Source organism: Gigantopelta aegis, chromosome 12 (assembly GCF_016097555.1).
Source record: "Gigantopelta aegis isolate Gae_Host chromosome 12, Gae_host_genome, whole genome shotgun sequence".
NCBI lineage: Eukaryota > Metazoa > Mollusca > Gastropoda > Neomphalida > Peltospiridae > Gigantopelta > Gigantopelta aegis.
This window is the reverse complement of record NC_054710.1, coordinates 38,343,776-38,487,954: the sequence shown is the minus strand read 5'-3', so window position 1 is coordinate 38,487,954 and position 144,179 is coordinate 38,343,776. Positions and strand designations below refer to the sequence as shown.

Genomic DNA, 144,179 nt, shown 5'->3' with positions numbered 1-144,179 from the left:
TTTTAAACTGTATAAAAGGAGCCACAGAAGTTGGACACCATCATTTCAATTTGAATCTGCGGCGCTGTCACAATGTATCAGAGCTCGTGTCCTGAGTGTGAAAAAATATTTTCCAGGAGAGATGCCATGATGTGACATCTAAACACCATCCACCACCATTACCACCACCACAACCGTCACCTCCACCACCACCACCACCACCACCACAGCCGTCACCACGAGGAGAAAGGAGAGACCTCTAATGATCTCGAAAACGAGGGCATACGTCAGATGATCAATCATGAATATGATATAAATCATGACTATTTTGAAGACAAGAAACAACGTTTCCGAGATAGGAATATGTCTCAAGATGACATCGAAAAACGACTGAAGGCTTTAAAATGGAAATTGTTTAAAGAAACGTACTCTCGAGTTTTGACATACATGTTTTACTTTGACAAAGGCATGAACTCAAGGAAGATTCTACAGTCGGTGGATTCCAAGACAGATGCTAGACCACAAATTCGTTCCAGAGACGATGATTATAATGATACCAGTGGTGATGCCAATTATACTAAATAAACAGTAATTGTATTTTGCCGTAAGACCTCTGAATGTGACCTTCTGTATATGCATATCTTATGTTCACAGGACAGTGATTGTCAAATAAATCAAGATATGACTCTTAGCTTTCTTTTTATTTTTACTCATCCTCAGAATGTGTTGGCATAAAGTTGCATTTTAAGGGTTGTCTACCATAAGCAGTTATTAATATGTGTTATGAACGGTACACTATACAGTACTGTCACGGGGATTCAATAATACCCGTAACTGAATAAAACACGATTGTCCAAATATCTCTCCTAACTGTATATCTATTAGATCTCTCTGTAACAGGCAATATACCCGCTTTGGCTCGTCTAGGTATGATCAGAGATACGATCTTATATAAAGTATATATAATATAGCACGTTTAGTTCACCAGAAAACACAACAAAAACACAATACACTTTGGAATCTGTATTAACCTACGCTGACAAATGTACTGCCGCAGTAGTTAATTAATAACAACAATAATAACAACCCAGAACTAATCACTTAATTAGTTAATCTCTAGGTGTCTAGTTTACACAATATGCTAATCACTTCACCGTGACACAACACCCACACGTGTGATAATTGAGAAACGCTAACACACACACGTGCGATAATTGAGAAACTCTTCTAGGGGAACTTACTTAATAACGGAATTACAACACTATTCCTAACTGGTTAATTTTTAATTAACCCTTAACTACTCATTCAGTAACCTTGTAACACAGAATTAATACTGGTACCTATCACAATAAAGACAATAACCTACAGTTTACCTAGGTCCTCTAGGATGACTGGCTAAGCTTTATATTACCAAATACTCGTATAAATAGAGAACAGTAAGTCTACGATTTACTTCGTCAGATAAAGAATATTGGTATAATACAGTATTAAAATATTTATAGTCACATCAGTCACATCAAGGTTATACAACAGAGCAGAAATAATATATAATTACCAGTCCGGATGGACAACGTTCCCCCGGGATACTTTCCTATGGTTCTCCTAGATATCTCTAAACCCTAGCTATTTATTCAAAACTCTCAGAGACAGCGATTATCGCCTGGGGGTACAAGGCGGTACCTCACGTATCATGTGGATTTTCCACAACCACAACGCTGGCATATTTTTCTCTGATCGTCAGACTGGCTGTCGCCATTCCGCGAGCAATCCCCTGGCCATAAACAGCACTACCGGGGATATTACGTAACTACTAGCCACATGGCCTCCACACATGCGCTGGGTGTGAATTAGAAGTACAGCTCGGTGACCGTCGCGCAAAGGTATTACGTAACAAGTTGCCCATCTGGCTAAGTGCATTTGGAACTGCACACGGTCCTCTAAAACAATTAATATCGCCACAGGCGAAAAGAAATTAAGAGCATGTACCGTCACAAGTACATAGCCATAAAACACCATCGCCAAATAATGTCATTTTGTACACACATGATGCTTCACTGGGTGGGATTTAACTCATTCGTTAGAACACTCACCTGAGATCGAAGTCCCCCTCGGTGGCTCATTCTCTGATCTTTCCTGTCTGTATGAAAGTGCCTATAAACGATAGCGGGTTTCCTCCAAGACTATCGGTCAAAATTACCAACTGTTTGACATTCAATAGCCGATGATTAATATCTTGAAGGTCGTGGACCCAGTGCTTGACAACCATTGACGTTTTTTATGAACGCCCAGACGATCACGGATGATCTACGCCTCCGCCACGATCCGCCCCCCGCCGTCCCAACCGCGCCATTGCGTCCCTTCCGTGCAGTCGCCTCGTCCGTCCCGCCGCGACATCCCATCTGTCTTGCCGCACGCCGCTTACCGCAGCCATCCCGCCGTGCCGCCCCTGTCACAAACTTACCAGATTCAGATTGCATGTTAAATGTTGGTGCCAAACATTGTACTAAGAAGTGAATCATGGACGGAATATATTACAATTTTCATATAACAAGTAATTCCAACTTGTGAAAATCATGGAGGAGGGGTGGAGGTGTGTGTGTGTGTGTGTGTGTGTGTGTGTGTGTGTGTGTGTGTCACAGTGTGTGTGAGCGTGTATATGCTTGATCAATATATTACTTCTGTTTTTTATATCGAAATAACGTGTTAAAACCCATACACTTATATTGTATCATAACAGAAACATTCACGGATCAGAGTTAAAGACGTACAATGTAGCACACATGGTCTTTGTTTTCTTTTCTTTTCTCCCCTTCAGAATTGCTTCTGGTTTTTATCACGTCTAGAGTTCAAACGTAAGTGTGCGTATCCGGTTTTAGTCTCACTCTGTAAATCATTTCTCAAATTCTTTAAGTGGTCAGGTATTAGGGCCAGAGCATCAAGCAGTAATGAATATCATAAAACACGATCCATTCAGCTTATACAAACGTTGTATATAATCACCCCTCCGTTACAGACCCTTTTGGAACTTTAGCACCATAATATGACCCCATTCAGAATCAGATGTTTCAATTGCATTTTTCTCTATGTTAGCATAAGTGTATGACATGTACTGTGATAAACAGTGTATTAAAGAGTGGATTAAAAATGCATTATATGGATATACTTAAAGATGTATTGTATCTTCAAAAGTAAGTATATATTATATTAAGAAAAAAAATCATATTTCAAATAAATAAATATGTACGTTAGGGGCACTCCACTCTTACATCCTTCCCCTTCCATATACGCCCCTTCCCCACACACCCGAATCCAACACTGTGTGTATATATTGTAGTGTTTATAGTGTATAAGGTACTTGTTATGTATTAAATATGGTAATACTACATTCATGACGTCAGTGTAAAACATGTCATCAGGGACGCACAGACATGAGGCAAGGAAGCCATGTTGTCAGAAAATCATGGGTAATAAATATCTACAACTGAAAGCATCTTTGTTTCCAATATGTTCATAAGATAAATACAGATGAACATTATATTTGGCGACGAGGATCTAGAAGCTCGTGAAAGGAAGTGGCAAGTTTTACACAGTACTTTACAATCGTAAATGCTGATTCAAAACTGTGAAAATTCGTACACCGATTTCCATATTTCTGTGCTGCTAATTCAAATGATCCTGCCACACAAATTTTAAAATTCAAGTATCAGTCTACGATGGCGACCGTGTTGCCGAACTTCCTTTGATATTCATCAAGACAATAATTGTGGTCCTAGATGGTGGAAATGGCTCACTCGAGTCGAACGTTTGATGGTTGCTATATTACCGATCCTACACGGAAACGCATTTTACTGCTTCACTATGCAGGTAACGATGTTGATGATATTTTTGAAACGTTCAGCGATGTCGGACAAGATGAAGACTATGATATTGCAAAAAATAAACGGTCAGTATACTTTACGCCCATAGTTAGCACATCTTTCGAGATTTATAATTTTCGAAATGCTAAGCAACAGGAAAATGAGAGTTATTGATTCATTCTGCACCCGGTTACGAAAACTTGCTAAATCTTGTGGTTTTGCAGAAACAGAAAAAGAGTTAGTTGCACAAATTGTACTCAGCTGTACATCACAAAAGTTAAGACGCAGAGGTTTACGCGAGAATCTTAATTTAACAGACTTGTTAAATTTCGGAAGGTCACTGGAAATCAGTGAGAGTCAAGCATGTAGTGTTGAGGGATCAAATTTCACTGTCTCTACTGTGAGTGACGACAGATCACGTCCGCGTCAAAGACGTTTTACATCAAGAAAGGTTAGTCAGTCTATACAGTCTCGGGAATCGTACCGTAAATCACATGGCAATCGTCATCAAAGGATAGGAATATCAAACCTGTCTACTCGTAGGTGTTATTTCTGTGGTGGCCAATACCCTCACACAAATCAGTGTCCTGTCGAGCATGTGGAATCTTGAATAATTTTTCTCGTGTGTGTCATTTGAAACAAAAGTTGGGAAACAGAGTTCATGATAAATACTACCAAATCTGAAATGAAGGCAGTAACTACTGGTAATGGTGTTAACGCAATAAAAAGAAAATACTATGCCTACAAAAAATATTGTCATTTTGAAAACTGATAATCAGGTTCATCAGATTCAGCATGCTTACAATCTACGTCACCTGTGACACCTGTGACAGATGCAAAACGAAAGTTGTTCGCATATGGATCGCAAATTACACTACATGTCGTTGGTGTTACAACCTTACCTGTAAAAGATAAAGCTGCAATAAATTCTTGTGAGTGGTACATCATCAAAGGTAATTTTGGCAATCCGATGAGTTTTCAAACAGCTGAAGATCTCAACATTTTACATATTTCACGAATCATTCAGTGTGACAACATTTGTGATGAATTTCCAAAGCTGTTCGAAGGAATTGGTAAAATTAAAGATCAGCAAGTCAGACTTCATGTTGATGAAAGTGTTCTCCCAAAACAACAACCTCATCGGAGCATACCTTTTCATATTGGTAAAGATGTTGAAAAAGAACTTGAGCGATTAGAATCTGTTGATATTATTGAGAAAGTTGAAGGACCTACACCCTGGGTGAGTCCCATAGTTGCTGTTCCTAAGAAATCTGGAGGAATTCGCATTTGTGTAGATATGCGAGAGGTGAATCATGCCATTAAACGTGAAAAACACATCATGCCTACCATTGATGTTCTAATTAATGATCTAAATGGTGCGACCGTTTTCAGTAAACTTGACCTCAAAGCAGCTTACCACCAATTAGAACTTGATCCAGAGAGCAGATACCTAACAACGTTCAGTACGCATGCAGGACTCCGACGTTACAAACGTTTATCATTTGGTATAAACACAGCTTCTGAGATATTTCAAAATAAAATCTCTGAAATAATTCAAAATGTTCCTGGTACAAAGAATCTGTCAGGTGACATTATTGTGTTTGGTAAAACTCAGTATGAGCATGATAACAACCTGTGAAGGGTCTTCTCAGTTCTGCAGGAAACTGGTATTACTTTGAACAAAGCAAAGTGTGAACTTTCGAAATCTGAAATCAAATTCTACGGTCATGTGTTCAGCAAAGAAGTGAAGTGGAATCACTGTTGGGAATGGCACAGTATGTTGCTCGTTTCATTCCCGGTTATGCTAACATTATTGAACCTCTTCGGAAACTAACGAGAAAAGATGTTCCATGGATTTGGGGGGAATCTGAGAAAAATGCTTTTGTGAAACTCAAGCATGCACTTAGTGGAGCCAAGGTGATGAGTTATTTTGATCCATCTAAGAAAACAAAAATCCTTGTGGATGCCAGCCCAGTCGGATTGGGTGCCATTCTAACACAAGAAGGCAAAATAGTTAACTACCAAGTCGAGCTCTATCAGATGTTGAGAAGCGATATTCCCAAACTGAGTGTGAGATGCTAGCAGTAGTTTGGGGAGCAGAATATTTCCATTTGTTCACATATGGAGGACAATTCACCACTTTCAGTGATCATAAGCCATTACTTGGAATTTTCAAAAGCCAAAAGCTAACTTCAGCAAGAATTGAGCATTGGAGAAGTAGACTTTTTCCGTATCAGTACACTTTAGTGTACAAGCCTGGTAAAGACGATGCAAATCCAGCTGACTACCTCAGCCTGATACGATTTCAGACAAGAATATTGCAGGAGAGTACATAAATTATGTTTGTACAAATGCTGTACCAAAAGCTTTAACCATAGAAGAGATTCATGAAGAAACCAAAAGAGATTCTACTCTTCAAAAAGTGATTTTAGCTATTGAACATAGAAACTGGTCAAACTCTGAGATAAACCTTTATTTGCCAATTAAAGATGAACTTTCAGTTTTCAATGGCATTATTTTGCGAGATCATACAATTGTGATTCCTGGAACGCTAAGAGAGAAAGCTGTAGATCTTGCACATGTTGGCCATCAAGGCATTGTGAAAACCAAGAGACTAATTCGCGAAAAAGTTTGGTTTCCTAAAATCGATCTGATGATTGAACAGAAAGTGAAAAACTGTATTCCATGTCAGTCCACTACAAATATGCCGCAACACCGAAAACCTTTGAAAATGACAAATCTGCCTTCTGCACCATGGCAAAATATTTCCATAGGTTTTGCCGGACCGTTTCCTTCAGGCAACTATCTTTTGGTTGCTGTTGACGATTATAGCAGATATCCAGAAGTTGAGATAATTTCCCCTACATCAGCTGCTGCTGTTATTCCAAAGATGGATCCAATATTCTCACGACAAGGTATTCCATTGATTGTGAAATCTGATAATGGACCGCCTTTTAATGGTAAACATTTTACAGACTTTTCAAAATATCTTGGATTTCAGCATAGACAAATCACACCGGCATGGCCCGAAGCTAATGGTGAAAGCTGAAAGATTTATGCGAAATTTGAACAAGTATGTAAGAGCTTCTACTGCTGAAAATTTGGATTGGAAACAAGAACTACAAAAGTTTCTTCGTCATTACAGAGCTACCCCACATTCAACAACAGGAATCAGCCCATTTGAAGCACTCTGTGGACGAAAGATGAATATGCAACTGCCTCAGTTATCGGTTCCAAGTGAGCGATTGGACAATCTTCACTGAACAATCCAACAAAATGACGATGCAGCAAAACTGAAGATGAAAGTCTATGCAGATAACAGACGACACACAAAGACATCCAGTTTTCAAGTTGGTGATACTGTGTTAGTGAAACAACAAAAGTTGAACAAACTAACTCCACCATTCAGTCCAGTTCCATATAAACTTGTTTGTCAAAAAGGTAGTATGTTGACAGCTCAGCGTGGAAATCATCAAATCACAAGGAACTCTTCACATTTCAAATCTGTTAATACGGTTGTTTCAGATTTTTTTGAAGAAGATGAGGATATTGAGTGTGAAACCTACAAAACTCCAACTGACAAAGATACTGTAACTGTTTCAAAATCGATGATTAATCCAAATTCAAACATGTCTGATAATGAATCGCAGTCACGTTTAAGAAAGCCAACCCGACAGCGAATAAAATAAACGTGTACACACCCTTCTGGAGGTGGGGCATAGTGACGTCAGCGTTTTCATCATCTTGCATATCTCCTACTGGCAGTTTGGCGGCCATCCTGGATGATGCAATAGTGTAATCGATATGCCCCATAGTGGGCCCCTTACTACTTCTATTTTTAAAGGGTATTTCACCATTTCAAAGTCACAGACTCATGTTTCACTCAATTGTAACGTTATCCAAATGTGTTACAGGTTTGTAGATTAACTAAAATTAGTGTTAATTTTCATGGGTTGAAATTAGGGTATGTCCCTTTAATCTATTAAATAACGGAGTTGCCTAACCAAGTTAAAACTTTGTTTTGTTTAGCGACACCACTAGAGTACATGATGAATTAATAATTGGGTGTTAAATGTCAAATATTGGATAATTTTGACACAGGAAATACGCTGCCATTGTTTCTATTGACAGCAATTTCCCACAGTCAGGACAACACATACCATGGCTTTTAATATACAGGTATCAGTTGTGAGGCACTGATTGGGACAGAAAAACAATCCCCGATTTCAATGAGGAGGATAAAAATAGGTGGAGGTTACGGGCTCCCATTTTTGTAAGGGGAACAGGCTGGGGTTTGCCCGAATTAAACGAAAATACCCGAATCTGGATAACATTTATTCATATTAGCATTACTGTCAAATAGCTATGTGTGTTTGCAAACGCTTCACTGCGCATTGTGATATGGATTACAACTAATTGTGAGGGTAGAATGATGGAAATACATGATAAAATGGTCTCAGATTACCTCATTTTGCTCAAACATCTCTCCATTTTTGCCCGAATTTGAGGGTTTGCTCCAGAACTAGGATGCGCTTGCATCTCCCTTCCCCCCCCCCCCTCTCGTACGCTTATATGGATCGATCCTACGACCTCGGACAGCCGCTCTATCCCCGTCCAGGTTGGGAGACCTCTTGTTACATAAAAAAAATAAATTCATGCATTCAAGCTACTCAACTGTGTCCTAGCTGGATAATGGTTTAGACGTATTTTGCGTAGGTGTGCGAGAGAGAGAGAGAGAGAGAGAGAGAGAGAGAGAGAGAGAGAGAGAGAGAGAGAGAGAGAGAGAGAGAGAGAGAGAGAGAGAGAGAGAGAGAGAGAGCGCGCAAGAGAGCGAGAGAGAGGAAACCAAGCAGTCTATGTTGTCTACTACATATACTGATCGACATAAGACACGCAAATATTAATCGAGGTTTTTTTAAATTAAAATTATTAATTTTGAATCCCTTAAGTTTTTGTGTCTATTAAAAGTATCTCAATGTCTTGTAAACATTTTAGGCCTATTTATTATTATTACGAATTATTGTATACATACAGGTGTATATGTATGAGAAATAGTTTTAAAATGAACTTTATGGAATTAAAATATGAAAAAAATCAAACAACTCCACTTGACTTTCAGCCATTTTTATTGCCAGAGGCTCGCATAATACAATTTATATTTCTAATATATGATATCGACGATACCGAAACACGGGGCGGGACGTAGCCCAGTCGTAAAGCGCTCACTAAGTCTTGAAGTGCAGTCGGTTTGGGATCGATCCCAATCGGTAGGCCCATTGGGCTATTTCCCGTTCCAGCCAGTGCACCACGACTGGTATATCAATGTGCTATCCTGTCTGTGGGAAGGTGCATATTAAAAAATCCCTTGCTACTAATGGGAAAATGTAGCGGGTTTCCTCTCTTTGTCTCTATTACCCAATGTTTGACATCCAATAACCGAGTATTACTAAATCAGTGTGCTCTAGTGGTGCCGTCAAACAAAACAAACTTTATACCGAAACACGCTCTGGTAATAGCCTTTATATGCTAGTAATACAACAAAAACATTTAGCAGTTTGGTACTAACGCGTTGTAGTTTTAAAATATAATTCTACATTCAGTGTCGTCACTGTTACGCCTTTAATACTGAAGATATCCTGTTATTTATGCTGGAAAATGATGCATCAATTAAATCGAGTGTGTGTATAAATTTTCACTTTGAAAATCACGATTTGATTTTTAATTTACACATTGACCAAACTGCTGAACTTTGTTGTCATACAACATATACATTAAAGAGACGGACCCCAGTTTTTAACTACTACAGCATATTTTTCACTACTAGAGTCGTTTATGATCACTGAAATCAAACATTACTTATATTTTATTGTTTAGATTATCCATTTTCGTACATACGAAGTGTTTCTGGTCATCCTGGTGTTTATAATTTCAGAAAATGCATTTTTCATATGTTTAAAAACGCACGTGCGTCTGAGAAGTAGAGGGTATTGATTCGAGTTTTAGTCTATTTTTTAAGGATATTTCCCGGTTTTAAAGTCATAGACTCTTCTTTCACTCTGTTATAACTTTATCCCGATGAGTTATAGGTTTGTAGAAAATTCGAACGGGTGTTGAGTGTGTCAACAAAACCGGCTGTGATTGTTTCAAGGCGTCTGCGTTGTTAGGGGGAACAGACATATCACGTGATATATCATGTGACTGAACGCCAAAGTTGTTATTTAACGTGTTGTCACTGTATAAATATTATAAATTAATATTATTGTAAATGTGGATATAATTATTTTCTTAGGAGGAACAATATACCAGACTTCGTCAAAGATATTTTAATAATTAAAGAATACAGTGGCGGATGTAAGGGAGGGTGGAGTGGGGGGGGGGGGCTGGGGCTCTCCTAAATTTTGCGAAAGTTATATTTCTATTTCATGTTTTATTATTTTTTTTTTTTTTTTACGTTGGAGAATCCGAAGAATCGCTTCAGGAATGCATTGCACCCACCATGGATTTTCTGGTTCCGCCACTGGAATACAATTTTTTTTTTTTTTATAAATTGTTTTAATGTCAAAATGGGGGCGGGGTGTAGCTTAGCATTGGAGATCGGAGGGGGGAGGGGACGATAGTTATAATTTTATTTTATATTAAAGCTGCAATGTCTGGTTTCAATCGTATATAATCAAGTTCTAAGTTCAAATACAAGCATAGCTGCACTTTTAATTCACTCGCGAGTTGTCGTCATTAACGCATATCGTCAAATGCTTACTAGCCAGTTAGAACAATTCTCGCCATTTTGTAATACCGAGCGGATTCTAGCAGCCACTTCCTAGCAGCCAATTACGCTAGCAGCCAATTTCAGCAGACACGCATGGCGACGTTCTAAACACCGGACTCATGCGCCTTTTATAATGTGTGTTGTGGTGTGGGCTATACGAAACTAGTTGGACATCCTACATTACCGTAGTACAGACGGATTTTTAAAGTGATACTTCAGATATTATAAAAGTGCTTAATAAAACGGTTAAGTGTATTTATACGGATATTAGTAACAATAAGACTGTGAAAATGAGTCTTGGTTGTTATTTTGTTTTTGTGTTGTTATTATATAAAGATACTCTTTAAAACTCTAAAATTCTTAAGTTGTAGTGAATAATAAAAATCAGCATAACAGTGTGTTTAAAAGTGTGTGAAATACAGGTGACAATCGAAAGGCGTATGAGTCCGGTGTTTAGAACGTCGCCATGAGGGTCTGCTGAAATTGGCTGCTAGCGTAATTGGCTGCTAGGAATTGGCTGCTAGAATCCGCTCGGTTTTTGTAATGCAACAGTAGCCGAACCGTATTATTTTTAGCCCAGAGGGAGCCCGGCAAAAGTGTCCCACTTTCAAAATAGTGGGTTTATTTTTAACTTAGAAAAGCCAGTGTAGTGAAACCAATTCGGAGTGCGGCGTCTTATATGCACCAAACGTAATGGGATTTTCTGTTCTAAATGCTTAAATAATAAAAATATTCCAGACAATGCACGTTTAATTTTAAAAAAAAAATTACGATCTCCCTCCAAACCTCCCCCAAAGTTCCCTTGGCATTCCATTTCATGTCACTGCCCCCTACCCCCACCCCAAATGGATTTTCTGGATCCGCCACTGGAGATGCTTGAGTTGTTGAATGTTTATGCGCACGATAATGCTAACAGTTCACAAAAAGTCCTCTTTTCTTTCTTGAAAAATAAAAATAGTTTTTGTTAATTTTCTAGATGAGCTGTTAAGTATTTGCCATTCACGCCAATACAATCTGTGTGCGCATACGTGCGTGTGTGTGCGTATCTGCGCGCGCGCGTGTGTGTGCGCGCGTGTGTAAAGTAGCACATTAAAAATTTCCTTTTCTATTTTTTTTTAATTTACAAAAACAATTTTAATGTGCAAAAAAATTAATTTACGATTACTGCGCACTATGGATTCATTTGTTACAGTAATTATTAATATTGTTGAATATATAATTAATACACATTACGCATAGAAGATAATGATATAATTAATGTCCAGAGTCATGGCAACAGAAAGATCTCAAGGCCATTAATAATAATAAATGATAATAATAATAATAATAATAATAATAACAATAACAACAACAACAACAACAACATTCAAATAACTAGAATAAAAATAAACAAATAGACATCTTTTCAACAACCTTTATTTAAAATTTAGCTATCATAGGCGTTGGGAGGTTACTTTGCATGCCAACGGGTTGGGGGTGGGTGGGGGATGCATTATTTCCAAAGTAATAATTGTGCGAAAAAAAGAGTTTACTTGGTTTAACCAAACTATCGGATATTATATTAGATGTCAAACATTTGGACATTTTGATCTATAGTCTTAGAGAAGAAACCCACAACATTTTTCTATTAGTAGCAAGGGATCTTTAAAAAAACATCATCCTACAGACAGAATAGCACATACCAGTCGCGGTACAGGTCAGGTCATATGGCTTTACGTGCACATTCAGAACAAGCTGTTGTAGCGCACGCCTGTCCTCTGTCTAGGACAGGAAAGGGGGGGGGGGGATCGCCCGTACTGGTAGGTGCAAGGGAGCAAATTTGGTTGAGGAAATTGGGCGCAATTTTGAACGGTCGGTGAAAAAGAAAGTTGCAGAGCTAGTATAGGTTTTGACATTAGTGAATCAGTCGCGGTACACTGGCTGGAACGAATAATAGTCCAATGGGCCCATTGACGTGGATCGATCCTATATCGACCACGCATCAGGCGAGCTCTTTACCAATGAACCCCTAATTGTGCAATTTTCAATGGTACTAAAATTGGTCAGTCTATCGGTTGATATACTGTATTCCAATGGTGGAACCAGAAAATCCAGGGGGGGTGGGGGTGGTGCAATGCATTCAGCGATTCTTCGGATTTTCCAACGTAAAAAAAAAAAAAAAAAAAAAAAAAAAAAAAAAAAAAAAATTAGAAATAGAACTTTCGTAAAATTTAGGAGAGCCCCAGCCCCCCCCCCCCTTTCACCCTCCCTTACATCCGCCACTGTATTCTTTAACTATTAAAACATCTTTGACGAAGTATGGTATATTGTTCCTCCTAAGAAAATAATTATATCCACACTTGCATAATATTAATTTATAATATTTATACAGTGACAACACGTTAAATAACAACTTTGAAAACACTGCTGACCATCGTACGTTGATGACAGCGTTCAGTCACATCATATATCACGTGATGTGTCTGTTCCCCCTGTCACAGTGCTAAACTTCAACTTTATAACAGTACGGATTATATCTTTATTTTTACATGTGCATTAATTAGAATTAGTTAATTGGTAATCTGACGTCTGCCATGGTATCCACTTAGAGACATGCCAATCAAACCAATTAGTGTCAAGCACTAATTAAATATGTAACGAGCAATATAATACAATGCAATTTAATTGTTGCCACGGGTATTGCAGGCGTCTGAACGAGTACACCTTTACAACTGTATATTACATATACATAAATACGTGTTTAGTATGCGTGTTATAAATAAGGATAATTTACCCATGAAAGACAGACTCGGGGAGAACAGATACTGTTCACACACCTTGAAGTTCTCTCACAACGCACAAACTCTAATGGAAGATCCGAGAGACAGTTTTGTGACATAAGAAATGTCAGCTCGATCGGGAGACCTGTGTGTCATTTACCCAAGAGCTCTGACTTGTATATTATTTGCATCACCATGTTGTTAATTTATTAATCACGTTTCATATTTGGAAAGTACAATACAAGAACCTACATCACAAACTTGAGACTTCTGTTACTTCATTTACATTCTTAAATTACGCTGTGTTACCCCTAACAACGCAGACGCCTTGAAACAATCGCAGCCGGTTTTTTTTTTTTACACACACAACACCCGTTCGGATTTTCTACAAACCTATAACTCATTTGGATGAAGTTATAACAGAGTGAAAGAAGAGTCTGTGACTTTAAAACCGGGAAATAGCCTTAAAAATAGACTAAAACTCGAATCAATACGCTCTACTTCTCAGACGCACGTGCGTTTTTAAACATATGAAACATGCATTTTCTGAAATTATAAACACCAGGATGACCAGAAACACTTCGGATGTACGGAAATGGATAATCTAAACAATAAAATATAAGTAATGTGTTGGATTTCAGTGATGTCACGGGGATTCTATAATTCCCGTAACTGAATAAAACACGATTATCCAAATATCTCTCCTAACTGTATATCTATTAGATCTCTCTGTAACAGGCAGTTCAAAACCGCTTTGGCTCGTCTAGGTATGATCAGAGATACGATCTTATATAAGGTATATATTATTATAGCACGTTTAGTTCACTAGAAAACACAACAAAAACACAATACACTTTGGAATCTGTATTAACCTACGCTGACAAACGTACAGCCGTAGTAGTTAATTAATAACAACAATAATAACAACCCAGAACTGATCACTTAATTAGTTAATCTCTAGGTGTCTAGTTTACACAATATGCGAATCACTTCACCGTGACACAACACCCACACGTGTGATAATTGAGAAACGCTTCTAGGAGAAGTTAATTAATAAAGGAATTACCACTATTCCTAACTGGTTAATTTTTAATTAACCCTAACTACTCGTTCAATAACCTTGTAACACAGAATTAATACTGGTACCTATCACAATAAAGACAATAACCTACAGTTTACCTAGGTCTTCTAGGATGACCGGCTAAGCTTTATATTACCAAATACTCGTATAATGTTAGAACAAAAAGTCTACGATTTACTTCGTCAGATGCCCGAAGACACTGTCTAAAGAATATTGGTATAATACAGTATTAAAATGTTTAAAGTCACACCAATCACATCAAGGTTATACAATAGAGCAGAAATAAAATATATATTTACCAAAGTCCAAACGGACAACGTTCCCTGGGAGCCGTCCTTTTTGCTTCTCCTCATAACTCTAAAACACTAGCTATTTATTATAAATCGAAATATCGCCTGGGGGTACAAGGCGGTACTCCCCCTATCATCTGATATTCCACCTCTCCCAGAGACGCATTTTTCTCTTTGATCGCCAGACTTACTGACGCCATCGTCGCCAAATCACTGTTGTAAAAACCGCACTCGCAGAGGTATTACGTAACTACTGGCCACATGGCTCCGCACCTGGGCTGGGTGTGTATTAGACGACCATCGCGCCGAAGTATTACGTAACAAGTTGCCCACCTAGCTAAGTGCATTTGGAACTGCACACGGCCTTCTAAAACAATTAATATCGCCACAGGCGAAAAAAGATTAAGAGCATGTACCGTCACAGTGATCATAAACGACTCTAGTAGTGAAAAATGTGCTGTAGTAGTTAAACACTGGGTTTTTTCCCTTTAATGTATATGTTGTATGACAACAAAGTTCAGCAGTTTGGTCAATGTGTAAATTAAAACTCAAATCGTGATTTTCAAATTCGCTTATTTAAACACACTCGATTTAATCGATGCATCATTTGTCAGCATAACAGAATATGTTCAGTACTAAAGGCGTAACAGTGACGTCACTGAATGTAGAATTGTATCTTAAAATTACAACGCGTTAGTACCAAACTGCTAAAAGTTTTTGTTGTATTACTAGTATATAAAGGCTATTACCAGAGCGTGTTTCGGTATAAAGTTTGTTTTGTTTGACGACACCACTAGAGCACACTGATTTAGTAATCCTCGGTTATTGGATGTCAAACATTGGGTAATAGAGACAAAGAGAGGAAACCCGCTACATTTTCCAATTAGTAGCAAAGGATTTTTTAATATGCACCTTCCCATATATATATAATTGTATGTGTGTGTGTGTGTGTGTGTCAGTGTGCGTGCGTGTGTGTGTTTAAAATGGATTAAAGCCGATTTAAACAAATATCTTAATTGAAAAACTATGTATTATTATTAGTAGTAGTATGTTATTACACTTTTTATGATTTGACCTTGCAAAAATTATATGACGACCCAATTCCGAAATACAGTGTACAGTGAAACCCCTCAAAACCAGACAGCCATGGGACCAAGGAAAAAGTCCGGTTTTGAGGGGTATCCGGTTTAGAGGTTTCAGTATTGAGGTAAACCGTTTGTTGGTGGGTGTTCTCTACTGATATAGTAACTAACAAAACTGCAAATAAAAACCCAACCCAGGTACACTTTAGAACTTTCGAATTATTTTAAGTTTATCATCAAGCGATAATTCAACATGGCGGCGTTTCGCTGGGTGATCCGACGTGTTCAAAGTAAATACTAAAATAAAACACTGTTGACAAATTTTCCACCAAATCAAGCCAAACAATTTTACTCTTCGTTACTCTTTATTTTGCTAAATAAACTTTGCAAAGATAAAAAACAAAACAACAACAACAAAGGGTTCAAACATTTGAATTTTTTTATTAAATTCCTAGTTGCTTTGCCGTTCATTGCGGTAATCGTGAGACGTACATGTAAGCTATGAAAAGGAGCTCAATCAAATTCGTAAGTTAATCTAACTTTGTAACAATCGAGCTCAGAATAAAGGGAGTACATGCCCAGCAAGCATGTATCGTCGGTTCGGTTCGGTTCAGTTCAGTTCAGTCGGTCCGATGTTGGCGAATGGTCGGACATGAGCGGCTACCATCGGCAAATTTTTCCTACAGCAGCCCGCTGTTGACCCGACGTAAGCGCGATGACGATATTTTCTTTGACTACATCAACACTAATTTACCATCGGGTATTAATTATAATCATGTAAATAAATCCATAGTTTGTTGTAATTAAGAAAAAAGAAGATGTATATATTTTTTGCCTACGTCGGCCCGACGTTGGAGCGATGACAATATTTTCTGTGGTTAGGTCAACACTAATTTACCATCGGATATAAATAATAATGTAGAGCAATATATTTGTTTCTCCACATTTATTTTTAAATTAAAAGTAAAAAAGCTTATAAAATGTGTTTGCCTACATCTACAGCGGCCCGCTGTTGGCCCAACGTCGGCGCAATGGTGATATTTTCCATGGCTAGCACAAGACTAATTTACCATCAGAAATAATAATTATGTACAGATCTGTCCATATTTTGCATGAATTACAAAAAAATAATAAATAAAAAATGATTTTAAAAAGTTGCCTACAGTGACCTGCCGTCAGCCATACATTGGTGCAATGGCGATATTTTCAGTGACTAAGATCAACATTAATTTACCTGGATATAAATAATAATTATGTAGATATATGTCTATATTTTGTTACACTTAACTTGTTTTAATAAAATTTTAAAAAGCATGCACACAACAGCTCATTATAAAGAAATTTTGCCCACTGTCGGCCCAACGTAGGGCCAGATCAACACTAATTTACCATCGCTGATAAAGAAATTTTGCCCTCAGCGGCCCAATGTCGGCCCAACGTAGGGCCAGATCAACACTAATTTACCATCGCTAATAAAGAAATTTTGCCCACAGCGGCCCACTGTCGGCCCAACGTAGGGCCAGATCAACACTAATTTACCATCGCTGATAAAGAAATTGTGCGTGTTGTTGGGACTGCTGCAGAACAAGTGTTCGTTATGAATGGTGTAGAATACTGGGATTAAGCTTGCCATTAAGCATTATGGTGTAAATTCAAAGTGTAAATTATATATAATTACGTATCTACAAGGCAATTAGTTGTTGAGGATTGCCTCGCAACTCTGTGCCAGTCACTGGAATCGGCATGTTATTAACAAATATGCATACCATATTGAGTGCAGAACCAGAGTGAACTGTGACGTTTGAATACCTCGAAGTGGGCACCAAATGTTCAAACATGTGACCGATACTACACGCGATTTCATTATGTGCACCAACAATAAGCTGAAGGAATGTTGCCATCATGTTAAGACAGCGCAGCTCGAACCTTTTAATGAGGAATCATTTCTGTTTAACTTATGTAAAATCCTGAACAAGGCACACATCAAATTTGGTATATCTTGTTCAACTCTCTGGCCTCCTCGTGGCGAGCAAGGGGCAACAGTAACGTTTTTACGTACTGGCAAACAAGAGAGAAATATGTTTCATTGCCACACCCACCCCGACGTTTTCAGAAGAAAAACTCAGAAAAAAAGACAGGTAAGTAACAGTTTAAAACTTAGTACTTATGTTTTAGTTATTTTTAGAGAAATTTATGAACTTTGTTTTTCGTTAAGAAAAAAATAATAATAATAATAATAATTTAAAAAACCCACAAAAAACATTATATATATATCTATATCTATATGTATATATGTATGTATATATGTGTGTGTGTGTGTGTGTGTGTTCTATTAATTAATAAATGTTATTTTATTTTACTTTAATCTCATTTATTTTATTTTATTTTATTAACTTTAATTAATTTTTATTTCATTTCTATTAATTAATAAATGTTCTTTTATTTTATTTTATTAACTTTAATTTATTTTTACTTTTTAAGTTATTTTATTAACTTTAATTAATTTTTAGTTTTATGGTTTTTGTTTTATTCATTATGGAACGAGAAATGACTTCACCGATCCTTTTCCACATACAAGATTGTTCCGAGTTTCATTTTCCTCCCATAATGCACCGCGCGTTTTAAACCCAAGTCATACAGTCGGTCGTTTTTCCTTTAATTCAAAGTGAAGATCGTTTCAAAGTATTTCTTAGTCTGCATATGCCCGAAAAAGATTACACTACACGATTAGGGTGGGAAAAGGTGGTGTCAGCGTGGTGTCAGTCGCTATTTCGACCACAATTCCGTTCCGAGCAAAATTGCTCGGAACGGCTCTGTATCTGCTAATGGAAAATGGCGCCGGGACTATAAACTCAATGTGCATTTACATTCGAGTTTATTTTTATGAACTAATAGTAATTTAGTCACAAAAATGTTTCGATTTTTTTTTTTTTTTTTTTTTTTTGACAGGTAAAAAAGGAATATATAGATGTCTTTCATGGTACTCGGTAACTGTTTACAATTTCAGTTACTACAACTGCTCCTATTGCCCTGGGCTTTTAATTAGCACTAATGTGTGAAGTCCATTAATTACAGGTAGTCTGTGGGAAGTCTGCCAGATAAGACAGGTACAAAGTGATCAGGCTAGCATCACCTCTTAGTCTCCTATAGAATTTTTATTGCCCCAATTAGCAGCTTAATCCCTTTGTAAGTTGTTATCCTAGGACTTGCCGTGTGTGTGAATGAGGTTTCGAAGTGAAGTCAACGCCAGGTGACGCCACACGAAAATAAGGTCCTACGTGAAAAAGGAAACCAGTCTAGCAAGTCATTTTCGTACACAATTAAAAATAAACAAATAACATCAAAATACAGCGTATTCAACTTGCATTAATTATGAAACGAAATAAAAATAAGTAGAAACTGATGTGCAGATCGAATTTTTTTTTTTTTCTTGTTTGTTGTACCGTAGGCTTAATATACGTAGGTAAGGTGTGTACGTGTTGTACGTTTTTTCGTGACTAACATTAATTCGGACCAACTGCAAAATGGGAGTAAAATTATTATTTTGTATTAATATTTTTTTCAGAAGTGATAATCATTGTGGAGTACAATGTCTGTAAATTTACATAAAACTTTATTATGACTTTTTAAAACAAATTATCATCAATGGCTTGGGTACCAGATGTTTCCTCTCCAAGCCAGTTCGCCCCCAACTATTTGTCGGTTCACCCCACCTCCAATATTAATGTTAGGCAGTAAAGATGACATTGATTAATATACATGGGTGTTAGTGATCACATGACCTATTTTACCTACAAATGTAGTCATATTTCATTAAAAAAAAATTTAATGTTTTTCCTTATCGATATTTTAAAAAAGGATACACCAAAACCCCAAGTGGGGGCGAACAGGATTTGTTTTGTTGGGGATGAACATATTTGAGGTGTGGGGGGGGGGGGGGGGGGGGGGGGGGGGGGGGGGAGTGCAATTATCAGTCTTCAAACTTACCTGGATGCTGTGAATGCCTTTTAAGTTAAAATTTATTTTTGCTTTATGACACCACTAGAGCACATTGATAAATTAATCAGCTATTGGATGTCAACCATTTGGTAATTGACAGTTTTCCATTAGCAGCATTATTACTAAGTATACACTTCTCCACACAGGACAGCAAATATCATAGGGTTTTATATACCAGTCATGGGTCACAGTTTGGGACAATATACATTCACACCACTAATAACTATACTTTAATGTTTTTATAAAACATTTTGTCACCTTTCCTTCTCTCCATTTAATAAATAAAATGTTCCACTTAAATTTTTTTTTTTTAATACAGATTGCAGTAGTGAAACAATATGGGCCAATTCATAGGCCCCCCACCCCACCCCAGTTGTGTGATAATTTATCTATTTGGGCAAAAATTGTCAGGTCATTCGGGCAAGGATTGTCTTGACGTCACATGTCATTCTGGCAAGTTCATTTCAGGCCCCCCCCTAAAAAAATGTGAGATGTCTTGTTAAGAAAACGATACCCAGGGCTTTAGATTGCAACTAAGCCAAGGTATTAAATGCTATGCCCAAAATAAACATACCAAATTAAATACAAACATGCTAACCTCAAAACAGTTTACTTCAAAACCACTGAAATATTTTGCTTGAATTAGATTAAAATAACTTTAATGCAATATAACCATTCAGCAGCAGAAAACTATATATATATATATATATATATATATATATATATATATATATATATATATATATATATATATATTGTGCCCAAATTAGTGAGATCTAAAGCCCTGAGTACCAGTGCCACTAATGCAACAGCTGTGGAAGGTGAACTATTTTTAGATGAATTCTATTTAGTCATCAACATATTTGGGGTTTGGTTTTTTAACATCTGTCACCATGTTATGTTATATATACAGTAGGTAACAGAAAAAAAAAGTCGACAAGGAATCCATAGTTTCGCAGTGTATTTATCCCCAGCAATAACTATCCAGGTCTTCCATCTGCTCACCCCTCCCTCTCTCTCTTTCCTCCTTCTCTATCTCCCTCCCCCAGATCAAAGCCAATTAATGTCATTGAATTTGTGGGGGGTTTTTTGGGGGAGGGGGGTATGAACCCAAATGTATGTAAACAAAGCATTTATAAATGTCTAAAAATATAAAGCCAACAACATGCAAAGCATCATAATTTAGAAATATAAATCACAATTATGTCAAACAAATCCCCAAAAAACTTTCAAGCACATGTGATACACTTCGCTTTCTCTGTTGCAGAACATTGGAAATGTATATTTTTTTATTATAGGAAGTTGTGTATCTACTTGATTTTCATTCGTGACACATCCTTACAATATGTATTACCATTGTAAGGCAATGATTCGAGGATCCCCAACCATGACATTGTCTGTTTGATCTGGGGCAATTAAAACAAATTTAAAAATTAACTATCCAGAACCCAATTTCATGTAAGCTTTACTCATGCAAATAACAGGTGAAATGGTACTGAATAATAATCTAGGTGGAAAAACCCTGTTTCATATCAATTTTATTACCATTATTTCATGGCTTACGTTGGATGACAACTTTCAGTGGACTAATTTTTAGTCATTCAAAGCATAGCAAAAATTCCAGTACCCAATGTTCCAAGTACAGTCTGATATTCACTTTATCTCACTTCAACATCTAACACATTGACACTTATTACTTTTTTTTTTACTAAGGAACAATCATTATGAAACATAAAAAAACTTTGTTTCGTCATCTGAATACGAATCTGGCACTTCTCTTATTGTTTCCATTTTGTAGTCTGCTTGTCCTGTCCCAACAAGACAATAAATCAGGTTCTATCCATAAAAACAAGCATGGAATGGCTTCTAGCTTCAGTCTTTAAAGATAGCGTAAACTCAAACAAGAGATTTATGTGTTGGAAAGATGCATACCCAGACCACCAACACATACTGACACTTTAACAAATGAAAAAAGCGTAATTTTAGAGTTAATAAAAAAACATGATTATTCCTGCTAACTGGGGGCAGCCATTTTGTTTCATTTTGGTGACGTCCGGTGGTATAGCTTGGGGCGAAGTGACGTCAGCTCCGTCCATCTGCTCTATGCATAGTGTAAGGGGTCATCCATTTAGTACGTACGCACAATTTTCCGATTTTTTGCACCACACACACACACACACACACCCCTCCCCGTATGCATGCGTACGCCAGTGCCCATACCCCCCCCTTGCGTACATACGCAAAAGATCGTCAGTCAGTACCAGTAAATGTAGACAATGCCACCGTCAATGTCATCATGGTATACTATAATTAATGAATACTGCTCATTGTACAAATGTATTAAACAATGCTTGACAACGAATAAAATGTTTCTAAATGTATTATAAACCGGAACGTCTGCTCTGTTTTAATTACAAAAAAATACAACGTCAGTAAATAATCAAATTAACTATATATATATTTTTTTTAATTTTAACCTAATAACCCCCCCCCCCCCACCCCCCCAAAATGCGTACGTACTAAAAGTATGCCCCCTAAACACTCTAATTTACGACAAGGCGCTTCGCTTTCATCAACCTGACTTGTAAAACAACATAAACGACTTGGTAGTATAATAAACTATTTAACTAAATATATTTCAGTTTGCATCAATAGAATGAAATGAGTTAATAGTATTTTTCTTTTTTAAAAAATCCAAAGAAAAAAATGCATATTATTAGGCATTGGTATGCTACGTTCGAGCAAAAACGACCACTCACGATACCCAAGTGAAAAGTTTCTTTTCTTTGGGACTACATAATTTGTCAGATTTGTGATTTTAGATGGGAAAGTCTACTTAATCAAGGGTTTTACAGAATTACTTACAGTAATAAAGCAGACGGCTGATCGAATATGATTAGAGGGGTGTCCGTATGGTTAACACACAATACCCTGAGATCTTAATAAAAGAGGCACATCTTTTTAGTGTGTCTAGCCACAGTGTCTGGGGACCGTCTAAATATACACCTGCCAATCAGGAACCACAGGTACAGGCCATGGAAAGAAAAGACCAATTAACTAAGAAAACACTGATTATTATTTCAGTATGTGGGTTAATTTACGTACAAACCATAATATAGTTATTTCAATACTTTGATAATGGTGGTTTATTTTGTAATAAACATAAATATATAATTGTTGCTGGCTTACTGAGATGACTAAAAATCAGATATGTTTTGTTTCTTCAGTTCGAAGACTAATTCCTGACGTGACACGTTAGGTGTTACGTAACCACCAGCTCGCCAGAGGGCGTATTCACTGGGATGATACAAAATGGCTGCGCCTGTTATATGTAATAGCCGTCACATTTAACCATTTTATTAATGAACTATACGATTATACTTGTTGATATTAAGCAATAATGTGCATTATATATCGTTCAATATGCATACCAGGTCAAATGCCTTGATTGTCCCTTCCTTTAAGGAACCGTACTAGTTCTATACCTGAAATGCAAAATTCAATTATAATACAAATGCATTCATGTTGCTAAGCTTAATATGTTTTGCACTTCTTTTTAAACCAACAAATAGGAAACAACAGGAATGTCTGTTTAAAGAGCCTCCGCAGATCCTATAGTATAGATACTTTAGTACTTAGTATTTGACATACATGTATGGTATTTTTGGCACTTGGACTAGTGAGAAAAGAAACTTGCAGCTTTTACACAGCCAAACATCTATCAAATATACACAAAATAATATTAAAATAATATTTGGGTGGAGGGGGTGTTATTGGGTTATTGTTCCTTTTCTTTCCTTATTTATAAATCTTGAAAAAATGTGAAATGACTCGGGCAAACTGGTAACAAGGGCAAAACAACATCATAAAAGATGTTATAAAAATATAACATTATAATTTATATAGTATAATACTATTACTGGAATCAGTATAAAGATGCCGGGAGGAGGTGGGGGGATGATTCTGTGCAAACAAATATAATACATGTATATCCTACCAGTAATTAAAAAAAAAAAAACCCACAATAACACCCCCACTATCCAAATATTATTTTATATTTTTTATTATTATATGCATGGTACACATGTATGTAAAGTTATATGGTTACGGACAACACAGATAATGAGAGAGGAAACCTGCTTCCACCACACAATGGGCTATTCTTTCTGATGGGCAGCAAGCAATCTTTTATATATGCAGTATCCCACAGACAGGATGGTACATACCACAGCCTTTGTTACACCAGTTGTGGAGCATTGGATAGAATGAAAAATAGCCCAATGGACCCATTGCGGAAATCAATATTAAACCTACCGCACATTAGGTGATTGCCTTACCACTGGTCTATGTCCTGGCTCTATATAAAATATTGAGAGGCTTTGTATTACAATTTGATTAGCTGCACATTACAATTTGATATCCTTGCATTAATTATGCAAAGATTAATTGTAGGATTGATTAATTAAATGTGTACTTATAAGTAGGCTAGACCTAAATCATGTAAAAGTGGAGAAAAAATAGCACATGCAAAATGATAATATCAATGATAGAGATAGTATACCTTTAAGCAAAAAGAAAAAATTCATATCGTGTTATTAATATTTTATATTTTAGCATTACCTAAACTATATTCTAACAGAATCTACAGGAGAAAATAGTAAAATAAAAATTCAGTAGCACTTACATGTTTTACAATCTTCTGTCACAGAATATATGCAGTCTGTAAAAACAAACAACACTGATGGTCGACTTTCAAGTGTCATTTGTCTTATCTCATAGCAACAATCCGTCTTTTGTTTTACAATATCTTGTCACTTGGAAAGTTTCCTTCTTCCGTGGTATTGAGGAACACAAAAACACGAAGAAGGCATTATTTATAGAACTTTTTACAAAATGTTATAGACGCAAAGTCATTTACTTCCTTGTTTTTCATAGTGTCACGTGGGACCCTGTTGTTGCGTAATGCCACCTATTGAGGAGTTAGCACACCTCAAACGCCCATTGTAGAATGTTGATGTTACATAAATGATTGCGGTTCTTTTAATTAAAATAGATGTGATGTTGTACAAGTTGGTTTTATCACACAGACTGTTTGAATGTACAGTGGCACAAATGTCCCTCCATTACTGGTCACCATGACTAAATTTATATAATAAAAAAAAAAAAAAAAAAATAGTATAACTTATTAATATATATCTACTTCCAAGCTATTAGTTGATTATATGGATTAAAAAAATTAAAACATGTCATTTGCTTTTAGTTTTACATAATTTTATTTAGAAAATTCATGGGGGTTTTTGGTAATGGAGGGACATCACAAGTATATTTTAATGAGTTGCTACTAATTACGTATCTATAATATTTAAAAGTGAACAATTTAGCTAAATAATTTTGGACTATCTACGGTAGTTATTTATTTTTGACAAAAAGTAACTTGTTGAAGTGTAAAATACAATTTGCTAAAATAGGCATAACTTTTGAATGGCTTGGTATATCTTAGAACTGTCAACAGTTTTTGGAACTAGACATAATTACAATTTACATGTAAATAGCTAAGTTATTGAATTCACAAATAATTTATTTTCTCCAATGTGGAATTTGTTTGATCTTGCTTTTAAGCATTATTGTTAATATAAAGTATACAGTAAAATACATTTAAACTGTATCTACATGTATCTCATAGTTTTTGACATGCAATAATATTTGTCTTTTCTCCCCATTTTCTTCAGAGAGTGTTTTTGCTCGAATCCAGAGACAAAAATAATGGTATGAAACATCTTCTCATGGAATTACCATTCTGCATGTCTTACTGAAGTATTTATCATTTCTGTAAGTGGCTCTGTCTTTGCTGTTTTACTGCATATTTCATTATGGCATGTTTTGCTTTTGAAATTTGATTAGAAATTTAATATACTATTTTAACTATTTAGAATCATATAGCGATACTGAACAAAATGTTCGAGTCTAAAGTTTGAGCCCTGACGTTTAATTATAATTTGTTGGATTTGGTGGGTTTTTTAACATTAAAATATGCATATTTATAAAGACAATTCCTCATGCTAATATTACATTTTTCTACATTTATTTGTATGATTGCTGACACTTGGGAATAAAAAAAATTAGCTTAACCCATTTACGAGATACACAATATTAAATTCAAGTAACCCATTTTGTTTTGTGTAACCCATTATACCCATATAAACAGATGTGCATGCAGATGAAAAATAGGTTATGCAAAATTAGATTTGCAAATGAAACCATTATTACCACAAATAATAATATTGTTTTTAAATTTAAAGATATTGTAAGTCCATTAATCCATTTTATAGCGTGTCCTTTAATAAATGTTCACCAGGTATAGAATTACAAAGAATAAATGCTTCTCCACCAAATGGTATTTTTACACATAATCTGTGCATGTTGATATTAGTTTGAATGCTAGTCCCTCATTGACAATTAAGGTGCAATGTATGGTGTTAATATTTAACTTATTAATATTAGTAAACCTATGAAAGTGCATAATTTTTACTAAGTGAGGCTTTGGTATCAACTTGTTTAGGTCAAATGACATTTATAGATAATGGCAATAGTCACCTTTAATTTCATCTTCATCTGTTATTTCATGTCTTAATGACATCACTGCATGTTCAACTTTTATATACCCAAAGGTCTGATTGGTTGAACTCAGACACAGTACATCATCATGCTTGTACAATAAACACAATCATTAATTTGTTTGAACATAGTATTATCATTTTTAAATTTAAGAATTAATCTTCCTACATGCATTTATTACTCATTGGGAGCTGGATGTAGCCCAGTGGTAAAACACTCACTTGATGTGCAGTCAGTTTGGGATTGATGCCCATCAGTGGGCCCATTGGACTATTCCTCGCTCCAGCTAGTGCACCACGACTGGTATATCAAAGGCTGTGGTATGTGCGATCCTGTCCGGGATGGAGCATACAAAAGATCCCTTGCTACGAAATAACTAATGGAAAAATGTAGCATGGTTCCTCTAAGACTATGTCAAAATTACCAAATGTTTGACACTGGCCAGTAGCCAATCATTGATAAATGAATGCTCTAGTAGTATCGTTAAACAAAACAAATTTGAACAAACTCAACTTATTACTAATTAGAGATATATCATGTTTGTAGTTGGGTTGTGGGTTTGTTTTTAGGCACATGTATGTAAATCAGATGAATTATGCAGTATTTAAACATGATCGCAAAATCCATACTGATACATGTACATAATATCATGCATTATATCCATTAATACAATTGTATTTTTTTTGTTATATTTCAGAGGCCATTTCCATAGTCTGAAGTCATTTAAAAGAATCAAATAGTGGTTTTGAACTTCCAGTGTCAGAAATGATAGAGATAAAAAGACAAATATAGTGTATATAATGTAACTGAATTTCCTAAAATAAAATTAATGTTTTAAATATATGGCTTTTGTTTTCTGTGATAATTACTAATATTGATGTTTGTCTAATTATGGATTGACATATACTGTTTTATGCTTGTTTACTGACATGAGACTCTTGTGATCTGGTAATATGTTTGCAGTGTATGCAGGGTTGTAAATTAACATGAAAACCAAGGTCGCCAGCAGGGCCAGTTGAAGAAAAATCTTATTGGCCCTTCTCTAATTCAACTAACTCGCCAATCATCATATTGTAATTTAACGGCACAGGTAAAATTAAAACTTTTTTGTTGAATAATAACAGTTTGCATCAAAGAAAACAGATGAATTGACGTTCAACTTCATAATAAATAAAGTAAAAAATTGATATGAAAACATGTTTAAACTCATACCAGCTCAAATAAAAAAAATTAAAAATAAATCCAGTATGAATAAACATTTTTTTTTTTACAAAGTACCATTAAATTAACATATTTGTCATGGAGCTTCTAATGCCGTTACTGGCAACTGCTCCCACCATTTAATTCCCCAGTAACAGAATCAAAAACCCACAATGGGTGTAACAGTATTTTTGCAAATATCCCAACCTATACAAATAGATCTCCCTGTATCGGGTAGTTTTCTACCCGAGTGCTTGGCTCTAGGGGTATTTAGGGAACAAGATCATATATATATTTATATTTACTATTAACCAATGTTAAATTCACTAGAAAGACAACAATACAAGTTTACTTTCAAATATGTATTATATAATACTAGGTAAGCGTTGCAGCACTACATTGCTTGTTACAACTGGGGACCGGCGTCGTGGCAGGCCATCGGTCTACAAGCTGGTAGGTACTGGGTTCGAATCCCAGTTGAGGCATGGGATTTTTAATCCAGATACCGACTCCAAACCCTGAGAGTGCTCCGCAAGGCTCAGTGGGTAGTTGTAAACCACTTGCACTGACCAGTGATCCATAACTGGTTCAACAAAGGCCATGGTTTGTGCTATCCTGCCTGTGGGAAGCACAAATAAAAGATCCCTTGCTGCTAATCGGAAGAGTAGCCCATGTAGTGGCGACAGCGGGTTTCCTCTCAAAATCTGTGTGGTCCTTAACCATATGTCTGACGCCATATAACCGTAAATAAAATGTGTTGAGTGCATTGTTAAATAAAACATTTCTTTCTTTTTTCTTTGTTACAATCGGTGTCACACGACCTCTAGGCTGAGCACCACACCTAAACTTAATCACTTGGCAATTAGGGATATCATTACCACTCCGTTAAAACATCACCCAACCTTTAGAATAATTAATTATTATCCTCTGTCTTCTCTACATCCAATATTCAGAGGACCTACAATTTACTAGATCATGATACTAGGATTACCACCTATAGATATACTTATTATCTTCAGTCTTCTATACATCCAATATTCAGAAGACCTATAATTTACCTGTCATGATACTAGGATTACCAGTTATAGATATTATAACCTCTTCTCTATATATTTTGGGTAAGCGACGCCTACAGTCGGTCTGACTTAGATTACCAGCTGTCCTTCCCACACTAAGCAAAACAAGAATACGCATAGTTATAATACTTGAATGCCACAACAAAATACCTTTCATTTACTACAAAGCAATAAAATACAGTTACCTATGTCCACTGGACTAATGAAGTTCGCCCAGCGGACAGCGTTTCCACCGCCTTTCTATACGTGCTTGCCACCCAAGACTACAGAACGAACTCTCAGCTTATATCCCCTATTTGGATTTTTGGCAGCTGGGTCCCATCTGGCAGTCCTGCCATTTATGGACGAGTGGCGAAATAATGACCACACTAATTCTCTAAAACTACCAACAATACAGATACCATCTACTAATACGGGGAACCTTCTTGGGTTAATTACTCCATGCACTGGCTTTCGATCATTAAAGTGTTACTCCAGTTGTTTCTGACCCCTGTCAAAAGTTAATGTGCAGTCGCCTGTCTCCGTCACACACACCCATCTCAAAAAGGATATTTCCTCTGTTCTAAGAGTATGGAAATATTCATATATAATATTTATTGTGCGATATGGTGCGTTAACCGACGCATACGGGCAAACATGTTATAACATACATAATACATATAGTGACTACCAGTAATCACACTCTGGTATGCAATAAACTACAAAAATACACAAAGTCCACACCAACACACATGATTCAACATCTGGAAAGTGCATCGGCAATCACGTTCGAGGCTCCACTGATATGTTGTATAGTAAGGGAAAACTCTTGGAGTAGGAGACTCCATTGAAGTACCCTCTGATTATTGGCCTTCATCCGATGTATGAATGTCAATGGGTTATGATCTGTAAAGGCTACAACTGGCTGTGCTGTAGTGGTTGGTGCAGGATACTCCAAAATACATTTCACTTTGGCGGTTAAGGGTGCTACACAACCATGGCCCACGGTATGTCCAAGAAATGTAACTGATGCACGACTGAAATCACACTTGGCTAAATTTATTGCCCGATTGGCCCGGTTCAGTCTTTGAAATATTATGTTTAGGGTGTCCATGTGCTCCACCCATGTGTCTGTCGCAAGAACCACGTCGTCGAGATACAGACTGATATTTGGCAAGTCTGCTAGTAGTGTGTTCATCATCCGCATGAAAACAGCAGGAGCCGTTTTCAGACCAAAGGGCATCACACGAAACTGGTATAATCCATCTGGCGTAATAATCGCCAGAACCTGTTTGGGCTTTTTCAGTTAATGGTTGGCGTAATAGCCTTTTAATAGGTCCAACTTGGTGCTGAACTTGGCATGTCCAACAGGGTCGATACAGTCGTCCAGTCTTGGTAATGGATACGCATCAGCTTTGATCAGCTGATTCACGCGCCGCAGGTCAGCGCACACTCAAAAACTGTTATCTTCCTTGGGTATGAGGATAACGGGTGACGCCCACTGACTACTGGAATGTTCAATGATGTTGTTTTTCAACATGTAATCAATTTCTGGTTTTAAAACTGCACGCTTGTCTGGATTGAGTCGATAGGCGTGCTGACGAATGGGTGGCATCGTTGGATCCAGGCTGACATCATGTATTACAGCATTGGTCACTGTAGGCAGGTCTTGACAGATTGACAGGTTCTTCTTTATTAAGGTCGTGAGTTCCCCTTGCTCCAACCTGTCCAGATGGCGTAGATAGTGGCTCAAGTTAGCGAGTATTTCGCTGTTTCGTAACTTGAGATTGACTGACGTATCTTGTTACAGGGTATCGAGTGGCTCTCGACATGAACAGGTAACGCTGGCATTATTGGCAGTCTGCTTACGTAACCTTTCAGTAAATTGATGTGGCAATACCTAGTTTTCCTATCCCTGTCTGGAGTATTTATTACATACCCAGTGTCACTAACCCGTTTATGCACAATGTACGGACCGAAGTACCTGTTCTGCAAAGACCCCCGTTTAATGGGAAGATACAGCAGCACCTTATCCCCAGGATTAAACTGACCACATCAATTTCCCTATCAGCCGCGATTTGAAGTAACTCGTCTTGACGTGCACGTTTAATATGAACTACGGTGAGCGGTTCCAGAAAATTTTGATCCATGTTAAGCTATTTTACAGGACATACTTTTCTAGTGAACAACGTTGGTAATATCTAGTGAATTTGCAATAAACATTTATAAAGCCCCCAATTGCAAGACCCGTTTTATTTATGCTTTGTCTCCGTTTCAGATCCCGGACAAGCCCCCCAAAATCCTGTCACGGAGCTTCTAACGCCGTTACCGGCAATTGCTCCCACCATTTAGTTCCCCGGTAACAGAATCAGAAACCCGCAATGGGTGTACCAGTATTTCTGCAAATATCCCAATCTATACAAATAGATCTCCCTGTATCGGGTATTTTTCTACCCGAGTGGCTTGGCTCTAGGGGTATTCAGGGAACAAGATCATATATATATTTATATATACTATTAACCAATGTTAAATTCACTAGAAAGACAACAACACAAGTTTAGTTTCAAATATGTATTATATAATACCAGGTAAGTGTTACAGCACGTACATGGCAAGTGTTACAGCACGTACATGGCTTGTTACAACCGGTGTCACATCACCTCTAGGCTGAGCACCACACGTAAACTTAATCACTTGGCAATTAGGGATATCACTACCACTCAGTAAAAACATCACCCAACCTTAGAATAATTATTATCCTCGGTCTTCTCTACATCCAATATTCAGAGGACCTACAATTGATCAAATCATGATACTAGGATTACCACCAATAGATATAATTATTATCTTCAGTCTTCTCAACATCCAATATTAAGAGGACCTACAATTTACCAGGTCACGATACTAGGATTACCACCTATAGATATAATTATTATCTTCAGTCTTCTCTACATCCAGTTACTACAGAACAGTAAAATATTGTTACCTATGTCCACTGGACTAATAAAGTTCGCCCAGCGGACAGCGTTTTCACCGCCTCTCTACACGTGCTTGCCACCCAAGTCTATACAGAACGAACTCTCAGCTTATATCCCCTATTTGGATTTTTGGCAGCTGGGTCCCATCTTTAGCAGTCCTGCCATTTATGGACGAGTGGCGAAATAATGACCACACTAATTCTCTAAAACTACCAACAATACAGATACCATCTACTAATACGGGGAACCTTCTTGGGTTAATTACTCCATGCACTGGCTTTCGATCATTAAAGTGTTACTCCAGTTGTTTCTGACCCCGGTCAAAAGATAATGTGCAGACGGCTGTCTCCGTCACAATATTAAATGGTAAAAGATAATGCAGTAGAAACAGACTAAATGTAGAACTGCGCGTGCTTTAGTACACTAGTCTGGGAGTGGCAGTCCTCTTTGTGGCGATGCAAGAGGGATGGAATAAACTTTGTGGTGATAAAAGAGGAATATAGAGATCCGTGGAATCATCCACTGTTTTGCCTAAAGCCCATTCGACTGTGCTTTGTGCCGAGATATGGCCCTAATCATGTATTATGGTTGTGTCATTCAGATTACCTTGAATTTTCCATCAGTTGCTTTAAAACCTGTATCACAAAAAAGAATTAACCTATGCAGTTTGATGGTAATTTATGAAGAATTTTTGTTTTAACTTAAACTGCACTTTTACCCCCAATAAAATGTTATTTGAGACGGTATGGGTTTAAAACTTAATAAATTAATATATTTATATATGAATTTTATCTTTATTCATTATATTGGCGCTGTTAAAATGTAGAACATGTTCTAGGTCTTCTGCAGCCAACATAGACGCAGTCAGGGCCGTAGCTAGCGGGGAGGGGGGGGGGGGCAACTTGCCCCTTGCCCCCCGAAAAAATCCGGAAAGCATTGTAGAAACTTAAAGAAAATTCTCTTCTTAACTGTTTAAGGAGTTTTAGACTATTAACTACTCAGCCCCCCCCCCCCCCCCCCCGGCAGTGTGTTTAGTCACATTCGATTCAGTATTAGTGTGTTTCTTTTTTAACTAGTACCATACTCGCCAGACACTAAAATCGATGGTCGCCCAACGGACTACCTTAGTAAAATTCTTAGTCGCCCTTAGCCAATAAAGGTCGCCACGGGCGACCGGGCGACTGCTAATTATCAACCCTGTGTATGATGATATTATATCATATTCATATTTGTATATTTGAGAATCTTTTTATATACTATTTATATTTGCTGATGATGGGCTGGCATTGACTCGACATTGGTTGATGTCTCCCAAAAACGGGCCACTTTCATATGGATGCGCAAAATGGATTGGCAACCAATACTGTTCATGACTACCATTTTGGCAATCAACAGTGGACCAGTATTGGCAACCGACAGAATGCCGATGGTGGGCCGTTGATGGGCCGACATCTATTTGATGTTGGGCAACAATGGTCCACTTTTGTATGGGCTGATGTTGGCAACTGACAGCATGCCAATGATTGAGTCGATGGTGGGCTATTGCTAGGCTGACATCGGTTTAATGTCATTAACCGACAGCGGGCCGACATTGGCAACCGACAAAATGCCAGCGGTTGAGCCGATGGTGGGCCGTCGATGGGCCGACTTCTATTCAGTGTTGTTTGCCAACAATGGCCCACTTTGCATGGATGAGTGAAAAGGACTATGGGCTGATGTTGGTAACCGACAGCATATGTCAACGATTGAGTCGATAATGGGCCATTAATGGGCCGATATCGGCTTAATGTCGGCAACCAACACAGACGCGGATCCAGAGGGGGGGGGGGGTCTAGGGTCCCCCCCCCCCCCCCCGCTCGTGACCAGAGAGTTGATCTTGACAACGGGAATATACTTCAAATCCATCTAAAGCTATCTTCAAATATGAAAAATTCCTATCGGGGGGGGGGGGGGGGGTCCCTTCAAAGGCTCAAGACTGGACCCCCCTCCCCCCTGCTACAATTCCTGGATCCGCCCCAGCAACAGCGGACCGCTTCCGTACGGACGAGCAAAAAAGACTGCGGGCTAACATCGGCAACCGACAGCGGGCCAATGATTCAGTCGACGATGGGCCATGTTTGCTCCAGTTATTTAAATATCAAAGCTGTTAATTAATCCCTTAATTGATATTTGTCAACCGCACAACAGTGACACTGGAGCATGCGCACATGTAATTAGCTCTGCGTACGCAATCACGTTATCGGCTGAGTGGGTATTCAAAGTATAAGAAATGCAGTAATGATTGACGTCGGTGTGACCGTCCGGTTTTCTGAGGTAAAACAAAGGGACCGGATAATTTCGTCCGGTGCAGTTTAGAGAGGTTTCCGGTTTAGAGACCGTAGCAAAAGTATATGAAGCCAAAAGAGACTAAATCATTTAGTCTCTCTGCAGACCCCCCCCCCCCCCCCCCCGGAGACCAAAATAAGAGCAACTTTGGCTCCACTTTAGTGGACGTGCCTAAGGTGCTATGTGAACCAGTTTGTTTTTGTTGAAAGAGACAGGGAGAGCTTTGCCCCCGTTTACTTTTAACAAAAACAAAATAAAGAATATCTAGATATAAATAAAAAAAAGAATGTTCTGGTTTTTTTTAATTCTCTTTAATTAAATCAGGATCTTGCTACAATTTTTAAGATGTCATCGATTAACAGAGAATTTTTAACGATTGTAATTACGTATCAAATATATTTTTCAATATTAGTGGCTGTATATTAAACGTGTTTCTGATCGTTCTAATATTTGTACTAGGTTAAATTAAATTTTATTTTCTAAAAATGTTTTTTTTAATACGTACGAAATTATTTGAAGACAAAATCCAGTTTGGGCTTCTTACAAATATTAAGACGACCTGAAACACATTGAATATACAGACACTGATATTCTAAACGAGAAAATATATTTAATATGTAAGTTTAATCATAGATATATTTCATTAGTCGGAAACATCTTGCAATGCAGCAAACTCAGGAATGTTCTTTTAAAATTAAAGTTTTGATATTAAACAGGGCTCATTATAAAGGATTTTTTTTTCACTTGCTGCTGTCTAGTAAATGAAATATACTCACGGAAAAAAGTTCCCGTGCATCATTAAAATTTCAGTGAGACGTATATTTATAAAAAAAAAAAAATATTGTGTTTTACATAGATGTACTATTTATCTGTCAAAAGTACAGTGATCCCCTCCTGTCTTCTGAACCTGAAATACGGTCTACACAATGCTTGGTGCGCCGTCGGTGGCGATTTAACAGAACAACGTATTGACGTCATGTCATGGTCGTACTTTGTGATCACCTAATCGGTTGCGTAAAGTTCTTCCACTCATTGGCCTTAACACAGGGATGTATTGGGATGTTAAACTTGTCATTTCCAAATGATTCCACATGTGTACCCGCTTGATATTGACGATTGGTTAACGTAACGTCACGTGTCGACTCACTAAACATAGAAGATCCCTACTTATTTCTAAACTGTTGAGAACATCTCCGCAGACACTGTAGCAATGACGTTTGTCATCCGTGTAGGTGACGCACCCACCCGGGTGTTGGGCTCACAAATGCTGGGGGAAGACAATGAGGGCACCTCTCAACAAACAGCGTGGATCAACTTAATACAACAACAATAACAACATTAACGACATCAACTTGTGCGTTTCACCACAACTCCGGACGGCGACTGGCGGGCTTGTTCATAACCATAATCACCAACTTCTCATTTCATACCATTCTAAATACGGCCCACCTGTGTTATATGGATAACTTGGGGGGGGGGGGGGGGGTGGACGCCGTGGTAGGGTGCTCTTTGGGTTCCCCCCTTTGCGAATCCTTTATCCTCCAGGGCTTAAGTTAATTGTAAATAATTTGATTTATTAAATCTAAATTGTTTTGTATAATATATTTATTTTTGATCAGCCCGATTGAAAATTAATTCTTTTTCCTTATGCACCTACTAATTAATATATTAATTGAATAGTATGATATAGTGTAATTGGTGCAATTATTATTAATATACAATATAAGACATAATGTAATTGTAGCTCCCAATTTATTTTATTTTCTTTTTTGGTAAGTGGTTATACCACACTTCTAAATTGTCCCCTTCATTTCCTACTAACCCCCTTCCCTTCCCCCTCCCCCTCCCGCCCCGGAAGTGGTCACTGGCGAAGTCAGAGGCTAGATCCGGGGCGGGCGTGCCTGAACCTTCGTGGATGGGGGCACGTTAATATAGTTGCCCATTACCCATTGCAGACACTGCATAGTTTTCTGATGAACACCAATGAACACCAAAATGACTAGCAACAACGTTTGTGCCATTCTAACTGCAATCATGCCCATCTTTCGAAGAAGTTAATTTTCTTGGAGGCGTGACATCACACTGACGACGACGATGCCAACAAAAGTATTTTTCTGAGTGATGAGAATCCATACAATAGTAGAATCCAATGGTAAGAAAATGATGTCAAAGAGGAGCACGTGACCAAGAATGCTAGTAATGCAACTTATGATCACAAAGCATGAATAGCTCGTGCAGCTGACTGGGCACTGCTGGGATATGGAAGGAAGTGGTTACACGTTTATTTACTGATTTTTTTTATGACCAGATTTCAAGTAAATTATACTCTATATGCAATTATTTGGTGCACAGGAACGTTTTTCCGCGAGTATATTCAGTAGCCAAATTTCTTCATCCACTCGCCACAGATACGGTATTTAACCGGCATAAGCCCGGATGGGGGATAAAGCAGTTCATTAATAGCCAGTTTGGGGGGGGGGGGGGGGGGGGGGGGGGGGGGGGGGGGGGGGGGGTGTGTGTGTGTTACTCACGGCCAGGGCCCTCCATTCAAAGGACCCAGGAAGGAAAGGAAGTACGTGACCATGTTTCATGGCTGGTTGTTATGGTACTTTGCCCTTGCTCGTGGGCGGGACGTAGCCCAGTGTTACAGCGCTCGCTCGATGCGCGGTCGATGTGGGATCGATCCCTGTCGGTGGTCCCATTGGGCTTTTTCTCGTTCCAGCCAGTGCACCACGACTGGGTTATCAAAGGCCGTGGTATGTACTACCCTGTCTATGGAATGGTGCATATAAAAGATCCCTTGCTGCTAATCGAAAAGAGTAGCCCATATGAAGTGGCGACAGCGGATTTCCTCTCTCTATATATCTGTGTGATCCTCAACCATATGTCTGACGCCATATAACGTAAATAAAATGTGTTGAGTGCGTCGTTAAATAAAACATTTCCTTCCTTTGCCCTTGCTCAGTCTATATAATAACCAGAGGAGTATATCGTATAAAATAAATGGTTTATAACGATTTCATACGATCCAAGCCGGAGTTTACCGAAGTAAATACAGGAAATAAACACAAAACACAAAACTTCTTTTTGATTTTAAGAGGGTGAAGCCTTTTTTTTCCAAAAAAAGACGAAATGACCCTAGTGGATTCTTTGACCCCCTCCCCCCATGACGAAAAATTTCATCTCTTTTGGCTTCAAAATACTTTTGCTATACCCTTAGAGGGGTAAATTTTAATGTTAAAAGATACGCAAATCATGGAACCGTGTAAAACGTCCTGTTTTGAGGGAATTCCGGTTTACTGAGGGTTCGGTTATGACGACCCAATTTCGAAATATATGTATAGTGTATTTGAAAGGGACCCTCCTCCGCAAATTCCGGCCGTCTTACTAACATTCCTATGGTGATACTGTATCCTGGTATAACGGTGTTTGTAACGTTGTAAAGGCTGATGGTGTTTAGTAGCCTATGTCAGTTCACCATTAATAGGAGCTTGGCACCCCCCCCCCCCCCCCAAAAAAAAAAAAACCCCACAAAAACAAAACAAAAAAACAACAATAAATAAATAAATAAAAAACAAAAACAAACCCTAAACACTAAACCCCCCAAAAAACCAAAAAAACCCACCCCAACAACAACAACAAAAAAACAAAACAAAAACAAACACGGCAAACAAACAAACAAACCAAAAATACAATACAACCAAACATGGGATCCGCCAAGACGGCGAAAGGATAAAGTAATATATGAGAGAGAGAGAGAGAGAGAGAGAGAGAGAGAGAGAGAGAGAGAGAGAGAGAGAGAGAGAGAGAGAGAGAGAGAGAGAGGAGAGAGAGAGAGAGAGAGACAGAGAGGAGAGAGAGAAACAGAGAGGGGAAAGAGAGACAAAGAGGTGGAGAGAGAGACAGAGAGGGAAGAGAGAGAGAGAGAGAGAGAGAGAGAGAGAGAGAGAGAGAGAGAGAGAGGGGAAGAGAGACGGAGAGAGGGGGAGAGAGAGAGGGGGAGAGAGAGAGGAGAGAATGAAACAGATAGGGAAAAGAGAGAGAGAGAGAGAGAGAGAGAGAGAGAGAGAGAGAGAGAGAGAGAGAGAGATGAAATGGTGAAATTACATGCTAAATATCCTTAGGATGGACGACTGACATTTCAAGCCATGTCTCTTTAAATATATAATTCCTTATCTTAATTTGCATATTTAAAGAATAATGGTATTGAAAATCCTATCCACACTGACTCATATTTATTTCGTAGACAGGATGTAGCTCAGTCGATAAAGTGCTTGTCTAAGGAGCCTGGTTAGAATCCCTTTGGAGGAACCATTCTCTGATTGTTTGTTTTTTTCCCTTTCTAACCAATGCTCCACGACTGGTATATCAAAGACTGTTGTATGTGCGGTCTCTGAGAAAGTATATATAAAAGATGTTCATGGAAATATGTAGCGGATTTCTTGTAAAAAATATGTCATAATGATCAAATGTTTCAAATGCAAGAGCCATCGATTAATAAATGAATGTTGTTTAGTGGTATCTTTAAAGCTTTACTTATTTCATGGTTACGTGTAGTAGGAACTTTACGGTATTGTGTATTCGAATGCAGTAGTGCAAACTATTGGCTCTAAAGGCTAAGATACCAAAAGTGCAAATAGTACTTTAAGGAAAGATAACCCTGTGAGGCGATCTATTAATATATTTATTGCCCCAGATATATATATATATATATATATATATATATATATATATATATATATATATATATATATATATATATATATATTGATAATGTCAGGGTTGTGGCCCTGAAATCATTATCTAACAATAGATACATAAATATAAAGTGCATTCAATAAAATTACTAGTTAATTGAAACAGTCAAATTTGGAGCACAAACTTAATGACAGACCAAATATATAACAAAAGAGAAATTAAACAGATAGACAGAGAGAAAAGAAGAAAAGAAAAATCCATATTTCCAAATATAGAAAACAAACGTTATTGGCTTTTAGGTTACAAAAAACCCGCAAACAACAACAACAAAACAACAACAACAACACCAACAGTATGTGTCTTATATTGGAGTTATTTTTAACTATTAAGGCTAAGTTTAATTTTCTAGACATCTGTATTGCAAACTATTGGCTGTAAAGGCTAATATACCAAAAGTGCAAATAGTACTTTCGGGGAAGATAACTCTGTGAGGCGATCTATTACTCGGCTCCACTATATCAAAGACCGTGTATGTACGATCCTGTCTATGGAAAAGTGTATATAAAAGATGCAAATCGAAAAATGTTTTCTCTAAGTCTCTATGCTATAATTATCAAAATTTTCACATGCAACAGCCGACAATTAATAAATAAATGTGCTCTAGTGGTTTCGTTAAACAAATGAAACTTTACTACGTATTTCATGGTTACGTGTAGTAGGTGGTTTACGGTATTGCGTACTCTCAACCCGTATTGGCTGAAAATGCTAAGAAACCAATAGTGCACGCAGTACTGTGGGGGCGGATAACTCTGTGAACCGATCTGTTACTCGGCTCCAATTCTTTTGATGATCTCATCTCCGTAAAACCGGCTTACTGGGTCGTGTTCCGTCGTGATTCTCTCACGAGAGTTGGCGAAAACTGGCCGAAGTACTAGTACTTTCGGCGAATATAATTATACTGCGGGACACCTGTGCTGCGTCGCTGTAGTTGTGTCACATACCCATTCATCGGAGGTGTCGCCGTCCCCGGGGTGTGTCCGCCGATGACGTGAACGTGGTAGTTAAAGTTTGTCAAAGAAGGGACATGTCGATCACCGGTTTCAAAAGACGGAAGCGAAGTGTCAAACGAGTTACTTTTGACGTCCCCGGCAACACCGATGACGGTACGTAGATATAACATAATTATACGTGTACACAGGGCCGTGCTTAATAAAGGTGGGGGTGGGGTAATGGTATTCAGGCGCGGATTCAGGGAGGGTGCTGTAGATGCTCACCCGTTCTCCAGAATTTTAAACTATTATGGAAGTCCACTATATAATGCATGTTGGTGTACTTACGGAATACTGTAGGGGTCGTTTTTGGAAGTTACACCTCCCTAGAAAATCCTGCAGCCACTCCTCTTATATCCCCGAAACATACCTTTTTAAACTATTTTTTAATTATTTTTTTAGTTTAAAAGTCTTTTTGTTTACAAGAAGAAGACTCTAAAACTACACGTGGTATACTTTTTAAATGCCCATCCGGAATCAATTATTTTCAGCTCGACATATTCCTAGTGTATAATATTCAAATATTGTGCGTTGTATGACACTTTTACTTAATGACTATGAAAAACACCTACCACCACCACCATCACCACTACAACTACCACTACTACTATTACTACTATACTATTACAACTACTAGTACTACTACTACTACTACTACTACTACTACTACTACTGATACTACTACTATACTACTACTACTACTACTACTACTACTACTACTACTACTACTGATACTACTACTACTACTACTACTACTACTACTACTGCTACTGCAACTACTACTGCTACTGCTACTGCTACTGCTACTGCTACTACTACTACTACTACTACTACTACTACCACTGATACTACTACTGATACTACTACTACTACTACTACTACTGATACTACTACAACTACTACTATTACTACTACTATTACAACTACTACTACTGATACTACTACAACTACTACTATTACTACTACTATTACAACTACTACTACTGATACTACTACTATTACTACTGATAATACTACTATTACTACTACTACTACTACTATTACTACTATTACTACTACTACTACTACTATTACTACTACTACTACTACTACTACTACTACTACCACTATAACTACTACTACAACTACTACTATTACTACTACTACTACTACTACTGATACTACTACAACTACTACTATTACTACTACTATTACAACTACTACTACTGATACTACTACTATTACTACTGATACTACTACTATTACTACTACTACTATTACTACTATTACTACTACTACTACTATTACTGCTACTACTACTACTACTACTACTACCACTATAACTACTACTACAACTACTACTACTACTACAACTACTACTGATACTACTACTATACTACTACTATTACTATTTAAGTATTACTGTTACGACTATTACTACTATATTACTATTATTACTACAACTATTACTACTATGACTACGACTATTACTTCTTCGTCTACTACTACTACCACTACCACTACCACTACTATTACTACTACTACTACTACTACTACTACTACTACTACTACTACTATTATTACTACTACTGCTACTACTACTACTACCACTACCACTACCACTACCACTACTACTACTACTACTACTACTACTACTATTATTACTACTACTGCTACTACTACTACTACTACTACTACTACTACTACTGCTGCTACTACTACTACTACTACTACCACTACTAATACTAATACTGCAACTACTACTACTACTAGTACTACTATTACTGCTACTGCCACTGCTATTGCTACTGTCACTGCCACTGCCACTGCCACTGCTACTGCTACTGCTGCCTCTGTCATTACCAACAACAAAATGTAATAAGAATGACTGCAAGTAACTTCTGAATTTTAATTTTTATTTTCATTAATTCTTTTTAGTATGTTTGGTATATATCATGTATATATATATATATATATATATATATATATATATATATATATATATATATATATATATATATATATATATATATATAAATTTCCATTGTCACACGTATACAAAGCGTACTATTAATTTGTTTCTACCGCTCTCCCTTTTAAAAGTATGCATAAAAATGTAGATTTTGTAAGAAACATGTTTATCTACATTTTGTAATATTTAACAAAATGTGCGCTTACATTACCCATCCATTCACATTAGCGTCCGATTTTTACACCCCAGAACACGTTAATAATTTGGAACGGTTATTGATTTTATTGATTTATTTATTTATTTATTTATATTATTATTATTATTATTACTATTATTATGTTGATGTTTTTTTGGATTTTTTAATTTGTTTAATTTATTGTATTGTATTGTATTGTATTGTATTGTATTGTATTGTATTGCGTTGCGTTGCGTTGCGTTGCGTTGCGTTGCGTTGCATTGCATTGCATTATGAGTTTTCTCTGCGAGGTTCAATGGATACTGAGTTTTGGAAAAATATATAGAGAGAAAGCTAAAGTATAAATTTGAATTATTTTTCTACTTTTAGTACATATTTGGGATGACTGACTAATATTTCTAAAATACCATTAAAGGGACATTCCTGAGTTTGCTGCGTTGTAAGATGTTTCCGAAAAATAAAATATTTCTACGATTAAACTTACATGTTAAATATATTTTCTTGTTTAGAATATCAGTGTCTGTATATTCAATGTGTTTCTGATCGTCTTCAAATAAATTCATATGTACGAAAAAAAATAATTAGGAAATAAAATGAAATTAACCTAGTACAAATATTAGAACGATCAGAAACACGTTTAATATACAGCCACTAATATTTTACGCAGAAAAAGTACATTTGATATGTAATTACAATCGTTAAAAAGTCTCTGTTAGTCGATAGCATCTTTAAAATTACAGCAAACTCGGGAATGTCCCTTTAAAACTGAGTTATTTTAAATATTTGAAATGACATCGGAGCGTATATATAAATAAATATGTGGGCCCTATGCAGATTTGATTCGTCTAAAATTGTCTACACTTCGAAACAAGTTTGTACTCATTCCGATGAATCCGCCCCCGCGTAGAAATTATTTTTGTTCACGTGGAAAGCTGTACGGTAAAAAATGGCGCGGCTAGTGGACAAAAGCAAATGAGTAAACTCTCTTAATGGGGAGGGGTGGGGGTGGGGTGGGGTGGGGTGGGGGGGGGGGGGGGGTGACATTAATTCTTTGCTTTTTAGTTTGTCTGTTTGATTGATTGTTATTTTGTTTTATTTATTTATTATTAACTATAGCGTAGCGAGGGGGGCACGGGACCGTGGCTCCCCGCCAATCTTACTTTTTTTCTTCTTTTTTTTTTACCGTATTAATTTTTATAAAACCATACATAATACATGCATGCATACATGCATACATGCATACATACATACATACATACATACATACATACATACATACATACACACATGCATACATAGTTTGGGTTGCCCCCACCCCAATAGTGGGTTGCCCCCCCCCCCCCCCCCCCCATCTAAAATACTGGCTACGCCACTGATTATTATTATTATTTTAATATTACCTCCGTAGGCGACTACATCTGTCCCACCCACCGCCGTCCGTTTTGCGTACGACTTTGTATTTAGCTTGAGGCAAGGCTAATCATTGTATTCCGATATTTGAAGGAGTTGACTTGGAGAAAGTAGTGCTAGGCTCAGACTGTCAACTGTTACGACGAAGTTGGCGAACTCGACGGTTGCGTTGTAATTTTCCGATTTCCCAAAGGTTCGACTGATTAATTCTGAAGCTTGGTAGGCTACCAACAGAGAGATATGTTTAAATTTAATTAAAGGCACATATCCTAGTTTTTAAACACTAAGGCATATTTTTTTTTACTATTATAGCCGTTTTTTGATAACTGAAATCATACTTTACTTAGATTTTATGGTTTAGATTATTAATTTCCGTACATTCGAAGTGTTTTTGGTCATCCTGGTGTTTTTAATATTACAAAATGCCTTTCTCATAGTTTTAAAAACGCACGTGCGTCTGAGAAGTAACAGTTATGGAGTCGAGTTTTACTCTATTTTTAGAGGGTATTTTACCATTTCAAAGTCACAGACTTATGTTTCACTCAATTGTAACTTTATCCAAATGTGTTACAGGTTTGTAGATTAACTGAACTCAGTGTTAATTTTCACGGGTTGAAACTAGGGTATGTCCCTTTAATCTATTAAATAACGGAGTTGCCTAACCAAGTTAAAACTTTGTTTTGTTTAGCGACACCACTAGAGCACATGATGAATTAATAATCGGGTATTAAATGTCAAACATTGGATAATTCTGACATTGTTTCCATTGGCAGCAATTTCCCAAAGTCAGGACAACACATACCATGGTTTTTGATATATCATTTGTGAGGCACTGATTGACACAGAAAAACAATCCTCGATTCCAATGAGGATGATCAACATAGGCGTAGGCTACGGGCTCCCATTTTTTGTAAGGAGAACAGGCTGGGTTTTGCCCGAATTAAACAAAAATACCCGAATCTGGATAACAACATTTATTCATATTAGCATTACTGCCAAACAACTATGCAAACAAATCACTACGCATTTTTATATGGATTACAACTAATTGTGAGTGTAGAATGATGGAAATTCATGGTGAAATGGTCTCAGATTACCTCATTTTGCTCAAACATCGCTCCAATTTTGCCCGAATTTGAGGTTTGCTCTAGCACTAGGATGCGCTTGCACCTCCCTCCCCCCTCTCGTACGCTTATATGGACCGATCCTACGACCTCAGACAGCCGCTCTATCCCCGTCCAGGACCTCTTGTTACATAATACACAATAAATTTCATGCATTCATTTCTAGGCAAGCTACTCGAGTGTGTCCTAGCTGGATAATGGTTTAGACGTATTTTGCGTAGGTGTGAGAGAGAGAGAGACCGAGGAAACCAAGCAGTCTATCTCGTCTGCATATAGTATACTGAACGACATAGGACACGCAAATGTTAATGGAATTTTCGTTAATTAAAATTATTAATTTTTAATCCCTTAAGTTTTTGTGTCAATTAAAGGGACATTCCCGAGTTTGCTTCATTGTAAGATGTTTCCAACTAATAAAATATTTCTACGATTAAACTTACATATTAAATATATTTTCTTGTTTAGAATATCAGTGTCTGTATTTTAGGAAATAAAATTAAATATAACCTAGTACAAATATTTTAACGATCAGAAACACGTTTAATATACAGCCACTAATATTTTATGCAGAAAAATATATTTGATATGTAATTACAATCGTTACAACGTCTCTGTTAGTCGATAACATCTTAAAAATTGCAGGAATGTCCCTTTAAAAGTATCTCAATGTAGTCATATTTATTATTATTATTAATAATTGTATATACATGTGTATGTATTAAAATAGTTTTAAAATGAACTTTATGGAATTAAAATATGAACAAATTAAACAACTCCACTTGTCTTAAAGACTTTCACCCATTTTTATCGCCAGAGGCTCGCAAAATACAATTTATATTCCTAATATATGATACTGACGATACCGAAACACGGGGCTGGACCATCATAAGCATACGAGACGGGGTGGGGTGGGGCAGGGGGTGGGCAAGTGCCCCTCTCTCCCAGTCCTGGAGAAAATCCTCAAATTCGAGCAAAAACAAGAGAACAAAATTCGAGTAAAATTAGCTTGCCTGAACACTTTTCACCATGTATTTCCATCATTCTACCCACAATATTAGGTGTAACCTATGTAAAAATGCGTGGCGATTAGTTAGTAATCATATGTAGCTGTCTGGCAGTAATGCTAATATCAATAAACGTTGTAATCCAAATCGCATTATAATTTTAAGATACAACTCTACATTCAGTGTCATCACTGTTACGCCTTTTGTACTGAACATAATTATATCCTGTTATTTGTACTGACAAAATTACGATGCATCAATTAAATCGAGTGTCTGTTTAAATATTCGAATTTGAAAATCACGATTTGATTTTTAATTTACACATTTACCAAACTACTGAACTCTGTTGTCATACAACATATACATTAAAGGGACAGACCCCAGTGTTTAACTACTACAGCACATTTTTCACTACTAGAGTCGTTTATGATCACTGAAATCAAACACATTACTTATATTTTATTGTTTAGATTATCCATTTCCATACAACCGAAGTGTTTCTGGTCAACTTGGTGTTTCTAATACCAAACAATGCATTTTTCATATATTTAAAAACGCACGTGCGTCTGAGAAGTAGAGGGTATTGATTCGAGTTTTAGTAAATTTGTAAGGCTATTTCCCGGTTTTAAAGTCACAGACTCTTCTTTCACTCTGTTATAACTTTATCCAAATGAGTTGTAGGTTTGTAGATTAACCTTACTTAGTGTCCATTTGTTACGGGATGAAAATAGTGTCTGCGACTTTAAAACTAGTCGCGTTTCTTTTGTACTTCAGTGTATTAGCAGTATTTAATGTGTTGCATATGCATGTTTACCCTGTGCACGTATGCTGTGTGCAGCTTTTAAAATAACGGAGGCGGAGTGTAACTCAGTGACAGTGCGCTTGTATGAGGCGCGATGGGACTCTCTCTGAGTGGACCGGGGGGAAAACGCGCGTCCATTGAAATGGATAATTCCATGTACCCATAGCACTATTTGCTTTACCACTTTGGGCATTTACGAGGGCGGAATGTCGCTCTGTGGAAGAGCGTGTTCATAACAACTTCAATACACAAAGATGATTCATTCATAATAGAATTTGTGCACGAGCGCAGTGATGACGTATACTATGTGAAAGCAGGGGCGTGCGCAGTAAATTTTGCAGGGGGGGGGGGGGGGGGGGGCGGTGATCGAGGTGTCTGGCGAAGCCCGACACCGCGAGCGCCGCAGGCGCTATGCCCGTGGCGGGGGGTCTGGGGTCCCCCCCGAAAAATTGACCCCTTCTAGGGCTATTCTGAGGTGTTTTCTGCTGGCTAGCCGAGCTGCTTTCTGACCACATTTTTTTGGAAAGAAATTACATTAAAAATCGGGATATGAAAAAAAAAATCGCCTTGAGCAGGGGGGGTTTCGACCCCCCACCCCCCACCCCCTCCCCTGCGCACGCGCCTGGAAAGACCCAACACCCTATTGAATATGCTAATTGGTCTACTGTGAGAACATTAGAGTGATATGATATTTAAAGCTTCCGTCTCGAATATTTGACCGTTTAGAATCGATCATGAAATCAGAATCAATAGACTGGTTTAAAGGGACATTCCTGAGTTTGTTGCATTGTAAGATGTTTCCGACTAATAAAATATTTCTACGATTAAACTTTTATATTAAATATATTTTCTTATTTAGAATATTAGTGTCTGTATATTCAGTGTGTTTCTGGTCGTCTTAATATTTGTACGTACGAAAAAATGTAGGTTTTTTTTAGGAAATGAATATGTAATTACAATCGTTAAAAAATCTCTGTTAGTCGATAACATCTTAAAACTTGCAGCAAACTCAGGAATGTCCCTTTAACGTGCTTACATCCAATTAAGGTTCAAACACGCTCATTGTGGGTACACACACTGACATAGCCACTGACACAGTCTGTACCCAAAACGAATTAGGAGGAGAGTGGGGGCTGTTTATTACGGGCTATAGTATAAACAATTTGTAATAATAGCTAGTCAAAAGAAAATCTAAATAAAACATTTTACGAGTGTTTATTTAAAGTTTCCGTCTTAATGATTTAATCATTTACAATGGATCGTTCAGGACCGTACCCTGATCAAAATCCTAGGGGGGGGGGGGGGGGGGGTGCACTACTTTTTATAAACAAATGAAACACTATACAAATTAAACATGTGTATGCTATTTTCTGGAGTAAAAAAGAAAGTGAGATTCTAAGGGGGCAACTGTTCCCACCCCTACTCCCCCGGAGGGTACGGCCCAGTGCGGAGGTGCAGTTATATAGATTTACCGCCTGTTTGCCAATCCACTAAAAGTTTATTGAATAAATGCTGTTTAAAGAGACTATCCCGAGTTTTCAGTCCTGGCAAGACTTCCGTTTGTTACCCCAACAAAATAAACATACATCCTGCATTGGTTATTATTATTATTATTATTATTATTATTATTATTATTATTATAATGTTTTTTTTTTTAAACATTATCTTACCGTTACTTAGCTTGTTTTGAATATAATGCATTATACGGATAAATAAATTTAGACAGATCTTTGGGCGAATTATTTCTAAATTTGTAGACATTTTAAAAGATTTTCAGCAAATGAATATAAATTTGTTTAGACCTAACTGACGCATTTTTGGACATCGTAATGTTTTGTAGTATCTCAATGTCAATTTTTGTCTAAAACTATTTCGTACGAACGAATTTATTATTTCTTGCAACTTCCAAACAAAATTGGAAATAATTCGACTAAAACATAAAAGTAAAAGTCATTCCAAATGTATTTTCCCATATAATGTGTTATACGTAAAACGTATTAAGATAGTATTTTGAAAATTAGATATACCGCAATATAATTTTTTAATAAATACGTATCGCAATATTTTGCACTTATATATTTTGTATGTGTGTTAGTCACAGCTTTCATATTTTCAAACAAAAACTATCAGTTTAAGAAAAGAAACAATACCGTCGGAACCAATCTTGATTGACTAGTGTATCATTTATACATTTTAATAATTGAGAATTGGTCTCCGCAATACTAGTATATTGTGGAACGTATCGCAATTCAGTTTCCTGTATCGCAATTTTTTTACACACCCGTTGGTGAGAACACCATGCGTTATTTTTGGTAACACATGGATTATTTACACACGTACGTGTGTTAACAATGTCAAAACATACGACTGGAATGAATGAATGAATGAATGCATGAATGCATGTTTAACGACACCCCAGCACGAAAAATACATCGGCTATTGGGTGTCAAACTATGGTAATGCAAAAACCACACGTGTGGAATATAAATTACAAAAACTGTAAAGAACGTGCAAAAACACAAATATCACAGAATTTTACGGATACTGACTCAAAACTTCATTTTGTCTGTATTGGACAAAGAGTAAATAACGGTGAGGTTTTGTCAGGGGAAAAAATCCTATGTGACCAGGTCACCAACCATTTTCTAATGAAAAAACGGTGGAAATAGATTACACTGTGACGTTTTTGATGGTCTGTGACGCGTAACTTTTTGTCGAAAATTATGTTAAAATTTTCTTAAAATCTGTTTTTTGAGGATATGTAACAAATAGAATAATACATTCGTGTTCTTTAGATACCATTTATCTCACAATTCGTTGTTTAGAAACGTACCAAACTCGCTTTCGCTCGTTAGATACCATTTATCTCACAACTCGTTGTTTAGAAACGTACCAAACTCGCTTTCGATCGTTTGTAATATCCATCACTATTTAAAATACTGCCTCCCTCAATTTTGAAAAACCTAATACCCTCCTCCCTCGAGATAGCAGCTTTAACAGCCACTGACTGATCACATGGCCGTTAAGCCGTTAAACAGACAGCCGTTTGTTTCTTTTGCGGCCAACAAAAAAATTATCTTTTTCAACCAGATTTTATATATTTACAAAATATGGAAACGCTGAAATCGAGGAAAAACAGAGATGAGTTCACAACAAAAATTAAAAAAAAAAAAAAAGTTAAAAAAAAAGAGAGAAAAAAGAAGAGAGAGAGAGAAAAAGATTATCTAAACTGGTTCATGCGCTTCACATTAAACCATATGAGGTACCAGTCAAATAGTTTGCGAACGTTAGCGTCGGTCGCTATCGCTGAACACGCGGTCTGTTCTGTTTCTATATTTAAACAACTTCCAATGGCGTTTGATGCCGACATTTTAACCTGTGAATCACGAAGTCTATTTTAGACGATTACGACAAATGCATGAATAAGTCATCGCTCTTCATGCATGTTAACGACCAGCTCAGAATACAGATGTATTTACTGGTAGGCCTACCAGGGTCACAATGAGCCTGAAATAACTATAGGGACGGGGCAACACTGTGGGTGGTGGAGACCTGCATGTCACCTACTTTTAGACTTTTCAGCCCGATATTTTTCAAATCAAATCAAATCGGTGTATTCATAAATACATGAAAATTAATTGTGCCACGTATTGTCGTCAGGTAGTACACGAACAAACAAAATAATATAGCGATAATAGAAATCGCAATTTGTTAAAAGATAGGCCTATAATATACAATATAAACAGTGCGTTTTTCAATTTCCTCTTGAAATTTATGTTATATTCGAAATACAAACGATTTGGTGTCTTTTGTGCACCAATTATCTTGAAGACAAAACAAAAAGAGAAGCAAATAATTTTACAAAAGAAGCAGGAGACACTAGTGATATAACATTAGTAATATAGTCTAGCTATACAAGAAAGGTACTTTTAATCTAAAAACGGAACTTTTTCAGTCGGATGAGTGCTCGCTTGAGGTCAGGGCCGTAGCTAGCGGGGGAGGCAAGGAGGCAGTTGCCCCCCCACCCCCCCCACCCCGAAAAAAGTACAGAAAAAAAAAAATAACTTAAAGAAAATTATCTTCTTAACCGTTTAAGGAGTTTTAGACTATTAACTACTCAGTCCCCCCCCCCCCCCCCCCCCAAAAAAAAAAAAAAATCATAGCTGGAGGTATTTTGCGTCGCAGGATCGAAACACCTCGGTGGATCCATTCAATTGATATAGGTTTTTCTCATTCCAACCAGTGCACCACAACTGGACAAAGGCCGTGGTATGTGCTTTCCTGTCTGTGGGAAAAATATAGCGGGTTTACATGTTCCTCTTTTTTTTTTTTAAATAATAATAAAAAAAAAGAAGAAAAAAAGATTAATTGTACATTGAATATTTCGGAGCACTTCGAAATGCAAAAGTGGATTTCGCACCTCCCTCTGGATCCGCACCAGTATATATAAAAGAAAATTGCTTCTCCCCACCATGTTATCTATATTTTAAAACGGACCTAAAGAAAAATTATCATAGCAGGTGTAAAAAATAAAAAAAACAAATATTGATAACTGCGCATGAACGGATCTTTGGGGACAAAACATCTGGCGAAGCGGGAAGTGACATAGCAGCTCATATTTAGCTCTGCCTGGGGAAACCCCGTATCTATTTATAACTGCCTTGCGCAAATATTCGCAGTTCTCGCGTCTGCAAGTTTCGGGAAACATCGATGTAGACGGAACTTCTCGGCCGACTCCACGAATCAAACCCCGGACGCATGACACTGCCAATCAAAACATATTTCGGAGTTCTGTCCTATCCGAGATGATACTCCCAATAGCGGATCCAGAGTGAAGGGTGTCACAGGGGTCTAGTGACCCCGTTTGCCAATTTTAAGTGCCTTTATAAATTACTTTTTATTTTATTTATTTATTTATTTATTTTGAATTCATCATTCACAATATGCAAAACTAAACTAACTCGAAATTGCGTCTCTGAGCATCTATTTTTTCAAAATATCCTGGGGAACATGCCCCCCCCCCCCCCCCCCCCCGAAAGCTCAACTGGTTCGTTTGCCTTCAGAAAATTCAAACTTGCCTTTTTAGATTTTTTTTTTACCCTTTACAAAATCCTGGATTAAAAAAATAAATAAAAAATTACCCTGTCCCCAACAATAACAATATAATACAGAACGAAAAAACTAAATTCAGGCAAACCTAGACACTAATTAACAATATCACTGACGTAGGAAGCGGTGTGTGTGTGTGTGTGTGTGTGTGTGTGTGTGTGTGTGTGTGTGTGTGTCTGTGTGTGTTTGTGTTTGTGTGTGGACATGTGCCCCCCCCCCTTCTTGATTCAGTAGCAGCATCGATGATTAGATATATATATCTGTGTGTGTATGTGCCCCCACCTTTTTGGCACTTTCCTACGCCCCTGAATAGATCGAAAGTTGTGAGATCGTGTTTCTTTGTGAGCTAATCATACACGATTATTAAAACTGTATGTTGACGTGTATGGCTAGGCGCCGCGGTACTGATTAAACAATGTCATTTGGAAAGACTTCATTGCAGCTTGAGTGACGGCCCACGCTTTTCTCAGTCGTGTGATGGATTCGTTTATCATTGTGACATTTACACGCGATACATCTTATTTAGTTAGTTTCACGTAGGCCATGTGTGTGTGTGTGTGTGTGTGTTCGTGTGTGTCATTTACACGCGATACATCTTATTTAGTTAGTTTAACGTAGGCCATGTGTGTGTGTGTGTGTGTGTGTGTGTGTGTGTGTTCGTGTGTGTCATTTACACGCGATACATCTTATTTAGTTAGTTTGACGTACGCCATGTGTGTGTGTGTGTATGTGTGTGTGTGTGTGTGTGTGTGTGTGTTCGTTCGTGTGTGTCATTTACACGCGATACATCTTATTTAGTTAGTTTGACGTACACCATGTGTGTGTGTGTGTGCACGCTTATGTATTGCATGTGTGTGTATATATATATACATATATATATTTGTGCGTTGTATCATGTGTGGTGTGTGTGTGTGTGCGTACGTGCGTTATAATACAGAACCGTTATAATACTGACTATCTGTTTGGAAATCATAGGTTATTCCCGTGGACCATTCACTTATTTATAGGATATTAAACGAGCTTCCATTTCGTAGCATGTTTATGTCCCTAGTGAAATAATTTTCAAATTATTTCACGAGGGACATAAACATGCTACGAAATGGTAGCGAGTTTAATATCCTATTTATCACCCATAATCGATCTTAATTGATATCACTCATCTCGTTTCGTTCTAGGCGTTCTAGTGAGACGTACCACTTTGATGTACCTAGATATTTTTAACCATATGGGTAATAAATAGAGATTATTATACGAGCTTGTATGTCGTACCGATTTTACGGAAAGAGTGTCAGGATTTTTGTATTACCCGAGCGAGAGCGAGGGTAATACATAAATCCTGACACAAGTTTCGTAAAATCAGTACGATTAACACGCGAGTGTAATAATTTCTTTATTATCTACATGATCCAAAATATTATTTTATGAATAACAGACTAGGACCATGTCAAAACGTTTGAAACATAACTAAAAAGAAACGACGAACGACGTCATTTTCCGAGGAAGCCACATTAAGTTATGACGTCGCTTCACAAAATTACGTCATTCGTGGTGCACGTGAAATCATTGTAACACACGTGTGTCATGCTGATTATATTTCCCTGAATATCTTGAACTATGTGGATAATAAATACTAGCAACGTCTGGATCACCCAAGGTGACGTAAATTTCACGTGTAATTCTACCTTTATCCTCTGTGTAATGGATATTGATTACTAGTAACAATTCAAGTGCAGTCATCTACCTCGGCTGTTTCAGTACTTGCCTTCATCCTTGGATTCGGAAGTGGGCGGGACGTAGCCTAGTGGTAAAACGTTCGCTTGATGCTCGGTCGATCTAGGATCGATCCCCGTCGGTGGACCCATTGGGCTATTTCTCGTTCCAGCCAGTACTCCACAACTGGTGTAACAAAGGCCGTGGTATGTATTATCCTGTCTGTGGGATGGTGCATATAAAAGATTCCTTGATGCTAATAGAAAAAGAGTACCCCATGAAGTGGCGACAGCGGGTTTCCTCTCTCAATATCTGTGTGATCCTTAAACATATGTCTGACTCCATATAACCATAAATAAAATGTGTTGAGTGCGTCATTAAATACAACATTTCCTTCTTCATGCTTAGATTCGGGGGCCGGATCTAACTCAGTAGAGCGCTCACCTGAGGTACTAGGATCGAATAACCTCCGTGGGCCCATGCTCCGATTGTTTTATTTTCCGTCCCAAACAGTGCACCACGACTTGTATATTAAATACTGTGGTATGTGCTGTTCTGTCTGTGGGATGTTGCATATAAAAGATCACTTGCTAATAGAAAAAAAATCAGCGGGTTTCCTCTCTAAGACTATATGTCTGAATTACCAAATGTTTGACATCCAATAGCCGATGATAATAAATTAATATGCTCTAGATAGTGATGTCCTTAAACTAACTGTAACTTTTGCATCCCTGTATTCAAAATAATATATAATTTATACAGTTTGATAGTAATCTGTTAAGAAACCTTCTTATACGTTTGGATAAAAAAAAAACCTCTCAACAAAAGACATGTCAGTTTGCGTGGACTTAAAACTAGTTTATGTTTTTATGTGAATTTTAGCATTATTCATTACATAGCTCGGATTACATGCTAATTCATCGGTTTTTCTTCAACGAAAATAAAGACTATAATATGCAGTCTGCACCTTTTTACGTTTGAATAAGTATATGATTGTATAATGAACACACAAAAAAGAAGCGAAAATTAATTTATCTTTCTTTAATTAATTTTTTTTTGTTTGAATCTCATTCATTACTGTGTCTATTTAATGTACTTTGGACAGTTTAGACCCACTGACATTCTATACACATTGTGACATTCTATACACATGTTGACATTCTATACACATGTTGACATTCTATACACATGTTGACATTCTATACACATAATTAATTATTAAAACGTTAGCGTTTCTTTTTTTGTCAAGTATATATGATAAAAGACCAACATCAAGTAGTATCATTTCAGAGGATCAAAAAAAAAAAAAATGTTTTGTTTAACGACACCACTGGAGCACATTGATTAATTAATCATCGGCTATAGGATGTCAAACATTTGGTAATTCTGACTCGTAGTCTTGAGAGGAAACACGCTATATTTTTCCTTCAGATAGTCAATGTAGAATAGATCACAGAAAGTAATTTCAGACTTCAATCAACTCTTCATGCATCATTCTCGTGGATCAGACTTCAAAATCTTTCTAACTTTAAATAGAGCATTAAATAGTGCCGTACCAGCCATTGATGAGTTTATTATGTAATACCGGTATACATTACTTCGTATGTGCAAACAATGCCTGTGAATTGTTTTGAATTAGCAACAGTGCCTCAGATACCGTGGTTCTTGAAACGTGCTGGGTTCCACTGATCTTAGGACATTTTTTTTGGGGGGGGGTGGTCAAATAATCTAATCAATGATGCTTGACTTGCAGCATGAGACTCTGTTTTCTGTGATTTGTATTAAGAATTTTGTTTGTTTTGTTTAACGACACCACTAGAGCACATTGATTAATTAATCATCGGCTATTGGATGTCGAACACCTGGTAACTCTGACATAGTGTCAGAGAGGAAACCCGCTACATTGTTTCATTAGTAGCAACTGCCAAGTGATCTTTTATATGCACCATCCCACAGACAGGATAACACATACCACAGCCTTTGGTATATCAGTCGTGGTGCACTGGCTGGAACGAGAAATAGCCCAATGGGCCCACCGACGGGGATCGATCCCAGACCGACCGCGCATCAAGCGAGCGCATTACCACTGGGCCTAGCTTCCATATACACAGGTGCGTACCACCTGAGGTTACAAATAGTTTTTAAAATTAAAATATATGATGTAAATGCGTGTATGTGTATGCGTTGTATTCCATCGCCGAAAAAGTCTGCGTATCACCTGAAATGATTACGGATGAGGAATTTTAATATATATATGTATATCTTAGTTTGTATATATTGATTGAAAGGATGCATATATGGAAACAGGAGGGGGGTGAAACATCAAACAGGGAGGGGTGAAACGTGAAAAAAGATACCTTTCCGGTATTCCAAAATATAGTAACATACATTATTTATATTATTTCCATGGCACTTTGAAGTATGGGTGAGGGGGTCAGGGCCGTAGCTAATTCGGAAAGCATTATAGAAACTTAAAGAAAAGGAGTTTTAGACTATTAACTACTCAGTTGCCCCTAGCTACGGCCCTGGGGGTGCGCACCCCCAATGCCGTTCCTCTTGATCCGCGTCTAATATAATATGTATTACTGTCGTCTATGGAATTTAATTTGGTGGCGTTCGAGAGGCCGAACATCCGCGAACAATTTGACTGGTTCCATCCTCTTCTATCACATCACATTCATCTAAAGTTGTGTGCAAAAACCAGTCGATCGTTCGCCGAACTCCCGCGAACAATTTGACTGGTTCCATCGTCATCTATCACATCACATTCATCTAAAGTTGTGCGCAAAAACCAGTCGATCGCTCGAGTAGTGCATAGAGCTTGCCTCTTATTCACCCATACATAAAAAAAAAGTGATGTTTGTACGTTTACTTGTCATCACTTTGTTTTATATTTTTATGATACGTAGAACTTTCTTAAATGTGTAGATCTCTTCCTATCTAAAACTTTGTCGTCTTCAATTACATAAGAGGGGCTGAACGTAGCACAGTGGTAAAGCGCTCGCCTGATGCGCAGTAGGTCTAGGATCGATCCCCGTCGGTGGGATCATTGGCTATCTCTCGTTCCAGTCAGTGCACCACGACTGGTATATCAAATACCGTGGTATGTGCTATTCTATCTGTGGGATGGTGCACATATATAAAAGATCCCTTGCGACAAATAAAAAAATGTAGCGTGTTTCCTCTTTAAGGCTATATGTCAGAATTACCAAATGTTTGACATCCAATAGCCGATGATTAATAAATCTGTGCTCTAGTGATGTCTTTTTAATAGATGCGTAGAACTGCATACTTTTCCTATTTGAAATTTGTTGTCTTCGATTACATAAGCGTCGAAAGATGGGAGCGATTGGGGCTGGGTGAGCACTGTCACCCACACCCCGGTTTCGATGTCTATTATTATTATTATTATTATTATTACTATCATTATCATTATTATTATTATTATTATTATTATTATTATTATTATTATTATTATTATCATCGGCCTCGGTGGCGTCGTGGTTAAGCTATCGGACATAAGACTGATAGGAACAGAGTTCGCAGCCCGGTACCGGCTCCCACCCAGAGCGAATTTTAACGACTACAGGCGACTACACCCTCTTCTTTCTCACTAACAATTAACATTTAACCCAATTAACAAGTAACCAACCCACTATCCTGGACAGACAACCCAGATAGCTGAGGTGTGTGTGCCCAGGACAACGTGCTTGAACCTTGATTGATTTACGATCACGAAAATAAGATGAAATGAAATGAAAATGATGAGTATCAGGAAAACAATGGTTTGCTCTCCTTTCGCCAGCACCGGCCTCGGTGGCGTCGTGGTTAGGCCATCGGTCTACAGGCTGGTAGGTACTGGGTTCGGATCCCAGTCGAGGCATGGGATTTTTAATCCAGATACCGACTCCAAACCCTGAGTAAGTGCTCCGCAAGGCTCAATGGGTAGGTGTAAACCACTTGCACCGACCAGTGATCCATAACTGGTTCAACAAAGGCCATGGTTTGTGCTATCCTGCCTGTGGGAAGCGCAAATAAAAGATCCCTTGCTGCTAATCGGAAGAGTAGCCCATATAATGGCGACAGCGGGTTTCCTCTCAAAATCTGTGTGGTTCTTAACCATATGTCTGACGCCATATAACCGTAAATAAAATGTGTTGAGTGCGTCGTTAAATAAAACACTTCTTTCTTTTTTCCTTTCGCCAGCCGTATTTCCAAACCGAGGCCTGCATCCGGGAACGTGTTTCAAAGATACCATAATCGTGTAATTGCAACGTGCAGTGCTTACTAGTGCACTAACACCAGAAGGTGACATCTGATCAATCCTACCACTCGGATTACACCACTACGTGCAGTCACTTTGGATTGATGTTGGGAAGCCAGGAGAGTAACCAGTAGCGGATCCAGGGGGGGGGGGGGGGGGGTCCGATCATAACGTGATTATATTAACTGTTATGTGTAAAAGGAGAGATCAGTCATCACATTTGGACACCCCCCCCCCTTCAGAAATTCTGCATCCGCGCCTGGTAACGTGGTCCAGACCATAGGCGTACTGGCTCCCATTTGTTAGGGGGGGGGGGGGGGGGAAGGACTGATTTTTGCCCGAATTAAATGAAAATGCCTGAATATCTGGATAACAACATTTATAAATTTATATTACTAAACAGACATGTATATGGTTGTATGGTACGAATGTTTTTTTTTACATGGATTACAACTAATTTTGCGGGTTGAATGATGGAAATAAAATATGGTAAAAAGCTTTCAGGTTAACACATTTCCCCCGAATATCTACACTATTTTTGCCCAAATTTTAGGTTTTGTTCCAACACTAGGGGTGCAGTTGACCCACCCACCCACCCCCCTTCCTGCCCCCGTCTCGTACGCTTATGGTCTAGACCTGGTGGTTGAGTGTTCGAATATAAGACAGACAGGATAGCACATACCACAGCCTTTGGTGTACCAGTCGTGGTGCACTGGCTGGAATAAGAAATGTGTTGAGTATTAACCTGGACACTTATGTGAATAGCCTAATAAATATTACACTGTGAAAATAGTTATGAACCCACTAGCCTATGTCCCTGGAAGCGAACCCAACACCTGTCAACATTAAACCTTATTACAAGGCCACTGTATTATTGATTCCGGATATCCCCGTATCTTCTAATTATTCACGGATCATACATCTCAACTCTTAGGCCCAGACCCAGACCCGGTGTGTTTTGGGCTATTAATGGGACCAAGGACGTTTTCAGACTGACCCAAGCAGGTCGATTTATTGTGGTCAGTATTGGATTATCACTGTTTAATCTCCAACATTTGTCGCTAAACACAAATAAATGACTTAAAATTATATGCACATCATCGATTGAAATAAACACAACACTTTTCTCTTGCCACAAAGTATGGCGAATGACATCAGCAAGCGGTCGCCGGGCGTGTGTGCAATTTATCGTAGGCCCGTAAACCTGTATAGTTCAAGCTTGTAGTAAACCCGCATAGTAACTGCATACACATTATGCTCAAGCGTGTTACCCAGTTTCCATTTACAGACGTTGACCGAGAAATCGAGGTTTTCATTGGTTCAACATGTCGCATACTTAAGTCAATGTGTTTTGATTGGCTGTAAGGTGTAACTGACCTGTCTTTGTTCATGAAATAGGTTATTTTGCTCACGTACATCCTCCAGAATGTTGATTGCACTACAAATGCAGTTACATGCTTGCAAAATGGTTTTAGCTATACATCGCGATGCGTTATGTTACTTTAGGTTAAATACAATGTGCAAAATAACCGTCAGTTGTAAGCCCACCTCTGTAATAGTAAGCGGTGAATAAACAATACTGGTGAGACCCTGTGATTTTTAACCAATCAGAGCAACCAATATTCTCTATTCACTGATGACGTATAGCTGTGACCAGCACGTGGTGTTGTAGTAGCCAATCAAAAATGTAAATTACAGACGGAATGCTCATTCACCATTTTTAGCTCTGGACTGGTCTGGAGCAAGTTGTGAAAAATTAAATGACGATTGCAACACATAAGAAGATGTGTAGACATCTTTAAAGGTAATACAATGCGTGTTGTTGAACTTGTGTTTAGAATTAGCTAATTTAGCATCTTTTGATGAACTGCATTTTATGTTTCTGCACTAACTTTTGCAGTCGATGCAACGCGCACCTATCGTGACATCTTTTGTGATCACAAAAGCATCGACTGCTTTCTTCCGAGTCTTTTAGCTTCGATGAGTGACTGTCACCCAATTATTTTTGTCAGTGGATAGATCAATGGACACCGTGAGGCTAAAGATTCACCACTTTTCGCTTAGATCTAGAATGGGAACAACATAACTTTACTCGGGGAAAAGGTACAGCGTTAGTGTCGCACTTGGCCAGCCATTTTCCATATCGTGTCCGTCACTTTTATCTCGGTGAGGTCAAAGAAATGCGACGAGTTCACAGCAAGTTTAACTTCAAGGTACACAGACGTTGTCAAGATTTGTTTGAAATAAAAGAAACTTATTCTCAGCAATATTGATTATGTTTTATGTGAGTTGTCGCAAAGTCGATTGCTTGTGGACAATCTACTTGTGAAATGGAAATGTTTGTAGGCCACCCAAAATGGATCACCCACCTCACAAGTTTGTTTTTCCTTGATGGATTGTTGCTGCTAAAGATGGAGGATGCATGTATGAAATAAAACTTGAAATGAGATTATTACTTAAGTTTAAAGCGTTGTGTCTGCAATCAAATGGATTTTAAGTGCAATCGGCGGCAATGTTTTTATAGGATGTAAATGTGCAATTCATTCCATTTTCATGATAGAACTTTGTTGACACGACCACTCCACTCCTGCTCAAGCACACACCTTTTAATACTATGCATCATGAGATATGTGTAACCAGGATATTGTCAGTTATAATATTACCCAGGTTCATGTGAATTGAATGATTCTATTTTCTTTCATATCTTCTACTGTAATTATAACCATAAGTGGCTGCGAATGTCGAACTACTCTGTGAAAATCCTTGGTTTTAGGATTTCCAAAATACATAGGAATAAAATGGCATGTACCCCTTAATAATATTTCTCTAGTATCAGGATTTCCACTAGGGATTGACTTAAATCTTGCGTCAAAGTAAAACAAGGGACTAATTAGATGCCCAATGAGCTAAACAAGCCAGTGTGTCGTCGTCCCCCCCCCCCCCCCCCCCCCCACACTTATTTTCATGCTTATATCCAGTTAAGCTTCAAGCATGCAGTCCTGGGCATACACACCTCGGCTATCTGGTCTGTCTGTCAATGAGAGAGAAGAGGGTGTAGTGGTCTTACACCTACCCAGTGAGTAGTTAAAAACTTGCTTTGGGTGGAGCCGGTGCCAGACTGCCAACGAACCCTGTACCTATACCAGCCTTATGTCCGATGGCTTAACGACGACACCGCCAAGGCCGGTCTTGACATCTGTTCTCTGATTTTGTTTTTAATATGGAATTAGGTCCAAAATATTATGGTTACTTCTCACTACTGCTAGCAACTAGGTGACTTGTCCAACTTTTGACAAGACAACTAATCTCCTTTTTGTCATCTATGTATTAAAGGTGCAGACTCTAGTTTCAACCCGTGAAAATGGACACTAAGTTTGGTTAAGCTACAAACCTATAACACATTTAGATAATGTTACAAAAGAGTGAAACAGTCTTTGATGTCACAACGGTGAAATATTGTTAAAAATAAATTAAAACTCGACTCCATAACTGTTATTTCTCGGATGCACATGTATGCGTTTTTTAAAATATGAAAAGGCATTTTGTGGTATTAGAAACACTAGGATAACCAGAAACACTTTGGCTGTACGGACGTGGATTATCTAAACGATAAAACATAAGTAATGTTTGTTCTCGATAATCATAATCGGCTCTAACTGAGAAATATGCCTTTGTGTTTAAAAACTAGGGTCAGGTGATGGGAATCGGTTGGAATTTTATTATAGATCATCAGGTTATAATCGGTTTACACTAACCGATCAATGTTCAATTATAAAATCAGAATTAAATGAACATACAATGGATTTGAATAATAGATCATCGGGTTATAATCGGTTTACACTAACCGATCAATGTTCGATTACAAAATCGGAATTAAATGAACATACAGTGGATTTGAATAATGAGGACCATGTACATATTGTTGTATTCACCAGGATATTCCGTACACATTACCTTTAATAACTACAGTAGAATCTCGTGGGGTGGAACTCCGGAGTGTCGAATACACATTACCTTTAATAACGACAGTAGAATCTCGTGGGGTGGAACTCCGGAGGGTCGAAGACACATTACTTTTAATAACTACAGTAGAATCTCGTGGGGTCGAACTCGGGAGGGTCGAATACACTGTAATGAGGGCTAGCAGCAGAAAACTTTGCCAAATTATCGCTTAAACTTCAAAAATAGAAGAAACCCAGTTATTTTGTAATAAAATATCAATTATTACATGAAATTATTTCGCCAGTTGTTTTTTAAATTCACAATTGGCTAATTTGGCGAGTGCCAGAGCCAGCCCTGATAATGCTTGAACCAAAATGGAAGTCCCGAGTTACACTTATATGATGTTAGCCAAATGGTTAGGTTGAACTACCCAATGGGTCGCAACACTTTCTCGAGCCAACGAGATTCAACTGTATTTAATATATGTTTTCTTTATGTATATATGAAAATAAACCCCAGCCCCCCAATATTTTTAAAACGTTATTTCCATTGTTTAAACTGGAGGAACAACTGCAGAGTTCTGGCATTTTCTCTGACAAGTATACTGGATTTTTATAATCTGTCTTCACATATGTAGGGCCCAAATGATATATTTTTGATTTTAATCGATCATTAAAATTTCAATAGTGATTTACTATTTGCAAAATAACAACATTGCGATTTCAAGTGACGAAAGAATAAATTGATTGCAACAGAAATGGCTACTATAGTGCAACAAATTATTCAGTCCGGCACATTTTGCAGATGCGTGTGCCCAATTTTTTTTATGGGGTTTCAGACTGACAAGCAATTTTTTAGTGGGGGTCAGGTCATACAGACTCATAATCAAATCCCCTCCAAGAAAATACATTGAGAGAAATTGATTGGGAGTGTGGGGAGGGGAGGGAGATTGGGAAAAATAAAGAAGGGAAGTTTATTGGAGTGGGTGGGGGGAATTGGGAAAGATAAAGAAGAAAAATTTATTGGATCAAAGGGGTGGTGTGGGGGAATTTACGAAAAATAAAGAAGAAACGTTGATTTGAGCCAGGGGATGGGTTATGCTCAGGCTTTCTGCCTGAAAATATTTTGAAGGTATGTAATAAATGGACGATAAATGCCTCTACTAGGTGGTTATAGGTTTGATATGCTTTGAACTGGACACTGCATTTCATACACTTTGACCGGCCTCGGTGGCGTCGTGGTTAGGCCATCGCAGTGGACAATATTTCGAAATATGAGGGAACCGGAAATTGGTTCACGTGGTTTTTACTTAGGTAACCAATTGTTCGGTTACCTGAATTATATTTGCGTAACCCGTAGGTTACCTGATCGGTTACGTCAAAATAATGTTGAAATTATATTTTAAATACATAGTTTTTAGCTGAAACATAAAGTTAAAACAAATACAAAAGAAAACATTTTACACAAAAAAAATTCTTGTGTTGAGTGTTTCGTTAAATAAAACATTTCTTTCTTTCTTTCATGCACTTTGACAGAGTTTAAACAGCAGTTCTCAAACTATCATATGTCTGAAAATGAAAACAAATATTTCCATTAAATTCCAAGATGTTACTATTAGGGTATGTAAGTTTTAACTTTACCCTTAATACCCTGTGGCAGAAACCACTGTTTTCCCCGATTGTTCACTGTGGACTCCTACATATTCGATACAGTTTGGAGCTCATAGCTCTGTTTTTTGTGTTTGCAGTAGTGCACAGAAAGCAATCAAGATACTTCGATTATTGTTTTAGATTAATGCATGCAGTTGTTTTGATAAGTACGTAATTGGTTGACCTGCGATTTCTGAATATTTTTACATGCAAATGTTTTCAATTCATTCATTACATTGCTGCTTGCATTTGATCACAGGTTGGGGTTGGGACGTAGCCCAGTGGTAAAGCGTTTGCTTGATGCACACTGCGTTTCGAATCTGTCCCCGTCGGTGAGCCCATTGGACTATTTGTCGCTCCAGCCAGTGCACCATGACTGGTATATCAAAGGTCGTGGTATTTGCTATCCTGTCTGTGGGATGGTGCATATAAAAGATCCCTTGCTACTAATAGAAAAATGTAGCAAGTTTCCTCTCTAAGACAATGTGTCAAAATTACTGAATGTTTGACATCCAGTAGTCTATGATTAATAATTCAATGTGTTCTAGTGGTGTCGATAAACAAAACAATATATATATATATATATATTTTATATTGATCAGTGTTCGAGATTAATGGTATCCCGATATCCCGGGGATACCAGAATTTAATTTTGGATACCAGTTTTCAAGAACCCAGTATCCCACCGGGATGCCATATAATACTAAATTCTCAGGTGGGATACCAGATTTTAAAATGTTAGTATGCAACTGGGATACTGGCCAAATTTTTTAAATCTCGAACACTGTTGATCAAAGTTCATCAATGTAAATTGATGCGCTATTCTTATAATAAAGTTCACGTTGCAATCAATATTTGATCCCAGTTATTGAAATAGTTGCAGGGCTCACACTGGAAAACATTAGTTTGAGCCAGTTTTTAGATATGTAGAACATTTTATTGGAAATTATTAAAAAGTGGCATTTACTGATAAACAAAATTTTAATACCCAAATACTGAATGTTGTAGACACTTTGTGTAAAATGTAGCAATTGGCTAACTTGGCAATGGGCCAGGGTAGACCCCGAGTGGTCTTCTGTGAGGGCGAAGCAGTCATGACCTGCATTATATAAGATATAACCTACAGGGAAGGGAAGCGAAGGACGTACACAATTTGTCAGATTTTGAGTTGGATAATTTTTGATTGTCACAATAATTTGATTTAATTTATTTGTTCATGTGGCTGCTAATAAGTTGCTGGATTAGTTTTATCCAATAAAATTGATTGTTATTATTATTCTTTTCTTTTATTCTTTAGTTTTTTCACACATCTCTCACAATAAATTTCTTCATTCACTAAAGTTTGATACATTTTATCCTGAAATTGCAGGGAACATTTTGTTTGGAAAATTAGCGATAGTTTGTGATCAGTTTAAAATAGAGTAGCAGCTTGTGCTATCTAACATTTTAGAATTATGTAAGCAATCTGTGAAATTTGTATAGTGGATAGCGACGCGATAATGAGCAACATGTTCCCATCGTAGGACATTGCTGGATTGGCTTGTGGACCATTAAAATAAAATATGTCCGTTGTTCTTAACATTTGTAATTGGTGAATTTGGCGAGTGACGAAGCTAGCCCTGACTGATCGTCCATAGATAATTAGGCACAGCTCCAGGCCTCAAATTTAACAAGTTATAGGGCAAGGCTTGTCATGTTAAAGTATGAATGCCAATTAGTAACTCACAAAATAGTTTTCAGGACAACTGTTGGACGGCAAAACATGCAACAGTACACTGGGTTTTTGTATGCTATACATTAAGCAGAATAATCACTTTGCGAATCAGTCAAAATAATTAGCAAACGTTTAGTGAAAAATGACTGGCTGGTCGTAAGCCATATTGGCGACACTGGAAAACATGTTACCTGTTTTCGACCCTAGCACTATAGTTGTAACCATCTAGACTTCTGCCCCTGCTAAATTTCATGTACAAGCACTTGTAGTGGTTCTGTGTACGGTAGCTCTGTAAAAAAGAAAAAAAACAAGACACAAATTCTTTTTTTTTTTTTAAATCATTAAAAATAATAATTGAAAAAAAGGAGTTCATGTTCCGACTGTTTATGATTTTATTTTAGCATATTTTGCCGTACATTTTATTACTTTTCACAAAATAGAGTTCCAAATTTTAAAAATGAAGTGTGTCATGGAATTCCCTCTTATCATAATTCGATTAAAATGATATGATGATCAAATAATGAGGTTTGGTATTCCAAATGAATGTATAATTTCCATTTACAATCCATATTTAGAGAAATAAGGCCCACAAAATCTGTGACAGAGTGCCTTTAAGTCCAACAGGGTGAAGCAAAACTACATTAATTCATGAGGGTTATATTTATGTAAAGCAGAAATATCTTGCAAACAGTGTTTGTAATGACTGGGGGGGGGGGGGGGGGACCAGGGAGGAAATGACTTGGGTGAAATGCCCTGATGCTCTGTAGTTATTAAAAAATCACAAAGTCTTTCATACAGCATGCCGGCTATCAGTGTCAAGATATACATATTATGATAACTTAAAAACCTGGCATGCTGGGTAAAGACCTCAAAACAGCCAATCACAAATGTCTTCAGATTTGGACCATGCATCAGGGCTTCTGGAATTTTTATATAATCCACTAGCCATGGGATCAGTGATTTAAACAATTTACTAGCCACGATTAAAAATTTACTAACCCTACTTTACTTTAAGTTAATATAATTTTACTAATTAATAGTAACAATCAGATATGACACCTAAAGAGGGAGATAGAGCTCAACAACACTGACACTTGGTGGTGGGGGCAGGATATATATATTTACAAAAATAGACCTAACTGCAGCATTTGACTCTTTTATTTCACTAGCCATCGGGCATGGCAATAGTAGTTATTTACTAGCCCAACACTGAATATCACTAGCCATAGGAGTGGGGCTACCATAATCTAGAAGCCCTGCTTGCATGTCCTTTTATAGCAGACAATTTGTGTTTTGTTGTGATCCAGTGTAGTGGGGCAAGATTTAACTCTTGTTTCTGTTGACTTTGTGCTTCACTGTAGTGATTTGGTCGAAGGAACGAATCCCCTCTGTGAACCCATTCTCTGGTGTTTTTTCTCGTTCCAACCAGTGCCCGACAATTGGTATGTCAAAAACTGTGGTATATATCTTGTCTGTGGAAAGTGCATATAAAAGATCTTTTGCTGCTGTAAAGTGTAGCAGATTTTCTCTGAGGACTACATGTCACAATTCCTGTAGGTTTGGCATCCAGTAGCCGATAATTAATCAATGGTCTCTGGTGGTGTCCTTACACAAAATTAACTGTTCAAATAAAGAAAAAAATCATTATCTTTTATGTTGCATGTTGGTTCTAGATAAGGTCTATATTTTAATAAAGGCAGTTCAACACTTGCACACTTCTTCTTCTACCATTCTACTATTCGTCAAAGGTAATACCAGAGGAATATATATATATATATATATATATATATATATATATATGTGTGTATATGTATGTATATATATATATATATATATATATATATATATGTATATACACCTATTCGTGGAAAACACCTTTCAGTGGTCTACATGTTTTATTAAATATTTACACCTGCTGTTCACAACTTGACACATTTCCACTGAGCATTGGTTATTCTGTTTTGAAGAATATATAATATGTGTACGAGTCGACATTCCTGAAAAATCAATAATTGATAGCAGTGGAATTGCCAGTGACAACAGGCAACCGTTTCGCCTTGACAAGGGTATAAAGGGAATAATTGATTCAGCGGAGGTTGGTGTACATTGGTCGTCTTGCAGCGTGTAATTTACTAAACATGCACGTGATCTGATTTACGTTGATACGTTTTAACACTCGGCCATTTATACCACAGTCGGGGTTCTTTATTTTTAAGGTGGGGGGGGGGGGGGGGTGTGTAGCTCAATCGGTTGAGAATTAGCCTGTGTGATGGATCCATCCTAATCAGAAAAGCCAGTAAAATTATATCAATGTCTGTGGTGTGTACTGCCCTTTCTCTTCTTATCCTCTACTCATCTTCTCTCTCTCTCTCTCTCTCTCTCTCTCTCTCTCTCTCTCTCTCTCTCTCTCTCTCTCTCTCTCTATCTACACCTTTATATGTCTTTCTCACAACTGGTGTAACAAAGGCCGTGGTATGTACTATCCTGTCTGGGATGGTGCATATAAAATAACCCATGCTGCTAATTGAAAAGAGTAGCCCATGAAGTGGCAACAGCGGGTTTCCTCTCTCAATATCTGTGTAGTCCCTAACCATATGTCTGATGCCATATCACCGAATCGGAAATTAAATGTGTTGAGTGCGTCGTTAAATAAAACATTCCCCCTCTCAGAAACTTATATTAAAATTGGGCCTCGGAGAAAATTGTTGAAATGGTAGTTTTGTTTGCGCACCACTCTTGCAATTGTAGCTTTGTATAACACAATTTGTACATTAAATATATGACGACGTTTACGCAATCATAATGGGTTATTACAAAAGGAATTTGTTTTTGCCTAACCCATAAATGGTTTATGTAGCTCAGACGTAGCTCAGTGGTACAGCGCTAGCTTGATGTGCGGTCAGTCTGGGATCGATCCCCGTCGGTTGGCTCATTAGACTATTTCTCGCTCCAGCCAGTGCACCACGACTTGTATATCAAAGGCCGTGGTATGTGTTATCCTGTGTTATGGGATGGTGCATATAAAAGATCCCTTGCTGTTAATCGAAAAGAGTAGCCCATGAAGTGGCGACAGCAGGTTTCCTCTCTCAATATCTGTGTGGTCCTTAACCATATGTCTGATGCCATATAACCATAAATAAAATGTGTTGAGTGCGTCGTTAAATGAAACATTTCCTTCCTCTGAAACTTCACATAATTGCTCGCCTAGAACCATTTTAGGACCGTGATCTTCGGCTTGCCAATGATTTGTGCTCGGCAAAGACTGGGTAAAAATGTAAAATGTCGAAGCTCCGTTAGCGGATCAGTGTTAACACCCACCAGGCAGGTGGATCATGTAGTGGATCCATCCCGGACTCTGTTGTACTCCCAGGTTTCTCCATTCGGTCTCGGTCATCAGGTGATTTTTGGGAACGCTCTTCGAAATATCCGGGGGCAAGATCACGTGTCTGCAAAAATACATCAGCATGTACGGTGCATAGGTTGCTCATTTGTTTTATAAATGTTATTGTACACACAAGTAAACACTAATTGCAACTCATAGCTCAAAACTGACATCATGGGGAAGGCAGCAAATGCCACTCAAAATTCACAAAATGCTCTCTGATAATCAATTTCACCAGCAGCTGTTGCTACCTTAGTACCTGTTATTTTTGACATGATGATTTGAGATATTTCAAGGATTCTTAATTTTTAGAAGCAAGCTATGTTAATGAAAAGTGGGCCTTACTCTGTCTTGTCAACTTGATGTATTTTCGGAAAATCCTTTTACATGTATATTAATTTAAATATTGAAAATTGTTTTATATGCATATTTAATTTATAGACTCAGACTCTTTACAGGATCAACCACGACAGCAAATGGACATGCACACAGCATATAAACAAAAAGGAGTTGCTTAAGCAATAATAACCATTATAATACAGATTTTTCAACTCGATAAATTAGATGCATCCTGTAAAAGAAATTTAAACTTAGCAGCAAAATAAAATAAAATTCAAACCTGTATTCGTAAAAATCATCGTAGTATTTTTCGGAGTAAGAGATCTGGTCTGCTGGCATTTTTATAGTTTTTCTGTGTAGCGGTTCACAAGAGAAGACTATAAAATATAATTCACAAACAATAAATTAGTACATGTATAGGTGTAATGGGTTATTCTGGCCTGGTTACTGAACTCAAAGTTATATTTTGTGTTAACCATATAACTGTAAATAAAATGTGTCGAGTGCGTTGTTAAATAAAACATTTCCTTCCTTCCTTCTGAAAATTATGAGACCAATCGCTTCATTCATGTCCAAATTACCAATAGGTGCAGAATGCTTGTTAGTAAAAATTTCAACGATAGTTTCATTTTCAAATGTAAACCAGGCAATGCATTCCGGACTTCCGTGTTTCATTTTCTTGTAAGGAATTGCATTGATGTTTCGCGTGTACTTGTGCAATTGCGAGCAATTATAGTTATTCCGCATTTAAGCAGCGCCCACTAGATAAATTTACTTCTGGATTTCATTTGGCACACATGTAAAGGCGTTAAAAGTAGTGGTACCAGGAATTGAATTCTAACTTTCATATAATTGTGGTAACCAGGCTATATTTTGTGATAACCTGTAAATGGGTTGCCAGACACAATGCTTATTTCGATGCCTGTAAAAGTGTGTGTTTATCTTGTGTTTTTCAGTTTGCGAGCAAAATGTTACGAGGATGACTCGTCGCAGTGAGAGCCGGTCGAGAAAGGGAAGATCTACAAGCTCCTCCCCTACAGCTATGAAAGGGACGACGAAATCCCGCCGGCGAAACCAACAGAACCCTGAAGAGGTTGCTAGCTCTGCATCGAGTGAAACCACCGACAACCAGTCCACGCCTGAAGACTCGGGAGTCGGCAAACGTCAGAGCCAGAGAAATCTAGCCAAGGATAAAGATGGCGGAAAAGAGAAAATTAAAACCGACCCGGAAATAATTAAAATGGAGACGCAAGACAGTAACGACGATAAGCCAGTGACGTCAAGCTTGGGTGTGAAAAATAAAGCTGGAAATAAGGTTGTGAAGAAAAGTGAGACTGTTACCAAGACGACCATTGATCAGCCTGTTATGTTGACTGCCAGTGCTAAGGAACTGGATCCCGCTCCTGTTGTCACTATGCCAGATGTCTGTTCAGTTGCCGAGCTACCAATACCAACAGTTGTAAGCTTTCCCATTACCCCCAGTACATCTAATTCTGCCATCAAGTCGATTCTCGAGTCCACCGACACTCCTGGAGACTCTGGAATCGAGAAATCGCCGACAGAAAACCCCAGCATGAGAGCTATCGCAAAGCCGCCGAAAAAACGTAAAGCTGAGCCTGAGCCTGAACCGGTATACTCTCCGCCGGTGAAACGAATCGCTGTCGATTTGAGCGACTGGAAGAACCAACGGGTGCTGGCGAAACGAGAACAGACGTTCCACGCTGGGGTGGTGAAACACATCCGACAGAATCGCCACATCGGTGTGCTGTTTGACGACAAGACCATGATTTGGTACAACGACATCCTTAATGCACCCCTCATCGACATCATCAGCGACAACTCCCCCTCAGGGTCACTGGTGGAGGAAGGGACGCGGGTCTGTGTGAGGATCTCCAACGACGAGAACGTCTTCTACGAAGGCCGCGTGCTGGAAAAGCGAACCCAACCCGTCGCGTACAGGGTGAAGCTCGACATCCGCCCATACCCACAGAGCGACAACGATGTATTCTGCGTAACGAGAGCAAGTGTTCGTCTTCTACAGCCCCCGTGGTTCGAGGACTTGGAGGACGGGTGTCTGGATAATGACATTTTCCCCATCATGCCTGGTGGTGGTTATCGTATTGAACGGCCGACATCTAGCATTGCCAGCGTCGCCAGCACCGACAAGCTGGACTCGTCTGAGGATGAAATGACGGCGGAGAATTTGAGTTTCGATTCGTCGGGAATGAGTACTCCACGGTCGGGTAGTGCCACTCCGGGAATGAAATCTCAAAATGGTGGACGCGACCGTAACAAACAGCCGCCCAAGAAACGCGAGTCGGCCCGTAGTCGCAGCGCTCAGTCGACAGAAAGCAGCCGATCCAGTACTCCGCGGTCGCCCCTGACAACGAAATACAAAAAAGGTGATGTTGTGTCCACGCCGAATGGAATTCGTAAGAAGTTTAACGGTAAGCAGTGGCGAAGACTGTGTTCAAAAGACAATTGTACGAAAGAGTCCCAACGTCGTGGATTCTGTTCACGACATTTGTCTCTAAAGGGTAAGAATATCAGACAGGCCCCGACGTTTCCTGGATATCGGAAGGGCGAGTTGAAAGAAGGACAGATTCAGTGGTCGGAGAATAGACTGCAAGATGGCGAGATCGACAGAATTAATTACGTCCCGACAAATCAGTTTGATATGGACGAGAAAGAGGCAGCAAATATGTTAGTGTCGCTTGGCAATTCCCGATCTACCACGCCCGCATTTTCACCGACTCCCCAGACTCCACTGTCACCGCACCATGGCCACCAGTCGCCGACGGGTAGTGGTATTTATAGAAGTGGGTCCACTTCATTCACGCCTATATCTCCGCACACGAACCCTCAAACCCCTTCTCGGCTGTGGAGTAGTTCGGGAACCTCAAAATCGGGAAGCTCCTCTTCCGAGCACGTCTCTCCGATTACGCCACGATTTCCGTCAACACCGGTGGGTCATTCCGCATTTCAGCCTCATCTTGCCAACAGACTGGAGCGTGGGATTGTACCGAAGCCTCGCAGCATTGCGCTGACCAAACAGGACTCTGGCAAGAGTGAGGATTCGGGAATTGATCTGCAGACACCAAAGACCCCGACGAACAAAGTGTTGAATCATGCGGGAGGTTATGCTGGAGCAGCGGGAATATTGTCCTCGCAGATCCAGCAGCGGCTTGCCGCACAGAATGCGGAAATGGTTCACGAGACGATGGGGACGGCATTTGTTTCTGTTCCGCAGAATTCCGATGGGCAGACGGACATGCGGAAGTACGCCAGTATGATGGCAGAGTCAGCGGTGCATGCGATGGACAGTCATCATGTCACCTCAGCCGAGCCAATGAACATGCGGCACCACTCGCAGCCCACGCACGAGATGGATCTGTCTGTCAGACGGAATGTTAATCAAACCGAGCACGCCCAGAGACATTCGACGTCGATTATTCAGCAGCAGCTACAGTCTCGTCACCGCGACGCCGTGGACGTGAACAGAGAAACACATCTGGCCATGCTGGGACATGACGGGCATCAGGCTAAGCTAGCCAGTCAGCAGAGTTCCCAGAATACCTTGCACCAGCAAGCGATGTCGAAGGAACAGTTGTACAGCCGAGTGTTGAACAGTGTTAAAGACCAGGCAGCTGATAGTGCCATGCAGGAATACCGCAGCATCGTCCGCACACAGCGGAATCCCAGTCAGTCGGTGGTGTATCCGTCGGCAACGGCCAATACTCGCAACAACGTCCCAAAAGAGGCGACACCAGCCGAAGTCACTGCTGATGGTATGTCACTTTCATTTTATTTTTTGATTTATAACTTTTTTTTAATCCCTCCCACTGCTCTTTTCCTTTATTTCCTTTCTCTCCATTTCATTTCTTCAGTCTAATAGCTATTCCTATCTTTCAACTTCTTTTGCTGTCCACCTCAACATGTCAGTCCTTGTCTTTCCAACCACAACAGAGGCAGGATATCGAAGGCCTATGTATGAATCCTCTAACACTGTACTAACATTTAGCGCCGACTTAAAATTATGACTCCATCGAACTGTGAAGTTTTTATTAACAATTAAATAGCATTAACGTGTTAATATTAATAGAATAGAACTCTGAAAAGTTGTAGTCGAATGACTGCATGTGCAGCTTTTGTGTTAATTAAAACTGAAAATATATTTCGTATATACATGAATCTGGGCCCCGTTCCACGAAGCGATCTTAGCACTAAGCTATGCATTTAAGGTGATCTTAGGGCTAAGATCGTTTTGTGGAACGGAGCCCTGGTGCTTCTTTTCTTTTCGTTTTTTACTTGTGTTTCAGATTTTCCCTTTTATAACCTTGAGTACAATGTGTGACCACAACAAGGATGGGATTTTTAAAAATCCTATTTCAATTTTTTTTTTAATTTAAAGTAAATTACTTTTCGCAAAGTAGACTGAATTTGATCTGAAGTGCTTAATAATGGCCTTTATTAAAAGGTTTTATCTTTTTTAACATGTTATAAAACACATGGAGGAAGATGTAGCCCAGTGGTAAAACGCTTGCGTAATGCACAGTGATCTGGGATCAATCCCTGTTGGTGGGCTTATTAGTCTATTTTTTTATTTCACCCAGTGCACAATGGCTGGTATATCAAAGCCTGTGATGTGTCTGTGAGATGTACATAAAAAAAGGTACCTTGCTACTGATGGTAAAGTGTAGCAGGTTTGTTCTCTAAGACTACATGTAAAAAATTACCAAAAGTTCGACATCCAAAGACAAAAGAAAGAAATGTTTTATTTAACGACGCACTTAACACATTTTATTTATGGTTATATGGCATCGGACTTATGGTTAAGAACCACACAGATTTTGAGAGGAAACCCGCTGTCGCCACGATATGGGCTACTCTTTCCGATTAGCAGCAAGGGATCTTTTATTTGTGCTTCCCACAGGCAGGATAGCACAAATCTTTGTTGAACCAGTTATGGATCACTGGTCGGTGCAAGTGGTTTACACCTACCCATTGAGCCTTGCGGAGCACTCACTCAGGGTTTGGAGTCGACATCTAGATTAAAAATCCCATGCCTCGACTGGGATCCGAACCCAGCACCTACCAGCCTGTAGACCGATGGCTTAACCACTACGCCAGCGAGGCAGGTCGACATCCAAAAACAGATGATTAATAAATCAATGTTTAGGGCTCGCCCTGTCTACTGTCGAATTAGCCCATTGCTAATTGTTATACGAAGTGGCTACAACATTTGGTCTTTGGCTAATAAAATGGGCAGGATTTAGCTTAGCTAGTTGAGTGCTAGCTTGAGGTGCTTGCGTTGCAGGATCGAACCACCTCGATGGATCCATTCAACTAATTGGGTTTTTTCTTGTTCCAACCAGTGCACCACAACAGGTCAAAGGCAGTGGTATGTGCTTTCCTGTCTGTGAGAAAGTGCAAATAAAAGATCCTTTACTGCTTTAAGAAAAATGTAGCGGGTTTCCTCTGATAACTAATCAGAAATACCAAATCTATAATAGCCGATGATTAATTAATCAATATGCTCTAGTGGTGTCGTAAAACAAGACAAATTTTGGCTAATAAATTATTCCTTAAATTAACAACATTTTAACCATTTTTAAGAAAATACTCTACATAAGATCTGAAAATTGGTTCCTATGTGAGCCTTGACAACAACCTTTATTTTAGCATATTTATAGCAACCTCTGTGATTAAGCTGCCATTGAACAAAAAAACACCACCTAAATATAGTCCATGGCAAAAACGTCCTGTGATGAATTAAAACAATCCACTGAATTGGCGATTACCATGGGCAATTTGAGGGGTTGTAGAGAGGTTTCAGTTTGTTTAGGATCACATATGACACTTGAGCTATAGGGGGGCGGGATGTGGTAAAGTGCGCGGTTGGTCTGGCATTGATCCCTGTCGGTGGGCCCATTGGACTATTTCTCCTTTCAGCCACGATTGGTATATCAAAGACCGTGGTATGTACTACCCTGTCTGTGGGATGGCGCATATAAATGATCCCTTGCTGCTAATAAAAAAAGTAGCCCATGAAGTGGCGACAGCAGGTTCCTCTCGATATCTGTGTGGCCCTTAACCATATGTCTGACACCATATAACCAACTGTAAATACAATGTGTTGAGGGCGTCGTTAAATAAAACATTTCTTTCTTTGTCGAGCTATAGTGATGTACAATGTATGCCATGAAGCGTGCAATTGCTAGCTTTCAACTGCAGATGATTCGTTTACTAAATCTGAGCAGGTACATGTGTACTGTGCTATGTATAGTTACCACTGCCAAGTTAGTAGCCAACCATATAGTAACAAGCATAACGGACGAGAAGGACATTTGTGCTGGATGATATTTTCCAGATGAATGTTTTGTTATGTGCTGTACAAAGCAGAGTTAGTAGGTAGGAGTGTTGTAGTCGATTAGTATACCTCTTGATTACTGGTGCCAGCTGTACAGCGTTCTGCGTCGATTCAGATACACATCTAAACATGTATGTGTAAATAATACCTACGTGTAACATTGGGATGAATATATTGGCCGAAAAATAAAATATGCTTTGTCAATATTGTGTATGGGTCTTTTTTTTTTTAAACCCGAGGCCGGTCGATCAAGCGTGCATTAGCTTAACCAGTGGTTAATTTTCAAAACGAAGGACTGAATCAGTACAAATAATAGAAGACATAATCTTGAAACTTTATTTAGGTTTAAGTATCGAAATAAAAAAAAGTTTATAGACACACACTTTACATGACGTGCCTAACCTACAATCACAATCTAGGGAGCAGTAGGAAATTAACCAGGGATACAGTAACTAGATCCTCCCAAAAAATGCACTTCTTTAACTAAAAAATTTTTTATACCCCCCCCCCCCCATATGTCCATTTCAAGCAAGTACTAGTGAATACTTTATCTCTGCCCCTCTATTGTATCATATATTTAAGTTGAAGCAGACAAAAGGCCATTTGTGTAAACTGCATACTTTTGTGGCTGTTACAGTTCACTAGTGGCCTTCAGACTGCTGCCAGTGTATTTTCCACCTTGTGCAGAAGGCTGCACTACGCTGGGCCAAGCTCAGTCAGTTGTAGCTTCTCACATTGGCCAACAGCTGCGTGATACATTAGTAATTCACATTCAGGGGCCAGCAGTATTGCACATTCATTATCCATGGTTTGGGCCGAAGCTTGTAGCTGATTAGCCCATGTTCACGTTTGCATGGCTCTCATTGGCTGCAGGCTGTGGGTACTGTTAAACATATTCCGAGGCTTTCTAGTTCAGCTGCTCTCATTGGCTGGTGAGCTGTACTAGGACTTTTACAAGTATGTCATTGTTGGTATGTTACACATATTTGCAAATGCTATGTTTACAAATAAACAAGAGTTCTGGCAGATTTTCAAAAGAATAAGCTTGATGGAGGTTTTAGAAGTAAAACAAGTGCTACATATCCATGCAACAGCTTTACTTTATTATTTAATAAACTGAGTATGTTGAAGCTAGAAAGTAAATTTTGAATGAAAGAGAAAATGTTTTTTAATTTTTGGTTTGACCTAATTTTCTAAAAGTGGCTCCTGTCTTTGGAAAATTTAATTTGTAATATTCTGCACCAGTAGTTGATACTGAAGGTCATAAAACTAAATATATTTAGTTGATAACAGCATTGTATATCTAATAATGGCCTACAGATGCAAAAAGAAGAAGAGTATTAAATTTGTAATGTTTGGAATTTTTTTTTTAAAACATAATGTGCATACAATTCTGGTAAAAGTATGAAAAAATGGCTGCCTGCATTGGCAATGAACAGTTACAAATTCCTGTTACATAAAAGTTGAAGTTAACCATTGATTAGACTATTATTTAAACAGGCAAATAAAGGCTAAAATAGTATTATTTTCTTGAAAATGTTTTGTTTAAAACAAAACAAAAAACCTTTAAGGCTATATATATATAAATTACATTAAATGATTAATACATATATGAAAACGTTAAGTGTAATTGTAATTTATCACAATCTAAAAACAAAGCAACAACCCCAAAACACTGCAGATATTTGTGAACTCTGATAAAAAATATATATTTTGATCAATACGAAATAACTTGCAGTTACATGAGAATTAATGTCCCGACGTTTGGAAAGAAGGCTGCAGTGTAGTCTGAGAAGAACTATGTTTGTTCGATGACAGAAAAATCAATATGTTAACATTAACAGCTCGGATAAACGCTGTTTTGTCGGCAGCCTGCTTCATTACATCATACTGCAGCGCACTGATTGGCCAGAATGAAAGTTAGGTATTGAATATCGTTCGTCCAGACGTGGCTTTTCTGGAGGCTTTTCTGGATCACTGGGTATTAGATGGCGTTTATGATATAACAGCTGTAGTTGACTGCTCTATATCCTGGACACTGTAGCATTCACTGACAATACGATGGGACATAGCCCAGTGGCAAAGCACTCGCTTTATGCCAGGCCTGGAAATAATGTTTTTGTAGGGGTACCTGTCAAAATGACCTATGTCAATCAAGTTAGGCCTGTCAAAAATGAAAATGCTCTATATAGTGGACAGGGTAGGAGTGTTTGAAATAAGCACTTGTCCATTTGTCCATTTGTCCAGAGTCCAGACAAGTGAAAATCTATTCGGACAAGCAAAATGTGCCTAGGTAGTTGTCCAGTGGACAAGTAAAACATTTCAGTGCAGTTTAATTTTTAGCAATCACAAACATCATCCTGGTAGTTAAACAAAACAAACATACTGACCTCAAAACATTTCACCCAAAATCAATGGATCAATAAGCTTTAATTAGATTAAAACAACTTGAAAGTTCACTTCTGAAAAGGTATAATTCTTTACCCACTTTTACTGCACTAAAAGACCTTGGTGTGCTCCGACAAAAATCCTTTTGTGACCAAGTTACTGAAATCTTAAAGCCCTGTATTTTATTATTTTGACACAGCCTGGTATTTTTGAACATTTCCAATATCATATAGAATGTCGCTAAATTTCCCAAAGTTGTATGCATGGGCATCAGGTCAAATATCATAAAATAAGATGTGAACTATAAATAAATATGTGCCACCAACTATTTTTGAACATTTCCAATATCATATAGAAGGTCGCTAAATTTTCCAAAGTTGTATGCATGGGTGTCAGGTCAAATATCATAAAATAAGATCATGTGAACTATAAATAAATATGTGCCACCAAAATGGATGACCCAGTTTTGTGTGTGTGTGTGTGTGTATTCGTTTCTACCTCACAAGAGAGAGATCCAGTGAATATTTTAGTTTTTATATTATCCTTGTGGCAGTGAAACTACACCCACTGTTGGAGCATGCTTGGTGATGTTAAATGTGTGTGCACGTACCAGATGAATTCTTGAGGGCGGCCATTATCTTGTCTTGTTAGCTGAAAGTGTTATTTGCGTAGGACTAATTTTGTGATAAGATGGCCCTTCACCGTCGAACTGCCTCGAGATTCTTCCAACAATGGACGAGATTCTTCCAACAATGGACGTTGTGACAGATTTACTTCAGTATTTACAGTCATTCCTGCCGGCAAAATATTCAGAGTTTCTATTTTATTAAGTACAGACCATCCCAATTTTTTTTTGATTGGCTGTAACCTGCTCGTAAAATGTATATTGTCAATTAAAAACAAAGAATAATAAAATATATTTGAACTAGTTGAGTTTTAAGTCTACCGATAAATTAAAAAAAAATTAAAAAAAAAATTAAAAGAGCCAGTTTTCTTTGTGGTCAGTTGAAAATAAAAGAAAGAAAGAAAATGGCCTAGTGGTAGCACATTACAAATTTAATATTTTGGAGTTAATTATATTTTTAGATAATTATAAGATGGGATAGTGTTTTTTTACTTGTTTGTCATAACTAAAGTATGACATATCTTTAATAATGAACCTTTAACAAGCATCATACAAGTAGAGAACAGGTTGTTTTATGGAGGTAGCTACTTATGCAGGTTAGTCTGCCAAAGTTTTTGCCAGGGGGTATGGAGGGTTAAAATTACGTACCCTAAAATCTTGGAAATTATTGACTATATATTTTTTAATTTAATATATTAGATTATAATAAGAGAACAACTGTTTAAGTTCATTGAAGTGCATGAAATGTGTCCATTTTCAGACCTTGGTTTTTAAGGTGTGTGGGTGCGATCGCACTCGTACAATGAAAGGGGCGGGACCTAGCCCAGTGGTAAAGCGTTCACTTGATGCGCGGTCAGTCTAGGATCGATCCCTGTCGGTGGACCCATTGGGCTATTTCTTGCTCCAGCCAGTGCACCACGACTGGTATATCAATGGTCATGGTATGTACTACCCTGTCTGTGGGATGGTGCATATAAAAGATGGGTCCAGGTCTTTTGCCCTTTTGCTTAATGAAAATCCGGTCATTTGCCCCACCCCCCCTTCAAATTTATTTTAATTGTGTAAATTATTCAATATTTTTCTTAAATATTACAACTGAGATACATGAAGGCATGAATATGTATGTCGCTTCCTTCCATTTATTATGGAAATAAATTAACGAATTACGAAAAATATTTCTAGAATCACACACACGCACCTATCATTACCAGTGAACTTTGTTTACAATAACATCAAATATCTGAAAATCATCTAATCTACTTGATAGTCATGGCCTCCAAAACAACGGCTTTGATCAAAAGACTAAATGTGGCATTGTGTATATAGGCAGAATAGGATGCATTTAATAATCTCACATCTGATTAATCTATGATTACAAAATTCGCTATAGAACTTGGGAGTCCCAGTCAAATATTAAAAAAACTCACTAATCTTTTCAACTTAGAATCACACACACACACACACACACACACACACACACATATCATTACCAGTGAGCTTTGTTAATCAAATATCTGTTTTCTTAATTACCACTGATGTTAATTAACAGTTCCGATCGGTATTGTCAAGTGAAAATCATTTAATCTACTTGATAGTCATGGCCTCCAAAACTACAGCTTTGATCAAAAGACTAAATGTGGCATTGTGTATATAGGCAGAATAGGATTAGGTGTGATTAATAAGCATGAAAGGATGCATTTACTAATCTGATTAATCTAGGATGACAAAATTCCCTATATAACTTGGGTTCCCAGTCAGATATTAAAAAATCACTAATCTCTTCAACATGGAAATGATAACTAGTAATAGAGGTTGTCCAAAGCTTTGCTATGAAGGACATTCTTACACCAAGAAAGGAACCAACAAGACCACTCTTCACTCTTCCAGTATGTTGATGGTGATAAGTGTCTGCAAACCACACTGAAGGGCATAGGCCATTTTATCAGACTGAAGTGAAAACCACCCTGAAGGGCATAGGCCATTGTGAAAAAGTGCTTTGTAATTATGTCATGTAGTATTGAATAAAATGTTGTTTTATTGAATATGTTTTAATGTTTCGTATTAAAAGGGGCAAATGTCCGGGGTGGCAAATGTCCAGGGGGGCAAATGACCGCAAGCCATAAAACATCCCTTGCTGCTAATCGAAAAGAGTAGCCTATGCAGTGGTGACTGGGTTTTCTCTCAATATCTGTGTGGTCCTTAACCATATGTCTGACGCCAAATAACCATAAATAAAATGTGTTTAGTGCGTCGTTAAATCAAACATGTCTTTCTGTCTTTCCTTTTTCATGTACATGAGTAATATTAAAAAATGTGTTAGTATTATTAGTATTATTTAGTGAAAATATATCTCGACCTGTAGAGGTGAATGAAGTTTCAAAAATCAATTAATAATTTAGTTCTTTTTTAAACTGTATGACCTACCCTATATTGTCATGTCTGATCCTAAACCATTGTCCCATTTTTGCTTTTGCCACCCCCCCCAAAAAAAAAAAATCCGGAGTGGGTAAGCAATTTAACAAACTCCTCTCTGTAAACATTCAAAACTCAAAACAATTTTTTTTAATGCACAATACAATGTAACAAGATAATGCATGGTCTTGTTCAGTGTATTCGGTAGTGAATTGTCACCAGGAATGGTTATGTCAGTTGCTAAACTAGCCTACAGAGCACTATATCCATTGTCAGACAGACATCAACAAATATATTGGCAAGATTTAACTTGTTAATTGATAGACAAAAAAACCCGTATATTCTTGTACAGACGTGAAACTTTATCCAAACTGGTACACACATCAAACATGTCAAACCGGCTCTGTTAACAGTGTTATTGTGTTCCCTGATTGCCGACGACATCCCTATCGCAAGTAAGGGAGGCATTAAATTAGAAGACAATAGATAAATAAGACAAACACAGTCATGACTCTGGTTGTACTTTAGTTATGCTAGCTTGTTAATTAATTGGGATTGGTGATTCACACCTTTGTTACCTTGTTGACATGTGCGAGCTTTTACTACCACGTGACTTGTACAACCAATCAGAACACACGTTTTATTAAGATATTTTCCTACGATGAAACTTTAAAGCGAAAAGAAAAGAAAGTCTAACGTGGGTATTGTAATTGACAATGTAGAAACTTCTTGTTACTGCATTTTATAGAAATTCACTTCAAGTTGAATATTAATATATATACTTATTTATTTGTTGACATTATTATCAATGGAGAAAAAACTCATCGTGAGTTAGCGGTGTTTTTTTTTGGGGGGGGGGGGGGGTTAAAAAGCCACTAGCCCATCGAGCTACTGGTTTTGCATTTGTCACTAGCCCTGTGTTAAAAAGCACTAGCCCGAGTGTTGGGCTAGCAGATTTGTCGAACTCTGGTAATTTCAATCTGACGAGTGTGAAAAACAGCACAACTTAAAAATCGACAAACGGTGCACATAAAATAAAGTTGTATATTTATTTCCACTGTTAACAAAAACCAACACTTTTCAAAGCTCATTTAGGTCAGGTCAGGTAAAAGGTTTAACGTGCGTATATACCACGAAGGTTTCACACACGCCTGCCCTGGGCTTAATCTCTGGCCTTTGCCAGTGACTAAGTCCAGGACAAGGGGGGTGGGGGGGATTGAGTTTGAAGTGGGCAGAATTTTGAATAAGTATTTAGTTGCGTCCAGCGACTGCGCGGACCGACTAGTAGACACCGAAAATGGTCCGTGTTCTGACTGGCTGAATTTCGATTCCTTCGGGTCTAACTAGAAAAACCTATGTCTACGGAGAATAACTGCACCTATCATCATGTCCGGACTAAGAATTTAAACCCAAAAATAAGTTTGACTGCTCGGCCGAAAAGGTTTTAAGGTGATTTGAGCAATTGAACGGGCGCCAAAGTAAAATGCGTTATCTATTTATAAAAAAATAAACATAAGAATTTGGAAGCTCGATCGAAATTTTTTTAAAGTCCAACTAAGCCCAAAAAGGAGGTTACCTGTCCTAGTTGGGGTTGGCGTCTACGGGGACGAGATGATGTAACCGTCGTTGAAATGGGGCACCAACTTCCTGAAGTCGTGCGCCCATAGGCATTGGGCCAGTGGGAGGTACTGGGCGCCGGCGATGATCTTGATGATCCTGTGGACGGTGTGATTGTCCATCTCTTTGTAGAGGATCCCTTGTCTATACAATCCCTCCCGGCGCGAGGTGATGACCAGTACCTTCCCGATTCCCCGTAGATCCCCAGGATTGATGGCGATCTCGTTGCCATCCGGGAAGGTCTTGAATTCTTCCTCTTGGATCCCGCCTGGCAGTTTGTAGGGATCCGAGACGTCACCGATCACGTACTTGGAGTACTGACTCTTGATCTTCGACTTAGAGAGCTGCCACTGGTCCCTGGCGGAAGCAGAAGGCCGCGTCTTGGCTGGTTGGTCCCCCGGGGGGGTCACGGCCTTCCGCTTGGCAACTCCAACATCCAATGTCGCCATCGCGGAGTCCCCAGTGGATGGGGGTCTCGACGCTGATGAGCGACGGGCGAGAACAGGTGATGCGGGCCGTGGTGCACTGGGATGCTCCTCTTTCCGCTTCTGCACGGTCGGTGCGGTCGGTTGACGAGTCGTCTCCTTCCGCTCCGTCTGGATTGGTTGTGTTTGGGGCAGCGACGCAGACAGGACAGCCGCTGGCGGTTGAGCCACCAGCTTTGTCCCCGCCTGAGCTGCCCCTGGCGCACGTTTCTTCTTCCTTGTCCTCTTCCTCTTGTTTGAAACCGCGTCTCCGTACACCAAGGTCACGGTTGCCCGTGACCCGGTGTACGCGACACGGTATTCCAACAGCAAGCGGTAGCTAGCCATCAATCCCCCCAGGTGGGGGCGGGGGGGGTAGGTTGAGAGCACACGAAACAACGTCTAGTCTCATCGCTAGTTCGCTTGGGAGTCAAACAAAGCTCATTTAGCTGATAAGAAGGTCCTTTTATTAAAACATTAAACATTAAAAACATGGGAGTGGCTTCCATGTAGTCGTTAAACTGGTATTTCTCTTTGTTGAACAAATCGGGAAATACTGGTTTAAGAGATATTTTTGTAGACGTACCAGTCAAAATCCAATCTGAGCTACACTGCTTATTTTATTTATTTTGGAGAGTGCAATTTTTCACTTTCCTTAGCATATTGGAAGTGTGCGATTTTTCATTCCACTGGATTTTTCTAAAACCAAGGACTGCATTTTCAAAACATTTCTAACCCATAATCACATAGACGGGGCACTTAAGATCTATTCTTGTTTTATTATTAAGTACCCTGAAATAATTTTCTGGCAGAAAGCCTCTCTGTGTGTGTACAAATAATTGATATCAGTGTGACTGTGAATAAGGAAATTGTTTATGTCAAGTATTTCCTCCTCAATATGAACAGACAACAATGTATTTCATTTATGCACTTGTTGATCATACACTGTAATACATGCACCGTGTAGTAAGGTCTATAAATAGATACACACATACATGAGTGTGTGTGTGTGTTTAGGAAGTGTGTGAGTAAGTTCCTAACTATAAAAATTAAGGAGTGTCAGACCACTCGCCTAACAACAAACCACAAATAACAAAACAACATGTGACTATGAGGTCAGGATTGGTAAACCATTTGACCGTTGCTAGCAGAGGGTGGGATTTGTGCAAGTAAAAAAAATAAAAAAAATAAACTGTCCTTTTAAATCATAAATGTGCCCTTTTTGTTTAGCTCTGCCCTGATTTCTTAAACCTTTTTATGCCATTCTCCTCCTTTCCCTGATTTCTTTCCTTTTGTCTTCTCCTCCCCCCATATAGTTGCAGTTTAGATATAGCCTTAATTTTTTTTTTTTTTTTACAATTTCTCCTAGTTAGCAAGTACATAAAACTGGATAGAATCGCAACATGTTGTAGTCTTAACAATTCAACACTCAATTATTAATTTTTTTTTAAAACATATAAAACAAATATATACAACACAAACTTTTCATTAATGAAGGTCTTTAACTGAGCTGGCCTGTTATGGTCAACATTTATTGTATGAAAATCCTAAAATTGGAAAAATTTAAAAACACTTAATCGCTTTCATCACAATTTATACCCAATGTTTCGGCAGCCTCTGTTGTCTACGTAATATACATCTTTACTCAGAAACAGCTACTTAATATAATATTTAATTTTCTGTATTACAGAGCCTTCCACGAATGAAATCCGCGTGTATCCATGGCACTCGCTGGTTCCGTTTCTCACAAGTACCGGTGCCCCGAAGCCGCCCGCCATACCTGACGAATCCAGCCAATCACAGATCAAGCCAGAACCGGGGGTAGATCCTACCACACGCAGTGATCAAGCACCTCATAGTGTCGCTGAAACAAGTAACTAGACTCATCTTAAAAAATGTTTTGAGGGGTTCGGACGGGCAAAGCTACAGGATTTCACAATCTGATTAAAATTAGCTCTACTGGTCTCACCAGTAGATCTAACAGCATTGCGTGGACTCCCATGTCCAGGTGACATTTCATCTATAAATAACAATTTAAATATCGACCAATTACACTTCGCCTTTTATAACGTTATTCGGGAGCATACAAATTCTAAAAATGTTGGGCGAGACTATTTATGCAATAGGCAAACTTGTTGATCTATTTCAACATTGAAAAAACAGGGGGGAAAATGCAGTAATAAACTCTGGATTGTATACTAATATAAAAGATTTTATGGCTATACCATCACGGTTTAATACATTTTATATAGAAATTTATATTGAAATTAGTTTCCGGCATACTTTGTAATTCACCCGAATCATTTCATAATCCCGAATGTTTTCATATTCTTTTCAAATCACTGGCATGATTTTGCAAGTAAGGTTTTGATTGGTCGAATGAAAGGTCAACTGGACATGAGCTCCAACGAACTGCTGTTAGATCCACATGTAATAGTGGAGCTAATTTTAATTAGATTGAGGATTTCAAATTTATGGGGAAACGTTTTCGTTTCTGTGCTCTATGGTCACTGCAAACCATGGAAAACAGTTTTTCAGTGACCATGATACTAGTGGATTGTATTACTAGACCTGTATGTGAAAAAAAAATGAGGGAAGTGATTAATTGCACCAGAAACTTAGGGGGCGAGACGTGGTACAGTGCTCGCTTGATGCACGGTCGGTGTGGGATTGATCCCCATCGGTGGGCCTATTGGGCTATTTCTCGTTCCAGCCAGTGCACCACAACTGGTATATCAAAGGCCGTGGTATGTACCACCCTGTCTGTGGGATGGTGCATATAAAATATCCCTTGCTGTTCATCGAAAAGAGTAGCCCATGAAGTGGCGACAGCAGGTTTCCTCTCTCAATATCTGTGGTCTTTAACCATATGTCTGACATCATATAAATAAAATGTGTTGAGTGCGTTGTTAAATAAAACATTTCTTTCTTTGGTAATGGGTAACAGACTTTTGGTTCCATGATTTTGCGAATTTGCTACCAACACACTGCTGGAAATCTTGCATCCTGAAGTAGGGGTGTGTGGGATGTAGCCGAGTTGGAAGAATCGTTTGCCCGAGATGCTTGGGTCATAGGATTGGAACCCCCCCACCCCCCCCCCACCCCCTGTCATGCTTTTATTTTAAAGTTATTTTTAGCGTTACTGCCTTTGTTGCGGCTAGGTTGTTGCAAGGTTGTTACATGATAGTACAAGCAATGCAAGCTAACATTTAGCTCGCGTAAGGTAGTCAGTAATTCTGCAAGCTTGCTGCATGCATGTTTTCATTTGTGAAAGCATGCATAAGCTTGCTGCATGCATATCTTCAACTGACCGGCGTCGTGGTTAGGCCATCGGTCAACAGGCTGGTAGGTACTGGGTTCGCATCCCAGTCGAGGCATGGGATTTTTAATCCAGATACCGACTCCAAACCCTGAATGCGTGCGCCGCAAGGCTCAATGGGTAGGTGTAAACCACTTGCACCGACCAGTGATCCATAACTGGTTCAACAAAGGCCATGGTTTGTGCTATCCTGCCTGTGTGAAGCGCAAATAAAAGATTTCTTGCTGCTAATCGGAAAGAGTAGCCCATGTAGTGGCGACAGCGGATTTCCACTCGAAATCTGTGTGATCCTTAACCATATGTCTGATGCCATATAACCATAAATAAAATGTGTTGAGTGCGTCGTTAAATAAAAAAATTCTTTATCTTCAACTGTACAAGCTTCCCGCAAGCATGTTTTCATTTTTGCAAGCTTGCTGCATGTATATCTTCAACTGTGAAAGCATCTCTACACTTGTGCAAGCTTGCGCATGGTTCCACACAAGAAAGGCTTTGTTTGTGTAGTTGAATTTGAACAGAAAAGTTAGTTTTTTTTTAAATTCATAACTTCTCATATGATTTATCAAATTCAGTGGGAACAGTGGCTAAACAACCAAACATACATGTAACAGATTTAGATAGTATTTATACTAATAATTAAAACAAAATTAATATTAATACATACGAATCATAATGCAATATAAAGAAAGAAAGAAATGTTTTATTTAACGATGCACTCAACACATTTTATTTACGGTTATATGGCGTCAGACATATGGTTAAGGATCACACAGATTTTGAGAGGAAACCGACTGTCGCCACTTCATGGGCTACTCTCCCGATTAGCAGCAAGGGATCTTTTATTTGCGCTTCCCACAAGCAGGATAGCACAAACCATGGCCTTTGTTGAACCAGTTATGGATCACTGATCGGTGCAAGTGGTTTACACCTACCCACTGAGTCTTACGGAGCACTCGCTCAGGGTTTGGAGTCGGTATCTGGATTAAATATCCCATGCCTTGACTGGGATCCGAACCGAGTACCTACCAGCCTGTAGACCGATGGCCTAACCATGACGCCACTGAGGCCGGTAATAATGCAATATGGTTAAAACAGAATCATCTTGTAATGATTGGCCCCAAAAATAACAACATATGCATGGCCATGAGAGGATGATATGGGCCATGTTTGGTTGAAATTAGTCTGGTGGAATTTGATAAGATGTTGAAAATGTCTGAACCAATCAGAGGCCAGGGTGGCCATCTTGGATTTTGAATCCGTCCCCAAAATAGCAATACTTTGTCAGGTCCATGAGAGGACCATTTCAAAACAAGTTTGGTTGAAACCTGGATGGTGGACCTTAAAAAGAATTTTTTTAAATGTCTCAGTCAATTGGAGGCCAGGCCAGCCATCTTGGATTTTGAATTGGCCTGAAAAATAACAATACTTGGTCAAGGCCATGAGAGGATAATTTGGAATAGATTTGGTTGAAATCTGCTTATACGTGGACCATGCATGAGAAGTCAAAAACAACCGTTAATCAAAGGCCAGATCGGCCATCTTGGATTTTTTAAACTGCCCGACTGCCCGACTAAGTTTGATAGAAACCTGCCTGGTGGACCCTGAGAAGAAGCAAAAAAATTCAGAGGCCAGGGCAGCTATCTTGATTTTAAATCTGCCAGAAAAATAACAAACTTGCTCAGGGCCATGAGAAGATCATTAGGAATACATATGGTTGAAATTTGCATGGTGGAACTTGAGGGGAAAAAAAAAAAATGTCTCAGTTATTCAGAGGCCAGGGCGGCCAACTTGGAATTTTTATTGGCCTGAAAAATAACAACACTTCGTCAGGTCTGTAAGAGGATCATTTGGACCAAGTGTGGTTGAATCCTGCTTGGTGGAACAGGAGAAAAAAGAAAAGAAGAAGAAACAAACAAATGACTTTACACCACAGTGTGGATGGATCTCCAGAAACAAGAAGAAGAAGAAGAATATAGGACCAGGAGCTTTTTAGCACATCAGTTTAGTCAAGACTATCCCACATACTTGGAACATGTCTGTCATACAGGTAAACTAATTTTGTAGCCTAAGTATCTGACAACATGTAGCACCTATTTTTTTGTTTTAACTGTTCATGTTGTTCACTTTAAAACCATTGTTGGTTTTTAAAGAATTATACAAAACGCAAGATGGCTGCCACTAATGATGGCGCAAGCTTGTAGGTAGATCGTCGCAAGCTTGCGGGAAGCTCGTCACAAGCATGCGGGAAGCTCGTCACAAGCTTGCAGAATGCTCGTCGCAAGCTTGCGAGATGTTTGTCACAAGTGTGCGGGAAGCTTGTCGCAAGTTTGCGGGAAGCTCATAGCAAGTTTGCGGGAAGCTCATAGCAAGCTTGCAGGTAGCTCGTAGCAGGCGTGCAGGAAGCTTGTCGCAAGGTTGTAAAAAGGTTGCAAATACAAAGCGTGCGGGAAGCTTGACCCAAGCGAGCGGTAAGCTCGTCGCAAGCGTGCGGTAAGCTCGTCGCATGTGTGTGAGAAGCTTACGAGATGCTAGTTGCAAGCATGTAAGAAACTGGTGGGAAGCTTGCTGCATGTAGGCAACAAGCTGGTCGCATGGTTGTAAAAACGTGACAAATACTAGCTCGAAACGTGGTAGTTACTACCGTGTAAAATATGCTTGTTCAACCTTGTTGCAAGGTAGTTACCAGCTATTTATTGAGCTTGCAATTTTTGTTTGGGTACATGCTTCATTTGATTAAGAACACACTAACAGAGACAATAGTTTCTGTGAAATCTTGTAGCTTGAGTGGGGGGGGGGGGGGGGAGGACCTAGCTTAGGCCTTAGAATTGACCCCTCCGTATGACGAGTTAACCACGCCCACCGTGACACGTGATGCAAGGTTAGACAAACTTTCAATAATGGCTGCCAATTCGCATAGGTCGATAGCAAAATCAACCGATCTGCCGATTACCTTTTTGCCTTAATTTATTTACAAATATCGTTGTTTAATTAAAAAGCCGACAAGAGGAGACATTCAAGTATTTCACTACAGGGTACATTTACGATGACAACGTGATTTAAATTGACGAAACAATTTTCACTTCAGTAAATTTTTATCGAAGCACAAGAACCCGGAAGTGAACGTCGAATGCAACCAAAAGAACATTTTAAAAATCCCATGCTAGTTTTTCTTGTCAGAACTGGTAAATTAAAATGACTTGTTTGTTTCTTTTTTCTTCTTCTTTTTCATCTTATTTTTTGTTGCTGTTGTTGTTCGACTTTTATATTAATGGAATCCCGATATGCCAAGGAACAAGAGAATAGAATGCGCGGCGACGACCCGGCCTCGACCCGCTTAAAACCGTCTTTATTTTTAGTCGGGTTGCGTTAAATGTTTTGTTTAAAAAAAAAAGAGAGAGAGGGACGTGAGCAGTAACATTAAAATACCAGGAGTGTGGGAATGCTATCAGTGTACCATAATTTTATGCACGAAAGGTTACAAAACTATAGCAGGATACAGTCGCCTGTGCCAAAATTATGCAGGCAGTGGTTTAGATTGTGGGATTGCGATGTTTATGTGGGTATATTCTTACATAGCTGCACTGCTTGAATCAACCGATATACGTCACTTTCCCTATTTATGAAACCAAAGCCATACACGAAATAAAATAAAAATAAAATAATAATAATAATTAAAATCACAACTGGCCCTCCAGTTATGTATACTGACATATTGGCCCGTCTCCGTTCTGACAAGACATATTAGGGCTGTTTACGTTTGGGTGCCCCATCCCTTTATAAAATCAGGCTGTCTAGCACACTCTTTTGAAAAAGTTGGACACAATTAGGAATGAAAATATAGAAAATGTAGGACAAAAGTAGAAAAACTAAGTATTCTGAAGAAAAAGTAGGAAAAATAGGACAGACCAAAAAGTACGAAAAAGTAGGATAGCTGGACAGTCTGTAAAATATTTGCCAATTAAGCCAGTACAACAGTGTTTAAATAAATTATAAACTCGTTTTGTGGCAACAGCTGTTGGGAATCAAACTTGAAGCTTCTGCCCCCCCCCCAAATCTCACACACCCCGCCCATTAGTTATCCTAATGTCACACAAAATGTACTCACAAAGCCTTATCTGTTCTAGAGGCATAGGCAGATAAAAAATAGTAATAAATATTATAAGACAACCCATGCCTTCAGAACTATAATAATAAAACAAAATAAAAATTTAATTTTTTTTTATTATATATATATATATATATATATATATAACCAAAAAAAAAAGCGGCAAAATTATATATATATATAACATGAAACTAAACCACAGATTGCAGTTTGCACAATTTGTTTAATATTTATTATGAGAATACTTCCTAACATTTTCTTTTTTCTCAAAGAGAGGGTCTTTACATATTAATCCCCATGCAAATTGGTACAGGTAAATATAGGATTACCATTTGATGGGTGGTGTCAAACTGAATCCAAGTCTTGGAAGTCTGAATTACTCCTTAGCAGCAATATGTCAAACACAAACAAAAAAAAACAAAATATTGTATTTAATGAAATTGTTGAAAGTGTTTCATTTTCAGCAGCAATTTCATCCCCTGCCCCAGTTTTTCTTTCACATATCAGTTGAAACTGTTCTATTATTTCTATCATTCTGTTCTCAATATCAAGATGCAATGTCATAGTTTGTCTTCAGAATCTCATTTTCAACATCTAATCAATAACTCCACATCCATTGGTCCAGTTGCTGAAATATATAAAAACAAACATATTAAGTATTTCACATCCATTTGAAGAAGTACATTAGTCTGTAACTTAATTATATATCGTTGTATTAATTTAAAGTTTAATTTAATTTTAAGAAAAATTTTTTTTAACAGGAAACAAAATCAATGTGACTAAACAAAGTATAAAATTAAAAAGTATAGCAGTAAATTAAGAAAAGTAGTGAACAATGTATTTAACTTTGATGATGTTATTTGATTTCCATTAGAAAGTTGCACAAAGCTACATATAAGATGGCATGTGGAAGAAGAAAAATGCCTATGCTTTGCTAAAATTTGGGGTATAAAATAATGATGAAAAACAAAACTACTGTCTCCAAAAGAAAATCATATTTAGGGTAGGTAATAAAAACAAAACAGATGTAAGTGCCTCATCTAGGTGGTTATGGGTTTGAAATGTTTTGAAATTAGGGTTAGGACATTACATTTCTAGCACCTTTTACTATCATTTATCTAAACATTAAAAAATATATCTATTAATTTCCAAGATTTTAGGGTATATAAGTTTAACCTCAATAGCCTCTGGCAGAAACCATTAAGTTGAAAATTCTAAGAATAACAATAAAGGAATAATAAAATGTCTTACCAGTATTATTATAAATTACCCAAGATTGGTAATTGATCTGCTGTTAGGTGAGTAATTGTTTTAATATATATTATGGTAAAATTGGGTTGTTTTAATTGAGGGGTGGGGTGGAGGGGGACTAATGGATAAGTTAAAGTTTGTTTTGTTTAAAGACATCACTAGAGCATACGGAATTATTAATCATCAGCTATTGGATGTCAAACATTTTGTACTTTTGACATGTATAGTCTAGAGTGCAAAACTGCTACATTAGTACCCAGGTATCTTTTATATATATACACCACCCAACAGACAGACTAGCACATACCACAGCCTTTGATATGCTAGTCATGATGCACTAGCTTAAATCGAATCAAACCGAGAAACCGTAACCGGCAGATTTGTACCGATTGCAAAAAATCACAATTATTATTAAAAAAAATTTTTTTTTGCTTCAAAACATTTCAGGGTCCCTACATAAAATTTGCCTAATTTATAACTTTCCAGACAATACTTCCTTATCCCCCTAAAGCTCACAACCATATAGGTTACTCCCTCACTCCCCCCCCCCCCCCACCCCCCACACACACAAAAGCACATACACACACACATGCAAACAAAAAGGAAAGGAAAGGAACAAAAGCTAAGACTTCCAAACGTTCCAGCAAGCTTGTTAATACTATCACTAACCCTAAACCTAACTTAAGACTAAATTAACTGAATGCTGAAATGATCGGAAGTCTTGCCAAAACTTTTATTTTGGCCATTCGTCTGACTGTGTGCAGTTTAACGACGGATTCTTAACGACAATATATACATCGAAGACTGATTAAATGAGTCGGTAAATTTCATTACATTGGAGGGAAAGTGATTCTTAAAATCTTACCTTCGTAGAATTTATATATCAGTTGAATTTTGATGGATTTCGGCAAAACTTCACTTTCAATACCATGTGACGGTTTCGCAGGAAAACACTGATTTTATGTCAGTCGTAGGCTCCGCATAGTTGTCAGCGCTGTTAACACTTGTCAACAGAAGTATATGTTTACTATGATTATAATTCAGTTGGAGGAGACAATTATTTTAACTAATTTTAATGCTAACTATACAAAAACGTTACACATCAAAAAAAAAAATGTTGTCTAACCTAATGGCGTCCAAGCAAATTTGGGCCCACGGTTTTTGAACCGCGAAACATGATTCATCCAGCGTGGTTGTCAATCACGCCGTACGGAGGGGTCATTTGTTTGCCTGAGTAGCTAGGGTCATATGATCAAACCCCTTAGTTTTATTTTAACTTAATTTTTAGTGTTAAGACCTTTAAAAAAAATAGGGGAGGGGGGGAGGATTACAAACTGCATAGTATTAAGCAATATTTTAGTCAAGATTATAGTTGTTGATTAACATCTGAAAAACATTTGATTCCAGCCTTTAAGGTTGACGTTGATGACGACGATGACGATGATGTTTTTGAGACGGTGCCGTTGTCCCCCAAGAAACCGTTGGTGCCGCGGTCGCCGACGAAGAGACGCACGAAGTCGCTGAGCGCCATAAAAGACAAGGAGGAGCCTTGCAGTCCAAGGAAGGTTCGTACTTATAGCATATTAAACAAGCTTCCGTTTAGTATCGATGTAATGTGCCAGTTGATAACATCATGAAGTGTTACGTCCCACTTGGCATTCTAGTAGGACGTATCACTTTCGATATGTACCAAGATATTTTTAACCATATGTGTAATAAAAAAGAGAGAGACACAGAGAGAGTGAGATTGGTTATGTAATTCTATAATTAAAGTTTATTAAAGGCATACTGTCACGGATTTAAGGACCTTATTTCTCTAAAAATGGATAATAAATAAAAATTTCATTAATTGTTGGAAACCAAATCTAGCTATTGCATCACCTTAACTAAACTATGATGGAGTGAAATCCATGCCAACCATCTCGGCAATTTTAGTTTTTGAATTATGGACCATTGCCATAATTCAATTATTTTTACAAAATATCATTAATAAATGGAGTATGGTGGTTATGAAGATGGTTGAATAAAGTACATTTAGGGACAAATTGAATTATTTTTGTTACGGTAATACTTTGTTAGGCCATTAAATAGGTCAGTGGTCTGTGACAATATGCCTTTAATACAAAATTGCTTTCCCTATTACATAATTATGAGCCAACTCCAATATTTTTTTCTACCATGTTAGACAGACAAGAATTACTATCAAAATGTTTTATTTTATTTTGTTTTAGACGAAAGACAAAGACCACATCCGTCGTCCGATGAATGCCTTCATGATATTCAGCAAGCGCCACCGCGCGGCGGTTCACCAGCGCCACCCGAATCAGGACAACCGCACGGTCAGCAAGATCCTCGGCGAGTGGTGGTATGCACTCGGGGTGGCCGAGAAACAGAAGTACCACGACCTCGCATCGCAGGTTCGTACTTATAGCACATTATAAAGGGACATTCCTGAGTTTGCTGCGTTGTAAGATGTTTTCGACCAATAAAATATTTCTACGATTAAACTTAGATATTAAATATATTTTCTTGTTTAGAATATCAGTGTCTGTATATTCAATGTGTTTCTGGTCTTAATATTTGTAAGAAGCCCAAACTGGATTTTGTCTTGAAATAATTTTGTAGGTACAAAAAAAATCTAATGAAATGAAATTTAACCTAGTACGATCAGAAAGTCTCTGTTAGTTGGTAACATCTTAAAAATTGCAGCAAATTCAGGAATGTCCCTTTAAACGAGCTTCCAGTTCGTATCATGTTTATGTCCCTCGTGAAATAATTTTCAGCTGTTACGAGCTTTAGCGAGTGACCGTGACAATTATTTCACGAGGGACATAAACATGGTATGAAATGGTAGCGAGTTTAATGTCCTATTTATTGCCCATAATCGATCTTAATGTATATCACTCCACTTGTTTGGTTGGGCGTTCATGTAAAAGGTTGTAGTGTGTAGGTTGACCTATGTAGTATTTTAAAAACCTATTAGTTCGAAGTTACATGTTATATGTAATACTTACTGATAACCATGCAATTAGTATACTGCCACTTGTACAGAGTATGACAAATATTTTGAAAAGTCACTAGCCACAGGGCTAGTGGGTTTGTGAAAACCACTAGCCCACCAAGATAAAGCACTAGCCCAAATCCCTGATCAATTATAACTGGATTTTTGTATAATTTTTGTAACATTACACATTTACGAGTATAACAGTAAAATAAAACAAACACTTAAATCATGTTGTAACTTTCAGTTTTTTGTCGTGTCGTACGTTTTGTCTTTTGTCAAGTGTGATCCATCGTCATTGTCCCGTTTTCGTTTTTGCCCTCCCCCCGGGGAAAAATAATTGAGCAAACTCTTGGTTGGTATCTAAACACACTATCAAAATAATTAAATTTAAATGAGGGTACAACAGTGTGACACACGGTAATAGATGGTTCAGTGTATTTGGTAGTTGGTTATATATTTAGGGCCTACTATTTATGTCGCCAGGAACGGTGATGCCAAATACAGGGCATTATCCCGTGTCAGACCGATGTCAAAAGAATATAACTGCGACATCTAATCCGTTGTTAATTGATGAACAAAAAAGGTATTATCTTGTATCGGCAACTGTGACGTATTATCCAAACCGCTACACGTAATAGGCCAAGCCGAGTCATTGCATATGCGGTTACTATTAAAGTAAATTGTTTTCCTGATTGCCGATAACCACATGTTAGCGAAGTGTTAACTTAGAAAACAATAGGTAAATAAAACAAACACTGAAATTCAAAGCATGGCTGGGGTTTACTTGATTGAGATTAACCTGTCGTCGCGATTGGTGATTTCCAAGTTCTTAGCCTAAAACATATGTGCGAGATTAACTACCACGTGACGTGTCTAACCAATCAAAACACGCATGTCATTAGACTTTATTTCCTGTGCCAGAAACTTGAAAGGGAAAGGTAAACAATGCATGCTGTAACTGTGACGATGTAGAGATAGACCGGCCTCGGTGGCGTAGTGGTTAAGCCATCGGACTACAGGCTGGTAGGTACAGGTTCGCAGCCCGGTACCGGCTCCAACCCAGAGCGAGTTCTTAAGGGCTTAATGGGTAGGTGTAAGGCCACTACACCCTCTTCTCTCTCACTAACTACTAACCAACTAACAATTAACCTACTGTCCTGGACAGACAGCCCAAATAGCTGAGGTGTGTGCCCAGGACAGCGTGCTTGAACCTTAATTGGATATAAGCACGAAAATAAGTTGAAATGAATGAATGTAGAGATAGCATGTTACTGCAGTTTGCAGACCTAGCTCAAGTGGATTATTATTATATACTGATTGCGTTGTTGATATTATTCGATGACAAACGTCACAATCAAATTTATTAAACGAAATTTCAGCCGAGAGAAAAAGAAAGAAAGAAAAGGTTTTGCGTTTCTCACTAGCCCGAACTTAAAAACCACTAGCCACGGGCGTCGGGCTAGCGGATTTGTCGAACTCTGCTTGTATAACAGCAACACGACGCGGTGCTCAAGCATGAGGGTGACTGATTTAATTTTTTTTGACCTATGTTGATTTTTTACAAAGTATTTGTCAAGATATAGCACTCCCTAAAATTTCTTGCTCCAGTCAGTGTACCATGACTGGTACATCAAAGGCCGTGGTATGTGATATCCTGTCTATGAGATGGTGCATATAAAAGATCCCTTGCTGCTAATTGAAAAGAGTGGCCTATAAAGTGGCGACAGCGGGTTTCCTCCCTCAATATATGTGTGGTCCATAACCATATGTCCGACTCCATATAACCATAAATAAAATGTGTTGAGTTTGTCGTTAAATAAAACAATTCTTCTTTTTTTTCTCCGCAATATGTGTTTGGTCGTTAAACATATGTCCGACGCCATATAACCGTAAATAAAATGTGTTGAGTGTGTCGTTAAATAAAACATTTTGTTCCTACCTTTCCCTAAAATTAGTAGTCACATAACCGTGTTGATATTGTATTTATCACAGAATATATTCTGACATAGAAATTGTATTTAACTGCATGGAGTAATTAATGGTGGTGTGTAACCGTAGAGAAATGACTTGTGTCTGTAGGTGAAGGAGGCTCACTTCAAGGCTCACCCAGAGTGGAAGTGGTGCTCCAAGGACAGGAAGAGATCCAGCACGATCGCGGCGGCGCTCAAACAGCGAGGTGGTGGTAGTCGGCGCTTGAGTTCAACAGACGACATGGATGACATCACAGAACTTGGTAAATATGTCTTTGACTTCTTTTCAGCCATCCATTCAGCTGATTGGGTTTTTTTCTTGTTCCAACCAGTACACCACAACTGGACAAAGGCCATGGTATGTGCTTTCCTGTTTGTGGAAAAGTGCATATGAAAGATCCCTTGCTGCATTAGAAAAATATAGCAGGTTTCCTCTGATGACTACGAGTCAGCATTACCAAATGTTTGACATCCAATAGCCGATGATTAATTAATCAATGTGCTCTAGTGGTGTTGATAAACAAAACAAACTTTTTGTTCTTTTCAGCCAGAAGCTGATGGAATTTTGTGCTATGGTCAGTTTTCAAAATAAGCACTTGTCCATTTGTCCTGACAAGTGAAAATCTGCTCAGACAAGCAAAATGTACCTCGGTGGTTGTCCAGTGGACAAGTAAAAATGTGTATTGAAGTTTAATTTTGAGAAATCAAAAATACAGTCCTACTTGAATAAAACAAAACATTTATTTGGACAAGTGAAAATATTGCTGGACAAGTAGATTTCTTGATGTTCTTGTCTGGTGGACAAATGAAAAATTCTGCTTATTTCTATCGCTGAGGGGTCAATAAACATCCATTCAATTCTACTGAGACACCCAATAGCTTAAGTGTTTTTATTTTCTAGTATGTTGTTTAAACATATTCATTCATTTGTTTCCACAGAGATATTGGTCCATGTAGTTTTGTGCTAGGGTGTCATTCATTCATTCATTCATTCATTTCTGGTGCTGAGAGACTCGATAGTCAATGTAACAGAAAAATCAACCTTCACTGAGAGGATTCAAACCACGGACTCTCAGTACTAGAGTCCAGTGCTCTACCAACTGAGCTAATATATATTTACTTGCTGGTGTGTTGTTAAACATTCATACATTATTTCATTAACTTATTACTATACTGAGTATCTTTTGTGCTAGTGTGTCGTTAAGCTGATTTTACTGTCATTATTTCATTAACTTATTACTATACTGAGTATCTTTTGTGCTAGTGTGTCGTTAAGCTGATTTTACTGTCATAAATTTGGTTAACAATAACCTGTTGGGGGCAGAACGTAGCCCAGTGGTACAGTACTCACTCGATGCGCGGTCGGTGTGAGATCGATCCCCGTCGGTAGTCTCATTGCGATATTTCTTGTTCCAGCCAGTGCACCACGACTGGTATATCAAAGGCCGTGGTATATACTACCCTGTCTGTGGGAATGGTGCATATAAAAGATCCCTTGCTGCTAATCGAAAAGAGTAGCCCGTAACTGCAGTCTTCGCCAGGAAAGGCGAGCAATCGCTCGCGCTCGCCTCCACACTCGCCTGGAAAGTTTTAAGCGATTACGAATCGATCGCCTTGCAATAAATTTTTATGATTTTGACAAAAAAAAATATCTCACCAATCAGACACAAAAAAACTATCTCACAAATAAATATGTGCAGTAACTATTGCGAACTGTTGTGTTTATTTGCATAATAACAATCTCGAACTGACGTTTTTATTTGAAATTCTTTGTTTGCACCGTTCGTGTGTTTACGAATTATCACGGAAACTCATTCAGAACTCCTTGACGGAATCTACAAATGTCACAACTCGGAACATCTCGGTTGATACCAGAGAAATTATGAAGGGCCGAGATATTCCGAATGAGACATTACAACAGTCCGATATCAACTTGAGTGTTCCGAATGAGGGTCATTCCATGTGAGATCACCCAATGGGTTAAACCCTACCCCCTCCAATTTCAATGAAATTTGGTATATAAGGTTATTTTGGCCAAAAAACCTGAAATTCCAAGTTTCAGCTTAATCGGACCAACAGTTTCCAAGTTATGGCCTTTTTTTTTTTTTTAAATTTTGTTAAAAAAGGGCGTGGCCGCCCTTTTTTAAATTGCCATAACTCAGCAACCAATGGTCCAATTTTGACAAATGAGGTATCATTGGAAAGGGGGGATTACAAGGAATCCAAATCTGGCATTATTCCTGACACTTGGGTTACTTTTGGGCTGATGACCTTTTGACCTTGAAATTGACCTTGTGGGACACGTGACTTTGAGATGACCTTTGATTAAAATTATAGCCCAACATGTTATCTACAACATATAAAAAAATTGGAGGTGGAAAATGTTTCGTTAGTCAGCAATTTCAGATTGAAATATGTTTACCTGCTGTTCTATGCTCTCTGTATAGACTGCATGCATTTCACTATTAAATGTATATAGTATGCGTCAACACTGTAAATGTCATGAATGTTAATGATACAATATAGTGTGGCAACTAGGCAACCAATTGATTACGGAAAATAGAATCTATAAATCACTACTGGTAGTTTTCTTCATCTTTTGTTAATTTTATATATTATTGTATTTCTGTTTATTTGAGGAGTCTGACTACTTGATCGAGTCACAAGCTTTCTAGTCTTTAACTATCCATGTTGAACAGACTTTGGAAATTCTGACGAGATAATTTTGGCAGATACTGTAATTCCCGGATGAAGATGATGTCAAGGATGGGGTGTTTATAACACAAAGTTATATCCCTTTCTGGAACCCAAACTTGTCTGCTTTTGACAGACAGTGGAACTACCTTGAAGGTCCATGAGGGTGCATGAACTTGACGTTATAGTCTCCAAATTCCTCTGAAACTTCATCCACCAAACCAATCCAAAGAATACTACCATCATAGAGGCTGCAGACAAAGTTTTGCGCCTTTATTTCTTGTGGAATTTGTTGTGAATCGTCATTACATTGTACTATCATCGAAATTGCTAGTATCTTGAATTTGTACCAATTCGGGTGGATTGGATTGTAAACTCAGTTTGAAAACCTGCATTGTAGACTGATAATGGGACAAAAAGATGGTACTGCAGGGTTTTGTTTAACTAGAGCTCATTGATTTATTAATCATTGGCTATTGGACGTCAAACATTTTGTAATTTTGACATAATAGTCTTAGAGAGGAAACCCATTACGTTTTTCAATTAGTAGCAATTGATCTTTTATATGCACCATCCCAGAGACAGAATAACACATACCATGGCCTTTGATATACCAGTTGTAGTGCACTGGATGGAGCAAAAAATAGTCCACTGACAGGGATCATTCCCAGACTGTCGGCGCAACAAGTGAGTGTTTTACCACAGGGCTATGTACCGCCCCTGCCATCTATTTAACTATGTACAATGAAATAGCATTTGTTTGGCATTTTTAAAAAGTTCCATATATATGACTATTTTTCTGCCATTTATTGCTGAATTGTGACAATTCCATTTTTTAAAATTCTTTATCCATTAAAAAAATTAGTTTTACCCTTCATTATGTATACATGTACTACAATGTAGGCCTATCACTAAGTGCTATAAGTAACTTTTTCCAGTTGGATTCTCTGCTGCTTACGGTACAGGCCTATGCTTGAAACCTTAGAAAATAAGTGTCAAATTGTGATGCAGTACCTATGGTGAATAAACAAATTATTATTTAGCAATCTTACCATAATGACTTGCTCAATGACATGATGTAGACTCAAAATTTTAAAGTACAAACATTCTTCACTTCATCAATAAGGATGTAAATGTACACACATAAGTGTGCTAGTAGGCCTACAGACCACAGATAGTAATTAATCTTTAAAATAATTATCAATACTAATTACATATATAAGTAATAAGGATCAATTAGTTCTTTTGTTTGTCAGTTACCTACTGGAGATTTTCTGATACTTACATCTTAATGGATCTTGGAAATGGAGGGAAATCCGAGATCTAATGGATAAATTTAAAATTTCTTCGATTTTAGATATTCATGCATCATGCTCTGAATTGTGGTTGGGGGGCTGCAGTTTCCTCCACATGGGGTCCAAAGTCCATTCAAGGGGCCATAACTTCCTTTCAGTGTAGTCCCCATGGTAATATAGTTTAGCCTGTTCTAAACAATATGAGATGTTGGCACAAGATGTTTTTGATAATTAGGCAATACATGTATTTCAAAAAATTAATTTTAAATCTGTTGGATGCTGGACAATATTGTTAGAACATTCATGACATTTACAGTGTTGATGCATGTACATTTAATAGTGCTTAAATACATGTCCAGTCTATACACAGAGAGCATAGAACAACAGATAAACATATTTCAATTTGAAATTGCTGACTAATGAAACATTTTCCACCTCCAATTTTTTTATATGTTGTAGATAACATGTTGGGCTATAATTTTAATCAAAGGTCATCTCAAGGTCACGTGTCCCACATGGTCAGTTTTAAGGTCAAAATATAGGTCAAATGGTCATCAGCCCAAAAGTAACCCAAATATCAGGAATAATGCCAGATTTGGATTCCTTGTAATTCCCCCTTTCCAATGATATCTCATTTGTCAAAATTGGACCATTGGTTGCTGAGTTATGGCAATTTAAAAAAGGGTGGCCACGCCCTTTTTTGACAAAATTTAAGAAAAAGAAAAGGCCATAACTCGGAATTTCAGGTTTTTTGGCTACAGTAACTCTATATACCAAATTTCATTGAAATTGGAGAGGGTAGGGTTTAAATTTCCCTTTTTTGGGGGTGATTTGACACGGAATGACCCATGAGCGGAAACAGAACGATTCCAGTACGTGTGTGTTTTTTCAAGGAGGAACAATGGCGGGAAAAGTTAATTCCGTGGAATTAAAAATATTTAAAGCATGGCCGATGACTGACCATTTTGGTTACAAAATCACAGAGAAAAGTGGTAGAAGTTACGTCAATTTTGTTTGGTGCAAATTATGTGCAAAAATACAAGAACAGTGTTTTAAAAGACCCAAACATTGGGGGGATTTGTAAAGCGAGCGTCACAAATTACATCAACAGCACAAGTATGGTGACAAAGTGTAATACCTCCCGGCATTATTTAGTGAATAGTATATATACATTTATTGAGGAGAGTGACTGCTCGCCTAGCACCATTTCAGGAGAGTGATCTTCAGCTCGCCTTGACTTTGCTCATGGCGAAGACTGCGTAAGTGGCGAAAGTGGGTTTCCTCTCTAAATATCGGTATGGTCCGTGACCATATTTCTGACGCGAAATAACTGTAAATAAAATGTGTTGAGAGCGTCGTTAAATAAAAGATTTCTTTCTTTTTTCAATAACCTGTTGATCATATCAAACCGCTTTTATATTCAGTTCAGTAAACAGATTCTGAGCACAATTCAAAATTGAATAATGAATATGAAAACAAACTTCAAGTGATAATCTCTATACAGAATATTGGAAACCAAGAATAATGGAACCGCCAATGAGATGTCGGTCCTCTTTTCTTTTCTTTTTTTCCCTTCAATTTCTGTTTCAACATTTCAGATGAGAAATTCTTTGAGGAGTCTGAGCTGAAGGAGAAGGAGGAAGAGAGCGTGGTGGAGCCTCCGTCGATGGTGTTTGATGCTCCTCTTGCGTACCCGCGCCTGGCGAGCATCCAGAGAGCCAGACCCCACAGTTTGTCTGCCGTACCCAAGGAGGACGAAATCCGTGGTATCGATCAAGCCAAGTCTTTTTTAAAGAGAGATCTGACTGGATACCCTGAGGCAAGTGTTTCTTATTCTTTATTTATTTTTTCTTTAGATTAAAGGATTTTTTATTTCTACTTATTTTTGTGCTTATATCCAATTAAGGTACAAACACGCTGTCCTGGGCACACACCTCAGCTATCTGGGCTGTCTGTCCAGGACAGTGGGTTAGTAGTTAGTGAGAGAGAAGAGTGTGTACTGATCTTACACCTACCCATAGAGTCGTTAAAACTTGCTCTGGGTGGGAGCCGGTGTAACAGCCCAAACTATACCCGGGGTTAAAGTGGACTAGCCTGTTTTATACCCTTAACCCTAACCCTCATTTTTTATTACTAACCTGTATACAAAATAAATAAATAAATAATAAATACTATAAAAGAAAAGCAACTATTGCTTTCATAAAAATAAAACAGGGTATCACAGATTAGTCATTTTAGAAGATATTTCGATATTCTCTCGCCCAAAATATATCTGGGCTAGTCCAGTTTATACCCCAGGTATAGTTTGGCAGGGGATATAGTTTGGGCCATTACACTGGTACTGGGCTACAAACCCTATACCTACTAGCCTTATGTCCAATGGCTTAACCACAACACCACCGACAAAAGACAAAAAATTAATAATAAATAAATGTATATTTTTTGACCAGTGGAGTGTTCAAAATGGTACAACATATGAATTAGTTAATGTACCACGTGGTATACAGTATGGACTGTACATCTCAATTTCTGTTTTCTTTATGTACACATGAAAACAATGATATATGTCATTATATCAAATTATATCAATTAAATAAAGTTTGTTTTATTTAACGACGCCACTAGAGCACACTGATTTTTTATCTTATCATCGGCTATTGGGCGTCAAACATGGTCATTCTGACACTGTTTTTTTTTTTAGGAATCCCACTGTCGCCACATAGGCTACTCTTTTATGACAGGCAGCAAGGGATCTTTTATTTGTGCTTCCCACAAGCAGGATAGTACAAACCATGGCCTTTGTTGAACCAGTTATGGAACACTGGTCGGTGCAAGTGGTTTACACCTACCCATTGAGCCTTGCGGAGCACTCACTCGGGGTTTGGAGTCGGTATCTGGATTAAAAATCCCATGCCTCGACTGGGATCTGAACCCAGTACCTACCAGCCTGTAGACCAATGACCTAACCATGACGCCACCGAGGCCGGTCTGCAAATTGTATCAATTCCATCATCTAAGCTATTCTGAAACCTGTCTAAAGTGGACCCCGAAATAACTGAAATCTTGTCAAAACCGGCCAAGTTTCATGGTCCAAATTTTCTGAATTCTAAAAAGTGACCCTCTAAACACCAATTCCTGTCTAAAGTGGATATGATTATGTATTTTTGTAGTCGATCTTCACATCAGTAGAGCCCAAGAGATAAATTTTCGATTATAATTGATCATTGGAACATCATGAGTTATAAGATATACAATATTAAATGGCCACTCATATAATATTCTCTGTGTATTTTTTTTTTTTATTTTCTCGGTGTTTTTCAGGCGTTCACCAGGGAGTCTGGTTTATCTGTCGGTAAGCCACACCCACTGTATCAGTCGCAGAGTGCTTCCACGGCAACCGATTTACCTCCCACCAGTCACCAGTACCAGCAAGTACAGCCGGTGGAACACGCCGTATCCATGGCACCCGGACACCCGTCTCACCCGATGCCGGTTGCCATGGGAGGAGACCACAGTCGAATGTCGCGGCGAACTGGTTACAGGAATCTCGGCTCGATGGGGGAGGAAGAGGACAGCGATGAAGAGAAGATGGTTATCTGTGAAGAACAGGAAGGTACGCGCAGTGTTCAACAAATGTTTCAGGAAGTCGCTATAGTCGAAAATCATTTATGGGCATATAGTTGAAGGTGTAGTCTTTTTTAAATTTTGAAGCAAAATTTAATTAAAAAAGAAAAATTTGCAATAGCTGTGATTATTTCCTAGGGTTTTTTCCCCTGCCTGAACCAGTGCACCATGGCTGGTATATCAGTTTTTGGTATGTGCTGTCCTGTATGGGAAGTACATATAAAAGATCCTTTGTTACTAACATAATTTTTTTTTTTTAATCTGGTTTCATCTGAAGACACCATGTCAGAATTACCAGTTTGACATCCAATAGCCGGTGATTAATAAATCATTATGCTCTAGTGATGTCTTTAAATAAAAAAAAACCTTTAGCTTTGCTTCTTTGAACCATACCATACAGAGTTACTTCCCTTCTAAATCTATACCGGTGTCGTGGCAGGCCATCGGTCTACAGGCTGGTAGGTACTGGGTTCGGATCCCAGTCGAAGCATGTAATTTTTAATCCAGATACCGACTCCAAACCCTGAGTGAGTGCTCCGCAAGGTTCAATGGGTAGGTGTAAACCACTTGCAACGACCAGTGATCCATAACTGGTTCAACAAAGGCCATGGTTTGTGCTATCCTGCCTGTGGGAAGTGCAAATAAAAGATCCCTTGCTGCCTGTCGTAAAAAGAGTAGCCTATGTGGTGACAGCGGGTTTCCTCTGAAAATAGTGTCAGAATGACCATATGTTTGATGTCCAATAGCCGATGATAAGATAAAGAATCAATGTGCTCTAGTGACGTTAAATAAAACAAACTTTACTTTTTTCTAAATCTATGGTCATTAATATATTCAAGTACTGAAATTAAATACAACAAATGTACTAGTGGAAATATACTAAAATTAAATTATAATGTGCAGCAAAAGTTTTTATTAATATAACAGAAAAACGTACACCTTCAACTTAATAGGCAGCATAAAGTAGTAGATTTTATGCCCTGAAGCACAATGAACATTTTATTGATCATTCATTCATTGATCAGTTTGTGCAAACTAATTATTGATTAATGAATCAGTGTGGTGTTGTAAAATAGACTACCTTTTTTTTCTCCATTGACAACAGTTTACCTGTAACTATTGTACATATAACTATATTGACAAACTTCCCTCAGTTATAGGATTTGCTCTTTCTTCTCAACCGGCCTCGGTGGCGTCGTGGCAGGCCATCGGTCTACAGGCTGGTAGGTACTGGGTTCGGATCCCAGTCGAGGCATGGGATTTTTAATCCAGATACCGACTCCAAACCCTGAGTGAGTGCTCCGCAAGGTTCAATGGGTAGGTGTAAACCACTTGCAACGACCAGTGATCCATAACTGGTTCAACAAAGGCCATGGTTTGTGCTATCCTGCCTGTGGGGAGCGCAAATAAAAGATCCCTTGCTGCCAATCGGAAGAGTAGCCCATGTAGTGGCGACAGCGGGTTTCCTCTCAAAATCTGTGTGGTCCTTAACCATATGTCTGACGCCATATAACCGTAAATAAAATGTGTTGAGTGCGTCGTTAAATAAAACACTTCTTTCTTTCTTTTCATTGGATGATGTCGCTTAAAAAATTGATATCCTTTGATAAAACTCTGAAGATGTCATTATGTAAAATAGGACATCATTACATAAAATGGGACGTCATTACGTAAAATGAGACGTCATTAGGTAAAATGGGACGTCGTTACGTAAAACAGGTCAGATCTTTGTGTATTTTGTAACTAAATAGAAATGTTGTTTGTAATTATAAAAATTGTTATATTTTTTTATTTATCGATATATAACGGTGGCAAATTTAGTATAAAATGGTATGCAACACAATTTTATACAATTTGTGAATGTTATACATCGATGATATAAATTACTAATATTGATTAATATTAATCGATAATATAAATTAACATTCTTATATAAATAAATTAATTAATATTTTCCAGGTCATGTCAGCGACATTGATTTGAACTGCAAGGAGCACGTGTCTGACAGCGAGACAGACAGTCAGACTGAAGAAGACACGCTGATAGAGAACAAGGCGTTTCCACAGCAACGCTTCTCACCGGTCATGAAGCACATCACCCCTGCCGACGTCGCGTACCGGCCCAAACCGATCCGACGCATTATTGAATCACAGGGGAGTGTGGAGGGCATGGGGTCACCGACAAATAAATATCTAATGGATTCCGTCATGATCCCTCGGCCGTCCAGTACGGGATCAAATTTTCAACCGAAGGGCGCTGTGTTCAAGGCAAAACCGAAACCGTCACGGATTATGTCCCTTGGATGTCTGGACGGTTCAGCGGAAGGTTCGGAGATGAAGAAGGATCAAAGGGGAGACTACCAGTTTGGTGGGAATCCACGTCTGCCATACACGCAACAGCAGACGGTGAAAGTGGGTCAGATGAAGATCCACAACATCACCATGACACAGGATAAACAGCAGATTATTCTGTCATCCAACATGCAGACGACACTGGGAAAACAGAACGGCCGGGGTCCGATTCTGGGGAAGATGAGTCAGAAGGCTCCGAAATCGACGAAAGTGGTGACGCAGATGCCGCAGACAGTTCAACAGATCTCATTTCAAGCTCCGCCCAACGCTCAGTATGCGAGGACTCCCATGTCGAGCATGGTCCAAATAATGGCAGCTCCGCAGGTGGTTGCCACGACAACGTACACTAGCGGAATGGTCGCCCCGACCTTCACAACAACGAGCAAACCGATAACAACTCCAGTTCCGATAGCATCGAAACCGACTCTTCCCATATCACAAGGCAGCGTCTCTGGGCCCAAACCCATGGCACAGAACGGTGCCATGCAGCCGCAAGCAGTTGTCGCCGGTAACCAGGGCAATGGCAGCGGGCTAAAGAACGTCGTCTTACTTCAGAGCATTCCAAACAGTCACAACAGCGTGACGATAATCAACCCACCGAACATGGGCGCTAGTAAAATGAATCCCGTCAATTCTAATGTACAGTCTTCAGTTAATCCCGGTGGATTTATTACGACAACGTTGAGGAACATCGTCCCTCCACAGCAGCAGCAGCAGGCGTTGCAGCAGCAGCAACAGCAACAACAACAACCACAGAATTTGGCCCAACAGGCATTGCTGACGAACCTGGTTCTCAAGCAGTCGGCAAATGTAGCCGGTGCGACCGTGACTTTGGGACAGCCGCACACGCCCACACAGACTATTAACCTGAGTCAGGCCGCACTACAGACTCCGACCCACGTGCAATACATCCTGCCGTCGGTGCGCGTGCAGGCCACGCCCAACGGGGGCAAGGTTCAAAACATCCTGCAGATGGCGCTGCCCGGAATGGCCGTGCAGCAGGCGAACATTCTGACCGTGGCCGGCCCCAGCCACTCGTCGCAGCCCAGTCCCCAGCCGGTTCAAACCGGTCGGTTACAGATTTCACCGGCTCCGACTGCCACCGGAATACGCATGACAACAGTGTCCAATGCGGCGAAGTTGGTGTCCCAGCAACAGCAGCAGCAGCAGCAACAACAACAACAACAGCAGCAGAGTTATGTGACTGGCATGAAGCCGCAGACCCAGGCTGTTGCCATGGTTACACAGCTTGTGACGGTGAATCCCACACCGGCTGTTATGGCGACGGCAACTCAACCGCAGCAAGTACAGCTATCGCAGCATCAGTTTCAACAGCTACAACAGCAGCAACTGTTACAACAACGCATTCTTCTTCCCTCCACAAACAAGTAAGACCAATTTCTACTCGGTTGTAATAATTCCTTTCGAGGATTATAATTATAAAAAGTATATATAAATTTAGGAAGTTTCTGCTAATTAAACTATTTCAAAATACTGATAGATCAAAGTTTGTCTTAGTAAATTAAAATAACCCCAAAAACTAAACAAATTACTATCTGCAGACAATGTTAATTATTATTATTATTTTACAAAGACATACTTTGAGTTATCATTACTTTGCAATTGTGTAAATAAAATGTCCAGTTTTAAGAGGTATCCGGTTTAGAGAGGTTAAGTTCCGTACTGATTTTAAATAATTAACCATGAAAAATGTCCAGTTTTGGGGGAATTCCAGTTTACAGTGTGTCCGGTTTTGAGAGGTTTCACTGTATTTATTTACCAAATCAATTTATGGTAGACAAAATGTTGCACGTAATTCTTGTTTGAACAGATTTTGCTTATCCAGAAATATTCTAAAATTATACTTCTATGTAATTGTACCTCCAAATATTTTAATAACATCAAAGTTTATAGTATTTTTCAAAATTCTATGTTAATGTTTTTTTCTCCAGAATAACCTATGTGCAACAAGGAACTGCTGGTTCGGTTCCCGTGGCAACCACACAAACCACCAAGATGGAGGCGTACATCCCAGCTTATGTTAGTCCGGTGTCCCAAGGTAAATTAACTTTTTACAATACCAGTCTATGGTTACATACCACTATTTACATTAGCAACCAGTGTTGGAGGCGTACAGCCCAGCTTATGTTAGTCCGGTGTCCCAAGGTAAATTAACTTTTTACAATACCAGTCTATGGTTACATACCACTATTTACATTAGCAACCAGTGTTGGAGGCGTACAGCCCAGCTTATGTTAGTCCGGTGTCCCAAGGTAAATTAACTTTTTACAATACCAGTCTATGGTTACATACCACTATTTACATTAGCAACCAGTGTTGGAGGCGTACAGCCCAGCTTATGTTAGTCCGGTGTCCCATGGTAAATTAACTTTTTACAATACCAGTCTATGGTTACATACCACTATTTACATTAGCAACCAGTGTTGGAGGCGTACAGCCCAGCTTATGTTAGTCCGGTGTCCCAAGGTAAATTAACTTTTTACAATACCAGTCTATGGTTACATACCACTAGTTACATTAGCAACCAGTGTTGGAGGCGTACATCCCAGCTTATGTTAGTCCGGTGTCCCAAGGTAAATTAACTTTTTACAATACCAGTCTATGGTTACATACCACTAGTTGCATTAGCAACCAGTGTTGGAGGCGTACATCCCAGCTTATGTTAGTCCGGTGTCCCAAGGTAAAATAACTTTTTACAATACCAGTCTATGGTTACATACCACTATTTACATTAGCAACCAGTGTTGGAGGCGTACAGCCCAGCTTATGTTAGTCCGGTGTCCCAAGGTAAATTAACTTTTTACAATACCAGTCTATGGTTACATACCACTATTTACATTAGCAACCAGTGTTGGAGGCGTACAGCCCAGCTTATGTTAGTCCGGTGTCCCAAGGTAAATTAACTTTTTACAATACCAGTCTATGGTTACATACCACTATTTACAATAGCAACCAGTGTTGGAGGCGTACATCCCAGCTTATGTTAGTCCGGTGTCCCAAGGTAAATTAACTTTTTACAATACCTGTCTGTGGTTACATACCACTATTTACATTAGCAACCAGTGTTGGAGGCGTACAGCCCAGCTTATGTTAGTCCAGGGTGTCCCAAGGTAAAATAACTTTTTACAATACCAGTCTGTGGTTACATAACACTATTTACATTAGGAACCAGTGTTGGAGATGTACAGCCCAGCTTATGTTAGTCCAGGGTGTCCCAAGGTAAACTAACTTTTTACAATACCAGTCTATGGTTACATAACACTATTTACATTAGCAACCAGTGTTGGAGGCGTACAGCCCAGGTTATGTTAACTAACTTTTTACAATACCAGTCTATGGTTACATAACACTATTTACATTAGCAACCAGTATTGGAGGCGTACAGCCCAGCTTATGTTAGTCCAGGGTGTCCCAAGGTAAACTAACTTTTTACAATACCAGTCTATGGTTACATACCATTATTTACATTAGCAACCAGTATTGGAGGCGTACAGCCCAGCTTATGTTAGTCCGGTGTCCCAAAGTAAACTAACTTTTTACAATACCAGTCTATGGTTACATACCATTATTTACATTAGCAACCAGTGTTGGAGGCGTACAGCCCAGCTTATGTTAGTCTGGTGTCCCAAGGTAAATTAACTTTTTACAATACCAGTCTATAGTTACACAACACTATTTACATTAGCAACCAGTGTTGGAGGTGTACATCCCAGGTTATGTCAACTAACGTTTTACAATACCAGTCTATGGTTACATACCACTATTTACAATAGCAACCAGTGTTGGAGGTGTACATCCCAGGTTATGTTAACTAACTTTTTACAATACCAGTCTATGGTTACATAACACTATTTACATTAGCAACCAGTGTTGGAGGTGTACAGCCCAGCTTATGTTAACTAACTTTTTACAATACCAGTCTATGGTTACATAACACTATTTACATTAGCAACCAGTGTTGGAGGTGTACAGCCCAGCTTATGTTAACTAACTTTTTACAATACCAGTCTATGGTTACATAACACTATTTACATTAGCAACCAGTGTTGGAGGTGTACAGCCCAGCTTATGTTAACTAACTTTTTACAATACCAGTCTATAGTTACAAGAGCGGGATTTAGCTCTGTCGATCGAGTGCTTACTTGAGGTGCTTGCGTTGCAGGATCGAACCACCTCGGTGGATCTATTAAACTGATTGTGTTTTTACTTGTTCCAACCAATGTTTTTACTTGTTCCAACCAGTGTTTTTACTTGTTCCAACCAGTGTTTTTACTTGTTCCAACCAGTGCATCACAACTGGTCAAAGGCCATGGTATGTGCTTTTCTGTCTGTGGACACCTAAGTGCATACAAAAGATCCCTTGCTGGATTAGGACAAATTTTTGTGGGTTTCCTCTGATGACTATGAATCATGATTACCAAATGTTTCACATCTAATAGCCGATGATTATTTATCAATGTGCTCTAGTGGTGTCGTTAAACAAAACAACTGAGCAAGATCCCACCCCATTTCTAGAGCAAGTTTTACAATTACCTTAATGTTGGGAAAGAAATGTTTTCTTAACAAGACACTCGACACATTTTATTTACGATTATATGGTTCAGGACCACACAGATATTGAGAGAGAAAACTCGCTGTTGCCACTTCATGGGCTACTCTTTTCAATTAGCAGCAAGGGATATTTTATGTGCACCATCCCACAGACAGGATAACACATACCACGGCCTTTGATATTACCAGTCGTGGTGCACTGGCTGGAGTGAGAAATAGCCCAATGGGTCCACTGATGGGGATCGATCACAGACTGACAGTGTATCAAGCAACGCTTTACCACTGGGCTACTACATCCCATCCTTTTAATATGTGAGCTGTTATTTAAAACATGTGCTAGGGTATCATCAAACATTACTCTCATTTATATTAAATACCGATTTCATATTTAATTTTATATAATTATAAAAAGTTTTCTTGGGTTTTTTCTTCTAGGTCAACAGATGCAGCAAGTTCTGATTCAATCCCAGGCTGTTCCGACGCCCTCCCCTGTAGCAAGTCCCGCCCCTCCTGTCATTCAAGCTACACAGCCCAACATTGCCCCGAAGCCCATCGTCACCCTCCACAAATCTCAGAGCCCTCCGCAGGCCACCAGTCCAATGTTTTATGGTAAGAGTTGTGTAATATTGTGTATGTCGTACCTTAGTTAATAGTGTCGCCGTCTTTAAAGAGAATTGATTTAATCGAGATAATAATAATCATAGGAAGCACATGTGTAATAACAAGTGCAATGATGTTGGGAAGCGACATCATAAACAAGACATTGCTTCTCCAGTCCTAGCTCAGACGGCGCATTTGAAATATGATGTCATTTTGTCGTCTCCTATTTTTGGCTGAATCATTTTGAGTTGGGTCTTGTTATTCATAAAGAAAACAACAATAATAATATAGATAATAAAGAAATTATTACACTCGCGTGTGAGTCGTACTGATTTTCGAAACTCTTCTCAGGATTCATGTATTACGGTCGCTCTCGCTCGGGCAATACAAAAATCCTGACACTCGTTTCGTAAAATCAGTGACACACGAGCTCGTATAATAGTCTCTATGTACCCACTGTTTTAATGGTAAGGTTAGTTGGGAGGTAATTTGGTTTTGCACATAATTTGGGTTTGCTCAGATTCCTAAAAATCCTTTAATTTGAGGTTTTTGATTTGAAAAGTCTTTGAATTGGTTACTTTTAAGATAGTGAGGCAAAAATGTGCCAGGAAATCTGTTGATATGACACAGAATTACCTTTAAGCTACTTTTTTTTAGAAAAGCAGAGAAAAAAAAAGAACAGTCATGAATTTCACATCACAAATTAAAACTTAATTCATTGGCCAGTGCACCACGACTGGTATATAAAAGGCTGTGGTATGTGCTATCCTGTCAGTGGGATGGTGCATATAAAAGATCCCTTGCTACTAATGAAAACAATGTAGCGGGTTAAGCCGGTTTCCTCTCCCAAGACTATGTCAAAATTTCCAAATATTTGACATCCAGTAGCCGATGATTAATAAATAAATTTTCTCTAGTGGTGTCGTTAAACAAAACAAACTTGTTATTTTGCAGGAGTCATGAATCTCAAATCGTCCAGCTACATCGCGTATCCGAGCGACGGGAAGGGAGAGATTGGCTACATCAGCAGTCCAAACGTGTCGACGAAACCCACCAAGGTGAAGGCCACCACGGCTAGCATCCCCGTTGGTACGGAGAGTATGCAGAGGATACAGTCGACACAAGGTGAAGGTCGTAACACTGGGTGGGGGTTGAGGGTTGGAAAAGTTAGCCAAATTTAAAAATGCAGATATAACAGTTTTTCAAATTTATTCTGAATTCTGGATCTGTACATTATTTTCGGATTTTCGTGGTTCAAATTTTGTGGGGTTTTTCGTAACTCACTTTCATCTCTGATTATAATGTATTAAACTTTTATAAATTGTAGAAACCCACATTTATTTTGCAACTAAATATCAATCATGACATGAAATTATTTTGTTAAATTAAAATAAAATTTATCTCTTCTTTTTTTTTTTAAATTGGTGAGTGGCAGACTTATTTATCAAAATTGATGGCTTTGTGATAAGCTGGAGTCGCTACACTGAAAATGTACACAAATCCGTCAATCGATTATTGCGACATGTAATTGACCTATGAAGTTATTTTGATACCATGTCACACGTGAAATAATAGTTTCTAGAAACCTATTCCCATGAGCAGCAAGCATATTTTATATGCACTTTACCACAAACATTACAGCACAAACCATGGCTTTTGATATACCAGTGCTGGTTGTGATGAGAATAAAAAACGCAATGAGAATCGGAGAATATAATAGTTCCACTGAGGGGATTTGATCCTTCGATCTGACACATCAGTTAAAGTTTGTTTTATTTAACGACACCATCAGAGCACCTTTTTCTTGATGCAACCAGGGATCTTTTATATGCACTTTCACGCAGACAGAAAAGCTAATACCACGGTCTTTGACCCATTGTGGTGCACATGTTGGAAAACAAACCCCAATCAGTTAAATGGGTCCACTGAGGTGATCCGATCCTGTGATACAAGCACCTCAAGCGAGCACTCAACCGACCAAACTAAATTCTGCTCCTAAGCACCTGAGATGATCATTCTACCAACTGTTCTACATCTTGCCCCCTTGTTATATAATAAAATATTTCAAACCATATTTCTCTTCTTATATTAGGACGGCAGATGGCAAGCAGCTCTCCTAGACCGGTCCCATCGCCCAACTCGTCTGTCCCATCGAGTGACGGGATACCAGTGCATGCCGGACAGAACTCGGACATGTCTGCGGCCAATCAGAATGCTCTGCGCGCCCAGTACTCGACCTCTGTGGCTAGCATGAGTCAGCCACCCGTCTCCGTCGGTAGTTACGACGGGGGGCAGAACCGGGACCTGTACGATGATTGCCGCGACACCAACGTTGGAAAAAGTCCACAGCGCGCGTGTAAAGGTCGGCGGTACGAGGAGCTCAGGGAGAAGGAATCGTTCGGGATGAGGGGGCGGGAGAAGATGGGCAAGTCGAGCCCATTGATAGAAGAGTTTTCTAAATCGGAGCAGTCTCGAGGTGTTGGGGATATGGACTCGTCGATACAGGCGACACAGAATTCACAACAACAGCAACAACAACATGCCCAGCAACAGCATTTACAGCAGCTACAACAGCAGCAGTTGTCGGCGCTGCATCATCAACAGCAGCAGCATTATTATGCGACAGCACAACAACAGCATCAACAATACATATCGCAGCAGCAGCAGCAGCAACAACAACAACAACAGCAGCAGCAGCAGCAGCAGCAACATCAGACAGAACAAAGTGTACAACACGTCCAGTTCTCAGTTCCTCAGTCTACGGCCCAGCAGTTCTCCTCGCAGCAGCAGCAGCAGCAAACGTCGCAAGAACAGTCCTCTGTTGCTAAGCAACCGTCGGATGATAACGCCGCGTCTGGCCAAGAATCTTCTTCAACGGTAAAAAAAATTATTGTACTTTTTTCTTTTTTTTTAAATTTGTAATACAGTGAAACCTCTCAAAACCGGACCCTCTATAAACCGGAATTCCCTCAAAACCGGGCGGTTTTCATGGTCCCTTTTTAAATATCTGTACAGAAGATAACCTCTCTAAACTGGATACCTCTCAAAACCGGACCCTCTGTAAACCGGAATTCCCTCAAAACCGGACGGTTTTCATGGTCCCTTTTTAAATATCTGTACAGAAGAGAATCTCTCTAAACTGGATACCTCTCAAAACCGGACCCTCTGTAAACCGGAATTCCCTCAAAACCAGAAATTTTTCATGGTCCCTTTTTAAATATCTGTACAGAAGAGAATTTCTCTAAACCCAGATACCTCTTAAAACCGGACATGTTACTTGGTCCCAAAGGTGTCTGGTTTGGAGGAGTTTCACTGTAATTGATGAAAAAAAGTTTTAAAAAACCATTTGAGGAGGGAATCAGTTATTGATTATACATTTTTTTAAATTGTAAATAATTGCATTGGTGTTGCTATATAGTGATACTTATTTCTTCTTCTTTTTTTTTAAGAAAAGGAAAAAAAAGGACTTCAGAAGCCTAAATTCATAATTTATTGTTATATCTTCATCTGATAGCTAAAACATTTCATATTATATGTATAAATAAAAGAGAAAAATCTGGCTCCTAGATGGTAAAGTTAATGGACAGGGCTGAATTTATGCTATGATCGATCCGCACAATATGTATTGAAGTTCTTGGATAATGATTTGAGTTAGTGGTCCTTATTTGTTGCCCTGGTTACCTAGCCTTTCCTTTAATTTTTATAGGCGAAAGAAACCTTGTTTGCAGTTTTTCTACTTTTGCATGGCGATATTTATGACATTTATGATTATGGTTAGAGATTCATTTAGTAATCTACCAAAAAATTGGACAGTTTTCAAAAATAAGTCAAAACATTTTATCCATTTTTTAAACAATGATTGCTATTGATTATTTTTCAGAAACTAATTTCGATTTTAAAAAAAATATTTTTTAGGCCAAACCTAAGCACAAACCACCACCGATAATGGTACCGCCGGAAGTGAATCAGTCACCGATGCCATCGCCCAGCGTGAACAGTCCTCGACGAAGCTTCTTTAAGAAGTCAGTGGATGATGGGATGGATAAGTAAGTGGTCACGTGACTTAGTGGTATTACGATGAAAATAACGGGTGGGAATTCTCCTCGGATCAGCTGTTTTCCTCACATTTTAATAGTCCTTTCCTCCAAAATGTGTCAGATGGCACAGATTTTAATCTAGGATTTTAAGCATTTCTGGGACTCCTCTAGATTTCCTCTTTTTTTTTTACAGTTCACCAATTCCCACCCCTGAATAATAATTCAAAATAACTGGCTGGTTTTTAGTGATATGATGATGATATTTGTAATAATGATAAGATTCTTGTGGAAATCATTAAAAGTTAAAATAGCTATACTTTGGACACTTTAGATGACCGGAGTCGTGGTTAGGCCCTCGGTCTACATGCTGGTAGGTACTGGGTTCGGATCCCAGTCGAAGCATGGGATTTTTAATCCAGATACCGGCTCCAAACCCTGAGTGAGTGCTCCGCAAGGCTCAATGGGTAGGTGTAAACCACTTGCACCGACCAGTGATCCATAACTGGTTCAACAAAGGCCATGGTTTGTGCTATCCTGCCTGTGGGAAACGCAAATAAAAGATCCCTTGCTGCTAATCGGAAAGAGTAGCCCATGTAGTGGCGACAGCGGGTTTCCTCTCCAAATCTGTGTGGTCCTTAACCATATGTCTGACGCCATATAACCGTAAATAAAATGTGTTGAGTGCGTCGTTAAATAAAACATTTCTTTCTTTCTTTCTTTAGATGATGCATATGTAAACAAAATAGATACTGAATATGTGGTAAAAGTTCACATAATTTGGAATAACACTTTTTAGATGGGGAAATAACTCTAAAAAGAGTGGGAATCTATCTTTTTTTTTATAACAGTTTTGTGTCATATTATTTCAGATATTTCATGATCTAACTTATTTTGAAAGCAGTGAAAAAAGAAGAAGAAGAAACAAAGAATGAAGTTAAATATTTTTATTTACAGGGTGCTGGAGCAGGTGAATTTCGAGAAGAAGTTTGAATCTCTCCCACAGTTTGTTCCCGAAGAGTCTGAAACGTTGACGCCGATCCCACAGAGTCCTCGAGCTATCATCAGCGGCTACCGCAAAAAGAAGAAGACGACAACATCGGGGCTAGGTATTTGATAAGTGCACACAAAAGAAAAATGTAGTAGGTTTCCTCTGATGACTACGAGTCTGAAATACCCAATGTTTGACATCCAATAGCCGATGATTAATTAATCAATGTGCTCTAGTGGTGTTGTTAAACAAAACAAACAAACATCGTAGGATCGAATCATCTTAGTGGACCTGTTCTCTGATATGTTTTCTCACCATCCCAACCAGAGTCCCATGACGGGTATATTGAAGGATGTGGTAATCCAGATTACAGAGAATTATTGTACGTCATAAGAGTAAGGAAGGAAGGAAATGGTTTATTTAACGACGCACTCAACACATTTTACTTACGGTTATATGGCGTCAGACATATGGTTAAGGACCACACAGATATTGAGAGAGGAAACCTGATGTCGCCACTTCATGGGCTACTCGATCTTTTCGATTAGCAACAAAGGATCTTTTATATGCAGCATCCCATAGACAGGATAGCACATACCACGACCTTTGATGTACCAGTTGTGATGCACTGGCTGGAGCGAGAAATAGCGCAATGGGCCCACTGACGGGGATCGATCCCAAACCGACCGTGCATCATGCGAGCACTTTACCACTGGGCCCCTCGTAAGAGTAATACACATTGAGCACCAAAATTAGTCTGGTTCAGTCCTCAGAATAAGACAACTCGGGGGCGATTGTAAAATTGATCTGCTTTTAATTGTGGTTTTATGGCATCAGACTTATGGTTAAGCACCACAGAGATAATGAGAGAGAAAACTGGGCTAATGTTGGGTTTTTTATATATATATTTTATTTCAACCAAGTATGCACTGGGAAATTAATGAAAAAATCCAGAGTTTAAATGATTATTTGGGTGCCTGCCCTACACACCTTCATGGGATTAATGTAGGGACAACTCTTAAGGGTTACTGTGACTATATATTTTATATACCAGGGGTGGGAATTCTCCTCGGATCCGCGGTTTTCCTCTCATGGACAACTCTTAAGTGTTACTGTGACTATATATTTTATATACCAGTTCTCCTCGGATCCACGGTTTTCCTCTCATGGACAACTCTTAAGGGTTACTGTGACTATATATTTTATATACCAGGGGTGGGAATTCTCCTCGGATCCGTGGTTTTCCTCTCATAGACAACTCTTAAGAGTTATTGTGACTATATACTTTATATACCAGGGGTGGGAATTCTCCTCGGATCCGCAGTTTTCCTCTCATGGACAACTCTTAAGAGTTATTGTGACTATATATTTTATATACCAGGGGTGGGAATTCTCCTCGGATCCGCGGTTTTCCTCTCATGGACAACTCTTAAGTGTTATTGTGACTATATATTTTATATACCAGGGGTGGGAATTCTCCTCGGATCCGCGGTTTTCCTCTCATAGACAACTCTTAAGGGTTATTGTGACTATATATTTTATATACCAGGGGTGGGAATTCTCCTCGGATCCGTGGTTTTCCTCTCATGGACAACTCTTAAGTGTTACTGTGACTATATATTTTATATACCAGGGGTGGGAATTCTCCTCAGATCTGTGGTTTTCCTCTCATGGACAACTCTTAAGTGTTACTGTGACTATATATTTTATATACCAGGGGTGGGAATTCTCCTCGGATCCGTGGTTTTCCTCTCATGGACAACTCTTAAGGGTTATTGTGACTATATATTTTATATACCAGGGGTGGGAATTCTCCTCAGATCCGCAGTTTTCCTCTCATAGACAACTCTTAAGGGTTACTGTGACTATATATTTTATATACCAGGGGTGGGAATTCTCCTCGGATCCGCAGTTTTCCTCTCATAGACAACTCTTAAGGGTTACTGTGACTATATATTTTATATACCAGGGGTGGGAATTCTCCTCGGATCCGCGGTTTTCCTCTCATGGACAACTCTTAAGAGTTATTGTGACTATATATTTTATATACCAGGGGTGGGAATTCTCCTCGGATCCGCAGTTTTCCTCTCATAGACAACTCTAAGGGTTATTGTGACTATATATTTTATATACCAGGGGTGGGAATTCTCCTCGGATCCACGGTTTTCCTCTCATGGACAACTCTTAAGAGTTATTGTGACTATATATTTTATATACCAGGGGTGGGAATTCTCCTCGGATCCGCGGTTTTCCTCTCATGGACAACTCTTAAGTGTTACTGTGACTATATATTTTATATACCAGGGGTGGGAATTCTCCTCGGATCCGCAGTTTTCCTCTCATAGACAACTCTTAAGGGTTACTGTGACTATATATTTTATATACCAGGGGTGGGAATTCTCCTCGGATCCGTGGTTTTCCTCTCATGGACAACTCTAAGGGTTATTGTGACTATATATTTTATATACCAGGGGTGGGAATTCTCCTCGGATCCGCAGTTTTCCTCTCATGGACAACTCTTAAGGGTTACTGTGACTATATATTTTATATACCAGGGGTGGGAATTCTCCTCTGATCCGCAGTTTTCCTCTCATGGACAACTCTTAAGGGTTACTGTGACTATATATTTTATATACCAGTTCTCCTCGGATCCGCGGTTTTCCTCTCATGGACAACTCTTAAGAGTTATTGTGACTATATATTTTATATACCAGGGGTGGGAATTCTCCTCGGATCCGCAGTTTTCCTCTCATGGACAACTCTTAAGAGTTATTGTGACTATATATTTTATATACCAGGGGTGGGAATTCTCCTCGGATCCGCGGTTTTCCTCTCATGGACAACTCTTAAGTGTTATTGTGACTATATATTTTATATACCAGGGGTGGGAATTCTCCTCGGATCCGCGGTTTTCCTCTCATAGACAACTCTTAAGGGTTATTGTGACTATATATTTTATATACCAGGGGTGGGAATTCTCCTCGGATCCGTGGTTTTCCTCTCATGGACAACTCTTAAGTGTTACTGTGACTATATATTTTATATACCAGGGGTGGGAATTCTCCTCAGATCTGTGGTTTTCCTCTCATGGACAACTCTTAAGTGTTACTGTGACTATATATTTTATATACCAGGGGTGGGAATTCTCCTCGGATCCGTGGTTTTCCTCTCATGGACAACTCTTAAGGGTTATTGTGACTATATATTTTATATACCAGGGGTGGGAATTCTCCTCAGATCCGCAGTTTTCCTCTCATAGACAACTCTTAAGGGTTACTGTGACTATATATTTTATATACCAGGGGTGGGAATTCTCCTCGGATCCGCAGTTTTCCTCTCATAGACAACTCTTAAGGGTTACTGTGACTATATATTTTATATACCAGGGGTGGGAATTCTCCTCGGATCCGCGGTTTTCCTCTCATGGACAACTCTTAAGAGTTATTGTGACTATATATTTTATATACCAGGGGTGGGAATTCTCCTCGGATCCGCAGTTTTCCTCTCATAGACAACTCTAAGGGTTATTGTGACTATATATTTTATATACCAGGGGTGGGAATTCTCCTCGGATCCACGGTTTTCCTCTCATGGACAACTCTTAAGAGTTATTGTGACTATATATTTTATATACCAGGGGTGGGAATTCTCCTCGGATCCGCGGTTTTCCTCTCATGGACAACTCTTAAGTGTTACTGTGACTATATATTTTATATACCAGGGGTGGGAATTCTCCTCGGATCCGCAGTTTTCCTCTCATAGACAACTCTTAAGGGTTACTGTGACTATATATTTTATATACCAGGGGTGGGAATTCTCCTCGGATCCGTGGTTTTCCTCTCATGGACAACTCTAAGGGTTATTGTGACTATATATTTTATATACCAGGGGTGGGAATTCTCCTCGGATCCGCAGTTTTCCTCTCATGGACAACTCTTAAGGGTTACTGTGACTATATATTTTATATACCAGGGGTGGGAATTCTCCTCTGATCCGCAGTTTTCCTCTCATGGACAACTCTTAAGGGTTACTGTGACTATATATTTTATATACCAGTTCTCCTCGGATCCGCGGTTTTCCTCTCATGGACAACTCTTAAGAGTTATTGTGACTATATATTTTATATACCAGTTCTCCTCGGATCCGCGGTTTTCCTCTCATGGACAACTCTTAAGAGTTATTGTGACTATATATTTTATATACCAGGGGTGGGAATTCTCCTCGGATCCACGGTTTTCCTCTCATGGACAACTCTTAAGAGTTATTGTGACTATATATTTTATATACCAGGGGTGGGAATTCTCCTCGGATCCGCAGTTTTCCTCTCATGGACAACTCTTAAGTGTTACTGTGACTATATATTTTATATACCAGGGGTGGGAATTCTCCTCGGATCCACGGTTTTCCTCTCATGGACAACTCTTAAGGGTTACTGTGGCTATATATTTTATATACCAGGGGTGGGAATTCTCCTCGGATCCACGGTTTTCCTCTCATGGACAACTCTTAAGGGTTACTGTGACTATATATTTTATATACCAGGGGTGGGAATTCTCCTCGGATCCGCGGTTTTCCTCTCATGGACAACTCTTAAGAGTTATTGTGACTATATATTTTATATACCAGGGGTGGGAATTCTCCTCGGTTTCCTCTCGTCCGCAGTTTTCCTCTCATGGACAACTCTTAAGTGTTACTGTGACTATATATTTTATATACCAGGGGTGGGAATTCTCCTCGGATCCGCAGTTTTCCTCTCATAGACAACTCTTAAGTGTTACTGTGACTATATATTTTATATACCAGTTCTCCTCGGATCCACGGTTTTCCTCTCATGGACAACTCTTAAGAGTTATTGTGACTATATATTTTATATACCAGGGGTGGGAATTCTCCTCGGATCCACGGTTTTCCTCTCATGGACAACTCTTAAGGGTTACTGTGACTATATATTTTATATACCAGGGGTGGGAATTCTCCTCGGATCCACGGTTTTCCTCTCATGGACAACTCTTAAGGGTTACTGTGACTATATATTTTATATACCAGGGGTGGGAATTCTCCTCAGATCTGTGGTTTTCCTCTCGTGGACAACTCTAAGGGTTATTGTGACTATATATTTTATATACCAGGGGTGGGAATTCTCCTCGGATCCGCAGTTTTCCTCTCATGGACAACTCTTAAGTGTTACTGTGACTATATATTTTATATACCAGGGGTGGGAATTCTCCTCGGATCCACGGTTTTCCTCTCATGGACAACTCTTAAGGGTTACTGTGACTATATATTTTATATACCAGGGGTGGGAATTCTCCTCGGATCCACGGTTTTCCTCTCATGGACAACTCTTAAGGGTTACTGTGACTATATATTTTATATACCAGGGGTGGGAATTCTCCTCAGATCTGTGGTTTTCCTCTCGTGGACAACTCTAAGGGTTATTGTGACTATATATTTTATATACCAGGGGTGGGAATTCTCCTCAGATCCGTGGTTTTCCTCTCATGGACAACTCTTAAGTGTTACTGTGACTATATATTTTATATACCAGGGGTGGGAATTCTCCTCGGATCCACGGTTTTCCTCTCGTGGACAACTCTAAGGGTTATTGTGACTATATATTTTATATACCAGGGGTGGGAATTCTCCTCGGATCCGCGGTTTTCCTCTCATGGAACATTGCGTTTCCTCAGTTTAATCGTCCTTGCCCCCAGACCCTTCTAGATTTCCTCTTTTTTTACAGTTCACAACACCAGAGTCCTCTAGATTTCCTCTTTTTTACAGTTCATTAATTCCCACCACTTGAGCCATATAAAAACAGGAAAACTATTGAGGCAGACCCATGTATTAAATAATACTGTAAAACCCCTCAAAACTGGACTCTCAAAACCAGACGTTTTTCATGATTAAATTTTTTGAATATCGGTACAGAACGGAACCTTCCTAAACTTAATAACCCCTAAAATCAGACTATTTGCTTGATTGGTGTCTCGTTTTTATATATTTTTTTCTGTATTTACTTTGATCTTCCCCCACACCCGATCTTAGAATTAATTCTGAAACATACCTGATAGTTAATGTGAATATATGTATAAAAAAATAACCCAAAACACATTCAGTAAGATAGTGTTTTCCTCTTCAGTGAAGGACGCCACTGATGGTGATAACAAGGTCTCCAGTGAGTCCGGAACGCCGACGCCGATGACTCCGAAAAGCGGGCGATTCGAAGACACCAAGTTCTTTGGTAGCAACTTCAACCTGGAGGCGATGGAGGCCGGCATCGACCCGGCAATTCTGTCTCGGAAAGGTACAAACCACGACTGTTAGTAACATGAGAGTGGGGGTGTGGTAAACATGTTTTTAAAACATATTTAGATTTTTGCTTAAGATTTACAGATTGTAATTGTTAGTAACATGAAAGTAGATGTGTGAAAACAAAAAATGTCCTAAGTGTTGTGTTGATTTAACTTTAAAGATAAAACTCTTGACTGTTCGTAACTCGAAAGTGGGCGTATGGAAAATATTTTTAAAAATATTTGTTAATGTTTGTAACATGAAAGTGGGAATATGGAAAACATTTTTGTTTTTAATTATTTGGATTTAAGGTTAAGATACAAATTGTGACTATTACCATAAGTGGGTTTATGGAAACATGAAAGTGGATGTGTGGAAATTTTTTTTATTTTATCAACGTTTTTAAATTTATCTTTAAGGTACAAATCACTACCATTGGCAACATAAAAGTTAGTTTATGAGAAGCATTTTATTTTTTAGATGTTTTAATTTTTGTTTAAGTCATAAACTGCAAAAGTTTTTTAGTTGACAGTTATGTTTGGATAAAACATTTTTTGGATAAACTAAAATTAAATATTTCCGCCAATTCTATAACATTTTATTAAAACCTTAAAATAGACATTCCTAACTTTTCTACCCATCATAACTTGTTTTCCCTGTCACTAGAACGTTTTTAATGACTAAAATTATGTGTTAAACATGTTCATACTGATCTGTTTTATTAAGAATTTGAGGAACTTCAGTCGCCACGCACGCCGAAAACTCCTTGTTCTCCGGGGACGTTCTCCACTCGACGAATCCTGGACCAGAGAAGGCAGCTTGTGTTACAGCTGTTTGAAGAACAGGGGCTCTTCCCTTCAGGTGTGTACCAGCATTTTAGTCTAAAAGGGGCAGAGCGGTAGAGTGCTCACCTGAGGTGTATACATCATAGGAGGAGGGGGGGGGGGGGGGGGATTTAGCTCAGTCAGTTGAGTGCTCGCTTGAGGTGTATACATCATAGGATGGGGGGGGGGGGGGATTTAGCTCAGTCAGTCGAGTGCTCGCTTGAGGTGTTTGCGTAGCAGGATCGAACCACCTTGATGAATCCATTCAGCTGATTGTGGTGTTTTTTTCCATTTCAACCAGTGCACCACAACTGGTCAAAGGCCGTTGTATGTGCTTTCCTGTCTGTGGGAAAGTGCATATAAAAGATGTCTTACTGCATTAAGAAAAATGTAGCGGGTTTTCTTTGATGACTACGAGTCAGAAATACCAAATGTTTGACATCCAGTAGCCGATGATTAATTAATCAATGTGCTCTATTAGTGTTGTTAAACAAACAAACAAGCATTGTAGGATCGAATCACCATAGTGGACCCATTCTCTGATTATGTTTTTTCACCATCCCAACCAGTGTCCCATGACTGGTATATTAAAGGATGTGGTATGTGCTGTCTTGTCGAAGTACATATAAAAGATCCTTTGCTAGTAATAATAAAATAAAAAAATGGCTTTCCTTTAAGACTTCATGTCAAAATTACTGATGATTAATAAATCAATGGTGGCGTCGTTAAACAAAACCAAGTTTAACTTTGATTCTAAAGTGTGCACAAAGACTTGTGTGATTGTAGGTAAAGCTGTAGTCCAGGGTGTGGTACCTATTCCCAAGCTAAGGAACATTAATGTCGCTTGGAGATCAATACGTTTCAACGGTTTGGCATTTTAAAGTTGTTATTATTCATCTTCTTCTTCAGCTTGCTCTAACATATGTCTTTCATGCAAAGATGTCGCTAAACATTTTTTCATTAATTTTCTAGTTAAAGCCTGCAACATTTTGATATCTTCCTCAGTTAAACATTTCTTCGTAAATTTTTCAGCTCAAACCACTGTGGCGTTTCATTCTGAAGATTTCGACATCTTCCCCAATTAAACATTTATTTGTTAATATTTCAGCTCAAGCCACCTGGGCGTTTGAATCGAAACATTTCGACATCTTCCCCAATTAAACATTTATTTGTACATTTTTCAGCTCAAGCCACTGTGGCATTTGAATCGAAACATTTCGACATCTTCTCCAATTAAACATTTATTTGTTAATATTTCAGCTCAAGCCACTGTGGCATTTCAGTAGAAACATTTCGGCATCTTCTCCAATTAAACATTTATTTGTAATTATTTCAGCTCAAGCCACTGTGCCATTTCAGTAGAAACATTTCGACATGGTACCCAATTAAACATTTATTCGTTAATATTTCAGCTCAAGCCACTGTGGTGTTTCAATCGAAACATTTCGACATCTTTCCCAATTAAACATTTATTAATTAATTTTTCAGCTCAAGCCACTCTGGCATTTCAGTCAAAACATTTTGACATCTTCCCCAACAAACTGTGTCTTCAGCTGAAGATTCGCGAGGTCAGACAGAAGATGATGGCCCATTCCTCTCAGGTTGTGCGCGACTACCAGGGGGCGCCGTCCACCCCAAACTCGATCGACGGGGAGACAACTACAGCCAGTAGTACGTATCCCAGCCCGCCTTCCTCCACCTCGCAGACGGCGTCTGCCGGTCAGATGGGAACCATGGCAACGGTGACATCTGGTGGCCAGGTTCATCAGACAGGGGGAACAACTTCGTCACCATCTTCAGGGCAGCCGTTCACACAAACGAGTTACTCGGTTTCAAATTCACAGTAGATTTCATCTGATATTTATTTGTAATGGTGACATCTGGTGGCTAGGTTCATCAGTCAGGGGGGACAACTTCGTCACCATCTTTGAGGCAACCGTTTACACAAACAAGTTACTCTATTTCAAATACACAGTAGATTGCACTTGTTGTTAAATTTCTCCTGCATAACGAAGGACCCCCATCTAATATTTATTTGTAACGGTAACACCTGATGGCCAGATTCATCAGACAGGGGAGACAACTTTGTCACCATCTTCGGGGCAGCCGTTCATACAAACGAGTTGGATCGGTTTCAAATGCACAGTAGATTACAGTTGTTGGTAAATCACTCCTCCATTATGAAGGATCCCATACAATATTCTCAGTTTCAAGTACACAATAGATTACTGTTGGATTTGTTAAATCCCTGCTGCATAACGAAAGGATCCCCAGGTAATATTTATTTTGGAATAGTGACATCTGGGTTTCCAAATGTATCAGGAGGGACAACGAAGTAACCTGCTGGGGATTCACATGATTTAGTTACTCAATGCCAAATGCACGATAGACTTTGGTTGTACTTGTTAAATCCCTCCTTCATAACAAATAGCCCCCATTTAATATTTATTTGTTGAAGGTGTGACGCCTGGTGTCCCAGATGTACCAGGATTGGGCATTCACATGATCTAGTTACTTGGTATAAAATGCACAAGACTTTGGTTGTAGTTAAATCCCTCCATTAAGACGGACCCTATCTAATATTTATTTTGTGATAAATGTGCTTTTAAAACAACAGATAAAGTGCTTTAATCTAGGAGTGCAGAAAAAAATTACGAAAAAAAGATCTTAGTGTTTATATTTTACTAAAAAGTTAAGATCTTGATGTAGATTTTATTCTAGGTGTACAAAATGATCATCATTGTTACATGGAAGTATCATGTATAGGTTTTCATGCCAAGCTATTCAAATGTTCAGAGAACATTTTGTTTTCATAATTTTGATTAGCAACTAGTAATTAACGTTACAGAATTGTGTAGCTGTATGTGAAACTTGCATTGCAAATCACAACTTGATACTGAACAAAGTATTCCCTGATATTACAGCAAAGTTTCAAGACCAAAATTGAAACAGATTTATACTTTAAAAAAATGCTTTAATATTTCTCCTCCTCCTCTCCCCACCCCCCGATATCGTGGTGCTTGTATAATGCTGTTTCTAAGGGTATTTATTTTCAGTGCTGATTTAATTTAACTATGCCCTTTGCATTGTGTTCTTTGTAGTTTGCAGTTTTAAAACTGGTCCCACTGGTATCATTGCCTAAATAAGAAGACAACATGACTTAAGCTATACGTCATAGGTGCTAAACTTTGAAAAATAGTCCCTCTTTTTCTTTCTTTTTTCTTTCAAAGATAATTTAAAATATTTATATAAAATAGACTAGACTTGTATGGAGCGAAAGTGGTCAGAGAAACAGAATGGGAGACATCTCATTATTTAAGTAGATCCTGAAACGTATGTTGTTCTCCTGTTTTTCTTAAATAATAAGGTTAATATTTTTTGGCAGTTTGGACCCATTACATAATTAGAATCACTGCATGTTCTCAAATTGGTAGTACTGCTTCCATTTTGACTTTTTGAGGATTGCAACACAAACTCAGATTTTCTGTTTAAAATTGTTTTGGTATCATTACAATAATCGGTTAACTATATGACATAATAATTTTATAAACATAAAAGTAAACAAAATTTGTATCTATTTTTGTTTGCCATTGTTCATATGTATGGCACAAATGTTTTCGTAGGATGAAGAATGTTTTTATTAATGTTTCCATCTTTGTATTTCATGGTTATGTATATCAGGTCAGTGTTTTCAATATGCTGAGAAAAGTGTTACGTTCGATTTTGATGTTATATGCATTCAATATGATACGGGGCGGGATGTAGTCCAGTTTAGGATCAATTCACATTGGTGGGCCCATTGGGCTATTTCTCGTTCCAGCCTTTGCATCATGACTAGCAGGTTTCCTCTCTGTCAAATTACCAAATGTTTAACATCCAATAGCTGATGATGAATAAATCAATGTGCTCTAGTGATGTTGTTAAACACTTTTTTTCAATACGATAAATAATGGTGAACAAAAATAGATATACATTTTATCTTTGATTGCATCTGTAAAAATATATATGGGAGTTGGAACTAATTTGTGAAGTTTCATATATAAAATTATTATATAATTTGTATTATGAATCATTAGTTACTTGATTAAGTTAAATGTAATGAAATAATTGGCATGAATAATTAATATTACTTTATTAAGTGTACCGGTAATGAAATAATTAATATATAAATTAATAATTAATTAATTACTAAATAGCTCTGTTGCTGTTGAGTTTTAACCTTAAACTTAAATTATTGATTTTGACACATTCAGTACATTTCTGATCGTTCTCTTGTTTATGACTCAAAATGTGACAATAACTTGAGGTTTTGGTCACAAACAAAAAGACGTCTTCTAAGAACTGGCTAATGTATTTTTAAAAACCCAGAATTGGTGCCTGTCATATTTAACAGTTGCGAATATTTCATGTTTTATTTTGCGACATGACAAAAGACGTATGTGATACCTGTCATAAAAACCGATACCTCATCGTTTTTCTTTTTCTTCTTTTAATTTTTCTTTTTTTTAATATAAGAATTGATGACCTCAGTCTTAAATTATATGGCTGTTGGGCCACAAACTCTTATATCTACCATTAGCACGTTTTGGAGAGTGCCGTGGGTTCTATGTTCATTGTGCTCACAATTAGTACTGTATAGAGTATATATATTATGTTATTCCATGTTCATGACTGAGAATATATGTTATTCTATGTTTAAGACTGGAGTGCTGAAACTTGTAAAGAAAAAAAAGAAGAAAACAAAAGGTTATGGCTGCATATGAAGTCCTTTTAGATATGATTCAAGATATTTGACGATATATATCAGGCTGTTCATCTTCAGTTTTCCATTTTCATTAATTTGTCTGCAAACATCACTGTTGGTGCTTGTATATTACTTCCTAAGACATGAGGTTAAACTACTTTCTTTTTGTTAAGGACTGTTCCAAAAATAGTAGAGTGTATTTGATCGGAAATGCTGGGGGAAATTTTTTTATTTAGATATTGTGTATAGGTTTTATCTTTTTAAACATCATTTCAGCTTTTTGTATTTTCATCTCTGCATTATTCATTACCACTCCATTTCATTGTTGGTGTTTTTTGAAGTACCTGAAGTATAGTGCCTGTGTTTATAAAACTTGTGATGGTCCAGATTTTGTTTGGTGTGCCCATTAAATGTTCAAAGTCTTTAAGACCCAAAACGTCCATTTCCCACCCTCCCCCACCCCAACTCCTTTCAAGTATTTACTCCCCTTTTTAAGTTAATGGACCACTTTTTTTTCAAAGCCCGTTTTAGTCTTGCACTTGCTTGTAACTACCTGTATTTCCAATGTTTACACTTGCATTTAAGAAAAACAGGCCATTGTTTTTGGAACAGTCCTCGTGTATCACTCTCTTTCACAAACTTTTCATTTTCTGTTGGCTATGTCTGAGAAAGGACTCGGGGATGGTGTGGTCTTCACAAACCCAGTTCACAACGCTGCAATACGTGTCAGCGTTCTATCTGTCTTTCCACCACGTATGTTTTTATTTTGCATTTATAATACTGCGTCTCGTTTCCCATTGAATTAATTATCGTTGAATTTTACACACAACATTTTTATTGTACAGAGTTCATTGTACATATCTAGGATTGACGTCGTTGATCTGTTGGTTTTATCATAAGTTATTACATTTATTTGTATATATACTCATCTTTAAATGGCATCTTGCTTTCATGTCTGTCCGACACTACAGAATATTAGAGTTTGTCATGTTATACGTTACTTTGTTGGCATTGATTCTGAATTTCATAGGGCCTTCCTGTCATTTACTCCATGAGCCGAATTTACAAAGACCTGTTTTCTCATACACACGTGTAACTACATACGTTTACAATAATTAAATGCTTATGTTTAAGAAAACAACTGGCTTCATAAATTCGGCCCCATATTTTTGTGTTCCTCCTATAGGTGGGACGTAGGTGACCAATATAAGGGGTTTTTTTGTTTCTTTTTTCACTAAATGTGTCTGTATATTTTATTAAATTTTTCATGTTTGTTTTGTTAATAGTCCAAAACCATGTTTTGTTTTGGGTATCAGGCCAGAGATGTAGGGAAGCATTAATTATTGGCAACTTGATCTGTTGCAGACAAGCTTGGTCTTGCCATCATCTCTTTGTTGGATGTTAGATCAGGGGCCTATTTCATTATAAACTCTCGCAACTTTGCAATCTCGCAGTGCAATGCTAAAAGACTTGCAAAGAGGATGCTTTGTTGTCTAGCAGAGCCTAAGAGATCTTTGTGAATTAGGCCCCACAGATGTAGCTAGTTTTCTAGATGCAGCATTCATTTTATTGGCTACATAAACAAACAAGCCAGATCCCGACCACCACCTCAGTTAATCTACTTTCTGTGGCAGTGGCATAACGGTTAAGCTATTGACTTTAAGATTGCTAGGCACTAGGATCGTATCCTTGTACCGGCTTCAACCCAGTGAGAGTTGGTGGCTCAGTATGGAAAAGTAATTAAGGCCACTACACTGACTTCTTTCTCTCTCTCTAACCATTGACCTACTGTCATAGACAAGCAGCTCAGATTGCCGAGGTGTGTGTGCCCAAGAGAACATGCCTGAACATTAAGTGGATTATAGACCCGGGGCCTAATTCACAAAGGTCTCTTAGGCTCTGCTAGACAACAAAGCATCCTCTCTGTAAGTCTTTTTGCATTGCACTGGAGATAGCAAAGTTGCGAGAGTTTAGTGAATTAGGCCCCTGGTTAAAGTTGGGGATAGGGGTTGTGGGTGGAAGGAACTGATGACTTCACAATATTTTAGAACTTTTTTTTTTGTGTGTTTTTTTGGTTGGGGTGTTTTTTGGTCATGTCAGATGTATCTGGCCTCATAACCGAAACAAAAAATGGTTGTGGTTTCATTTCTTTAAAACTTTTTTTTGTGTGTGATGAAAGACGTTTGCACAAAGTGCAGAATAGACTCCCCGGTGTCTAAATGTCAAGATTCCCATTTCCCAGGACCCAGTTTTTGTTAAATATCTTGACATATGTTAATCAAAATACATACAATGTTAGGGAATTCTACTTAGCATACAACTTGACATTAATTCATTTTTGTTTTGTTTTTCTATGGGTTGTAAATTAAACTTGATATAACATAGCCCTTGGTAGATAATTATTTAATAAGAATTATTCATTAATATTTGAATTGTGAATTTACAAATATTTTATTTTTCATTTAATATTAAACAATTTCATTATGACATGTTACTCAGTGTCTCATTTTAATTTAATTAATTTTTAATTATTATATTTTATGGTAATATTCTAAAATTGATGTTTCACATGTTCTTTGTTAATCAACAACACATTAACAAATGAAAGAGCAATAATAATGCATAAATTACAAGATCATTCTTTTCTCATTTGTAATTTATAACATTTTGTTCCTCTTCTTTCTTTTTTTTTCTATTTGTTTTTCAATTATTTACTGGTTCTTTTTGTTCACAAATAATATTTTAATTGTTCCAGAATTTTATTTAATTAGATACAAATAGTGGAGAACATACTAATGATTAAGGTTTAGAAGATAGTCTAGCATTTTTGTTTGTCATTCTCATGGCCATGACCTTATATTGATCCTTACAAAAGGAATAAAAAAACAAATTCTTCCTTTTCTTTGGTGTTCCCATTAAAATTAAATTGAATCAAAACTTAAATTAAAATTTATTGGGAAATTTCTTCCATGATATTAATTTAAAAAAAAAAAAAATTGTCATTGGTTTATTTAATATTTTCTAGGTATATTAAACAGTCCGAAATTTATATTATTTATCTAAATTCCACTTAACCCGCCTCTTTTTTTTAATTCCTTCTTTTAAAACCCCAGAATTGTTTTTTTTATCATCACAAGATGTTTATATGAAAGTGAGCCAAGTGTTACTATTTTACAAACAGTCCTATTTTGACTTTGAAATTGATTTAATACATTTCAGTTCTAAATGAAATAATTGTAAATTTCCTAAAGTCTGTGCCATAGGTGTCAAGAAAAATATCTGAGATAAAAAAATATATAAAACCCCACCCTAATTATGAATTTAGTTTAATAAAAGCCATATTTATAATTCTACAAATTCCAGTTAAATATCATATTTGTTGATGTATTTTTCTGCAATATCTATTTTTAGTGTTGAAATTATTTTAAAAGAAAGGAAGGAACGATTAGGGCTGTCGCGTTTACAAAATTAACTGTAGGTTTACACAGTACCTTTTACCAGTATTTGTTTTTATTTTGCTTACGTGACCATAAATGTCCATTAATAGTAATTTATACAGTCGATATCAACTTCTGACAAAATAAATTATTGAGTAGTAATTGCTTTAATACAATCATACAACTCCATATGAAAGGGGTTTAGTTGAGGGGGAGGAGGATTAATTGTAATTGCATAAAATAGAAACTATTAATTCTTAAGTAATCTCTGATGGAATATATAGACCTTTGTGAATCTGTACTCGTCATGACTTGATATGTACATGTAAAATAGAACAGCAATTTTTATAAATGTTTAAAGGGTTGTTCTCATTATGTGATTAGGCACACGACTTGTTGCATGCGATCGAATTGTGCTGTGAAAACACCTAAATCTGAATGACATCAGTGTTAAACACATACAATCGGTCATTACGACAAATCGCAGGCGACAAGTCAGTGCGATAAATCGCATAATCAGGGGTGGGAATTATTTCAAGAATTTCCAGGACCCCTCTAGATTTCCTTTTTTTTTCTTTTTTTTTTTTCTTTTTACAGTTGACCAATTCCCACCCCTGCATAACAAAAACATCGCTTAATGAGCCCACAAAAAATAATACTAAACATGACAGCCCTACATTTGTTTTTTTCTCATAACAAATTTTTCTATTTTTGACAAATTATTTTTTGGGCACTACTACTCTTGTGATTTCCGAAACAGGTGCAGAATTCTGGAATGTGTTACAGAATTCCAATTTTTTATCTGTGATACAAGCTTAGGCGATTTATTGTCTTGTAAAAAAAGAAAAGAATAAGACAAACTGTTAATATTAATGTTTTATTGTCTGTTTCCTCTGTGCATATGTACATACAATCATGTACATACCCTTTGTTTATATGTATATAGAGAAGATGATAGATGAATGTTTTACATATTATATACAATTTGTAATTTTTCAGTCAAATGCATTTGGGTTGTTATATTGTGAATGCATTTTCATGTTCTGTGTTACAATTGATGGAGCGTTTTTGAAATGTGTTTGTATTTCAATGGGGTAGCGAAGGAAAGATTAACATACAAGTCAGAAAGTGGATGTGTGCGCTTTGCAAAGTTTGCTATAAACTGTTCAAACAACACTTTAATGCTTTAAGTAACAGTATGTTTACATAGCAAAGTTAATTATTTTATACTATTGCAAAAATGCATTAAAAAGTACAACAATATTTACATGTAAAAGGATAAAAGATTACATGGTAAATGTGAATGAAAAACTATATTGTCACAATGGATAGGGAAATTAAAATTGTTTAAAAGGTTTTTTTTAAAAAAACCCATTAATAATTCTGTAATAAACAGATATTCTAATAGATTTTAAAACTGGCAAATGATTCAAGCATATTAAAATCCAGGCTAAAATTTATTGTGGGAGCTTTATTGTTAGAATTGTTATTACAGGTTTTTAAAAAACAAACATTAATGGTATGAATAATTTTCAAGTCCTTAATTCATGGAATAATTTGTAAATCACAAAAAATGAATTTCATAATAGTTATTGTTTTAAAATTTATTTGAAATTCAAATGCAATTCCGATTACAACATAAAATGACAATTTTGACTTTAAAACATGTTATATTATTAGAATATATTGTATTTTATTTAATTTGCAAAATGTAAATAAAAAAAATGAAAAAAGACATCATAATCCAATTTTAAAGAAAATAGTAGTTTTAGTTGTGTTTTTTTTTTTATTAAATGTCAGTTGTATGTGTAAACAATTATTGTAGGTTGTTCTACTAAAAATGCTTTTTAATTGCATCTTTTTTTTAATGTTACTTGTAATTCATAAATCACACACACACACACACACAGATATATATATATATATATATATATATATATATATACAGTTGTATATATAAATAAAAACAAGGATTTAAATTACTTGCAAAACGGTTGTAACATATTAGTTTTGAAGGGAATTAAAGACTATTTATGGTGATGATAACACCAAGACCAAGATGTTTAAAAATATGCTTAAGGTTACACACCACCATTTTTATTAGCATTCATTTCAGTACAATTTCTGTCAGAATATATGATCTATAAAAATACAGAGAGAACTGTGTGAATGCTATTCTTAGGAAGTAGAGTTGCTTGATAACTACCAAGCCAAAAAATTAATAAAGATTGACCACAAAAATTTAGCTATGCACTCGTGCTTGAACAGTTCTCTGATGTCTGATAGAAGCATGCCAAAAATTACTTTCACCCACATGTAGTTATCATTTAGTACTAAACTGACAAGTAACTTCAAATCAAGGGGTTATTTAAATACTGTTCAGGTTAGCCTACATATAATCATTCAAAAAGCATTTCAGCGTTTCATATTTTAAAATTTTGTTTAATGAAGTACTATTTTCTAAAGCTTCAGAGTATGATACAGAGAATGGTGGTGTGATGCGTTAAGCAGGACAAGGGTCAACAGAAAATAGTTCTAGTTCATTTACAGACACTGCACATAATCTCATACTGAGAGGTAGTTGACCATATTCATATGCACGTTTCTACAATGATCATTTGCATCGATGTACAATTTAGTTTAGCATTTTCCAGTGTTGGTAAAATTTGAATACCAATAACTGGGCTATTTTTTCTCTTTTTTTTTTTTTTTTTTTTAAATGTTTTTGCTGGGGTTTTTTTTTTTGGTGGGGTGGGGAGGTGAGGTGAATACTTTAATTTGCTTATGTTGCACATTCAATATTGCTGTTATATGTACAAGAGGTTATTACTTGTAAAACACAACATGTTGGTAAAATGTCTGTCAGTAACACACCCATTGTTATTTGTAAACACTTGTTATTCGTACGACCCAGTGCTATATTGTTTTCAGCGTAACCTGGCAACGGAGCGCCAGGTGTCAATTGTATTGTTCTCACACAGTACAATATAAAACTAAAACTCAAATATTGCAGTGTTGTTATTTTTTAAAACTGTTTTGTTTAACAGTTGTTTCCAGTGGACTAGTTATTTGTTTATAGTCCATTGGGCTACTTGTTGCTTCCATGTTGGTCCAGTGGACTAGTTACTTGCTAAATATGCACTTGACTATTTGAGGGACGGGATGCTGCCCAGTGGTAAAGCGTTCGCTTGATGCACAGTTGGTCTCATATCGATCCCCGTCGGTGGGCCCATTGAGCTATTTCTCGCTCCAGCCAGTGCACCACGACTGGTATATCCAAGGCTGTGGTATGTGTTATCCTGTCTGTGGGATGGTGCATATAAAAGATCCCTTACTGCTAATCGAAGAGAGTATCATGAAGTGGCAACAGCGGGTTTCTCAATATCTCTGTGGACCGTAACCATATGTCCGATGCCATATAACTGTAAAAATGTGTTGAGTGTGTCGTTGAATAAACCATTTCCATTTCCACTTTTATGCATTTGAAAGATTTTCAGTTCTAATTCCTTTGTAATGTTCTGAACTGATGAGTGTGCAGTACCCAAATCTCTGGCAATTTGACGCTGCTTGTCCTCGTGCAACACAACCGCTTCCTCCACGTAATCATTTGTTTCGGCATTTGCGGTTCTTGGCCGTTTTCCGCTAGTAGAACCTGAAGTCGTCATTTTCTCAATAAGGTGGTTCAATAAAAAATCTTTTTATGGCCGTCGTATCAGTAATCCGGATGTGGTGATGAAGTCTGCCGTCTTCTGGAGGTCGTCGCCAGGTTCCGAGAGTTTGGTGTTGAGGGATGGGGTCTTCCGTCCAAACTTTGTTGGATTTCTTCTAGGTGCCGGCAGGTTTGTAGAACGTGTTCCGGTGTTTGCTCTTCAGCACCATATTCACATTGGGTCACCTCTGCATAGAAAACTAACTGAAAAGGCTAACGACACATTAGTGCCAGACTGAATAGACGCCTTTTCTTGACAAATAATAACCAGTTTCTGCCATTGCAATTTTAATTATCCGACTGCAGAAAAAGCATACGACATAGGGACTTGAAAATTTCAGGATATGTTAAAAACATATTTTTGACTTTTGTGAAGTTTCATAGCTATATAGTTGTTCGTTGCAGTTGTTAACCCTAAAAGTTCAGGATGGGTTTCTTTGGCCACCCAATATATACTCTGCATCAATATTGAAGGGTCACTCATATTGTTAGTACTACACATGTTAACCATGCCAGTTCAACACATTATAGAAGAATGTATGACCTTCGTGGATTAGACCCAGAGTGAGGTTTCCCCAAGTAGCATTTGGATTTCAATATACGTAATGGTACTTCCGGTTAAAGGCCACAACAAAATGGTAAAAGTTATGCAAGCACACGTACCTACTATCGCCCCTACAAATGGGTTGTCTCAACGCACCCATGTTTGAAATTCTGTATGTTGTGTCCGTTCAATGCGTTCTCACCATGAGTTTTAAAAGTGCACTATTGCCATCCACATATTCACACACACTCAAGTTGAGTTTTTGCTTTGCTTAATGCTGGCCCTGGTCTTTGTGCACAGGAAACGGATCCAGTCATTTGAAGTCGTTGCCTCATCCACCCAATCACATTCTGACTGACATTTAAGTGCCTCGCGACTTCTCGTTGACCATGTTCAATCTGTATCTGACCTACTCCATTGCCCTTCTCAACATTAGTCAAAACACGACGCATTTTCAACTGAAGTGTGCGTGAATATGTGGATGGCAATCATGCACACTTTCATACCCATGGTGAGAACACATTGCATGGACACAACATACAGAATTTCAAACATGGTGCGTTGAGACGACCCATTTGTTGGGGTGATAGTAGGTACATCTACATGTGTTTGCATAACTTTTACCATTTAGTTGTGGCCTATAACCGGACGTACCATTACTCATATTGAAATCCAAATGCTACTTAGGAAACCTCACTCTGGGCCTAATCCACGATGGCCATACATTCCTTCTTTCATAATTAGTGTATTGGACTGGCATCCTTAACATGTGTAGTACTAACAATATGAGTGACGCCGAGTATATATATATATATACATATATATACACACACACACATATACATATATATATATATATATATATATATATACACACATATACACACCTATATACATACATACATATAAAATAGGAAACTCACTATATTTTCCCATTAGTAGCCAGGGATGTTTTATATGTACCATCCCATAGACAGAATAGCGCATGCTTCATATTAAGTTGGCCCACTGGGATACTGGCTATTTAAACCAATTTGGCGATGATGCTTTGCTTTGCAAAGAAGCCAAGTCGAAACAGCATTAAAAACAATCAACTGTGATCATTTATGTTTTATTACAAGCCATGTACATCTTGGCGAGATTTGAACGTATATATATGTTGTCTTTTTAATTTTTACAAGATATTGGTACATACAAAATGGCATCAAATACAGCTGGAGATTTCACGTAACCTATTAATCGGTTACACTTCCATTTATCTTATGTAATGAAACACACTGAATCGAAGAAGAGAATTGTACAAAATTCAAGTGTTTTGAACTATAACGGACAGTTTGTTTCACGGTAGCAAAGGTCAATTTTCTGCAGCAACACTTACTGTAGATACCAGGGCAGAAAGTTGCCAAAAAATATGGTGGTCCCAAAAATAATGGAGGTTGGCAAATTATGGTAAGCTAACCACAAACCACGAGAAAGATTTTAATGTGGAATAAATAGATGCAATACAAATATTAATAGTGGCTTATATGTTATAGATCTAAAGTAGATCGCTCAAATAATAGCATTATTTGGACGACTAATGCCATTATTTTTTTAATATTCAAGTCGCCCAAATGGGACATTGGTCGCACTTGGCGACTTGGCCACAGGCCGTTTCGAGACCTGAAATACGATAACATGGTGCTGATTTTGACATGCTTTTCAGTAACCAAGACTTAAATCCATGGTTCCTGTTTCCATAACTACAGGTGCTGTATATATGATAACATAGTGCTGACATCGACATGGTCATCAGTAACCGAGACCAAGTCGTTGGTTTCTGTTACGATACCCTAACTACAGGTACAAGCAGCGCAACCGTTGCCACATTTTTTTCCCAAATTCTTATCCTTTACAATTATACACATTGTTCCTGGTGGCTATAGCCACCTGTATGTATTTTTCTCAACGGTCAAACTTTTATAGATACAGTATGTTTAAAAGTCTGAACCATAAAAAGCCATGCACCAAATGCTCTAGGAAGTCCTTGACCAATTCCACAAATCATACCAATATGATAGTATTGATACCCAGTTGTAAATGAAAATGGAACTTTTAACTATTTGATGCTGTCCCAATCACTCCACCACCCAAAACCTCCCCAGATAACAATAAAAAATGTGAAATTGGATAAAAATCTGAAAAAATACATCATTTACTCAGCAATGACAAGTTGGAAGTCTGAATTCAGTGTTAATCATAAGAATTGAAACTTTGTAAGCACAACTGAATACATTTGTTATCAACAGACGATTGTTTTATTGAAATTCTATCAATTGTAGTCCGAAATGGCATTCAGCAATATTAACAGCACTAGTTCACGAAGCGTCACAATTTTCACGACTGTTTTTACATCAAGAAGACGAAACCAGAGGCTACGGCAAACGTGAGCGCCATGACGAAGTACGCCGACTTGTAGAGTTCCTTCAGTCCGAACCCCACGCCACCATCCCAGGCCTGAAAATAAACACATATACTGTAAATCATGAAATAATTAAAACATTTTTAAATATTTATTTTCCCCAGTCCATTCTGACCATATTGGGAAGCCTTGAATTCATGGCTTTACATCAAAGTGATACAATTTATATACAAGTACATCTATCTAATTTGTGGTATAATAATGTTATACAGTCATATATAACAATTTGATACATAAATGCATTTGTAATGTTTCTATATAAATGGATTGGGTAATATGTTTGCACCATCACCGAGACACAGCGAGTGCTGAACGCAAGATACATCGATCTGTTTGAATTATGGCCAGTTCTGGGCTGAAAAAGTTGAGTCCGCCCAAGCTACCAATTATCCAACACACAAACCCGTGGAAAGAGACACGTTTTCAAACTCAATATTTTCGACACAGTCGCGCCCCTTCCCCTCCACCCCCCAACTCCCCCACATTACATACGCATGCTGTTCTGACTGACAGCTACATAAATATAACAGTTTACGTTATTTCCGCTCTTAATGAAAAGACAGAAAATAATGGAGTTTATTCGATTGTCACCTTCAGTACTCAAGTGCGTGCGTGACATCGGCAATAAATTTGTCGACTTCAGTGACAGTAATAAAAGTTTAATTATTTTTATCAAATAATATTTGAATTAAAATCCTATTTTAGGTCCCTAAATTTAACAGCGACACTACTAATACAAATAATTAGCGCCAGTGATTTTGGTTCAAATGTGCAATTTACATATGGATCAATTATTTATATATATGCGTACGCGGGTACAATGTAGGCTCATACCTATTATTACCTACGTCATCGAAACGGGAATGGACTCATGTGTGGGAGTGGATGCGTTTGCATGTGTACAATAGGAAGAAGGATGTCGAAAATCACAACTTTTTTTGTATCGTACTAAGTGAATGGCCCCGTAAAACATTTTTCAGACTTTTTCTTCTTTGGAGCAGATGCCATGATGTCAATATTACATTTTTTGGTTGGGTTTGATTTGAGCGCGGTGTCGAACTCTGATTCGGGTTTACTTGAACACTGAGAAGTATGGAGAACACTAAAATCCGAATCGGGTGTCGTGATTGTGTTGAAAACTATCTCCCGAACTCTGATTCGGGTTTACTTGAACACTGAGAAGTATGGCGAACACTAAAATCCGAATCGGGTGTCGTGCATTTTGTGTTAAAAACTATCTCCTGTAGTTTTATATGAGAAACATTATTATTTGTATAATATAAATATTTTAATTTTTTTAATCGATATAATAATCATGGGAAACGAAATTTCGATTCCGTGGTTTTGCTGACACGCTACCGGTAACGATTGTTACCGTGAAATTGATGGCCTGGATTTGCGGGTGTTATTGTCTATTTGATGCCCACAAATGTTTAATAATTCATGTCGGGCTAACGCCTTTGGTCAAAAATGACATTTGCAGAATCAAATAAACAATAACACCCAGGGCTTCTAGATTATGGTAGCCCCACTCCCATGGCCAGTAATATTCAATGTTGTGCTAGTAAATAAATACTATTGCCATGCCCAATGGCTAGTGAATTTTTGTTGTCAAATGTTGCAGTTACACATGTAAGTCTATTTTGATTAATTCTGAAACCGGTTGGAACAGCAGCATTTCGAACTCTACACTAAATAATTAACTCCATTTGATTAATAATTCTGAACCTGGTTGGAACAGCAGCATTTCGAACTCTACACTAAATAATTAACTCCATTTGATTAATAATTCTGAACCCGGTTGGAACAGCAGAATTTCGAACCCAGTTGGAATGGCAGTATTTCGAACTCTGCACTAAATAATTAACTCCATTTGATTAAAAAAAAAAAAAAAAAAAAGGTTTTATTTAACGACACACTCAACACATTTTATTTACGGTTATATGGCGTCAGACATATGGTCCATTTGATTAATAATTCTGAACCTGGTTGGAATGGCAGCATTTCGAACTCTGCACTAAATAATTAACTCCATTTGATTAATAATTCTGAACCTGGATGGAATGGCAACATTTCGAACTCTGCACTAAATAATTAACTCCATATGGTTAATTCTGAAACCGGTTGGAACAGCAACATTTCGAACTCTGCACTATATAATTAACTCCATTTGATTAATAATTCTGAACCTGGTTGGAATGGCAGCATTTCGAACTATACACTAAATAATGAACTCCATATGATTAATTTTGAAACTGGTTGTAACAGCGGCATTTCGAGCTCTTCACTAAATAATTAACTATTTGATTAATAATTCTGAACCCGGTTGGAACAGCAGCATTTCGAACTCTGCACTATATAATTAACTCCATTTGATTAATAATTCTGAACCTGGTTGGAATGGCAGCATTTCAAACTATACACTAAATAATGAACTCCATATGATTAATTTTGAAACTGGTTGTAACAGCGGCATTTCGAGCTCTGCACTAAATAATTAACTCTATTTGATTAATAATTCTGAACCCGGTTGGAATGGCAGCATTTCAAACTCTGCACTAAATAATTAACTCCATTTGATTAATAATTCTGAACCCGGTTGGAACAGCAGCATTTCGAACCTGGTTGGAATGGCAGTATTTCGTATTCTGCACTAAATAATTAACTCCATTTGATTAATAATTCTGAAACTGGTTGGAACAGCAGCATTTCAAACTCTGCACTAAATAATTAACTCCATTTGATTAAAATAAAAGAGAAAGAAATGTTTTATTTAACGACACACTCAACATATTTTATTTACGGTTATATGGCGTCAGACATATGGTCCATTTGATTAATAATTCTGAACCCGGTTGGAATGGCAGCATTTCGAACTCTGCATTAAATAATTAACTCCATGTGATTAATTCTGAAACAAGTTGGAACAGCAGCATTTCGAACCCTGCACTAAATAATTAACTCCATATGATTAATTCTGAAACTGGTTGGAACAGCAGTATTTCAAACTCTGCATTAAATAATTAACTCCATATGATTAATTCTGAAACCGGTTGGAACAGCAGCATTTCGAACTCTGCATTAAATAATTAACTCCATATGATTAATTCTGGAACAGTTCTCAACTTCTAGACACCTGTAATCGGCTCAAAGTCGCTTAAACTTGTCTTCTCAGAACCACAGGAACCTTGTAAGTGTATAAAATAAGAATATTTCAATCAATCAATGGATGTTAGAATGTTCAGAACAGTCCAGGAAGGGGATGGGGGGAATGAACTAAGGGGATGGGGGGAATGAACTAAGGTCAGGTTAGGTATAAAAAAAAGTGACTAACTTGAAATTTGTTTTATTTAAACTAGAGCACACTGATTAATCAGTGGCTACTGGACATCAAACACTTGATGAATTAACACATTTATATACTGTCATAGAAGAAACCTGCTACATTTTTCCAATAGTAACAACTGATCTTTTATCTGCACTTTCCCACACAGGACAGTACATACCACCACCTTTGATTATATACTTATTTTATATTAGTGTGTGCAGCACAAAAGTCTGTTGGGGTATGTTTGTAAACAAACAAACAACGTAAATTTAATTCATAAAACAATTGTTAAAACAACACATCTTGGTAACAACTCTGAAATAATGCACTAACACTGGTTGGGCATGAGTGACAAAACAAATGAACTTACCAGATGCCGAAATCCATTAAGGTAATGGTATGTGACTGGTCCGGCCAATGCATATTTGAATGCGTAAATAATCAAGGGTGGCACGTTGAGATCTTTTATCATGTCGAAGTACGTGCAGAAGTCACTGGGTAGGCACATCAATGTGATGGCAACTCCAGAGATGGCTGCAAAACAAAACACACACGGTCAAAATTACTCCAGAAAACATAAGTAGTAAACAAGCATTCTGAGAGTACTGCTAAAGCAATACACGTCCCCTCCCCCCCTCCCCCAATGTCCCCCAACGAGCCCAACAAACATTTCAAGTTCAAAGGCTGTAACTGTGAAAAATTAGTAAATTGCCATGAAAGTCAAACTTGATCTGTAACATTACATGATAAAGCTATACACACAATTTCAGATCAATATCTTGTAAAAAGAAAAGAAAAGAAGTTTGGGACACTATATGTGGGACAGATGGACAAAAATTAAACATATAATAGTTCGAATGGACCAGTAGGAGTCTTACAAATAGCATAATTAGTATATCATTTTCACAAGAGTGTTAAAAAAAAAAATATATATTTTTTGCTACCCTCCTCTTCCTTGCTATCACCCTCCCTCCTCAAATAACGCCTCACCTTCAATACTACCCTCTTTAGAGTGTCCATAAAAAATGCTAATGGAAGGAAATGTTTTATTTAACGACACACTCAACACATTTTATTTACGGTTATATGGCACCAGACATATGGTTAAGGACCACACAGATATTGAAAGAGGAAACCTGCTGTCACCACTTCATGAACTACTCTTTTCAATTAGCAGCAAGGGACATTTTATATGCACCATTCCACAGACAGGATAGTATATACCATGGCCTTTGTTACACCAGTTGTGGAGCATTGGCTGAAATGAGAAATAGCCCAATGGGTCCACCGATGGGAATCGATCCTGGACCGACTGTGCATCAAGTAAACGCTTTACCACTGGGCTACGTCGCCCCAAATGCTAATGATGCATCAAAGGATATTTTAAATCAATACTGTTGTTGGTTTTCTTTTCATTTTTGAAGTAATGCTAGTAATATTGCCCTTCTATCTAACCAGCATAACCACAGGAAAATGTTGATAATTATTAACTTTACATTTTGCCGTTACCATAGTTTGACACCCAATAGCTGATGCATTTTTCAAGCTGGGGTGTCGTTAAACATTTATTCGACTCTATTCAATATTAACGGCCCTTTAATGACACTGTCCAAAATGTCTTGGCAGCAAAAAATATACAATACAACATACAATATCAATCGTAAAAATATTTGTAAATAAAACTAACTGCACTATCAAGAATTTAATATAGCTATGCTAGCCACATGAATACATACACATAACAAGACACATTTTAAAAATGGTATTGCAAATAACTAGAGAGCTTCCAAGTTTTTGCTGTGTTGCCATCACATACGGCATCATATGAAGACAATTTCCTTTCTCTGGTATAATAATGAACTATACTGAACTCCAATGAAAACACATCACTTAATTTTCACTTGTTATTGCTATCGCATGTGTGACGTTGCTATAAAACACTCCAATAACCCCAACCCTTGTATACCATTTTTGGTTCACTATTGCATTCCAGAATAAATCTGGGGCAGGACGTAGCCCAGTGGTAAAGCGTTCACTTCATGCGTGGTCGGTCTGGGATCAACCCCCGTTGGTGGGCCCATTGGGCTATTTCTCACTCCAGCCAGCACCACTGATATCTATCGAAGACTGTGGTATCTTATCCTGTCTGTGGGATGGTGCATATAAAAGATCCCTTGCTGCTAATCAAAAAGAGTAGCCCATGAAGTGGTGACAGCAGGTTTCCTATCTCAATATCTGTGTGGTCTTTAACCATATGTCCGACGCCATATAACCGTAAATAAAATGTATTGAAAGAAAGAAAGAAATGTTTTATTTAATGATGCACTCAACACATTTTATTTACGGTTATATGGCGTCAGACATATGGTTAAGGACCACACAGATTCTAAGAGGAAACCCGCTGTCGCCACTACATGGGCTACTCTTCCGATTAGCAGCAAGAGATCTTTTATTTGCGCTTCCCACAGGCAGGATAGCACAAACCATGGCCTTTGTTGAACCAGTTATGGATCATTGGTCGGTGCAAGTGGTTTACACCTACCCATTGAGCCTTGCGGAGCACTCACTCAGGGTTTGGAGTCGGTATCTGGATTAAAAATCCCATGCCTCGACTGGGATCCGAACCCAGTACCTACCAGCCTGTAGACTGATGGCCTGCCACGAAAAATGTATTGAGTGCGTCGTTAAATAAAACACTTCCTTCCTTCCTTCTTCCAGAATAAATCTACTTTTACAAAATCAGTCAAATGTATTATATTTTCTTGTCATGTATCCTTTTTACAACTACAAATGTGACTGATACATTTTCAGTGAAGTTAAATATAT

At 38.0% G+C, this 144,179-nt stretch overlaps 3 protein-coding genes across 4 annotated transcripts in view; 2 read left to right on the top strand and 1 right to left on the bottom strand.

Annotated features, from left to right (window-relative positions):
• The first annotated feature begins 4,806 nt into the window (after positions 1-4,806).
• Positions 4,807-5,475, top strand: LOC121386034 (uncharacterized protein K02A2.6-like). The gene has a single exon (XM_041516831.1). It carries the CDS (start codon positions 4,807-4,809, stop codon positions 5,473-5,475), a length of 669 nt encoding a protein of 222 aa, XP_041372765.1.
• Positions 5,476-39,611: 34,136 nt separating this feature from the next.
• On the top strand, positions 39,612-130,863 carry LOC121386200 (protein capicua homolog). Of its 2 annotated transcripts, none has more exons than XM_041517031.1 (18): positions 39,612-39,847; positions 69,286-72,117; positions 83,896-84,078; positions 92,288-92,445; positions 93,112-93,297; positions 95,964-96,117; positions 101,442-101,662; positions 103,165-103,456; positions 105,427-107,206; positions 107,771-107,877; positions 110,826-110,999; positions 111,945-112,115; positions 113,083-113,867; positions 114,906-115,036; positions 115,982-116,133; positions 122,155-122,319; positions 123,033-123,167; positions 124,619-130,863. In XM_041517031.1, exons 1-18 carry the CDS (start codon positions 39,769-39,771, stop codon positions 124,975-124,977), a joined length of 8,064 nt encoding a protein of 2,687 aa, XP_041372965.1. In that variant the 5' UTR covers positions 39,612-39,768; the 3' UTR covers positions 124,978-130,863. The 2 variants fall into 2 exon arrangements, with proteins under 2 accessions (XP_041372965.1, XP_041372966.1); XM_041517032.1 differs by lacking the exon at positions 39,612-39,847 and adding an exon at positions 59,020-59,107.
• Positions 130,864-136,659: 5,796 nt separating this feature from the next.
• Positions 136,660-144,179, bottom strand: part of LOC121386325 (succinate dehydrogenase cytochrome b560 subunit, mitochondrial-like) — a 12,653-nt gene continuing 5,133 nt past the window's right edge. Inside the window, exons 5-6 of the mRNA XM_041517194.1 lie at positions 141,724-141,887; positions 136,660-138,060 (exon numbers count right to left, since the gene is read on the bottom strand). Of these exons, the coding sequence (XP_041373128.1) occupies positions 137,953-138,060; positions 141,724-141,887 (272 nt within the window). The 3' untranslated portion in view covers positions 136,660-137,952. The remainder of the gene's footprint in view (positions 138,061-141,723; positions 141,888-144,179) is intronic.

Excerpts from the sequence above, each read along its gene's own strand:
- LOC121386034 (XM_041516831.1), top strand. The coding sequence starts at position 4,807 with ATGAGTTTTCAAACAGCTGAAGATCTCAACATTTTACATATTTCACGA.
- LOC121386200 (XM_041517031.1), top strand. The coding sequence starts at position 39,769 with ATGTCGATCACCGGTTTCAAAAGACGGAAGCGAAGTGTCAAACGAGTT. Across the intron at positions 92,446-93,111 it reads AGCCTTGCAGTCCAAGGAAG|ACGAAAGACAAAGACCACAT; the intron begins GTTCGTACTTAT and ends ATTTTGTTTTAG. Across the intron at positions 107,878-110,825 it reads TGTTAGTCCGGTGTCCCAAG|GTCAACAGATGCAGCAAGTT; the intron begins GTAAATTAACTT and ends TTTTTCTTCTAG.